Source organism: Pomacea canaliculata, linkage group LG4 (genome assembly GCF_003073045.1).
Source record: "Pomacea canaliculata isolate SZHN2017 linkage group LG4, ASM307304v1, whole genome shotgun sequence".
Lineage (NCBI taxonomy): Eukaryota > Metazoa > Mollusca > Gastropoda > Architaenioglossa > Ampullariidae > Pomacea > Pomacea canaliculata.
Window position 1 is genome coordinate 16259932 of NC_037593.1, and position 144179 is coordinate 16404110.

Below are 144179 nucleotides of genomic sequence, written 5' to 3' on the forward strand. Positions count from 1 at the left end.
TGATGAACATTTCAGCTAATTGCTGCGCGTTAATTAAGCAACTAGTCGCCATCTGCGCACCTGGCGGCTGGAAGACTGTTATAGTATTTTCTGTTTGTTTCAGACGGTTTCACGTGTTCCGTCAGCAATTGCACATGCGTGAGAAAAATGTCTGCACAGGAGGTGATGAAGGAATATATGTATTCCTGATTGCACGTGTGAACAAATTTTGTGTGGATGGGAGCCTGCGCGCGTGTGTGTATGCGTGTGTATATGTGTGAGTGTGAGAGAGAGACTTTCGTGTGGGTGCCTGTCTGTTCGCCAGAGAAGTGTAACAGATTTAGAGAAACACGCGATTTTGTTAGCGAACAGAGTTCTCCTACCGATTCAAGACTCAATTACTTTTCTTTAGTCCTCCGAACTTTTTTTTAATGGCTAGGCTTGGGGACAAAACAATATTTCTTTAAATCCAGGAAGGAATAAACCCTCCGTTGTTGGTTTCTCAGAAATCATGTAACAAACATCCTCATTCACAGAAAGAGGTCACAAGCCTTTGATGGATGTCAAGGCAACAATAAAAACAACTTACCTCAGTATACCTGTGGGTATGCGTGACGTCATGAGTTTGACCTCTTACCTCTCTGCGTCACGTGTGTGTGTGTGTGAAAGAGAGAGAGAGAAGGAGAGCAATTAGGGAGGAGTAGTGAGTATTCATTCCTATTTGGGATGAAATTGTTCCGAATCTTGTTTCGTGCTCAACACTTTTTAACACTTTGTATCCCGTTAGCCCATTGTGGGTCATTTCAAAAGAAAAGAAAAGACATGCTCGGTCATGTCAGCTGCTGACAGACCCCGCAGTCCCTCATTAACTAACTCAACCGTAACCGGGTGTAAACATGCTGGTTCGTGTTAAAGCCAATCGGTTTCGCTTCATCACTCGGGGCCAGGGACTAAAGGTGGAACGAGGTTGGGAAAACAACTTTGGGAGGGTTGACGGCAGGGAACGCAAGCATGCTCAGCCCCGATCCTGATCATCCCTCCCCCCTCAATCCCCGCCGGCAATCATCTTGGATAGCGAATGATGGAGCAAAATATTTTAAAAAAATGAGAAGAAAACAAAGACGAGCCGTGAAGGCGAGGGTCAGGCCGCACGTTGCGGGACCACGTGGACAGCAAGTCAGGACTTGATCCCTGATAACCTGCGTCATGGGAGGAGGAGGAGGAGGAGGAAGCACGACATGGGGGCCACCAAGCTTTGTCGTCTTTTGCATGACTGAAGGTGCAGTCCTGTTGTAGTCACAGTTTCTGTTCAAAGTGGATTTTTGTCCGTGTATGACCCCGTTCCTTTGTCTTTTTGTTTCCACTCCATATTTATCTCTCATCATAAAGAAGGCAGGAAACATAAGACACGTACTTCATCCTCCAAAGTATCTATACAAAAAGGACAATGACGGGCAATCTCATGCTGAGTAAACCGATTTCTGTGACAGTTGATTTTCCAAATAAAGAAAGGGTCATCACGAAGACATCAGCGACATCTGCATGAACAGCTTGTGCCACTTCCTACAGATGATTCCATGGAAACGTGGACACCTCGTGGGATGCTGCTAACTCTGGGTACCCAGGGGTCGAAACCCGGCCAGGAGAGGTGCCGGCCTGTTTCAACCTTCTCCAGTTCTTGCTGACGTCAGGTCAGCTCCAGCAGTTTTTGTGTAGTCTTCTCTCCTCCTCCCACCTTCCCTCCTTCCCCTTGTCCTGCTGCTGCTTGCTGGTTCGCTGCACGTTGTTGTGGCCTCTGGCGCGCCTCTACGTCACAGCAGCAGCAGCAGCAGCAGCTACAGAGTTGCCGTTCTTGACACCCGAGTGTGCTCACACTCTGCATTCTTGTCTTACATGCCGCTCCGCTCTGCGCATTCCACAAAGAAGGTTACAGCATTCTCGTCCCCCTTTCCCGTGTCTTAGACTCTACCTCAACTTTTCCTTTTTTTTTTTTTTTCGCATGCGAGTTATCCTCCCTCACCTTTACGAGCGCCATCTACCGCGATGTTTTTACAACAGGCTTGAAGACGTGATGGAGATGGCCATGATATTGTTGTGTGTGTGTGTGTGTGTGTGTGTGTGTGTGAGTGTGTGTGTGAAGGAGAGACTGTGTGTGACTGTGTGAGTGTGTGTGTGAGAGAGTGTGTTTGTTTGTGTGTGAGTGTGTGTGTCCTTCCTGAATTTTATGTCTCCCCCTGTCGCCCAGCCAGTCTTGCTAAGTCATCACCGAGTTATAAAACTACGCTTTTTCTTTCTTACTCAATTTCTTTCTTTCCCTTTCTCTTTTTTGTCTGCATGTCAGTCTGTCTCTCTTTGCTTCATTTGTGTCTTCCTAGTTTTCCTTCTTTTACGATCCATTAAAAATCTTTTCCTTTTTCTAGAACTGTCTAATCATAGCCCCATTCTGAGACCCTCTTTTCTACATATCTTCTGCTGGTCGTGTACAAATCCACCCCGCTTCCATGAGATGCGTTCTGAGAGAAACGAAGAGCAAACCCCGTTCTGTGAGTCGCACATGGCGGGCGGGAAAGCGCTAGCGCCGCGAAAGTCAGTGGTACACTGTTCGCGAGCGCTCGGCTACACCCGTTCAGCTCTTCCTGCAGGACTAACATTCATCATGGATGGCGAGGATGGGTTAATCTTCAATTTTTAAACCTTGAATCAAACCAGTTTTAAGTCTTCTTCCGGAAATGAACCTGTCCTTTGAACTAACCCAAAAGTAAAACCCTCGTCAAGACAACAAAATAATATAATAATTCAAAAAAATATATATAATACAAATAGCAAATTGTACATGGTAAAAAGTGCAGCTCGTAAACACACACAGAAGATATTTACCAATCCACTCTGTGGTTTTCGAAAAGTGGACTCCTTCTGTGCCCTACCTACAGATTGTTGTTGTAATTATTCACTGAATATACCTCATTTCCCGTGGAGCAGCAATAAACAACAACAACAAAACTAAAAATTAATGCCTGATCCTTGCAATGGACGGTCCAAGTGCAGTACCATCGCAATTCTTGTAATACAATACCTGTGTTTACGTGTCCTTTAGCAAAACAGAATGACTGGTCCTTGAAGCAAACTACCCAGTTCCTGCCGTCCCTCACCTTTCTTAAATAATGCAGCCAGAGATGAGATAACAATGTCAGGCTGGGGCAATCCGGGTAGCCCCAGAAATGAAGGTACACGTGGACGCGAGGTCCTGTAGGCCAATGAAGGCGATGGCAGTAAATTGTGAGAATGTTTATGGTGCCCATGGCGCGGTTTGTGGATTCGAAGCACTCATTTCGTCCCCTGATAAATGAAGCACTTATTATCGCCGGGGCAAAGTTTTCCCCCGCCAGCCCGTGCAAGATGCTTTTAAAGTCGAGCGCAGCAGCTACAATACGATGCGCATGCGCAGAGGAAACCGGAATTCTTGCCCAGCGAGCAGCTGAGAGATGCTGAGAGCTAACGCAGCAGCACAAGAGGCTGCTGGCTAACTTACCTGTGATACACACCTGGACAAAAGCTTTGTGTCCTGTCTAGTAGGTACTTTGGGGTCAAGTAATATACTGTAGCACAGTTGAAGATAAAATTAGACTGATACGCAATCTACTTTAAAAATAATGAACCACACTCATTTACTAATGATTAAGCTCTCGCATATATCAGCGCTGCCGTCTTTCTTTCTTTTTTTCGAGTTGGGGTGGAGAGGGAAAGGGTAGCAGACGGGGAGGAACTCGCGGAAGTTTTTTGTTTAAAGCACAGAACATGCATTTTGACCTCCATAATGATAAATTTTTATTTGATTATATTGCTTTGACAAGTGCTTCAATAAATTTTCCTCACCTTTACAAGTTCGATCCCCATAAATAGTGACTTTGTTGTCAATGATACCCTTACTCTGTAGGCGAGTTCCATACTCAATCCCAAGTACCGGGTGTTGTTCTTTGTTCATCACCTCTCACCTCTCACCTCTCACCGATTATTATTAATTCTCTAAAGTTTCAGTTCCAGAAAGATGCCTCACAGGCCTGAGGTCACGTGCCGGTCAAGCCCCACTATCCCTAGCAGCCCTCCCTGTGTTCCCTCCACCCAGACATCCCCACACCTTACCCTTTCCCCACAGGTGGACAATAACCGAAGGAAAGACTACAACGGCGTCTCACCCTCCGGTTACTGGAAGCAAGCACACCTGCAGACTACGGACGATGTTCTTACATCGTATCCGACTCACCTGCGCAAACGAGATGGATAAGACGGGTACCTCTCCATTATGTTCACATTGCTTTAGCAGCGGGAGGTCACTCAGCGTTGAAGAGAGATGCTTATCACCGGTAGGTGGGGGAAAAAAAGAGCGAAGAAGCAGACGGGGGGAGGGACCGTGCAATTACATCTGTACAAGCAGCGACATCTAGCGAGCAGGAGTGTAATGACTAGCATAGCTAATGTAACCCTTTGAAGTGAAAAAGTGAGACCTTATGTCTAGCCAGGGTGTATTACCTTCAGCCCTGCACTGATTTTTGTTAGGTTTTCGTTTTTTTTTTTTTTCTTTTTTTGACAGTCACTAGCTGATGTAGTAAGTAAATTGATATATGTGTTTGTTTGTGTGTGTGTGTGTGCATAACAGTTTATGTTTACCTGTGTGATGGTTTGCGAGGTGACAGAACCGGGTGTACAGATGATCTAGCTGCATGCTAGCCCTAGCTGTTAGCTTACGGATATTAGCAGTTAGACTGTCAGACCTGGTCTGTGCATAGTGACCCTTGTTCTACACCCACGTGGTGAGCTCTCGTGCGCATGAGTACTCGACTGAATACTTGCACGCGCATCTTTCCACAGCATAAACTACGGAGGCAGCCCCCCAGCCAACGCAGCCCAGATGTCAACGGTCCATTTCAATGTAAGAGACGGCGTAGTCCTCCTCTCCCCCCAACTCCACTCCTCCTCCTTTGTGCACGCCGCTTGCAAAACATTCACGAGCGACCCGCCAAGAATGCAACGATGTAAATCTCCACGGTGGACCCCGAGACAGTTATACCTCGCAGACTGTTAAAGTTCCGTGGCCACGAAGGCGAAGCTCGGGTGGCGATTCCGGTGTCGAAACCGTTAGTACGTCACCATTATCCAACTTTATTTGGGCCAGCTGCTGTTTCACCTTTCCTCTCACGCGCGCCATGGTGATAGTACCGCGCGTTCATGAGAGTGAGTGAGCACGTGTGAACAATAGGAGGTGAAAGGTCACAGATGAGACTTAACAAAGATAAGGCAACTTCCACAAGTACTTACGAACTCTGTTTACAAACTGATGAATGACCGTGAAACAGCCAAATTAGCATGCATAATGGTAATGTCAGAGTAAATGATCGGGTTAATCCCTGGGATGTGGAAATGATGAGTTAAACTCTCGGAAACTAAAACTGTATTTCTGCTGTTGGTATCCAGTTTTCTTCCAGAAGTTGGCTGGTGTGTATATTTTTTTTTTAAAATAAAAAATTAAGTTTGATGAAAAATTAATTGACGAGAGCTAAATAAAGTAAGGAATGATTAAAACAAAAAAGAAAAAAATTTGGGATTAAAAATAGTTCAGAGAGAGAGAGAGAGAGAAATTCTGATGTCGGTGGTTGTATAATGTTATGTGTCCGTGTTTGTGTGTGTGAGCGCGTGCATCAGGAATACTATTCATCTATATGTTGACCGACATAACGTGAGTGCAAAAAAAAGGTGAGTTAATTCCCTTGCGCGTGACGACATGAACTGACTCGCCGCGCACGCCACGTGACTCGCGTCGTCTCTCGTTAACTTTCTCGGAGACGCGCGCGAGGAATGACGCTGCCTGACGAGAAGCAAGGGGCGACAAATTCGGCAAAGTATCATGGGAACGCACGTAAAACATGCGAAACATATTGTTCGCACTGGAAGATACGACCTGAGATCGGGGGAAATTGGCGTAACGGGACCAAACTGACTTCCCCCCCGGTCGCTAGACGAATTACTTCCCCTTGCTACTGCGTCTGCTTCGATGTCTGCATTTCTTTCTTTTTTTCTTTCCGTTCCTGTCTGCTTTATTTTTCTTCAAATATTTTGAACTTGGACAAAGAAGTAAAAGCAGGGTTGTGGGGAGGAGAAGGACATATTGCAATTGCTTTTTGTTGTTGTTATGTAAATATGGAAGAAAATAATGGTATGAATGTGTGAGAGAGAGAGAATGTAAATTAATGGATGAATAGTAAAGTTTTTACAGGTCATATCAAAGTCTTTACATGAGATCATAACAGTTTTGACATCACAAGATATAAACGTTTTACAAGGGCTTACACTCGGTAGTTTTTAGGAGGAGCCCACTCTCCCACACTCCCTCCTTCCGGTAATTTAATGTGTAAGAAGACTGAGTGTACTTAAGAGCAATTCTTGCCATTATTATCAGAGATACCTGTTTAACTACACCACGACTTGTATTACTGGACTGCTGGCAAACGATTATTTCCAGTTAACTTCTAAAACGAGGCAGGTGTGTACAAAGCTTCCGGTTTAGTCACATTCATTGTTTAGGCTCGCCGAGACTAACAGCGGAGAACTTCGCAAGAGGCTAAGCGTTGGTCTTGGCAGACAGCAGCAATCCATCTGTACACGTCCATGCCCACACTAGAAAAGATTACCTACTGGGTAAGCGTCCATCGAGACCACGACCCCATGAACTGTCAGTAGAGGATTCATCGAACAACGATGGTGACGTGTGTGTGTGGGGTGGGGTGATCAAAACGGTTATAAACCTGACGTCATTGAGAGTAGATAATTGCTAGGGAAGGGGGCGACGGTATAGGCGAGGACCCAAATCGATTTTAATTTATTAATTCCCTTTGAACCCGCCCCGAGACGAGGGGCGTCTTCCACTGAGTGTAGAACAATCTGGAAAACATGTTACAGAGAATAGCTCCCTCCCGTCTCCCCGCCCTCTAGCGGGACCCTCATAGAGAAGGCATCGTACACCCGGGGTCAGACCTCCTCGAGCTCAGACGTGTGGTGAAGAGTGTGGCGGTGCGAGAATAATCCTGGCCATGGCTCGGAGACTCTGTGAGGGCCTCGTCGAGGGGCTCTCGTGGGAGGAATTAGTGATAATCTCTGTAATACACTCCTTGCAACCCCCCGAAAAGTACACAGTGTGCGTCATGCAAGGTGGAGGAGGTGGCGGCGGCACCCCCAGGGTTTTTAGGGGGGTTAAGTGGGTCGTACTCGGGGTACAATCTGCTGACTCATGTACTTGAGTTCTCGGTCCCGTTACACGAACGAGTGTCTCCAGTGTCTGTAGTATAAACAATTAAAAGAGTTCGGCAAAGCTTTTCAATAATCGTCATGTCAAAACTTTGTCGTATTTGCCCGGTTAAGAAGGGTTTTTAATAATGTTCAGACATGAACAAATAGGGTCGTGACAGTAGTTGACAGACTGAGCAGAGCATTCAATCCTATTTTGTATTTAAGAGGCTTCCAGTTTCTAAAATTATTTGTTGAATACGTTGGCCAAAAACACAAACGCTCCTTCTCTCTCTTACTCTTTCAGACTTTTCTGTTTTCTGTCTCTCAAATAAAACAGACACACACACGTACACTTGCACGTGTGCAAAATCTTTTTTACAGAGATTTTTTCTCTTTCTTTGTATCTTAATCTGTCTGTAATATAATTTTAAATATATTTCTGCCATTCATATATTTTTGGATATAATTCTGTCAATGTCCTTTTTCTATTATTCATTAATTTTTTTTTTGTTTCGTTTTTTATTTTTACTTCTGTTACTGTTTATTTTTTCTTCTATTAACCTATCCACAATGTTTGCCCACTTACTAAGGCAGAAGCCCGCCACTGTCGACCACTAGTCCCAACTAATCAGACCTCCACCCCTATCAGGAGAGAAGCACCCGAGTAGGACTGCAAGTCTCACTACATGGGTCTTGCTCACGAGCGCCATCTGTCATGATCGCGTACCGCAGGAACCATTGCTGACTGAAAAACAAATTTTTTTTGTGTGTTTGTTGTTTTGTTGCGGTCCGTACGCAGGTGACCTCACCTCCCGGCATCTCCTTCCAATCTGATTGAATTTTTTTGCGTCTGCGTGTTTCGACTGAGATAATAACTGTGATCCCGCTAATGCTTCGCTAAGACACCCACCTTTCGACTTGGGAGGTCGCGCCAGAGATTGGGGAAGGGTCGACGATCAATTATCAACGACAACATCTACGATTAAGGCGACGAGGGACGAGCAGTTGTCGTGCTGATCGTGCGTGACGCACTGACCTCGCGTGACGCGCGGGCCTCTGTCCGCTCGCTGCGGCGTACGTCACGCCAGACCCTGACGACCCTGCTCTCCAGTCAAAGAAAACAATGTTACATGCGTGTTCAACTGTTCATATTACGACTTTTGCCAAGACATACGTGTCGGCCATGTTGCCAGGCTGCGCAATGAACTCCCCGCTCCACACACAGATCGTTCGTGCGCACGCACGAGGACAGGTATGAGAACGAGACTTTGATTATTGACAGTTCGTTACTAGTTTACATGCGGGAGTTATGGTCGTGAGGTAAACCCAGGAGCAAGGTTTCCCCACAGGTGTGCAACATTGTCGTACACCGTCACCGAGCTTCCTATTTGTCATGATCTCTTCATCCACATTATTAAAAAAAAAAAAAAAAAAAAAAAAAAAAAACTATTCCATTAGCTACCCGGCTACCCTTTTCTCAAATGATGGGATTGCAGATTTTCAAGATATTTGTTCATAGTCTCCGACAAAACTTTAGGCCAATCAGCACTATAGGTTCAACAACAGACTTAAAATATGACCATCTACCCACGGGTACTCGTTAAAATAAGATCGGGTATATCATGACAGTAGGGTCCTCTTGGACAATTATACATAAAGTAGCGAAATACGATCCAACACCATCTCATCGAGCGCCACATTACAACTGTAACCGCAGACCTGTTTCAACAGACAAAGCAGTAAAATACTTCTAGGATCCCAGAGAGCGGAACTCCAGACGGCGATGAGTGCGAAAATGGGAAGATCATAAAATATGTCCACGTCAATGGAGGGGAAATACCCGGAATGAATACAGTCAGTACCTACCTTCCCATTTCCTTCTGTTTATTTGCACGCAGGTAAAGACACACAAGTATAACATGCACGCACCCACGCACACAGAGATACCCGGGTGCAAGGACACACCAAACACACAGACAGATGCTCTCTGTTTCCCTCAAAACCTTCTCCGCCTCCCAAGCCGAATTACAAAATTTTGGCTTCCAATTTCAACCAATCTCCAAGTCCCAATTTTTCAACCATCCTATCGTTGTCTTTTAATCTGTAATCTTCCTCGTTGACAAATGTCTGCCGCTCGATTCTCTGCAAAACACCTTTATAACTCAGAAGGACTTCACATCCTCCTGTTGCTGAAGGCGGGGGAGGAAACATGTTTATAGTAAAACGTTAAAAAAAATAAAAGCAAAAAATGGAGAGGAAGAGTGGTTCATGATTTTTTTGAGGGCTGAGTGCTGCACGGGTGATTTCTACCGAGGTCAGCACCCCATTCGCTTCTACTTGTGTGGCGGTGACTGCCAGCATCACCTCTTCCCCTCAGCCCCAACCGTCACAAAGCTCAGCAATACCTGGATCAGTCAATCACTCAGGACCAAGAGAGCAAAAGAAGAAAAAGAAAAGGAACGAGATTGACTACCCTTCGAAAGTGATCCAGACCGAAAGGAAAAGCATTCTACCCGTCCCACCCTCAGGTACAGGACAGCAGAGGTGAAGGAGTCCTGCTAAATTATGAACCTGCATTTTTTAACTCTGTTGGATCCAGTACAGAAATTTGTCAACAGTGAAACACTTCAATCCTAAAAAAAAAAGTCCTTGTCTTTCCTTTCCTTGTCCTGGAAACTGTTGAAGGCACTTGGGGTGCAAGAGAGTTTATAACAGTAACTTGAATTCGAAGGGAGAAGACAAGGGCTTGCAGTGTCTGGACAAGCAGAAACCCCATGAGGTACCGAGCATTCTTGTGTGGCGTAGCTAGGAAACGATGTCCACACTGTGGTATGCTGCTTTACTGCAGTATTGTTCCCACTGTTTCGTAATTACAGTCCAACATGTGAACAAGAGGGAGTCTAGATACATCATGACTGGATACAACACCCTTCCCCGTGATTTTCCCATGTCGTGCCAGTACAAAGACCGACCCTCTCTTCGTTCCTTCAACCCCAGGGGGCTAATGTCTGCGGGGCCATGTTGCCGACCACTTCTTCTGCTTCGTCCTTTCATATGTATGGCAGCCCAACACACGTACCTTCATATATATATATCGAGAGATTGTACTGTTTGGTCATGTTAGTGTCTGGCTTGGACCGTTGGGATGCAAGCTTCCACACGCTCGCACAACACACGTGGAATGTGACGTGGCGACAGAGCTACCCTCCGGATACTATTTCTCTCTCTTCCTCTCAGGAAGGACAAAGATGACAGAGGTATCCCCATCTAATAAAAGCTGGTGGGCGAAGGAAAAAGTTGTGAAAGGAAATCGTTTTTATCTCGCCAGTACCAGGTCAGAGAGTCGACATTTATGAACCCACTGCCTGTGTCACAAGACTGGTTGCTGTCCCTGAAAAGTAGAGCCATTTTCAATGAAACCACCTTCATAAACTTTCCTAGCTAGGGAAAGTTATATTATCAATGTAAAAGTCAAACAATCTACAGATGACATGCCTAAGTAAATCAGAAATATGAAAAACGAATACCAAAAGACCTAAAATCATGGGATTAGGTAACACAAAGGAGGTAATGAGAGTTAATGGTAGGACCTCGTTGAAGCAGCGAAACTGCTGTCCTTTCTACACTCTTATCTCTGAGTTCCTTCATATATTGCTATATGTATTGTTGTTCTTGTTTGTACTCCTTTATGACGACTACATCACACGGCCTCTGTCCCCACTGTCCCCTGGTCCCTCTTGAAGCGCATCGACCTCGCCTCCGTGTGGGGGAAATGCGCTATATAAATCCTATTATTAGTATTATTAATATTATCTATAAGCAAACAAGTAAAGAGTACATATTAGATTGTCTACCCCACTTAAATAAAAAAAATCAAAAGCGATATTAATGCCTTGCAATAAACGAAAAACTACGTCTAGACAGCAGATAACAACCATTAACTTTAAAAAAAAAACCGGGTAAAATATGGCTTCTGTCAACGTTCTTTAAACAGTAAAAAACAAGAGTAACTCTAGCTTTGAAGTAAAGTGAATAAAAAAAAGTAAAATGTAAAAACTTAAACAAAACAGATAGATAAATGAACAAACCAAAAACAAAAACCCTGGCTACCAAATAGCAAGAGGGCAGATATGGATCTGACGACTGGCACCGAACGCCATCATGGATTTTATTCACGCGCGGCTCTTCCGGTTTTCCAAAACGAGGCTTCGTGGGCCTCGTGGTTACGAGGAAGAATAGCTGTGAGCTCCGCAAAAAAAAAAAAATCCAGTGACTGCTCTCTACCGTTCTGTGTGTGGGGTGACAGATGTGATGTGGTTGCCGTAATGGCAGACTTTTGATATATATACAGTATATCAGTTTCAATATGTTTCGGTAGCCATGTCATAGACCCACTTAGCCTCGTTCTGGTTTTAAGATGGCGCTTGCATGAGAAAGGTCCATAGCGGACTTTGCAGGCCTTCTGGACCTCGCAGCAAGGAGCAACAGATGTTAGAGGGCGTTGGCTACAATAACCGACACCTACGATGTAACAGAATAACGAATCTTCCCCTCCACCCACACATGCACCTACCTTAGCATCTCACACCCTACTCACCAATTACCACTTGCATCCCTCTTCCCAGATTCCCCACATCGCCATCCCCGCCACAGTGAGAAATCGACTTTTCCTACACCTAAACTTAACAACAACGATGACACATTATTGTCCACGTATGAGATATATATAATTATAATTTCTTACATGTGGTTAAAACATTAGCCAAGCACAATCCTCTATTGTACAGAATTATCTAAAACCCTCTATTATTTCTCTCACATCAGATCCCCCGTGACCTTTATCACTCAGTTTTAAGTTTTCTTTCCCTACAAAGACAAGAAGATTTTTTTTCCTTCCTAGCTCACCCCACCCTTAACAGACTGGGTACTGATGAGCTTTCTTTCGTCTCGAGTACTCTCGTGGGAAGGGGTGTGGATATGTAGCAGAGCTCGGAACATGCAATTTTTGTGATGCGGGTTTCCTACAGTCTAGTGGCATCCCTGTCTTGGCCCTGGCGGGTAGGGTGCGGAATCCGGGTAATCTGTACCAGTAGTGTGAACAGATACAAGCATTGGTAACGAGTATCAGGTGGGGGCCAGCGAGCTGACATCCACGACAGACGGAAACATATGTGGCATATATTTTTTTTTTTAAAGTGAGGATGGTGTGGAACGAAGAAACTGAAGTTTTCGGATTTCAAGGCCTAAATTTTAAATTTTGAACCGTTAAAAAAATAAACAGGGTATAACTGGTAACAAGGCATGCGTGCAATACATTTTTATGCGGGTGGAAGAAGGGGAGGAGATGAAATAAGGGAGGACGGGGTGAGGGAGGATAAGGAAAGAAAAAGATGCTTGAGAGGCAGGCAGATGTCGGGCCCCATGTGTGTCTGTCTGGATGGTTGGTTGGCTGGGTGACTCGTACAAACAGAAGCAGACTACATTCGCTTCCACCGGTAGACGATCTTTGTTATCGTCGATGTCGCCAAAGTAGCAGGCACCCTACAGATGAAATCAGCTTCACCCGGGGATCGTGATTGGTACTAGCACGACTTCAGGGTGGTGCAGTCAGTGATGGTGAAGGTATTGGGCTAGTGATGATGATGATAATGATGGTGATGCTGCTGCTGCTGATGATGATGATAAGAACGAAGATAATGTCTATTATGAATGTGTGTGAGTATATGAGAGAGAGGGAGAGAGATTTTGTGGTTTAGGTGAGCCCCACCCCACCCACTCCCTACCAACTGTTCTACAAGACAAGAATTCGTAATATCGCAAAAAAGTTTTACAAGTTTTTTTTCTTTCTTTCTTTCTTATTAAACTTACCAGATTTCGGTTTGCCGTATTTACAGAAACTCACAGGTGTTGGGTTTTTCCTTCTTGTGAGGAGAACATACAACACTGACATGGACTCCCCTCTCTCTCTCTCTCTCACTCACACACTCACACATACTCACTCACTCACACTCACACACTCACACACACTCACACACACACCAGTCTGTCGTCACATTCCATGTCTCACTCCAGCGGTTCTCTTTCAAAGACCCGCCAGAACCCTCGTTCCGCTCGACAGCCTTGACAAAGCAGACACCACCGTTATAATCAACGCACCCATCATATTTCGTCGCCGCTATTTCATTTAGTTCTCCGTTCCTCCAGCAGTCCTCAGACATTCAACAAAAAGTGCTTTGACCCATCGTGACCTGGCAATAAGAATGCGTTACAATGGAACACTGACACTAGGCCCGCGGCTGCGCCATCGAGTAAGCGATCTTCTTAACCGAGAAAAGCTTTGACCAAGTGTGACAAAGTTGCGCCACAGGAAACTATGGGGCTGGGTGGCTGTTTGGTGGTTTGGAACTTTGGTCAACAAACTTGTTTGTCAGAACATTTGTAATACAGTGTGAGCATGGGGTACTCAGAAGTTCGACGCTTCGTTACTTCGTCCTGTTAAGAACGGACGTTACTGACAATTGTTTTGGAGAGGTCGCTCTTTGTTTGTTTGTTTGTTTGTTTGTTTGTTTGTTTGTTTCTTTCTTTCTTTCTTTATTTGTACGTTTCTTTCTTTCTTTCTGTCTTTCTATCTTTTTTCTTTGTACATTTCTTTCTTTCTTTGTACGTTTCTTTCTTTCTTTCTTTCTTTTTTTCTTTGTACGTTTCTTTCTTTCTTTGTACGTTTCTTTCTTTCTTTCGTAATAGAGCCTTAGTTGCTGACAGTGTAAAACAACAATTTCCCTTCCTTCCTCCTTGTTGCTGTTGACACAAAATACATCAAGGGCAGTTACAAACAAATACCTTCTGAAAGTCTGACAATCATTAGCAGCCACACAAGAAAGAGCGTGAATGTGAATGTCATACTGTGACGAAGACACCCCAAAAGGGCACACTCTCTCTCTCCACACACACACATCTATATATAATACACATGCACACACCTAATACCTACACACACACAGTTTGATGCACTCAGCCAGGCTGCTTACAATTTTCGTAGTCTCAACAGCCCTCGGCAAGGGACGTGATTTTCAGGCTGTACAAAAGTACAAAAGCGCTCTGGGCCCCACACCCTTACAACATGTACTTGTAAAGAGTAGTGCTCACACTCCAAAGAAAAAGGAAAGAGAAAAGAAGAAAAAAGAGCTTTGACAAGAGTTCCTTGCAAATCGCATTGATTTTTCCCCCCTCACTCCTTTTCCCAACCATCATGCTCCGAAGCAAGAACGAATAAAGCTGCCTTCACACAGTCTATGATACATGTCATCGAGAACTTGTGCGAACACCTGCAATAAAAATTATACAATGCTCTAAAAACTAATCTCCTCTTTTTATGGAGATGTAGATCACACACCACCACGACCACCACGACCGGCGGTAATTACAGCTGGTCTGGCTGTATAACGACAGAGTGTGAGGCTAACTTTAACCTAATTAACTCTTTATTTTAATTTTATTTATTTGTTTTCTGGTAAAACTTTCCATTGAGTGTGTATTTTTAAATAGTCTGTGCCACAGGACTTTGTTTTCAAACAAATAATATTTTTAAAAAAAATGCAAAGCTTGACAGCATGTGGATGACACAAATGCATCATGAAACCATGCAGAATGGAGTTTGTATGCTTTAATATGTCGTGAAACTCAGAAAGATTTTGTGAAATCACATCTTAAAGCTGCTGTTGAGTTTGAAAAAGTCTTGAGATTACGTCACTGGAAACGAACCTCACCGAGTTCGCTTGAATAGGTTGAGACCGGTTCACTTGAAAGCACAGTTTGTATAACTTGACCTTTGGCATCCGGAACTTTGCACTAGATCCGTTTATTGAAATTAAACATTGCAATCTGACTACAGCCTTTACCATCAGCAATATTCTGCGAATTGTGGCTTGCTTTTTGAAGACCCCGGTTGTAGACGTCTGGCGGAGCAATACTGCGAGGACAATTCTCGCCCTACTTACCGTTAAATCCTTCCGCGGTCTGTCTTGCGCAATAAGCAGCTCCAGGCGGTAACAATTATTTCTCCGTCTTCCTAGCAGTTAGTCTTGCAAGAGAAGAGAGAGGAGAAAGGAAAATCCTTTATCTTCAATTTTTTTTTCTTAAGGGAAGGGGATTGATTTCAAAGTCGATTTTTTATGCCTTAGTGTTTACAAGTAAGATCCTTACAATAAAAGTAATAGAATATTAGTGATGGCACAGAAATAGACATACATAAATAAAAATGAAGGGAAAAATTACCTTGTACAAATGATCCTAATCGGTTGTAAACAAAGGAAACAAACATCGTGACCCCACATGTAGAAGTCTCGTGTGTGTGTGCGCGGGCATACAGTTCAGACATGCGGTAGGTCTGACTTTTCAGTTCAACAATATTGCGGACATATCTCTTCAGCAGAAAAAAATACTTAGATATGAGATATTCGGGACTTTATTATAAAATACTCCTTAATAGACATGATATTGGCCACTTGTAGGCTAGTATAAGTGTTTTGAAGACGTTCATGGAGGTCGAAACCAAGCGAGGATCTCGGTGGGGTAGACGTGTTAAGTGTCTGTTTGGCTGACAATAATTATTTTTAATTGATCGAGTTTATCGGGATGTAACCGGACTCCACATACACGCCATGTTGAAGCTTTCTGTACACCTACATCAGGTGTGCACAGAAATTGCCTCCAGCATTTCCCGACCATGCACTTCCTTCTGAGGAAACAGTAATGAGGACAGAGACAGAGATGGGGGTGAGAGGCAGATGATGACACAGACAGACAGACAGACAGACAGACAGACAGACAGACAGACAGACAGACAGACAGACAGACAGACAGACAGACGGACGGAGAAACAGAGGCAGAGAGAGTGTGAGACACGTGCAAGAGAACGAGTGAAAGACGAGTTAATTTGTGTAAATGCCACATTCCCCTTTCCTCTCTCCCCTCCCCCAAACCTGCGCGTGTGCCTCCGTGTTTAAATTTGCAATGAAGAGCCGTGGAAGAGCAGAAGGGTTGGTGGGGATGGAGGTGAGGGTGTGAGAATGAGAGTTCACCCTGTTGTGCAAGCGCAGCACATCGTCGTGCACCCGTGCACTCTTGGCTGTCTTCCTGCCCCTCCTCCCACCAACCCACTCCCCTGTTTGTTTTTTGTTTTGGTCGCGCGCGTGGGGCACGGTGTCGTGTCCCTGCTGGTCTCTCATCGCACATTTCGCACGTACCCTGCAGCTGCACCGCGCATCACAGCCCTCCACCCGACCGCACGTTGCATGCAGCACTCGGGGTGCATCGCTTGCATCTGCCGCGTGTTTCACCTCGTCCTCATCACTTCCTCGCTTTCTTTTTCTTTTCTCTCCTATGCCAAGGAGGGACAGCTGAGTGGTGAATACAGGTACATACAATGTCTTTTCTTTCTTTCTTCAGAACTGTGCTGACGTCGCATGGGTACACAGTGATGACGTATGTCAGTTTACTTTCTGCTCACGTGAGCGCGTGCTCAAACGTCACATAGTCATAAAAGTTGAAATGGAGATTAGAAGATACAAGACAGAAAAGCGTTATGATTTCTTTCTTTCTATTTTTCTTTTCTCAATGGACAAACCCTGAAGCAAGCGGAGACTTGGCCGAGACATTGTTACTGCTGGCACACGTCAGCCTTGTATATGACCTCACGGTGCGCAGTGGCCTAACGAGAAACTAATCGTCAGAAAATAGGTATTCAGCAGAAGAAAGAAATTTACATAATTCCAAAGTAAAGTGTATAAAATAGCGTTGATGGTGGCAGACAGGGAGGAGTGTGTGTGGGGGAGGCGACGAGACATGACGATACTTGCAGGAGGCGTCAGTGGGTGGTGTCGGGGAGGTGGGTGGGTGGGAGGAGGACATGCAGCTCAAGTGTATTTCGAAACTCCACTCCCCACCTCCCCCAGCCTTCTTGGCCCAGAAATTTCTTATCCACTTCAGCTCCTTCTCTCTTCATGCGGTCGGGCGGAGCAGGGAACAGTCACCGCGGCTCCGTGGCGTGAAAACGTGCAGTTTGCTTCTCGCCAGTTGCGCCCCTTGGTCTGCGCTCTTCAGCGTCTGCGGTCAGCTCGTGAGGCGAGGTTGTGAGCACAACTACCTCTTGAGAGACTTACACCTTCAACCTTTCCTCCCATCTAACCTCCCACTGTCTCCATGTCCTAAAAACTAAAGTCAGTATAATGTAACGGTTTAGCACATTTCTTTGAACTCTGACCTAATGGGAATGTCCAAGCTGGAGACGTTGTCTTCACTGTCCACTAATTATCCCAGAAAAACGAGAAAGAGAAGGAAAGACAAAGAATAATGGCTGTTGGTTACTTCTATGTCTATCTAACCACACTGCTCATCAACATTGTCCAAACACGTTTAGGGACTTTTCACGCGTGACTGACTACGAAGCTGGTAACAAGATAAGCAAGTTATACTTTTGTTTTTTTAACATCTAGCCCAGCGGTTCTCAACCTGTGGGGCGCGACCCCCTGGGGGGTCGCGACGTGCCTACAAGGGGGTCGCGAAGGTGGTCATTTTTTTAAAAAGTTTCTTATACTGGTATTAGTGAAATTAGTTTACATTGTGTAACCGAGTGGTGAGGGCGATCAAACTCCAAATCTCTTCTCCCTATTCAAGTACACTGTCTCGGCAATGCAGTGACTTCTCACTTCCAAAACTCAAAACACAATCCCCCTCTCAACAATTAAGCCTCCAATCTCCATCCTCTCACCTTTTGCCCTCTCTCTTCCCCAATCTCTCATCGCAGACTCCCCTCTCCCTCTCCAGTCACACCTCTCTTTTTTTTTTAAACCATCTAAAAGGCAGACATTCAGGAAACGTCCATCATTCACACCCTTTCATTCGCACGTGCTCAGTCCTAGTACTCTATAGGTCCCTGACAGAAGGCCATGACCAGACAAGGGAAGGACACCACCATGTTACAAACAACTGACAAGATGAATGCTTTCCTCCGAAAGATTTCGTTGTGGACGCAGAAGATACTCCCAAGAAAATATTTTTGATATGTTTCCGTGCTTTGTGTAAGTGCAAGGCTGACGTTAACTTGAATCTTGATCAGGTGAAGAATGTAATTATTGCCCATCTAAGCGGACTGCAAGAAAGGTTTCAGCATTATTTCGCTGAAATTGATGTGACTAAATACGATTGGATTCGTAATCCATTTCTGGCTGATCCTAGCACAAGCGGGTTGTCCACGCAAGAAGAAGAAGAGCAGCTCATCGACCTTTCGAGTGACCAATCCCTGAAAATGGTCTTCCAAACAACACCAGTGCCAACATTCGGATTAGCATCAACTGTGAATATCCTCCTCCTTTCTGAGAAAGCAATGAAAAGTTCTGCTGCCATTTTCAACTTCATATCTGTGTGAGCAAGGATTTTCAGCATTGGTGCAGCACTGAAGTCGAAATACAGAAATCGTGTGGACGCAGAGGCTGAGCTGCGAATAGCAGTGGGTACGAACATTCGCACACAGGTTCGCTTCTCTATGCAAGCAGGCTCAACCTTCTCATTAATCAAAGTGAGTGTCCAATAAATAATATTTATTAGCACCACAGAATTTGCTTTAGTAAATTTCATTAACAGTTATACTTCTTGCAGATACGAAACTTTGTTCTTCCGTTGTTGATTTCCTCGACGCGGCGTTCGAGGTTAGCTAAGGCTCCCCCCCCCCCTCTTCCACCGACTTCGCTGGCTAAGGGGGTCGCGGACGTACCGGTGTTCGTCAGGGGGGTCGCCACATGTAAAAGGTTGAGAACCGCTGATCTAGCCCTCGCTAAGCTGTGTGTTTAGTGGGCTACGGCTGTGACGTAAGAGGTACGTTTTATAATTACGTGATTTTCCTGTGTGTTGTCGTAGTAAATCCTCTGCACACACTAGAAAGGGAGAGAGAGAAAGAAGAAAGAAAAAAGTCACAAATTCTCGCAATGGTTTGGAGGAGCTCCATGATCTCACGATTCCGCCGCTGGACCGGTGACAAGAAAGTGTTTGAGCTCTACAAGACCGTTATTAGCGTTACACTCTTCTTTGCTTCCAATTTCCTATTCATAATCAATTTTTTTTTAATAGGATCGATTTCGTCAGGTAACGCTCAAGCTGTCGAGTACACACGACAGGTTTCTACTAAAATTTATTTCCCCTCTTCCCTCAATTTCTTCGTCTGAACTCAGAAGGGCGAACGAACTACCTGCGCGTTACCAAATCTCCTCTTTGTCTCTCTCCTCCCCTATCGGATTCTCTACCCTCCTACCACCACCACACCATCCTCCTCCTCCTCCTCTACCACCTCGTCATAGCCCCGCCCCTTTACTGGGCGTGGCTGATGACGTAAGAGGCGGACCCCGCCTGAGAGGCGGAGCCAGGAGTGACCAGAGTCCCACGCTCTACACTGGACTCTCGTGCCAGAGGGGGAGTGGGGAGGGAAGAAAGTGGGCGGAGCCTGGGCCGGGCGCGCGAGCCGCGTGACACACTGCAACGACCGCCCGCGCGCGCTGCCCGCCGCCGCCGCCGTCAGAGCCCCCCCGAGCTCACGTCAGACTTTTCACAGCGTAGTAGCACGCGCTGGCTTGCAGTGTGTGTAGTGACTCCGCGAGGTGTGCTTTGACGAGGATTTTTTTTTCCTCTCTTCTTCTTCATCCGTCCAGGTTTGCAGTGGTGTGCCGTGCTGTTGTGTATATTTGCTTTCTTGTCAGCCGCCACTGTTGAGAAACTACGTCGTCCGAGCTACAAGTCGACACCACTACTACTACACACTGTTATTATGAGTAGTCATCTGATGAAAAATATCGTTATGAGCTCGCAGCTGTTGTAAACTCTTCCCTCCTTCCAAAGAACCAACTTTTGTCCGTCTACCTCCACGACTCAAGCCTTCGTCAGTATTTGAAAAGTCGACAAAGAAGAAGTCTACGTTGGGAGTATTATAACTTTTTGTTGTCGCCTGCTGTTGGACATTGACTTGCAACACTTCGTCCCCCTTCCTCACATCCTAACCCCCCTTCAACGTGTATCTACTTCTTCACTTCTGTCTTCTCTCCCCTCACGCGTGATTCGGCACCCTGACTTGGATTTCTTGACCTAGGGTAGCCAACGTTATCTTTGTGTCTGTGATACGCAGCAGACACCCACCCAGCTACCTACCTACCCAACCTACCTACCCCCAGCCACCCAGTGTCGTGCTAATGGATTGTCTTTTCGTCCATTCTCCTGTCTGCTGAAGTCAGGAGTGAAGAAAAGGTTTGTGTTGCGAGAGGAGAACCGAGGGCGCACACCGCACGAGCTACAACATCCATCTACGCAGCTTCTCACACAGGTGACGTAGCCACACACCGCGCTGACACTTCGTTCTTCGAGCGGAACTTTCTCCGAGTTTGTCTGTTCCCTCCATGCGAGAGGTTTCGTCAGGAATCGACGACTCAGCCTGCTTCCCTCCCACCGCGTGAAGCTACACGAGCACGTTCATCGTCGTCCTCGCCACGCGCTACCTTGTTGACCGCTGAATGTTATCAGCAGGAGCTTGGTGAGATACCGATCGTCGCATCTTGTTCTGAGCCTTGAGACTGACGATTACCTTTCTGTACCTACACTCATTTTAGTTTTGCTTCGTCTTTCACCTGCGTGGCTCACGCTCAGGTGAGACAACAGGAGTCTCTGACGCAGGAATAGCCGTCACGGTCCATTGAACGATCACTTACCTTTTGTCTTTCCTCGCGCGCGCGTGTGTGTTTGTGTGTGAGTGTGTTGTCTCCTGTGGGGCGTCGCTGACAGGACCGACCCAGATCGCACGCACCTGACCAGGTGTACAGAACAGCAACGACAAGTCAGCCAGACTCGAGACGGTAACTGCTGTAGTGATATCGGTTGTTATTTTATTTTGTTTGTGAGTTTGTTTCTCGCCAAACCGCCACCATTTCGGTCTTATACGCTTCGCCTGCTTCGGCAGTCATGGCCAGTACACCCTCCACCCCGGCGCTGGGCATCACCCAGAAGGATACCACGTTCACCAAAATCTTCGTTGGGGGACTGCCCTACCACACCACCGACCAGAGTCTGAGAGAATACTTCGACAAGTTCGGGGACATCGATGAGGCGGTGGTGATCACAGACAGGCAGACTGGAAAGAGCCGGGGATATGGATTTGTGAGTAGCCTCTTCAGTTTCTTATATCATAAAGAGTGAAAGAGAGAGAGAGGAGGGGAGAAGTACATTAGAACGATAACGAGCATTATCGTGTGAAAGCACGTGCATGCACTATCCTGTCAGGAATGGTATGTAAATCATCAGCGACGAAATTTTATACTTATGATTTATAAATGTATGTTTGTTTTTAAAGGAGGGAAGGTGTGTTTTAAGGGGAAAGGTTGATGGGAATGATGGAGGCTGGTAGGTAAAGCAAGGCCAGCGTACGCAAGACACAAAGGGAGGAGGGGCTGTGATGTTGCTCCATGGGGCATCTCTCTTATCAGCCTCCTCACGATAGGCGAACCATCACATGTTCCCGACCTAGTAAGTTTCAAGGACACTTGTTCGTCATATCTACACACGAGTTGTAGTCCTGAGCATCATTTTCGTTATCAAACGAGGACTGTGTCCGTCGAGGCTTCTGTCGAGCGCAGTCCTCACGCTGGCAAGAAAGATGTCGCACCGTTGATGGACTAAGAAATCCTTGTTAAAGACACGTGATCGTCGCTTGGGTAGCTGGAACAGAAATTACTGGAATTAAGCATCCCCTCACCTGACTAACCCTAAAATTAATCGTTAAGTCCAAATCAGAACGTAGGCCGATGTCGGTGTCTGTAACACTGAGGTCATTTGTGATGAAAGACACTTTCCTTCATCACCTTTACAATCTTTTTTTTCAAACTACCCTTTGGTCTTTTGCTATCATTCTCTGTAATCTTTTCTTAAGTTCCAGGAGCACTCGGTTCGGTCTTATCATCTCTCGAACTGAGATCTTTAACGATGGACGGGTGCAGTTACCCCGGCTTCAACATTTCTCTGTACTTTTCCCGTCATCGGCGGTCTGGTAGTTCAAAGTTCTGACGAAAGACTCCTCTGTGACAGACTTCATCAACACTCCTCCCACCCCTACCCCACTCTTCTCTCTCTCCTCACACACCCACCGACCGGCGTCTTTCTGTACTTTCCTGTTGTTTATCGGGTGCAGCGGAATTTATCGCTTTAATCAAGAGATACGTCAGTCTCGCAATAAAAGGGAAAAGCAGTTTGGTGTATTTTCGTTTCTAAACCTGACATAAGGGCCGAGCGATAAGCTACAGCGTGAACAGTTTTTGAAGAACGTTTTGTTCAAAGGAGGGAGAGAGAGACGGGTAGAGGGTGTGTGCGGGGGGTCGGGTAGAGGTTGAACTGTATCTGTGCCAAAGTCGACCCCGTGAAACAAAGCAAAGTGAGAGATAGGAGGGAGGCAGGACGGGGCATGCCCATGCTGTGGTGTAAGGTTTCGTCGAGTTGCTAGCAGCTTCGCTCAGAAGTGCAGACTCGGAGGAGTCAGCTTCGTCACCTCCGATACCTTGTTCTCTGACGTAAATCTCGCGAGGAAACGACGCTGCCACCCGTCTGTCTACCCCTTCCCTAACACAACCCCAGTAAGTTGTAACAGCCTGATGAGAACGACGAGGGTAGACGAGGGCAACGCATCTTTCTCTCTCTGCGTCCAGTTATCGCTCTAGTTCACTTCTCACTATTCAGTTGTAGCTCATGTTCAGATTTGTTCATTCTATCTCGTGTCCAGTTCTCACTGTCGCTCCGATCATCTTTTGTTTTGTTCTTTTCTTTATGTCTGTTCACACTCGTTCATTTCCTTCTCACTTTCCTACACGCGTGCACACACACACACCACAGACAGAAGAAAGACCTTACATCGGGAATTTTACTACAGGAGGGGCTGCTTTGTATGTGTGTGTGTCTGAGAGAGAGAAACGCGAACTGAACGAGAGTGAGAACCTTCGTAACTACACCAGAAAGCTAACATGACCAGAACTGAGGAAGGCGAGGCAAGGTGGAGGGAGAAAGATCGGGAGGGGGTGGGCGCATGTTGAGGAAGGGGGGAAGTGAGCAAGAGCAGTACCATATGCCACCTCCCTCTTCTCGTCCTCACGTGCGATCGGCGCCCTTTCAATTTACGTGCGTCTGACTTTCTTTGTGCGCCACAGTCCACGGCCTCCTGCAGGTAAGCCAGGCGTAAAGCGAGCGCATCACAGCCTCGCCTCCGCCGCTTTGTTCTTCGCCGCGCAGACGTGACTAGGGTCCGGCGCGCCAGATCTCGCGCTCGACGGGAAAGCACGAGGATTGCACAAAGCTCGCTCGCCCTGCTTGCGCTGTTTCCTCCTTTGCGGCTTTGTTGTCGAAAACTGAACATCACGACCAACGCCATTGGTACCTCCGAGCTTTTCTCATTTGAACACTTTTCTTTGTATTTGCGAACTAGTTCGATGTGAAGTGTGGAGCAGCTTCATGCAGCTGGTGGACACGCATGCGCAGCTGATGGTCCGAGTGTTGATTAATTTGAACATCTGGAACTGAAATAATGACAATAATAATGACCATTTATTTCGACTACGTTTACTTATTACACGAGACAATAACTGTATTAGTGGCAAAAATTAAAGATGACAGCCGATTTCGAATTAATAGTACTTGTGATTGTCTCTTTTCTTGACCTTTTTTTGGTATTGTGCGTCCTCCTGCTGTTATTTTAAGTATTAATCAACCTTGCATATGGATCCTTCATCTTGCTGCCCTACGGGACACGACCACGACTGTGGTCCCCATGGAAAGTTGCACTGGAGGACGAACTATAGGGCTGCAACCAGAACCCTGCAGTCTGTCATCGCCCTCGCCAAACTCTTCTTGACACCCACGGCCTGGTGCGCAAAAGAATTCGATACTAGAAGAGAGTAGTGACCGACCGACTAGAGTACTAGAGCGTTAAAACCTGTTTTAAACACGAGCACACGGTACATATATAGGACAGCTAGAATACTGTACCTTCTCTCTCCCTTCCCGTCTTTCCCAGAATTCCGTTCGCAAAACGAGTTTCACTCACCGACATTCTAAGGTTTATAGAAAAGTCTGTTTTTTAATTGTGAAATCATGACAAAACCTGAATTCGTTTACTTCATAAAGGAGAAGTAGGAGCACATGGGCTTAGCACTGCTTTAATTTTATGTCATAGCCCTAAGTGTGTTTGTGTGCGTGCAATGGTCAGAATGACAGGCTCGATGCCCATTATCTCCCTAAACGACCAAAAATGCATTTATTCTTCAAAAATATCTCAACTCATTCCATTAAAAAGCCTTTCAGTTGGGACTTGAAGCCGTCACCTTGCAAGTACGACATGAGATCCGTTGCTTGGCTGACACATTAAATATATCTGTGTGGCAAGAAAAGAAAGAAAGAAAAAAAAACCTGCCAATGAATAAACATAATGAAACCTTCACCTATGACTGTTCTGCGCTGGGTGAATACCCCAGCTGTTGCCTTTTCTTTCAGAGTGAATGTGGCCATAGAGTTCCAATGAGAGCGCAGTCGGCCTGGCTTGTGTAAAGATTGCGTTACAGGAGTGCACTTAACGACGAACGGCGCTTTTACCTCGTGTTTCATCTTCTTAACTCGCGGCCCACGTGCGAGGCAAGTCGAGCAAATAAAGGCCTTCTGCACACCTGTACATGTGCAACCTCGGGAAAGCTCGGAACATGACGCATTTAGTTCACCTCGTAGTCACGTGACACGCCGACGTGATCCGCCGAAGACCGTTGCAGGGTCCTGGGATGCAGTTCAGCTAATCAGCTAATTTGTAGTGTCTTTTAGAGCAGCTAGTTTACGCAGGGAAGTGTCGAAGCTCGTCTCAAAGATGATGTAACTGGCGGCAGGTGTGGTGGAGGGCCACGAGCAGGCGATGGTGTGTTTGCGCATGTTCATTTGCGCAAGAGATTGTCAACATGCGCGTCCGGTTCGTGAAGCGTTTAGTTGAGGCCGGCGTTTGTTTGATCTCAGGCAGTGTGTGGAGCCTCACCTGTTGTCGGTGTCGAGGCAGTCGCTTGTAGGTAGACTGTCGTCTTGGGGAGTATGTAGGTCTGTGATCTTGACCTGGCTAGTTCACGGACCCTAGTTTTGCGTGGATCTTGTACTGAGCAGTTGGGCTTCCATCTTAATGATCTTCACGCAGCATCACGTGCAAGACCTCGGTACCCCGATGATTCACAGGTTTTACCGTGGACATGGACTTTATAGCTGGCACACACAATATTCTGAAGAGAATAGATAATTTAGCTATTAGTATGATGACTATATTAAAAAAAAAAAGACACGGAGGATTCAAATTTAGGGTCAGGACCTCTGTCCACTTCCGGTCCAAACTGATTTGTTTTGATTCTTTGAATGTTTTCAGTTTCCCGGATGGTGAAGAAGAATTGGATAATGCGTGGACAAAGAGGGTTTGTCCTCCTTCTTCATTTTTAATTGTCTTTAAACTTTTATTTTTCTGCCATTGTTGGAAGGGATGGACACCGCTGACGTCATAGCGAATTTGTTAAAAACTTCGAATATATATTTTTTAACATTTACCAGGCATGAAGCTTACCATCGTCATACGCATAGCTTACCATCACAGAACTGCGATGTAAGTTAAAAAATCAGTCTTGTCGTTCATCATTTTTTTAAATCCCGTTTTTTTAAATTTCTTTTTTTACGGACACTCGCAATATGGTTGCGATTTGTTGAAGCTGTTGCGAGTTTAAATAAAGCTTATTTAGTTTTCCTCTTGGACACAGCTGCCATCGCTATCATGCCGTAACGAGGCTGTGCCTCATTTTAACCAGTTTTTTTTTCTCTAATTTGCGCTTTTCAATGTAACTTTGTGGCGATGTGTTAACACAGGATTTGGTGAAGTTTTTTTTTTCTTTTTGCTAGGGGAGGGAAGTACATCTTACTAATTATTTTAATTACTCATCGCTTATGGCAGACAAAGTAACTATTTACGTGTATCCCTGTAGATGCAGTAGATCATTTCTTTCCGCTGTTTTCAGAATAAATTTTGCAAGTATATTTTTGTAATTTTAACACCAGCATGAAGTGTAATACATTACAATTAATTGGTACGTGATTTGTTGTGTTTTCCGTGTATACCTGAAGATAAAAAAATGTCTTTGAAAACTCGGTACATTCCGGGAAAGTTTAAAGGTCAGCTTTCGGAAGTGTAATTATTTTTGTCCTCCCTGTTGTTTTTCTTTAATAAAGGACCGGGGGTCTTGTTAATTGAAATCGTTTGTTTCTGTGATGAACGACTATAACCTCAATAATCAGACTGAACCTTGACAACAACGGCTTGAGTTCTACATGACATGCCAGTCACATGACATGCCAGTGTGTGTCAGCTAGGACATCGGTCATCGGTTTACAACTGTCAACACAATCTTTCTCGTCGACTCTGTAGCACCAGGCTTGCTTTTACTGTTCCTACCACCTTCTGCTGGCAAATTAGCAGGGCTGTGTTTTATCTTGGAGATCGCATGGGTAATCCTGACCACCCTAGGAGAGCAAGGAAGAACCTTCTTGCTTCGTCTTGTATCTTCTGCTCTTGAGTGTGTGTGTACAGGGTGGGGAGGATCTCCCACCACCCGCTAACCCACCCCTTACCTATCAAATGATGGTAAACATGGTGTGTTCAGAAGACCTGCTGTCCTGGGTTGCTGTCCAAAAAGCTGCAATGAGAAAGGAGCAGACGGACGGTCTTTGTGCTGCAGACAGACAGACCGATGGCAGCAGTCCGTCCAGGTGACCGTTGCTGAGCAGCGACCGAGGACCGACGTGGACTGAAAGGCGTTTTTTGAGCTGCGTGCCTGCTGCACTCACAATACAGCAATGTACCGGCCAACTCCCCCAATGACTCATGTGTGACAACAATGTATGAAACAGTATTTTGTGTGCCACACAATACAAAGGATGTCGCAAATCGAACCATGCCGACGTTGATACAAAGGATGGAGGACATCCAGCAGCGGACTCGTTATTCAAAAAAATAACTATTTGCACATCATGATTATTTGATTGTTCACACATCATGGCTGTCTGATTGTGTCGGTCAAACAAGCAGAGGTTGTTGACTGGGACTTGCTTTTGATGTCTGAACAAAGCTTGTATAACCCTGAACTGTCATTTATACGGAGGTCGCCATTTTAAACTGCCCCCATTTCCGTGTGTCACATTTAATCTTGTTCTGTATTTCTACAAGCATTACTACTTCTAAAATCTTGTTACTGTGTTGCCACTGTACTTATACAGCATTACTGTATTTCACAAACATGCGGTCATGGGAACCATGCACCCGGGTGTTTGCCGTGTAGATAACCAGAAGCAGGTTTTGACCTTTTGACCTGCTGGTTATAACGACACGCGGCGTTCCTGGTTCGTTTTTCCATTTCACGGCGACAGTTCGTCCAGTAATCTCCTTGTTGACCTCCATCATGGCGCTGACAGTCACCTTACAGTTTGTCTCTTTGTTCACCTGTGTTTCCAGTCACATTTTTATCCCTGGTGCGCACCATGTCACAAGGAAATGAATTGGAGATCAAGATACTGTTCCCTAGCATTTCTCTAACCCTCCCCCACTCACTCGCTATTTTATTTTTCTTTTCTTCAACCCTTCTCCTTCTTCGATTCCCAATTCTGCGTTGAACCTTGTCTGTATCCACTCCCCGCTCCATTGTCAGGGTATGTCTTGGTTTTTTTTTTTCCTGTTCATTCCATTGGTCATCCAGATCACATTCCAAGTTGAAAGGTAATAATAAAAAGGGTAAATATATAAACAGTCATCATAACTATCTTAACTGTAAACTCAGCATCATGAAAAGTTACTATTTACATCTCTTATTGCTCTCGTTGAAGACCAAGGCGCATAGAGGGGTGGGAGTGTGACGGTAGGGTGAGACCCCGGATAAGGGTGGAAAGTCACTGCAGCAGCTTGAAAGTGGGGAGGAGGGGAAAAGATATTGACGGCTTCATAAATCAGTTTTTTTTCTTTGCACAGTTATCTTTACAAAGGAATCCACTTCTCCTTCTCCCGCCATTTCATCCTCCCACCCCTTTCTCATCCCCCGCCCTACCCCGTAAACTTTCGTCTGTTTTAACCACGTCCACGGTAAACTGTATGTCTAGTGTTTACCTGGGCCCTGCCACTTCTCTGTCAATACCCGGAGCTTCAACGCCGAGTCGGGTAGGACCACCCTCTTTCAGAACCTTAAAAGTTTGAGCAATACTTAGTCAGGATCCATCACTCGCTCGCACTCTTTTGTCGCTCCTCCGTTTTATGGGCATTAAAAACTTGACATATTTTTACAGTCGGCTCACCTTTCCACCTCAACCCTCCCTCCTTCACCCATCCACCCCGCACAACACAAATTTGTTTTCTCAGACGCCGAGAGGCGGCGCTCGGATATCATTGTGCGCCCTCGAAGAAAATCTCTGGATATGATCTATCTGTAGCGCGTGCTTGCTAAAACCCGAGAACACAGAAATCCTGTTAGCGGTCGACTTTTAGATACAGGGGGATACAACTTACAAAAATATCTCTTTACCCAGCTTTCTTTTCATTTTTTTCTTCTATTTTCTTTTTTCTCTTCCTTTGTTACCATTGCTTTGATCTTGTACTTGTGTCTCCTTTCTTTTCTTTACTTCCACATCCATTCTTTACAGTTTCTTTTTTTCTTGGTATTATTATTTATTATTATTATTATTATTATTATTATTATTATTATTATTATTATTGATGGTGCTGTGGGGATTATGAACTAGTAAGCTGTAGTCACGATTGTGAAAACCTAAGTTCCTAGCGGTGATGGGTTCGTATCCACAAGCCGGACAAAATCTTTTTTTTTTTCCTAACACCCATCTCCTTGTCTGCGTGCGTGCGTGTGGACTGACGTGGGTTCAAAGGTGTGTTTGTCAGCTACTTATCTGGTGTGTACATGATACAACACTGCTACTGCAACTCCCTTGCGACTTGTACATTGTGATAACGAAGAAAATGTTGCGCTGGGTCTTTCATAGTAAACACTCATTCATCTTGTCGCACGCGAGAGACAGCCGGCGACAGTGGTCTGCCCTGACAAAGGTCACCGAGGTCAAGAAATAATGCTTCTACCTGTAGCTCAACCATTCTGACATACTTATTCCCCAACCTCCATTTTGATACATCATCTCGATTGTTCGTTTATCTTATTAATATTCCTTGGACTGAAACAAAAAAAAAAAGGTGTTTGGCTATTTTTAGGTGTGATGCTAGATGTGACTAATCAAGTTTGTGCGAACTTTTAAAATTAATCCAAGCTTAATCATTGTGACACTGCACTTTGTGTGCGAGGTGACCCAAGAACGATAACTTGTCGTGTCGTCCTCGAGGACGCAGGCGGTTGAGTGTTGACAGTCCCTCTCCACACTTGTCTTTCTGGATCAGCTTTCATGCCTCCAGTTTAAAAACGAACCACCGACATGGGATAGGTGGTGTGTGTGTTCCCTGTGGGGGTTGGAGAGCTGAAAGGGGGAGGATGAGAAATAGGACTGTTGGGCATAACGGTGTCGCGATCCGGGTTGGATTCAAACACCGGATTGTATCCCGAGAAGGGAGGGTGCGCGGGTATCTTGACCCTGTACGGAAGCAGTTTGCTGTCCCCGCTAAACCTAGGGGGTAGTGTACATTGCTGTTGGGGTCCGACCTGGTTTGTTATCGCAGGAGAGCAATCTCACGTGGAGCATTACCTGTGCTAAGCCACGTCCTAAGCCAGTCTGTCTGTAACCTGGAGAGCCCTCTACCGGAGGCGTTACAACCGGCCGTCGGCAGATCCCCCCACCTCTCGTGTGTATCTGTGAAGTTTGGCTTAGTCGAGACGTCCTGACTCTGGGTTTCAGGGGGTCATGTTGAAGAAAAAAGACAGATGTGGATCTTCTGTACTTTTGTGCGTGTTTTTAGAGACAAAGGAAAACCCAGGTAGATAACGGGCGATCTTTTTACCTGCAGGGCGCAGAAATAAACGATAGAGTCTGGAGATTGTTGTTTTAACAGGTGATTATGCACGTTCCCGGTCCGGTCAGAACAATCGTGTTTGATTGTCCTGGAGCAGTGCCTCGTGTTATTATTATCACCTGACAGTGCGGAGATAAACCCGAGGTGCACCGAGTGTCGTGAGCACGGCTCACCTGCAGACGCTACGTGCGGTTGAAGATGGCGACTGGCGGTCACAGAACCTTTTGTCCATCGGTCCACCAGTTCCTGACAGCCTGCTCTGTCCGGAGGTCATCAGATGGATTTCATCGCGATGCTCGTCCTTCAAGCTCTTGCTTGTCGATGAATGAATTATAAACGAGGGCGGGGCTCGCAGGACGATTGCCCTGACCGGAGTGTGACCGTGAACGTGACATGACGTGACACTACGTCTGGCACGCACACTTTGCCTGCTTCATCGGGAGAGTTTCTTTTTCTTTGCCCCTCCTCCTCTTCCTCCCTTACAACATCGTTTTAGAATATTCTAGTAATTCGTGCCAGTCTTTCCTTTAGCGGTCTGGGGCGAGCTTCACGGAATGTTTCCGCTGACTGGTTCAAGCCAAACGGTCAGTTGAACTGTACTTAGCTATGACCAGCCTTAGCTGAGTGTTAGCGCTAACTAGCAGACACTAGGGGCAGCTTGTGCCCCTGGGCCCTGGTCGCGGGGCACGTCAGGATTACCGTGAAGCCAAAACAGATCCACCAGCAGCCCATCTGTCTGGCGGCGATGCGTTCAGCACTTGTGTGCGAATGAAGCCAGGCCGACAGGGAGGGGGAAATGTTGATTTGATGGAAATAATCCCCTTCCTCCCTCCCTCATCCCTTCTCTCTTTCTCACCCACCCCTCCATCTACATCTGTTGGACCCATTTGGGTTTCATAATTTTTCGCTTGGCTTCCAGAAAAACATAAGAATGGTGGGAGAAAGGGAGGGAGGGTTCGAGGAAAGGGTTTGAGGGGCGGGGCAGATGAACCCTTCAGGAAGGAAACATCGTCGATAACAGACGTTCACGTGGAGACTTTATTGTCCTTGGCGGCCATTGTGGAACCACAGCTAGGTGGTGCGGCGGCTTGTGGGTCTCAACCGTAGCTAGTGGTTATCTCTCTTTTCTTGTCTCTCTTTCATCGTTTTACATCCACCGCCACCCTTTCTTCAGCATCCAGGTCAACCAATGGGGTCCTCGATGGTCTGCAACCATAAGAGGTTTTGCTTCAGCTATACCTCACTTTCACTGCCCTCAAATGACCAGATGTAAATGGTTCAGATGGTGTGCAAACACTCTTTGTGTATGAACGTTATACATCTGTTACGTGTGCGTGTACTGAGAACATAAAACTCTGTTACTTACGACACCACCCGTACACTTTTTTCCCCCATTGCCCTTTTATGCCTCCTCCATTGTGGGTCAGGGTGAGGCGAGACCATCAGGTTGAAGAAAAAGAGAAAGCATAGGTCAGCCAGCCCCCTCCCTTGATTACAGGCCCCTTCCCTGCTCACCCACTCCACCTTTCCTTTCTTCCGCAGCTGCCGAAAATTTAACGTTTGTCTCCCGCAGCAAAGGTCAGGGCCGTGTCATGCCCTCGGGCAAGGTTCACCTGGCTTTATGTGACTGCTGACCGCCCGTCAGAGGCTGACTGTTCAGTGCAGTGAAAGGATCCGGGTGTCGTGAGTGTCATGCCAACCCCTCCTCCCATCTCTACCCATCCCTACTCCCGAAGTCGGACACGTGAACTTATTACCCTGGTAATATTTTTATATAAAAGGGTATTAATTTCACTTGGACAAACTGTTTTGCTGTTGTGAAGAACTTGCCAACGACGACAGTGTCATGCACCAGACAAGAGATCTGCCTGCAAGGAGACACTCCTCTCGGGTAGCGTTAGGCAACGCTGGACTATTGTGGCCGGTTTCTGGGTGGAGAGCAATGGTTGACTCTCCCGCCTTCCTGTCGTCTCTCGGGCAACAGGCCCGGTGGCTGTCGGGATGTCAGACTCAAGGTCGAGCGAGAAGGCATTGTGTGTGTGCTTTGGTGCTGGGTACACTGGATAGGGTGATGGTGGGTGGGTGGGATTAGATGAAAGTTCCGCAGTTCAGTTCACGGGTATTACTTCTGCTGCCTTTTGTCCACCACCTTAATTAGCCAACACGCTTGAATGAACACACTTAAACACAAAAGACAGATTCCTACCCAATCAAATATATCCCAGTGCCACACAACCTGAGGATGGCAATGAAAATGAAAAACGCGTTGACAAGACATTGATCTGGACGAGTGTCGGGTGTTAGGTACTTTCAAGTACGAGGCAACACTTTTCAAGTGCCACGCCGAACGACTTCCACCGTTACAGAACATTTGCGTTGTTACTCGTGGACGTGCAAAAGGTCAAGGCTAGGCCACGTGGCATTGAGATTAGGGTCACAGGCTGATTAGAAGAACAGGAAATGACGTAACGAACCCTCTGATGACTCCAGCATGTTGACCCGCCCTGCGGAACTAAACCTCGCCGGTCAAAGGATAACAATACCCTTGGTAAAGGGTGCTTGTCAGTGTCACTACCCCGCCCACAGATGGCTTGAATTTAGTCTTCCCCCTCCCCCCTGGGACGTGGACAACACAATGTTGGCTACCCATGTGCGCAAAGTCTCGTTCTCTCCCCTTCCTTCCTTCAGCCGTTAGTTGTCCCGTTGTACTGCGTGGGCCTACGAAGGACATTTAGCGGCATGGTTTGCCGTTAGAGTTTGAATTTAATGGCGCAATGTGGACTTTTTGGTGCAATTTTGTCACCACCCCAGCTCTGAACCTTTGCGTACCTCACTGCCAGACCATCCATAGTTGTTGAGGCACAGACCTGACGATAAAGAATGGCCCTCATCTCGAGCTTGATTTCTCGTCGAGTCAATGCCACTAAGCCCGATGCCCCTATCTAGTCTCAAACAAAGCAAACTCTTCAGCTCTTGTCTCTGCCTCTTTCGGTGTATCTATCTCCCCGGTCTCACTATCTTTCTCAGTAGATACGACTTTCTAGTATCTCTGTTGTTCAAACACCTGTTTATCCAGGGTGTCAGGTATTGGCCGTGTCAAAATTGTTCGCCTCATTGCTCTCGTAAGTTCCGACTGGCTTGTAGGAGCATTCCTTTTTATTATTTTACATAGAAAACCCTAAGACATTTTAGCCCTACATAATTTATGTACACTTTCGTGTCTTGAAGGAATACAACCGCTCTTTCCAGCCAGTCCTGGCTCCTTTATGGTGAGCCATTATCCTAGCCAGTAACCTAGTCCTATATACCCCATTCTGTCAAAAGTCAGATCGCTTGCATCTTACCTACTGATCTAGTCCGTTAGTCAGGATAACTATCAATAAATAAACAAAAAAGCTTGTTCTTTTCCCTTTTGTCTTTTCACGAGATCATCGTTCAGCTGGTCCAGTAAACATTGAAGTCGCAGGCTTGTGAGAGATCTGTAGTCAACCCGGGGTATCAGGTGTCGGGGTTTTGCGTGTCTACCTGCTCTCTAGACAGCAGACAGCAGTCAAAATGGACGGCAGGCCTGGTGTCCTTCCCCCTCCCACCAGCCTTCTTCTGCCTCTTGCTATTATTTATAGGGGTATCACGTGCCGACGGGTAGGCAGATGGCACTGGTGCTGGCCGGGGTAGGTTGCACCGGGTGTGACAGTCGCAGTAACCCTGTTTGTCGACTTTTGACATACAGAAAAGCTGCAGTCGACTTGCAGGGTCATCCTCTGGTACTAATGATTTCTTCTCATTACCCTTCTCTAACCTAGTTTGCTCCCATTTACACTCACAACTCCAAACCTTTGAGTACGAAACAGCAATGCATCTATGGTCATGATACACCCGTTACGAATTTCACAAACTTGTAGAAAATATAACACATTTCTTAGACAACATTTTATCCAAGCTTTCTCCCATTTGCAGCAGGCTTTTCCATTATGATGATAGAATATTTTTATCATTGACAAGATGACATTTCAATTTTTGCTTCACACAGACCTATTCCACCTTCCAACACACACACACCATGTCCACAATTTCTACCTGGGCTGTTTCACTTCGGATATGGATCTAGAAAATACAGTTTGATGTTGACTTGTAGGCCACTGAATTCTGTTTACTCACCCTAAAAAACATGTTTTCACACCTGATCTCATCTTGTAGGGAAAGCTGCCAGTTCTAAGAATGGCCGTATTTCATCGCGAAACTTCAGACCTTGATTCTGCCATGAGATCATGGTGCACCTGTTGACACAATCACAGTTCTTCGGGTAGTCTTCTGTGAATTCTTATCTGTCTTCATTTGCATGGAGTCTTGCATGTAAATTTTACTGTTCACAGCCAGCGACTCCCTCACCCTCCACCTTTCTCTCCGCGAGGGTAGTTGTTTGTTTTTTAAAATGTCTTCTTCCATATCTCGGTGTGTAAATGTGAAGACGAGTGGTGATTAGAAGTTTTATGGTGTCTTTCATAACGTGATTTATGTAAATTTATTCACAAATAAAACCAAAGAAAAAAATTGCCTTGGGGAACACCCATCCACAGTTCTTCGTGTTTAATTCTTTTTTCAATTTTTGTGTGCACCTCCTATCCCCACACTTGGTTGTTTTCTGGTCAAATTGCTCAGTTTTTGTGCTTGAAACATTCCGGGATCAAATTGTTTGCGAAATGGGAAACACTAATTGGGTTAAAAACAAGTAAATACCTCGTAAAACAAATGGCATTTGCAGTTCTGGATGATTCGTTAAAAAAAAAAAATCTGTCCATGTTCGTCAGACGAAGGTTTTCTTTCCTTCTTTCAAACTGGGTCCAGAGATTGTTTCTTTTTCTTTTACTCTTTCTCTCCAATCTTGTTAGTAATTAGAAATGTCTTAAATTTTTTAAAATGTAGTGTTTTATTGTCCTGCAGTAGCGGAAACACAAAATTGAAGATAGGTTTTTGGGGAAAAACAAGACAAATAATTTTTACTTAAAAAAAATGTCTTACACGTGGACGACATGTATGTGTACGCGCACACACGCACACCAACACCAGTTCAATATATCCCTGTGGTATATAAAAGCCAATATATCCCCGTGGTATATCTATCAAATAATCAATATATATCCCTGTGGTATATCTATAAAAAAGAATATTAATGTCAGCATTTTTGTACATGTAATAATACTCGTGTTTTACCTGCTGTTATTATTTTGTTCACATGTACTTATATATCCTGGTAGTTAGTTCTTTTTTCAATTTTTCTAGTGTCATATTCTGTTGTGCAGAAGGTTTAGAGTAAATATTGAATAATGCCTCTTTTCCGGCCGTGCTTATAAAGGCAGGAGAGAGAGAGAGAAGGAGAGAGCACCCTGAAGATTACCGTCTTCCGAATTAGTGCGTAACCGTCTCTTGCTTGAATTTTAAACATCTGTACGGAGCCGAACTTTTGTGTATTTCAGAAAATGAGAGAAAACATAGGCATGCACATGGCATCCTGGAGAATTTTGTTTCCACAGACACACACACACACTCACACACACACAGAGGGACGGAGAGCATACCGTCTAGAGTACACAGGAACTTGTAATAGCCGAGGAAAAGTGAAATTTATAAATCACCTTTCCTTCTAGCCGTCTAGTGGTAGATAAAATCTTTTTTGGCACTTTTAGTCTGGCAGCAGAAAAAAGGTGCAACGGCAGTGAGCGAGGTGTGCCGCCGAGGCGGGGGCGGGAAAAAATTATCGGCAGCTGCTTGGGAGCCTTCCAACGGAGTGCTTTTTATTTCGGTTTTTAAATTATTTAAATTTTTTTTTTAGTGGGGAGAGAGGGAGGGAGAGAGGGCTTGGTGAGGCAAGAATGTTAATGCTCTTTAAACTTCTTTTTGCTGCTAAGACTAATGAATTAAAATGTTTTAAGAGTTTGAACTTCAAACAAAATGAAGCGCAGACATAATTAGTTATTTTGTGGGATGTCCTGATGGCACCACTCAAAAGCCTCTGGGTTTAACACCGGAAGAGGTCAACCCCTGACCAAGGGAGGCATAACACTGATGTAACTCAACATTACTGGTGTTACAGTAATAACAATCGCTTCATGAAACAACTGTTAGTTTGTGGAGACGACATGCTGTCTGGTCGATGATCCTGATAATTAATAACTTTAATGATGAAAATTATTGGTGGATGCTGATACATTGATTTTCTTGTAATACAATTAAAAAAACAACAACAAAAAAAACAAACCAACCAAACAAACACCAACGGTTTTTCCTACAGCAAAAAAACAAAAAAAAACCAAAATAAAACAAAACAAAACAAACAAACAAACAAACAAAAAAACAGTAATTTGTTGAGGAGGAGATGTACATACCTGATAACAATACCGCTAATATAGTTATTCATTACTGGCGATGTAGTTTATAAACAGTGATTAATTAAAGGCGATAAAAGTAGTTATTAATCTTTCTGCACCGGAATCAGTGATAAGGTAATTTACCTGCAACGGGCGCCGTGAGTGATGGCAGTTGTCTACCCCGGGTCACGTGCCTCGGTCTGGTTTCTTTTTAGCGGCGTGGCGGCTTCTTTTGATCGCCTCTAAACTCCACTGGCAGGTAAGAATTGGCTGGGCGTCCAGGTAGCCGATGGGCGGAAGGGGGAAGCAGTCTTCCGACAGGGCGTGGCAGACAGCCGTGACGTCCGAACTAATTTTTCTTTCCATTTGATTCTATCCGAGCGCCATCATGTTGCCTTACATACAAGCCTGTTTGCACATCAAGCAGACGGCAAGACAGGTACAAGAGCTTTATGTGAAAGGACTGGAGGGGTTGGAAGAGGATGAGGGAATAAAAACGAAATATTCAGGCAGTCTCTCATCATTGTAAATAACCCAGTGTTCCCAGTGATAACAAGTCCATGGGACCCTCCAGCAGATCAAGGGAGGTTCAGTTTTCTCTGACCCCACCTGCGATGCTTGGGGTCCTCTGTCAGGAATTTGTGCTGTGGAAGGTCAGGATGACCGTCACGGGTGATCTGACAACCCAGTGTGACGTCACACGTAAATGAGGCGCACGTAACGAGGCCAACCTCCAGCACACCCACACCTACATCTTGCCGAGTGGATAATTAGAAAAAAATGCCTTTGGCTCAACATCACTGCCAGCAACTCTTAAATTCATGGGCAAAAAACTTACAGAAAGAAACCCGAAATAAGTATAGATCATTTGAAAAAAAAAATTCAAAGACCCGAAGGTATAATCACACACACACACACAAACACACTTTGCTTTGAAGAAGAACTAAGAATGATAGAACGAGCCCGAGTCTTAAGATTTCTTAAAGCACCAGAGAGGAGAAGTTTTGTCTTAATCTTTCTCGTGTTACGTCATCATCTGTGACAGTGACCGAACTACTTGACCCTTGGGAGGTGACGAGACGCGACAAGCGCTCAACGGGCTCGGAAGTTCAAAGGTCAGCTTCGTCGGACGTTCCTCATTAGGAGTCTCGACACTTGTCTCATGCGTCTTTTATTTTAACTTCGCTGTCAGACAATGCCTCAAAGACCACATTTGTTGGCGTGGTTGGCGGTTATTGATGGTTTTCCACTGCATGAATGTAGGAACTTTCTAGACTTTTAATAACAAGGATGGATAAAGGAGTAGGTGTAGATAAGTCGAAGGAGGCTGCAATCACGCAGGAACACATTCTCTCTCTCACACACACTCTAGAGATGAATATAAGGGAGGCTGGTGACGGTGGGAGCAAGATGAGATGCGAAGCGTGAGTTGTCTAGTTGACACACCACAGCACAAGACAAGCCCTGGCACGATCGCGGACTCCCTTTGACCCCGTCTCCGACGACCCCCTGCCGTGACCCCCAACACAGCAGAAGGGTGATGACATAATCAGGAAAAACATGGCGTCCGTGAGGAACAGATTGGTTGGTGTCAAACCTGGCACCGAGGACAGCCGGGCCCCTCATACACCTGGCTTTTGCATTCCTCCTTCCCCCTCTTCTCTTCCTCTCCCCAATCAATGCCCCCACTCCCCTCCGCCATTACAATCTGATGGAGAGAGAGAAAGGGGTGCGAGGGGTGTCGGCTCCGTCGTCTCGGCAGCCATCACGGCTGTGTAAATCTCTCTGACATATTCAAGTGGTTTGATTAGGGGCGCGAGACGCTGATGAAAGCCCCTAGCTCGAGCCCTATCGGCATTAAAATGCCTTCATTAACTGTACCCCTTGCTGCCTCCGTGCTACCCACCCAAACCCCTCACTTTCTCATGACACCTTCCCCCACCCCTTTCACTCATGACAACACCCGCTGCAGTCCTGCTTTCCCGAATCACGCGCTTCACGTGAAGTAGTCCACGTTCCGAGATCGACTCCATACGGATGCTTCAGCTGCTTTGTTCCGAGTTTTTGTTTGTTTGGTTGTTTTCCTTTATTGAGAGTGTCGGCCAGAGGAAGGGTGATGGATGGATGATGTAGTGGAAGGCGTTAGAGGTGTCATTACGCCTGTCAGTTTGACGGTCGTGTTGGACCCCTCCTACACGTCCATCCGCATCTTCATCTTTTAGAAAAAGGAAGAGGAAGAGTTGTGGAAGTGAAAAGCTCTTCTCAACAGGACACATTGCCGTTATGAGCAAAACTGGCTTTTTAAAGTGGTCCATCGTCCAAAACTTTGACAGACGTGGTCAGTTCGAAGTCACGTGTCCAGTTAAGAGATTAAAAAAAATATATACAAATTCTTCGCTGCTTTGTCGAGGGTTTTGGGAGACCTCGGGTATATTCAAACATACAACGTACCTCGAGAGTTTGGCTTTCTTGAAACTCGGCAAAGGTAAGATCTTGAGCTGCAGCACAAGAAAGTGGAGGCGGTTGTCAAGGTGAATCAAGATGACCCGTGATATCAATGATGACGTAAATGGAAGCACGAGGCGTGCCCCAGGGAGGAAGAGAAGGATAAGCGTTTCTTTACGTACACTTTGGTGATTGCGTCACTCATTACGTCACAAAGCCATTGTATTATATACAGTGGATGGCTTCTCCTTTTATCTCATAACAGAGAGTCCTCTAGGAGTTTAGGTAGGGGCTAGCTTGTAGACATGTTTGCTGCGGACGTACACAGTCAACCATTCCTCAGAAAGAAAGAAAAAAAAAAAAGAGACAGGAGGAGGAAGAAACAGAGTGCTAGGAAAAGATCATGATGGACGGAGAATAAGAGAAGCAATTAAAAATAGAGAGCAGGAATGTAAGAAGTGGCATCCTGTGTTTTATATCAATAAAGCCTTGCGACTGTTACGTAGAAAGAACTGAGAATAATGAAGGGAGGGAGAGGGAGGAGTGTGGGGCAGTGTCCACGGGGAGAAGTCAGTCAGTCGTCCTTGTCGTTGGATCACATAGACATGGCATCCAAGAAGATATTAAACAGCACTGGTCCTAGGGGATATCCCAAACACATACTGTGGTCCGAAAGTAAGCTCCTGTTTGGTTAGAGAGAGAACTGATGCACACCAGTATCTCAAATAATTTAAACGCAGGACTTGCAGGCGATTGGGCAAGAAAATAAAATAAAATGAAAAAATAAATAAAAAGTCTAGTCACTGCAGTCTCGAAGTGGTGACCGAGTGGGTCTGGATGTGGAGACAACATTAATGGCTGACGCTGCTGGTTAGCTCAAGCTCGTCAACTGCCAACGATTGAAGGAAGGTTGCCTGAGGGTCAGACCTTTACATTTCCATCTGAAAGACTTGCTCGCCGAGTGTCAGGCTCATTGTGGGGCGACGGTTATATCCGGCGGGACAGGTAGGCTTCTAACGGGTGTTGTGACGTGCAAGTGCCATTGCCCACCTTCCTTTCCTCTTTTCACTCCTGCTCCCTCCAAGTCCTTTCGCAATAAAACCTTGTCCATGTTGGGCTCTACCTATTGCGCTGATTTTTTTTTCGGCCAAGGACCAACCGTTGCGATTTTCAACTATGATTATGATTCCACCAACAGTCTTTCATACGTTCCTCTTTCAGGACGAATCGTACTATTTTTAAAAAAATCTTATGTTGTAGATATTAATTTGATTGATGTTCGGGCTCCACAACACGTGAAAAATGTTTTTGCCATTTTGATCTACAGTCTTCACTCATCTTACACCCAAAATTTTTTTAAAGTTATCCGTGGAAGTCTATCATGCATCATTGTAGCAAGAAGGTTAAAAAAAAAGCGATGAAGCCATCAGACTACAATATTTTTCTTGCTTTTTTTTCGTCCACCTCATTTTTTCTTTTCTCTTCTTCTTCTTGCTTCTCTCCCTGAAATACACAAATACTACTTGCCTTTACAATTATATTCCGCTATCGACTTATTAATTTAGCTCTGTTGAGACGTGGTTAGAAGGTGAGGGTTGTTGCTGTCAGGTTTATTGTCGATTCTGAACCTAGCACCCGACTTGACCAGTGAGGGTACGTACACCCTTCCCACAATCCAGCCCAGGTCAGCGTGACCGGATCGAAACTTGCTGGGGGTCATTGTACCCGAAGCATACCTCGAGCGAGTCAAACGTAGACTTCCACTTCATAAACCCTCCGTGTCTTGAAGTTTTTACAGCAGGATGCAACCTTCGTGCGAACGTAAACGCTCGGCGGTAAACCGTTAAACCTTATGTAAGCAGCGGGCGGCGAGCAACCATTTCATGTTTTAGTAATGCTTTTTTCTTCCCTCCTTTCTCACTGTTGACTCCTGATTCACGTCAGACGTAATCGCTCGGTTTGTTTCTCCTGCTTTGCTGATTAGCGGGTTCGTAACGTTTGCGAGTCGCTCATGACGCGACGATGACTTCAGCGAGTGACTCACTGGATCTCACGCCTTCAAACGTGTATAGAGTTGTCTACCTTCGTTTCTATTTTTTTCTTGTTTAAAGTGTTTTTATTTCTTTTGTCTGTTGACTTGAATGAGTCAACGGTGGGAAGAAACCCCATCATGCAGTGCACCAATAAAAGAGAAAGTTCGTAATGGCGTGGACTGGATGCATCACGTGACCAGTGTTTGCTATCCACTCTCAGTAAATCCGCGATTCAGTCCCCTCTAGTGGCCGTAGACGCAGGAAGGAAGGGAGGGCCACTCGGGACATCATCACGATGTTTATATCTAGATGTTTGGAGAGCTTGCCGAGTTGGAGTGGCTTAGTTTTCGGGGCTGTGCATAAAAGTAATTTTCTTTAATGCTTGAGAGATATCCTTTTCTCTGTTGATAAACACGTTTGTGGATGCCAAAGAGAGGGAGGGAGAGACAGAGGGAGAGAGATTCACAGATGAAGCAATGATTAGAAGAGCCTTGTTGCTGAGTCCTATTGGATATTTCTTTAAAAGCTTTTTTATTGTTAGAGTCTTGTTCAAAGCATATGTACTTTATTGTCTGACTTACAAACTGATTATCTTATCCGAAGTCAATCGCGTTTTTCGTAATCATTTCTTAATAAAGCTATGCAATCTCTTTAGACTCGTTCAGTACTTGAAAGAAGGGTTTTATATATATACGCACACACACATTTTTTATTTATTTATTTATTTGCTTTCTCTGAACATCAGGCAAACGTCTGGTTATGTGTAACTGACTCGCGTCTTCTCCTATCTCTGAATCTTTCCATTTCTCTGTTTTCTATCTCTTTTTTCTGTTCAATTATCTCACATTCCTTTGATGTATGTACTAAAAGAATATTACACTTCAACATCTATCTTTACGAGAGAACTTACTGATATTGGCAACTTTATGTCATAACGGAACTTCTTTGAGAAAAAAAATGGATGGGAAATAAAATGCTCATGCATTGTAGAATAACATTGTGTGTACGGTGGTCGTACAAACGTCACTCCGTGGTACGTGACGTGCTCTGTGTGACATCTTGCACGTGACGTACCCTGTGTGTTGTACCTTACATGCATGTTCGGTCTTGGTTCTTACAGTTATCTAAAGTACCAAAAGTACTCCTTGGGCAGAGAAAAATATTACTTGATGCATAAAGTTATTTACAAAATACAAAGAGCTTCCGCTGTATTCACAGAAATCTTCTCCTCTGTTTACAGGAAATATATTTTTAATTAAGTACATTTCATGATTGAAAACCAGCTTGTTGTTTTATTAAGACATAAATGTGGATCCCAGATCATAATGCCCACATCCTTGCTTGTCGGAATATGGAACCAAAAGGGTAGGGGACACCGAGGGTATAATAATAGTCAACCACACATCTAACTCGCTGTTCAAATGTTTACTAAGTTGGAATAGAAATGTAAGAAGGGAAAATCTACAGACATTCCACTCACACAAGATATTTTTATGCTTTGATGACTGATGTTTATTAAAGTAAGATGCTCTCCGTGTTTTGTTACACAGCACTCAATAACACTTGATTGGACTCTTTGGCCCCGAAGATAAATTTGTTCTTAATTCATTTTTCATTGCAGCTTTCATATCCTTTCGTCCGTCTTTTTTTTTCTCCATCTCTTATCCTCCACCCGCCCGCTATCTGTGCTTCTTTCTCTCCCTCCACACCAAAGATCTTCTCCACAAAAGGTTTTATATCTTGCCAAGGGGCTTGTAATGCCGAGGACATGAGTGCGCCTGTCTGTACGCCTGTTTCCGGTTGTTTCGCTCAGCATCCTCAGCAAATAAAACTAACATCCCTGGCGCGTGTTCCATGTCAAGTTTTTTTTTAAAAAATCTGAGTTTTTCAGACTTGATTTCAGTTTTTGCTATTTTAACGTACATTTTTTTCCCTTTTTCTGTGTCGCAGGTTACGATGGCAGACAGGACAGGGGCCGAGAGGGCATGTAAGGATCCGAACCCTATCATCGACGGGAGAAAGGCTAATGTAAACTTGGCCTACCTCGGCGCCAAGCCTCGCATCAACGGTCTCCAAAGCTGTGAGTACTGACAAGTTTATTCCTTCTAATACGCGCCTGCTGGCGTTGCTAGGGGGCGCTGCAGTAGCGGTAGTTGTGCGCGCGCAGGTCGGGGAGGACAACGATTGGTGCATCGCATATCGTACAAACTGCTGCACCCGCCATTCTAAACATCGACGTTCTTGTCAGGGTTAAGAGAAGAGGGTGGAGACAAAAAAATTCCATAAGGAAGAATTTTTTTTTTCAGTGCGTACTGCTCGCCACAGCACAGAAGGCTGAGCATCATTTTCTTAAGGGCCGTGTGAAAAAAACGTGAATATAATTCGTTCATATGAGCGCGTGTAAAACAATTTGGCAAACACTTTGTCACATGTTTGACAGCGTTGGTTTTTTTTAGAGACGAAGCTGTACAGTACCAGACATTCGCTCTTCATGGGCTAATTAAACTTATTGATGACTGATAGTTTGTGTCATCAATGTGTTCGCCCAATATGAACAACTGCTTTCCTCGTGAATTTTGGTTAATGTCGCCGTCGGACATATATATATATACCAGCTAGTATATATAAATACTTTATCCTAAACTCAGTCTAAAATTTTGTCTATAAAAGTCTGGTTTACAAGGGCTTCGAGTGATGATGTCAGCACATACCACATCATGGATGTCATCCTCCTCATCTGCCCACCCAAGGGCCACGAAAGCATTGATCCCACCATGATCCTTTCACAAACCCTTTATCAGTCATCGTTATCTTAATATCATCAGCATCGTCAGTTAGTAATGAAAAGAAACTTCGTCAGCTTTGGTTCACCTCACTTATCATTCACAGTGTACAACTCCATTCACACTCACTTACAGTTCTTTTACCAGCTCGCGATTAAAAGGAAGGGATGTCTTCCTCCAGAAGTTGTGATAGTGCAGTGTGCAACCATGATCGGCCCCCCCCCAAAAAAAAAAAAAAAAAAAAATTGCGCCAAAAAAAAATTCCCAGCCGCTTGCAACGTCAGTTCAGAAACTAAACAGTTTATATTTTGCAAATTTAAAAAAAAAGTGAGTGTATCTCTTACTGGGGCTTCTAGTATACCGTTTTGGGGTATTCTTGCAGTAAAGTTTTAACTCCCCAGCAAGATTTGAAGAAGATTTACTCAAAAAATGCGTAGGGAGTGTGCAATGCATGTTTGTGTTAGGGGTTCGAGATGGAAATATGTTTTAAGATTGTTTTTAATCTGCCATATCTTCCTCGAATTCGTGCTGGGAAGTTTGCAGACATATGTAGATGTATAAGAGTTATGGATGGAGGAATAGTGTGCTTGCATGCACGCGCACATTTTGTGTGCGTGAGAGTGTTTGCACGTGCACTCGCGGGTATGACGAGACCACCCGGTTAATCTCACAACTGTGCTGAGTAGCCAACCTTGAAATAGCCTGCTGAAACAACAGTTTATAATCTACTATTGCAGTAAATGTTGTTTACAAATCGTCGTGACTATATTAAAACCGTGAATGCTGTCCGTGCCAGTGGCAAGCGGGTAGAAGGGACAAACATTTCTTACAGCGGGATGTCTGTATCTGACTGTGACACCCTAGCCTTGCATCAATTCCCTACCCACCCATCGGCCAGGACTGCACCAAATATTTGGCCTTCTTTTTATTCTCTCGGGGTTTTCACCGGTAAATCTTCAAGTGTTTCCGTGTCGTACCGCTGCAGATGTTTTCTGCAAGTTTCAACTCTTTTTGTCCGCGATGCCGAGCATTCATTCAGGGACGTGGATGCACATGCTATGTTGCTTGGCAACCTCAGCAACCCTCTTGTGAATTTCGATACACCACACCCTTCGTTAGAGAGCATACACTCTACACGATGATGAAGATAATGTCTGATGAAGATGAAGATAATCTGTCCTCGTACTAATACGTTTTGCTTGATTACCTCCCTTTTTTTTAAATTTTTAATGAAATTTAATTTTTATTTAATTTTTATATTTTTTATTTTTGAAATAAAAGATTTATGCTGTCGCTGTAAGCATGCCAAGAGCTGGTTAGACAAAAACATGTCGAATAACTTGGCAATTTTAGCATTTCGCCCTTGAGCTGTTCTTTTAAATCCACATGATATTTTTTCCAGTCTCGTGATAGGATCAAAAAGCCACAACCCTCCCAGTGCTAGAAATGTCTCTAATTTCTGTGCAGACGCATCCTGCGAGTAATCTTCCCCTACACGTGCTGCCCACATGTCTGGGAGAACCGTTAGAGAACCTTAAGGTTTCCTTTTGATTCCTGAAGTGAATTTACTTCATTTGTCGACATAAAAAAAGCAAACCTTCTTTATTGAATTGTCTTCAATGCTGATTTAAATTGTAATTTTGCGACTCTTGTGTGGAGGCCTTTCGTTTTGTGAGGTTTATTTTATTTTATTTCTTGATGTCTTCCAAAGTGCGTCCTCCCTTCTCTCCCCCCATAAAATACACAGCGATTGTTTAGACGTAACTCTTGCAAGGGGGAGGGAATCGGAGTCATTTTTAGTGGGGAGAAGAGAGGCGAAGGGACACCAGCCCGTCGGCTCTCAACTTTAAAACGAGAATGTTTATCAGCCTCTGTCGCTCATATCCTTTGAAGCATTGCGTTCCTGTCTTCAGCACGTGCTCAAAATGTCTGTGCATGCTCGCCATTTTTTTCTTCCTTGTCTCCGTCCAACGTTTTTCGCGCCGGTCTTGCTATTAAACTTGATGCAAATTGCTTGTAGATAGTCTTTTTTTCTCCCTCAAACCTAACGTCCCTGTAGTTTATTTCTGCTTTTATTTGTCGCAAGAAACGAGTGCAGGTCTCGATGGATGATATTTTTTTTTTGTCCCTAGTGTCTGCCAGTGTGTTTGGCTTATTTCATATCGGTTGTCAGGAGCATTCGCATTGACTTCTGCCATAATCGTTTACACCATCCAACCGTCCAAGTTTGTCCCGTGGGATGTCTGTCTGAAGGTTTACATTCGTCTGTGAACTCTGGGTTTGGAAGATAAAGACTGCATGTCATTTTAACCTCCAGACGCCGCACATGGTGCTAGTGAACGGAAAGAGGCGCAGAGAGAGAGAGAAGAAAAAAAGATCGGATGCAATATAAAACATTTGTCTTTAAACTTTTTGTTTTGTTTTGATCGTGGCGATGACAATGTTTTGAGATCACCTAAGCGACACAACCTGACTCGATCCTGACTCCGGCAACTGATGGCCTCGAGTGTCGAGCAGTCGACTTTCATCTGAAGTTGAAGCTTGGTGCACACACACCAGTGCAGGCAATCACTCCTTCTCTCTTTCCGACACCCTGGCGGTGACAGATCGGTCACAATGATCTCCGGGGTAGGTTTCTCTCCGTGTTTGTTTGGTTTTTTTTCCCCTCCTATCCTCCGTTTCTTCCACGTTTCCTTCTACCCGCTTTCTCTTCTTTGCGGAACACGCTAGCTCCTCTTTCCTTCCTTTAGCTACTCGCTCTGTTTACACTTCCCCATTCACACTCTTGTCCTCTTCCTCCACTCCTCCCCTGTTACAGAGCATGCTGGCCCCTGAGACCAGGAGATGGCACCACAATGCCTGCGCACACCCGTCAGCAGATCGATCAGGTTCGCATCTGGAAGCATCTGGAAAGAATGGAATTTTTTTTTCTTCTTTTTCTGGACGCCAGGTTTGTTCTGGGGCGAGGCAGAAGAAGCCCCAGCCGCTGTCAGTGAGGGGTGGGGAGGATGGTTGGGTTTGAAAAAGGGGGGAAAGTGCTAAAGCTTTTGTCGGCGCGAGTTGCCTTTTCTTTCCTATTCAAGATTTTCAGAGGAGATAAGAGTCGGCGTTTGGCATGTGACGCTGATCATATGGAGGGAGCAGGGTGGATGTTGTCAGGGTGTGTGTCGACGAAGGAAACAGTTATTACCTTGCTATCCTCCCTCTTCCTGTCAGTCCTGTCCCGTCCACTTGCAACTCCACTGATAGTTCTTCTCAGGAGCGAGGTAGAAGTCAAAAATAAGCGGAGAGTGGTGTTCAGCATTGTTTAAAGTTTTGTTGGGGTTCTTTGGACAAGATGGCAGCTAGACTAACAGAGATCTTGCACAGCTGGAGGAACATTTTATGTGGTGATCACACTTTGGCGTTAAAGGCGGTAATTTGTAAACCAGCCTTAACCGCCATCTTCATTCGAAGATTCGATTTGAAAAAAAAAAAAAAAAAATCAACTGATTCAACCCATCTTGCCATGGAGACCTCACATGCATGGTGGGTGTCCTTTAATCGACAGTTATCCTCAAACTGTTCAAAAAAGAGGACTTTTTGCAGTTCTGTCGAACTATTGGTTCTTTCACTGTAATCAGAACGGCGGGGGAGATGGTTCAAGGGACTAAACTGGGATTGCAGGAGGCAGTAAGAGAAAGAAATGGATTCTTTAGAACACAGAGCACATTCTTAGGATGAGTCCCAAGTTGGGGTTAAATGATAGATATTGTCGTTCTGAATAGTTTCCAGGTTACAAACTAATCCTTGACTTACTGAGTACAGCTGTGAAGCAGTTTTATGAGGCCGCCATGACTTGTGCTCTTCTGCGAAAGAAAACTAATTGCGCGACAAAACATTTGGCAAGAAATTGGAATCATCTGTCATGTAAGTCTCGTGCACTCTGCTCAGCCTGTCTTCTCTCTATTCCTGTTTCAAATTGTCTGGCACGATCCCCAGATTCACGATGCCAGTATTTTCAATCCTCTTGCTAGATGGGTTAGGATGCTGTCATTCGACAACAAAACCGTCCGTCCCTCGGCTGGATGCGATTAGAATGTTTTAGCAGGACAGACTGTTTGAAACGGATATCTGTCATTTTTAGTCACAGCTTGCTATTTCCCTTGCTTTATCTTTTCTTTTAAAGGTAACTGATGTGCAGAACTCCATTCTGCCACCGCTCGTCATTTTTCATTCGTTTGCTTCTCTTTTCGCGTAGTCACCATTACGTTTCAATGACGTCGCAATCACGTAACGTCATTAGGCATCGTCAACAAGGGGCAAACCGAGGGTAGGGGAGAAATCCACCTCGGGGACACACACCCGAGGATCAGAGGGACTGGTTTTGAGTTACCGGGAGGCACCAGTAGTCGCGTATTTTTAGATGTCAGATAACCCCGGGGTGCAAGCAAGAATATATTACTTTCTTTTGTTACTGACCGTTCTGCAGAGAAAATTTGTCGTCTGATCGTGTTACCTGCACCGCGGGGGAGGCGCACAGTGAGTTGTGGGGTAAATAAAGAACAAAAGACAGTGCTTGTTGGCGATTTAAAAAAAAAACAACTCTGACGTCATTTTCTTTTATCAGTCGTTAATTTTATCGTTAACCGATGTCACCTTGTTATTCACCGTTAATGTGTTGATCTGACTTGCCGTTAAGTATTCAAGGCGTGACTACTTGAGAGGGGAGGGAAATAATTTTCTAAAATCAATTAATATTGCTAATAAAGCAATAATTTAATAAATAACAAATGTCTGTCGGTCCTGGGGCATAATGTAAGATAACCCATCACTGACCACAGCAAGCCGGGCTGCTGATGCTGGTTTTGTGGCTGGATGTGCGGTAACTACCCAGACAGGAGATGCGGGTCTTGCACACTTGGTTTGGAGAATAAAATGTGAATAATGAAATGTGTGAGTGTGTAAAAATGCGAGGCACACGTGGGGTCATGTACCGAAATGATGGTAGAAAAAGATAATTGGCTCTTGTTAAACAAACATAAAATAAATAAAAAGCCGTTGCGACTGAACAGTAAAAGAGAGAGAGGAATGGACTTTGAAGCCAATTATTCCTCAAAGTTTGGTTGAGTCAAGTTCACGGATTTTATATACTTGTTACATCATATGCTTTTTTTAAAATTTCTCTCCTTGCACACCCTAACCACCACGACACATACACTCCATACATGCTCGTTCTTTTCACACCCATCCACTAGTTAACCTCTGCAAGTTGGGACTTGAACCTTATTTTTTTTCTCTCTCTCTCTCTAGCTAGCATGGTCTTGAGAGAGACAGGGGGAGTAAAGATACCTCCCTCCCTACCCTGCATTCCCCTCCACCCCATTTGTGCGTCATTGCTTTTGCACCTGATTCTTTTCTCTGTATGAACAGAGCATCATATTCAAAGAACTCAAGCCGTCCTAAAGGTTTATTTTGTAAACACGGCGAATCCATTTTCTGTTTGCTTCCATGGTGAACAGTAAAGTCACCTCAGTGGTTAGTCTCCTTCCGCTGCCGGTCGAAGTAGTCCCGCACTGAATGACCTCACGGGCAGGTGTAGCTGCACCCGACGACGTCTGCGCTTGAATGATGTCTAAAGATCGAAAGAGTTGTTAGATTGGCTCTCAAGGAATAGACATTGTTCGTTTGTCTTTATAAATATTTTTTTTATTGAAAGATTTATATATTTTTTTTAACCGACATTCTCTTACGTTATTTACATATGTAATGTTATTACAAGTACAGTATAGGTCTGGTGCTTGAAAATATGGTTGTCATATTGGCTTGTATTAGTGTGAAGATCAGGAATGTTAGTTTGTCTTAAATTTTAATCAAAAATTTATTTATTTATTTGTTTATTTATTACGCTGTTCTAAATTTCTTTTATATGAAAGTCGTAGGCGTGTCGATAGTTTTAATCTGATGCTGTCTCATTGTACACATGACATGACAACAACTTTTAGTAATAAGAAATAAAATAAAGAAAAACCAGATAAGTAATTAAAAAACACGAAATGAAGATAAGAACGAGAAAAAGTGAAGACTTATAAAAGTGTAAACTCGACATGAAGCTGGTAGCACCTGGCAAAGGAATGTTGTATCGATAAACTCAGATATATATATATGATTTTCGGGCGAAGAAAACAGCTTCTCGAAGGTCAACGGATGAATAACGATGTTGATGCATGATTTTTCTTTCCAACCGTCAGGTGTTTCTCGAAGCATTCGTTAATGAGTGCTATCTACGACTGTCAGCGCCTCGCCATAAGGATTCCAGAATGTTCCGTCTTGATTTCCTTCCGGCGTGTGAAAATGGCAACGAGGTCGCTTACAACCGTTATAAAGGGGTGTTGGTTGGTTGCTTGGGTGCGTGGGATGGGGTACGGCAACAAGTGGATTTCCCACCCCATCATTTTTCATGTCTCCATTTCCTTTAATTTTTTTTAAATTTTTCGAATCCGCTCAGTGTGTGTGTGTCTCTCTCTCCCTACCCACCCTCGCCCTACCCGTTTCCACGTACCCCACCGACTCTCTTTACTTTGTTGGGGTGGTCGAGTCAAACCTGCGCCTTTTTCGCACCCGTCGATTAGGCAGGCCTTTGAGACAGTTCGTCACCATTCAGGAGAAATTGCGAGCGAACGGGTAGTTGTAATTCAACAAGGCAGGATCCAAACTGCCCTCCCTGGGTGCAGCTCTTCAGCATGAGAGGCCAAAGCTAAAAAAAAAAAAAAAGAAAATAAATAAAAATATAAAAAAGCAGAAAGAAAAGCAATATAGGCAGTGCGTCACAGCTGCCGAGGACTATTGAGCGCAGTAGACAAACGTTAGGCGTCATTGGCCGTGACTTGCGCACGAGCCACAAAGAGCTGTGACGTGCTGGTGACGTGCTCGTAGGGCCGTGCATTACGCACCGCTGCTGCTCCAGTGTCTGCCGGCACTTGTTAGTTTATCAAAGCCAGCACATAGGAAGAAATTAAGGAGTAATATTTCATCTTCCTGCCACATATACCGTCATTTATCCGAGATATATCTCTCTCTCCTCTCCTCTCTCTCCCTCTCTCTCTCCCCCTCAGTGTGTGTGTGTTGGTTGAGCGAATAATCCGAAGTGCTAAATCAACACAACACACACACACACACACTGTATTGGCAAATAAATTTGAACAGCCAGTCTTGAAGCGTTTCCTCTCAACACCCTTTGACCTTTGCACACAGACCGTTGCCAGACTTGGTCAAACGTTGGCGGTTAAGAACAACTTTACCTCCGAGCACCTTTACCACCAGGGGGTTGGGGATGTTTATGCAACACCAGTCCCATCCTGTGGACGATCATTTATTATTGAGAGCATTTACATTTGTGCAGCTGAAGAAGGAAAGAGGATGGGACGATGGAAGCAGCGATGTCATAAAATCCTCAGATATAGCAGCTAGGCGTGGGTGAAAAGAAACACGTGGATTTCGTACTTCTGTCGTCTAGTGCAAGGTTTTATTCAACAGCACGTGCTACCCCGGGTCGTGCAGTCAATCAGCTTCCCAGAGTTCACTCAGCGTGCACGTTTCTAGGAACAGAAAATTTATTGCTCCCAAAAGGGCTTCAAACTTTCTTTTCCTTCCCGCGTTTTAAACGACAGTATTGTTCGCGCGGGATGATTTACATTCAAGCGGCTGTAGTTTAAAAATGTTCGTCCTGGAAACTGGGAGGAGAAAATGAAGGGTGGAAGGAAGTCTGGGGAAAAGAAGGTTGAGGGTGATCTTCAATAAAAGTTCATTCTTACAAACACGACACAACCTTCTGGGGTCCGTGCCTCAGCTTTAGTATCCAATGTTCCAGTCTGGAATTAAGATTCTAAATTTTATTTTCTCTTGGCAAGTTTGTTGTCTGGATAATGTAAGTGTACCGAACGTACTTAGTCCAGAAAACAGGTTTTTGCGTCTACACAAAGCAGATGAGGACAAGTCTTCTCCTTCTCCTTCCTTCGTTACTTTCATTGTCGCGCATTAACAGACACGGGGATAAATATCTTCCATTCTGGCATCTGTAGAATTAATGAACTCTACACGGTTCGGACAAATACAGTCGGAATACCTCCCCTTGTCCATGTTTCCACCTCTTCTCTTCGCTTCTTCCATTCCTTTTATGTGAGCGCCACATGCGAAACATTTTTGCCATTTTCCAACTGAACCAACCAACGGTTAGTAAAACAACCATCTTCTGCTTCAGCCTCCCAGGAAACGGTTTCTCCCACCCGTAGAAAAGGTCAAAGTGTGACGTCAGATTTCTTTGTGAACTGCCCCGTATCAGAACCGCTTGACCTCGTGCGATGTAAATATGAGCCGGAACTGCTTCGTTGTCATGACGACAGTAACTGCGTTTTACGGGATGAAAGAAAGATAAAAGCGACGGTAACTCGATTTGTGTCCCTTGGCGCATTATTGCGACTTGAATATTGCTGTGATGGCAGTGGACCTTGTCATGACACGAGATATCTACACATGGCTGAGTTCCATAAGTTGATTTTTTTTTTCTTTTCTTAAAGGGAGTCAGATGAATAGTAAATAAATAACTGTAAAGTCGACTTAGAAACCTTGGAATTAATAGACAAAAATGATCGCCTGGTAAATCTGCACACTGCCGGGGGTAGGAGATGTAAACAAGAATTGTATTGGCACTAACACAGACTTTGGTAATACCGAAAGACACTAAAAGAGAAAAAAAGAGAGAAAGAAAATAAGAAGAAGAAAATCAAAGAAAACACATTGTTTTCCCAGACACAACATATTGCAACAACACTTCATTTAAAACACTACACCGATTGTAATCACCGCAAAACATGTTTTCCCCCGCAGAACCCTTCACACCCTTATCTCACAGATTTTCCTCAGATTGATATAAAAAAAAAATTTCGCTCATGGCAACCAATGATCCTGGTCTTTGAATCGGCCTGTCGCAGAGTGGAGTCCATATAATGGCGATAAAACGCAGGGTTTATCATTCGTGTCTAAGTAATAATTTCCCAACCTTGTGATGTGCGCAAAAGCCGTGAGCGATCCGCGGCTCTCTTATTTCACTTTTTGTGGATGCAACGGTCCACGAGTGACGTCACGGGTACTATCTGCCGCAAATCAGCGCAGTACCGCGAGGGGCGGGTGTCGTAAAAAGGGTAGTCTGCGAATCTTGAAGTAGGGAAAAGGAAAGATGGTGTAGTTAATGCTCAGCAACAGTTCCGGATCTTTTTTTGGAAATTAAAAAAAAAAATAATGGCGGCGTCGAACATGATCTTGATGGTTTTCCTTGGCAATGGCGATGCTATTGGCAAATATTTTCCCCCTTTCTCGCCGAATCTCTTTGGCAAATAGATAGTCTCGCTTTTACTATTTAGTCATCATAGGAAGAACGTTTTATTTTCTCTCTCTCTCTCATAGTGGATTTTCACGACACAAACATAAGCTAGGTTCGTGTGTACATTGGAAAGGGAAGCTTTGCGGCAGAAGCTCTGGGTACCCAGGGTGAACTGAGATATATACTGGGTACGCAGGGTGAACTGAGATATACATATATCGCCAGCAGCTAGCGAACAGACGTCCAAGATTAATTCGCTAATAATGGGGCTTCTATCACCTGCTTGTTACCGTACCGATAGCGACACCTGATAAATTCATCCGCGCCCGCCGGAGCCTGGCGATAGGTCAGCCCGGAGAAAAGCTCGCAGACCGCAGTCTTCACTGGCAATCCGCGCTATTCTTCCTCCGCTCCGTCCTTCGTTACCGGACGCCACTTTATTCGCAGTTTGCTAAACGGTGTGGGATCGTGTTCCTCGCCAACAAGATAACATCCAGGTATAAAAATATTGATTACCTGCTTCTGGAGAAAATAGTCCTATCTTCTATCTGACCGGCGGATTTTATAAGCCTGGAAGAGAAAGATACATCAAAATGATCAAACTAGATTCCGCGGTAATACGTGTGCGAGGGTATCATCCATCTTTGAAAGATGGCGGCGACGTAGATGGGTGTAGAGTGCGGTGGGAACTCGGAGGGTAGAGATGATTGGGGTGTAGTGTTTTAGTGAGTGAAGAATGAAAGTTGTGCCGGAGGGAGACCATCCGCGACTGTTTGAAGTGTGAGTTAACTAACAGTGATGATGTTCTTACCGACAGTCACTGAGAACTTCCGGTTGTAACGACACTCTGGATTGGACACTCCATTAATAAGGGGCTTCAAATCCGAGCTTGAAATTTATTGCGTTAGGTGTAAAGGTTGAGTTGGGTGGAGAAGGTGAAAGTAAATGAGTAAGATTAATGACCATGAAAGACACTAGAGATACACAATAACATTCTTAGACGAGTTCAGAAAGTTGGGGAAAATTGTTTTTAGTGTCTTGGTCGGACATTTCTGTCTCATTCAAAGACACGAAGGGTACATGATGATTAGTGAAGAAGGTCTGCCACTATCCACATGTTGTCTAAGAATAACATGTTTGTCTACTTATTTTTAGTGTGTGAGTGAGAGAGAGAGATTGAGAGAGTGTGTAGAGTGCCAGTTGCAGGATGCACACAACTAACTGCTGGTCTTCTTCATTTATTCACAGCTCAATTACCGTTCACCATCAAGACAGGAATACCAACTGTGGTACCCAGCCAGTACGGGTAAGTGAAAATTTTCTTTTTTCAAAACATTCATCGACTTGCCTTTTATCAAGGGTAATTTGTGTGTGTGTGCGTGCGTGCTTGCTTATTTTGTTGATCAGACACATGTACAACCTTTTTCGTGTCCGGGAGCGAACTGAACAATGTGACTTCCAGAAATACAGAAAGAAAGAAAGAACAAATGAGAGACAGAAAGACAGTGTGGCGTGTCTGGTTAGCTGAGAAATTTGAAACTACCACCGGTGGGAAGGAGAGAAAGATTTCGAAACTCTGTTTTGCTATGAGAGGCCCAACGTTTTCCCTCTGATTTCCTCTTGTGTTGAAAGGAAACTTATGAAAACGCCTCTGAAAATTAAGCTGGGATAATCCTGGGCGTCAGTGCACGGGATACTTGAGACAGGCAGAGTATTTATATTTACATAGTGTAGTGGAGTATTACATTGATCTGCTGTTGGGGGTTATGCCTTGACCTGCAGCTGCAGTGTTGCAGATGGAAGAAACCCCTCACTTCTTTATCTCCCCTACCTCAACCCTCGCCACATTCTCCCGTCATATGATTTTGGTATTTTTGTTCCTCTCTGTCTTCCTTCAGCTTCTGTGTATTCTCCGATTTACGTTTTCGGTATGTTACCTACATGCGACAACTAGTTACGTTGTCATTACGTTGTGAGTACGTTGTGTGGCAGTATCAATCGCGCAAACGTAGTCTGGCACTCTGCACTTTAAATCACTTCTCCCAATCAATCAATCAATCAATCTGCATTATATGTACCAAACATGTCAAACATCCTAGATGAAAGGAAAATATAAAAAAAAATTACGATTGTTTTCTTCAAAGTTATTGTTAAGTTGTTAACACCAACATGTTTACATCTCATGGAGAAATAGGGGAGTAGTTCAAGAGTAACTGAACTAACCCGTTATCGTAAAACGTAGTCATCATCTGTTCTTCTAATCACCTTTTGTTCCTTTGAAAATAACAACATAAGTTGTAATAACATACTACACTGTTAATTTATTTCTTTGTTCTCACTGCGAGTGTCGATATGACCATTGCACCGACAGAAGTGAATAACAAGTAAACTGAGTAGTAAGTTGTTTTCCCAACTTCTCAGTCTACTGTAATGTTCTCTCCCCTCCCCCCTCTCCCAACACCTCCATTCGTCCTGTCCCCTCCCCTTGTCTACATTTCTCGGTATCTCATCGTATCGTTTCGTCTTACCACAACCCGCCCTTTTATAACGATTACGGTAATAGAGAGGCAGAGACTCTTAAAGAAGGAATGACAGGTGAGTTGAAAAGAGGAGGTGGAGGAATGAAGAAAACTAATGTCGGAGGAAAACTGAAAGGAAAGTGAGAGGCATATCTCGATTTAAAAAAGCAAAAAAAAAAACAACAAAAAAACCCGAACCGTATTGTGAGTGCAGTTATTTTCTTGCAAATAAAATCTTCAGAGAGCAATGCTACCCGCTTCTAATTTCAGCCTCTACCTCTTACAAAAATCTCTCAGATAGTGGGTTAAAGTCTGAGAGAGAAGCACTGCAGGATGGCTTTATGGCGATGTTTGCAGGACGATCACTTTTGAAATAATGTTTTGCTAGCCAACAAATGGACGGCGAATACATCTCACCTGCTTTAGTTTGAAAACAAAAAGTCTTCCGCCAGCTATGGATGCTCAGCCACATTTCCTCCTCTCCTCTCCTCCTCTTCTAAAAGAAATACATTATATGGATTGCTGATGTGCTTGTCTGATGATGGCTTCTTACTTCAGTCATCAAAGGTTGGCATCAGATAAGTTATTTCTCAAGTAGGTTTATTTCTTACATGTATAAAACTTTGTGACCTCTGTACACACGCTCTTTTGTTCTGTCCGCAGTCCTGAGCTTTGGTGACTGACTTCCGAGTTATCTCTCGAGATTAATTTATTTTTCTATGCTGGTTATCTGAGGTTTTATTGTGTCTGTTATCTATCGCAATTTGTTGCGCGAGTTATCTATGTAGCGTGGCTTCTATGTGTTTGACTTTTTGTATACGTTTATCTTGCTCGGCCTTTGTGAGGTTGAGGTTGGTATAGGTATCGCAGCTTTTATACCTCGTCCAAGGCTTATTATGGCTGTGAACTCTTGCCCCTTACTGGAGGTGGACGATTGAAGTCGTGTGTGGTTACATGCGCATGCGTACACAACAACAATAACAGACGTTTCACGTCTCTATAAATTTTTTTAAAAAAAATATTTAATTGAAAAATAAGTTAATTGAATAAGCATAGATGTAATTGCTTCCATTGAACAAGTCCAGGCAACCTACACAATGACTGATCAGGTCCCTCTACTCACAATGTAATACTGACGTCCTCTAGTATCATCTCCCTTGCACTGATCAACGGAGTCTTTAACATGTTTGAGAGCACGTTCTCATAATATTATTCCTTCACCCCGAATGAAAGATCATGATACTTTCTTTTCGCTATGTAACCCATTTATTTCAGTGTGCGAAAACAGAAGACAAAATGATAAATATTACCAATTATAGAAAATCAGCACACACACACACACCCCTAGTTAGCTGACATGGGATGCCCATTTTAAAAATGTCCTAATGTGAATCAGATAAACCCCTAGGGTGCTGTAAATGTGACGTGTGTGACGTATCCACGTGCCTACAGGTAGACCAAGTAACTGTTATGTTTGAGTATCTTACGCTTGAGGCGGCTGTGTTCTTATTAAGAAAGCTGTTACTTACCTGTGATGAACTAATCTTTCTTTCCGTCTCTGACTCAAAATCATTTTTCACTGTGTGAGTGAGTTGGGACCGGGTGGGCCTGGGTGTAAGTCCGGGTGGGGGAAACCTGGCTAAACATCAGCCTACCACCCACTTCTCAACGTGGGATGTTGCAACGGCTGTTTCATCTTCCCAAGAGCATGCATTTGGCATCGGGAGTATCTTAAGAGGTCTGAAACGCTCATGGCTGCTCTGATGATTTCAACAAACGGATTTTTTTTTTTTATAACTCGCAAAACGATGGGCATGAACACACACACACAACTTCCTCTCTTCATCTTGTTTGATTTTAACTTCTTCACTTGCTAAGCAGCACCAGAGCGCAGCACAGTCACTGGACCGGTAATGTTGTCATCATATAAATAAGGATTTCCTCCATTACAAACTGGTGAATTCTTTCTGATTCAAGTGGTTACTTTCTTGCTAAACTTGAGATTTCTGCTCTTTTTTACCTTCCTTCTCCTCACCCCCACTAATCCACTTACATTTTCCTGTCCCACAATATCTTCTCTCCTCCCTATCCTTCCTTCCCTTTCCCATGCTATGCACTTTCTTTCACTCAGTCTCTGCTGTATAAAAGTTATGGCCCCAATCTTAAAGTTTTCAGTTCACATAAATATTTTCCATTTTAGATTGTATCCTGCTGATTTGTCCTTTTTTCCCCCAACAGACCTCTTGTCTGTTATCAGTAAAACATAAAGGTGAGGTTTCCTGAGGCAATTTATTATTATTATTTTAATATCTTGCGTGAATGATCGTTATTACCTTCTTAACTTCCTCTATGCATGTTTATGTATTTGTTTACGTGAGTGAGCACACTCGCCCTTAAAGTGTGAGTGAGAGAAAGAGGGGTGAGAGAAAACGAGAGTTGCCCCCATCGACAAACAGAACGGACAGGTAACGCTGTCTATTTAAGAAAACAATGTGAATTTCCCTTTTTTATGGCACAGTACCTCCCCGAAGCCGAACACCTGTAGTTCATGATCAAAGAGCAGTCATACCTCACAAGAAACTCTAATTTCACCTTAAGAAAAGGATGGGGGGAACCCCACCCTCTCACACACCTCGTAAGCCATTCCGACGACCCAAGGAAAGACGTGGACCGTCTGTGAAGGTGTTGCTCACGTGAAATGAAGCTCCTCTCGTTTCTCCTGCCGAGTGTCCCTTCGAGTAAACACGATGACAGAGTCGACGAAGATTTGAGCCTCCTCACCACCACCACCCTCACAAACACACATCCTCCACCCACACTCATTTTGCAAATGGCGCAAGAGAGTCTCAAGGGGTGTCGACACATCCACTACCCAATACTTGCATAACAATAGGTAAGCTAGGGTAAGAAAAGGAGACTGCGGTTTTTTTTCTGTTTGTTTTGATGGTGATTGTTGTCAAACGCCACTGACTTGGTTTTATGGCGACAATTGTACGGGTGGGCTACCTGTACAATCTGGTGTAGCGGCACGTGCGACTCAATCGCTTGATGAATTCGTCCACCTGATGTTGGTTCTGGCTTAATGTCCTTGCTTGTGTCAGATACAAAGTTCCCTTACTAGGGATTATTTTATTGTTGGTTTGATTTAATTCCTCCCGACACAGCGCCTCTCTTTATTCTGTTTGTGATACCAGGAGGAGTGTTGTCCTGGTGGGGTATGCCTGGTCACGTACTGTTGGGTTATGTGCTGTTACTTACAGACGGCCTCCCAACCTTGTCACACCCTCCTCGCTCCCAGTCCCTCTCTCCCTTCCTGTCTCATTTATCTATTGTCTACCTTTCTTTCTCTCTCGATATATATGTGTGTGTGTGTGTGCATATATGTTTGTTGTGTGTAATTTGCTTGTGCGAGAGATACAAAGTGTGTATGTAGTTATGTTTGTTTGTGTTTCGTGAGAGGAGATGGAGGCTCATTCTCAGCGTGTGACCACACAATACGTCTTGCAAATGCGTCGAGAATATTGTATTTTTTGCAAACATGTTGCACAATCCTTGCAATTTTGGATTCTCTAGAATTTCAAGGGTCAGTGCAGTACACGATATAATTATTACCATCATCATTAATAGCCTAATAATTGGTAAGTCTCGTAAAAATCTGGTCATTAAAAAAAAATTTTCGGGGTTGTGCAAGATATTTGTCCATCAAGGATGCTCTTTGTCACTTATCGTTTTGTTTGTTTGATTAAATAAAAAAAAAATCTTCTGTTCGTTGGCATAAAGTGTGCGGTGGTTTGCTGTGTCCGAACATTTCACATGTCCATTTTTTAAATTTTTTTTATGACGAATCGAATGTTTAACTTTGCCAACACTAAGTCACATCCCTTTATTGTTCCTCTTGTTCTTTATTTAGCGGCTAAACCACCAGGAACCCAGTTGCTTCGGCACTGCTGACGTCATTTCCGGGCTAGGTGGAAAAGGGGAAATAACTTGTCAGAAGAACATGGTACTGTTTGTGGTTTTTCTTTGTGCAGAAGAGTTGGTTGTCGTTATTTTTTGCAGTTTGTTCCACTCTCTGTTGAGTGATACTCGTCTTCCAAACTTTGCTTGGTCTTGGCTCTTGTGTGTGGGGTTCTTCTGTGTCTTGTATACTCAGAATAATGCTGAACATTACTGTCGTGTGTGGTGTTTTTGTAATGAATCTTTATTTCTCAGCCTTGGTAAGCAATACGATAGACGTTGTAGTTTTATTTCACAAAAAAGATGAATTCAAAACGAGGCGTGCAGGCTTCCATCGCTGTTTACGAACCAGAGCGGATAACTTTTTTCCCCTAAAAAAAAAAGAAACAGAAATGCAGAATTCTTGTAATTCTCTACTGTAAATCCCTCAGCGTCCATTTTCTCTGTTGTATGGCTATATATACATACACATATATTCTGAAGTATTTTGCTTAATCGTAGGCTTCGTGTTGCAGACTATTTTTGTATCAGTTTTCTCCTTTTCTCCCTAGTTTTTCTCTCCTTTTTGGAAGTGGTGTTTGGCTGGTTTGACATTTTTTGTGTTTAATCTTTTTGCGGTTTGCTAGACAATGTAGTTCTTGTTTTGCTGTGCATCGCCGCTTTCTGTGCTGATAGTGTGATGGTGATTTTTTTTTTTTACTACAATATTTTTTTCTTATTTTTTTCTTCCTTTCTTGTGGAAAGTTGATCTCGTGGTGGTTTGACTACTAACAAGCAGGCGAAGACAACTCGCTATCCAAAGATGCTCAGTGGTGGGAAACGGTTAGAGGAGAAGATAGGGGTTACCCAAATGGGTGAAGGAGTCTTGGAGATGAGGACAAGTCTCGGAGAAGGCTATCACGATGTCTGTTGCCCAAAGTGGTGTATGTGTGAGTAAAAGATGAGAGAGTGATGAAATGAAAAATTTTAAGAGACGAGAGGGCAGCACAGGGTGTCATAAAAAGGGACCAAAAAAGATAAGATAATTGTAGACGTGTGGTGTGCGTGCGCGTATTTTCGTGCGTCAAACACCACCACATTTTCGTGAATAATAGTGAAAAAAAAAAAAAAGAAGAAAAAAAACCAAGCCCTCTTTCGCTGAGATCACACATTTCTTTATAATCGAAAGTTACTTTCAGCATCTGCACATATATGTTTGTGCATTTTCCTAATTTTTCGTGAGCCTGGATTGCCATGGAATCCGCGGGGTAAAAAAAGAAATACAATAAAATAAACTCCAAAAAAATAATTCAATAAAAAGAACCCTGACGTGCATAAGCATCTTTGTGCGTTTAAAAAAAACCAGACAGGTTGATTGACTCTGCCAGCGCCAGCCTTTGATCGTTTTTTGATTTGTTGAGATGTTCATAGTAAACACCTGGCCCATTCCACAAAAAAAAAAAAAAAAAAAAAAAAAAAACTACGTAAACTCATGGCTTCCAACAGGGTCACGTGACGCTGTCGGTTAGACTACAACTGACAGTTTTAACGTAGTGCCAGAAGTTTGTAACGTCATCCGTAAATCGCACACAAACATCGCTGTTATCGTTGCCTTACCTTGTAGTCGACAGCCGATGACAGAAAATCTGGATAACGATAGGAGTTTGATGCTGTTGCTACAAAATTGTTTTCCGGCGTGACGTATCCCTTCTTTCTCCTTCTCTCTCCTTCTTTCTCTCTCCTTCTCTCTCTCTATCTCTCTCTCCGAGGCCTGACTGAGTTCGTCTGGCCTTCCTGCTCTACATTTCATTGAATGACCCTCGTTTCTTGACAGTTTTCGACGATCGTGGCGAGGCTTTCACCGAGGGCGGGGTGTGTTGCACTTTCACGAAGAGCTCACCCAGAGGTGGCCAATAATAAAAAAAAGTCAAACTAAAATCTTTCTCTCTCCCTCCACGCTTCCCTCACCCCTATCCTTTCCCCTCACCTTTGTGAGAGAGGGAGGGCGTGTTATCTCAGTATTTTCTGCTAAAACACTAAAACCAGCAATTTTTTTCCATTTCGATTCTCGATGGCGCTTAAATGACTTTTCGATGAGGCAACAGACTGCGGCGACGAGAACGATGTTTGGCAATGGACGAGAGTTATTTTCAGCCACTTCGTCTGGCCATTTACGAGTCAGGGAGGATCGAGGATTCCATAAATTGGGTTCGTTTCTAGACTTTGCACAGACCGCGGCGAAGATCAGATCGCACCAGACGCTTTTAACAAGTTCCGACAGCGTGTCGGGGTGACACGGGTATGTGCTGCCATTTTGGTTTTGTGTGAATTACTCATCAATGAACTGCACAGAGTTTGGACGTCTTCCAGGGCATCTCTGTGCATACTTAAAATCACTCCAACGGTTATTCCGTCCGTGAGACTCACTCATTCTTTCCTTCCTTTCAGTTTATGTCTTGTCTGTCTCCGTGCTTGTCAGTCTGCTCCTTGCACCGAGCATTATCATTCCCGCTTATCATGTGTTCACCCCTTTGTGTGCATGTGAGATAAGCTTTTCTGTTGCGCAGCAAGTCTGCACACGATCCCGTAGTTAGAATGAAAAATGAGGAAAAGGTTACGCTTCGGCCACGTGAAGTTTCAAAGTAAGATTGAAGTGCCCTTTAGAGGGAGAAAAAAAATGAAAAAAATGTTGAAGGCAATGAAGTTGGCACGCATTTTAATTACGAAAGGCTCTCTTGAGCTTAATACGGGTGAACTTTTAAAAAAAGAAAACTCACGAGAAAGTTGTTGTGTTTATTTGGGTCAAATGTTAGATAAGTAAGTTGGAATAGTTGTCAAGTCTCTTACCTGATCATTTGCAATCATTTTTGTGTGTGATGGAGAAAGGTTAACAATATTTTCCTGACAAATACTCACGCACTCACATTGCCTGCTGACCTCACGTGGACACATTTTTAATCTACTACCACCACTACCTGGATGAGCAGTCCCGGGTTCTTCTCTCGTCCATGGGAGACCGTGAACTCTCTCAAAGGCATGCACCCGACCAAGTCATAACCTGCAACTGCTTCTGTCTTTGCAAGAATCTGCTCTGCTACCCGGGTCTGATGGCCACGCCCCTTCCTCTCCCTCCACATCCCCCACCTACATCTTCCCTCCCCTCTTGTCCTACCTTCCTCCAACTCTCGCTTTCTCTCCAGACTTATTGTGTGCGAGCACCGGGATTAAAGTCATAAGGGACAGCTCGCGATTTGCGATCGGCCTTTGACCTCTATGTTAATTGTGAGCGCCTGCTATTTATTACTCTGCTGTATACTGCTTTCGCGCTCTCTCTCTCTCACACACACACAATCTCTTTTTCAAAATGTTTCTGTAAGTCACGGTGGAGAAAGCCTGTTTTCAACTGTTCGCAGTCATTTTTTTTTTTACTTTTTTTTTTAAACTATTGACGCCTCGATTCTCAGTCCTCGGTGTTCAAAACCACCGCCAGCGGCTCTCTACCTGAAATGAACCCACACCCGTTCAAGTATGCCGTCCTTTGTGAAGAACCCCAGACCCTCCTTTACGCTCTCACGTAATGCGACGATGATCGTCTGGAGGACGGGAGCGAAGTCAAAGGAAAAGGGGGGCATTTCACACGACGAGGACTAGGTCTAGGGAAGTAGAGCGTCTGGCCAAAAAAAAAAAAAATAAAAAAAAAAATAAATAAATAAAAAATAAAAAAATGTCCAGACTGCCTGCCTGTACATGTTAACCGTCGTTACCTGGCCAGCCAGGTGTGTACACGCTCCAGTACCTTCTCACGTAACTCCACGGGTAGCAAGCACCGTGAATACCCGAAGCAGCACGGTGAAAACGACTTGGTATTGAAGTCTGCTTTTTTTCACACCTTTGACATGCTTAGATTTTTTTTAAAGTTTTATTTATTTATTTGTTTCGTTTCTAAGGGCTGGTAACTAGCCTAGACGTGCTAACGGATAAGCAATCTAAGTTAATTATATACAGCCCGAAGTGGAAACATTTTGTAAAAAATTATCTTTTCTCGTGTGTTTTAAAATTTATTAATGGATAAAATTATTAGAAATAAAACAGGTTAAGGCATGAATTGACACCTAGAATGTTTACATTAGTGTTGACATGGAATACAAAGTAGAATGGTCTGTAACATTCTTGAGCTGCAACAGAGGTACATGCGTTACATGTAACGCTGTAACTCTACTCAGTATCTCAAGTAATGTCTAATACAACCCTAGGTAACCTCCGTGTAACTATAGAGTGTAGAAAGTACATGTAGGCTATCAGATGATGTCCTTCACCACTGCCTGCCGCCAATCATCACAAGGACTTCCGGTCCAGAGAATTGATGGCCGTGAACTTTGTGTGAGATGTTAGACAAGTTTAGTTGTGTTGGGGGAAAGTAAATGATAAAAACTCAAGAGGTTTCTGTCTGCAATGTTGGCCATGCTTTATTTTCTGTTGCATTCCACCAGCAACACACCCTTCCCAGCCCCCAACTACCCGTGTCCCTTCCTTGCATCTCCCTGATGGTTCTTTTCCTGGAGCTCTGAGAGGAGAAAGTAGTAATGCATGTTGGACACGGGATACAGCAAAACAAGAGATACACGCAAAGAGGTTCCCTCTTCACGACCTCGGGTGGAACAGGTGCAGCAGAGGAGGGTAGAAGGATCTTGGAGGTTCAGACTCCTCCACAAACACCCTGCTCCATCCAACACACTTCTCTTTGTCTCTCTTGTTTCCCCAATAACCCTCCCCACCCCTCCCCTCACACACACGCACACACGTTCACTCTCACGTGCGCACACACCAAATGTAGAGGGCGCTGCTATCGTATGCTTTATTGCCCTTTTACTTCCGATGAGCTGGCATCGTAGCAAAGAGGCGAAGATTTATCAAGTGCCTACAGTCTCGGACGGGTGGGTGGGTGGGTGGGGATGGATAACTGGGTAGTTATGGCGGCAGCATCCAAGGAGTTTTCACCTGTGGGCAGTGGTAGCCATTAATCACGCCGTAAAGTGACGGGACTCCGCGAAGCAGGGCCCCTCGCTTGCTCGGAGTGTGGCGCTCGAGGGCGCCCTGAGACGACTGTTCTTCTTGCGCTACCTGGTGGCTACAACGAGCAGGTGTATATCTGGGCAGTCGGGTAGAACATGAAATAATGTGAAGTAGGAAGCGGTAATGACATGGTGGCATACACCAGAAATTATTAAAGTCAAAGTAAGATTTTGTAAACTATGGCAGAAGCATTCTAACAAAGAATAGTGTATGTTTGTGTGTAAGAGAGTCCGTACGCTTGTGTGTGTGGAAGGAAGGGAAGTGAAGAGCGAGAGAAGGTGGTGTGGACGCAGTCTTGTGTTGTGCGCATGCGTTTGCATTCTGTAAGACTGATTGTCCACAAAATTAAACAGAAGTTTTCGCCCTTCTTGTGTTCTAAAACGTCACGTTCCTGAACCGAGGCTCTTATGTAGGAAGATAAATTGAATTTTTGTGCATGTAGAAAAAATTATTTCTTTTTTGTTTTTTTAAAAAAAACCTGTGCATTCACGCCATACTTCGTTGTTTTCGGTGTTTTTCTCTCAGCTGGCATAACAAACAGAAAAAAAATCATTCACATGATGTTTTATGGGATGCAGATGTATGCTTCCGAGTAACGCCTGTCAAATATTATCATACACGAAATGTTTAGTGACATGGAGGTCCAAGGGTGACAGTTCCTAGTTTTAGGTGATGGCATGCAGGAAAATTAGTTGAAGAAAAGAAAATAAAAAAATTGGGATATTTATTATTTCTCTGTGAGTCTTCTCCCCACATGCACTCTTTGATTGTGGGTTTTGGGGTTTTTTTTTAATCTTTGAAAAAGAAGTAGCGGTTTCATCTCTCATTTTTGACCTCGTGCCACAATAGGTTCCAGACATCTTAATGAAGTTTTATTTATATAGACGACGTCCATATGTTAAATCTGACTTATTTGCTTGTGCAGTCTGTGTGTGTGTGTGGGTGAGGGAGAGAGGAATTCCAGGTAAAATTTCTGATCCCGACCCTCAGCCAGAAACAGGAAGCACGCGGACCCTGACTGCTTTGGCATTGTCTTCCTACCTTGAGTCAGTTTCTTTTGGCCCTCGTCAGCGGCACCTTGCCGCTCTGGAGACTTTTTTTGCCGAGTCCCGTTTGGCGCAATCCTTCTCGCATCGCGTGGCCATGTTTGCCAGCAGGTCGCCCCCAACACCCACCCGACTTCCCACTTCCTCCTCCCCGGCACCACCCGTCTTCCTCTTCCTCCTTCCTCCCCGGCACGCGTGTGTCGACAGGACTGCGCACCCTCGCCGCTACGGGGCCGAGCGAGACACGAGCGATGCGTCCGATGCTCAGTGCAGCGTGCGGCAGAGCAAAGCGACCTGCGTCATGCCGAGAGCTGGCGTCCACGATGCGTCACAGTCTCTTCCACGGGTATCTAGATATCTACCTGTCAGCTGGGTTCAAGAAAAAGTGCACGTCGGTACAAACGCACTTCAAAACTTTTGTAGTCGGAGTGAGACAATGTCAAAATTTTTTTTAAATTTCTTGTCACATCTTTCTTTTTGTTAGTCATTCAAGTTTCGGTGTGCATCAGTCGACAGCGTTGTGTACCCGGGGTGTGCTTCGGATATTGCTTTTGGCATACACCTTCCTCCACCTTTTTTCCCCCTCTTCCCACTGACTGACCAGTCCTTGCCGCTGTTAATGACCATGATCAGGGGAAGTAACGCCTTGTGTGCCCGAGTGCACTCCCCTGTTTCCAAGTCAGGGTCTTGAAGACCTGAAGAACCTTTACACAAGTAGACCCATGGTGTGTAGAGCATAGACTCCTATGACTGTTGCTGGAGGTGAATATCGTTGGAAGTCATAGTCCTTCACAGTTCTATGACGTCATTTACTCATTTTTCAAAATCAAACTGGCCGTTTACCGAAATACATGTTGTGGACTATATGACGTCATACTCCACACACTCCAATTTTTCTGTTCCCATCTTTATAATCTTGCTGCATTGGAAAAAAAAAACCAACCCAGTGAATCGACATGGTGAGCTCAGAGGTTGGCAACCAAATCATCGCAAGAAAAGGTGAGGGAGGGGTCCTTACAGGAGCGCATGGGAAGTTGTTGGCCTCGTCTCTGGTGTTGTTGCGCCTGGTTTGTCGGACTGGATTGATCGTAGTTGAGTCACAGCCGCCCACATTCAACACTGCAGCAATATCCTTTGTTGTTGTGATCTCTTACTCTCTTCGTCTATCTCTGGTTTTCTCTCTCAATGGCATAGTGGTAACTCGTTAACTACCAAGACAGGATCTTGGGTTCGAATCTTGTCTCCCGCACAACTAATTTTTATATTGTATTTTAATTTCTCTTTTTCTCTCTCTCTTTTTTCATTCATGTATTCTATGTAACAAGACTTGATATCTTTTGTTCTACATATCCAAATTTGCGGAGATTGCTGTATACCGTACATCTTCCCAGTGCGATGTGTGGCTGTTCTAGGTGTAACCAGTTCTCATATTATATTTTTAGTATTACTATGTAACACTGTCCAGCACACAACTCTCCACATTACGTAGTTTCCTCTTTGCACTCAGTCACTCGAGGTCGGTAGTGGATGTCAAGCCATATTAGTTTATGTCATACCTGCCAGTGTCACCACCCCATTGGCTGGCTGCTCTTTGCGCATGGGCGTCAATATTTCGCACAGCTGTTTACTGGATTTGGGAACCGTTCTTGTTAACCGCTGCGTAAGCCAGGGGATTAAGGGATAAGAACTGGCCTGGCGCTGTCTGGAAATGACTGTCATATTTAACATCAACCCCCGGGTTAAGATAAGCGCCAGTTTCTGTCCTGTTACACAAATGGTGCTATCAAATATGACTTCTAACATAACATAATAAAACGGTATGGAAGAGGACAAAAGACGAGGAACGGAACGATTTTTTTGTAATATGTCCAAACTTTTGTGCAGATAATAACATTTTCAATACCCACAGACAGAACTGAGGGAAAAACGTTAAGATTCTGACCACAGTGTGATAAGAGTTAATTGCTAAAACCACTCATTGAAACATGGCTTACCTGTTCCCACCAAGCTTTCTGTCTGATTCAAATCTCCTGTCTTATAATTCAATGATTGAATTTATCCTGTCAAGGTAAAGCCAGACGGAGGCGAGACAGCCAGGTCAGACAAGGTTAAGAAATAGATGGGGGAACAGATTCTATAGTCTCAATCATTCCGGTTCAAAATTCCGTTTAAAGAATCAGTCCAGACACACGTGGTTATCCCTGGAAGGTTTTGGTGGTAGTAGATAACCATGGTTTTAGAATCTTTCCATAAAGTTGAATGGTTTTAGAGCATTCGCCATTTTGTGTCTCATAGTCTCGAAGACAGGTCAGGGGTTAAGCGAGCGAATGACTCTGCGACGTAGAATAACCTTTACTGATTGATTACATCCACGAATCTGTAATTAGTAATGCAGCAAATGTCTAATGAATCCATTTAATGTACATTGCAAGTTCAGACACAAGCTCTTTAACCCCAACCCTGTAACTAGTTCATACTTATTGTTCCATCCATCAACGCTTTCCCAGTTCTGTTTTTAAACACATAATCTCAGTGTCGACTGCGATAACAATTATTTTTGTGCCTCGTCATTGAACTACTCTGTAGGCTAACACGCTACGAGTGTCGGGGTCATAGGTTAGGAGGTCGTGATACTGATAGTTACCATGCACTGATTCTCAGACCTTGCGCAGGGTGGCGACTCCCCGCGGGATTTTCCCTCACCACGAAGAATGAAAGAAAGAAACTTTTTACAGACCGGAAACAAGCGTATCAAGGCTCAGTTTTTTTATCGGTGGGTTTGGTCCTGCTGGGGTTAACGAATTTAGGCCGATCGATTGATTAATTACCTTCAAGTGGCACATTTATCATGCCAGAGGGCTCGGTCTACAACAGTCGTTGCCTGACTCTATCTTTCTCTTTCAATTTTAAGTTAGTATTATCTTGTTTTGCCCTTACGAACCTGCTAGTCTAAGCATGGAGGTGTAGAGTGGCTTGATGTCTGTCTGCCAAGACTAACACTTGCGAAGTTCTCCGCTGTTAGTCTCGGCGAGCCTAAACAACGAATGTCACTAAACCGGAAGCTTTGTACACAACTGCCTCGTTTTGGGAGTTAACTGGAAAACATCATCTGCCAGCAGTCCAGTAATGCAAGTTCTTGGTCTAAGCTAAAGAAAAAAAAAAAAAATTGGGCGGAGAGTGAGAGAAAGGGAGAAAGGAGGCAAATTTTTTACTACTTTACATTTTTCTGTCTTTGAACTATTCTGCACCCGTAATCTAGACTTCCCTCCCTTTTCTTGCTAAAGTTTCGTATTAACTCCCTCTGTCCGCCTTTTTGTTGTCTTATTTCGCCCAGGAAGCTATTGGGAGTGAGCTCCCATTGTACTGAAGTGAATGCTTCTACTTCTGGCAAGTTGGCCCCACAGGAGTGTTATGGTCTGGGCACGACTGACAGACAATCGATTTGCAGGTGTCAGGGGATCTTTACGACGCACGTGTAAGCAGCGAGAATACTTACCGGGCTGTCATGTTCAATATGCTTGAAACTTTTGAGACTAACAACTCCTTGGGGATGTGTGAAGGAGTACTCACGCTATCCCCGAGACTGTACTTAGCATATCCCTGTCCTCCCTGTGCTGGAAAGCCACCCGAGCTACTCCTCCCTAACCGTTCTTAATTCAGCAGAAAGCAACATGAAAGTAGACACAGAGGGCGGTTAGAGTTTTGAACTATTTTAGCTTTTCAAAAAGTCTTTTTGGACAAGGTCTTTGCTGAAGGAGAGTTTATAAAATTTTCCTACCCAGGAGCCATAGCTTGTCCACAGATACTTCCAGAAGCGCTCAACAGACTGCTAGAGTACTTTGAAGCACCCATGGTTGTCTGTGTCGCAGACCACGTGACCAGTGTGGGTAGAGGAGGGGTAAAAGTAGTTTCTCTATACCACTCTTTCTGAACTTAGCCTAGCAACCAACCCTCACCCCCTCTTCGTTGCACGATGGTGGTTGCGAGCACAGCTGTCTTGCCAACACGTGATCCGGAAACAGACGGGTGCTGTCTGCAGAAAGCACTGCATCCGGGTAGAATGAGGGGGCGGGGGAGGTTAAACATGAAATTTACAGATTTGAGGTTTGTTGAAGATTGGTCAGGGTTGATAAGATTTTGCAAAGGTCGATGTGGTTTGCTAGGTGTGATCAGGGTTAGTGAGGTTTGTCGATGTTAGGTCAAGTGATTGAGATTTGTTAGGGTGCCATGCATCATGCAGAGTTGTTTCCCTGCTTCTCTCGCATGCTTTTTCAGTTACTTTGTTTGGTGTTGTTTAAAGAGTTTTTACACTTTTCATAGAAGTGCTTCTCTGTAGCCCAAATCAGACAAACCTCCACCAAGTACTGAGAACTCTCCACAAAACCATTCTGAGCAAGAGCGAGACTTGGTTAACTCTCTTTCTTCTGAGTTAACATTTCATTTCATATTAAATGTGGACTTCAACATCACTAAACTTTTATTCTCTGGAGGAAAAAAAATATGCTGCATGGTTCGGATGCCAGACATCAGACCTTTAGAAAAATCATCCATCTGTACGTGTGGAGCTAAGTTTGATAGGTATGTGGTGATGAATTAGACAACGGAGATACCCAGATACCCGCTACAGTTTGCTGTAATTTAATTAGTCCTGGAGGAGGAGATAATTTCTCAGATGCCTGTTTGCGTGACTCTGCGTGTGGTGTGGCGATCTGTGTGAGTGTGTTCCTTTCCCATTTTACATAAACATTAACCCCTCAAAAAATGGGGACACGACTTCATTTAGCATATCTTTACAACATAAAAGCACTTGCAACCCATCTTTTGGAAAAGCAGAGAGAGAAAGAGGAGGAGGGGGAAACTTTTGATTCCAGCTTTCAGTGTGTTAATCTTATCTTCCAAAGTTTAGCCTTTATACTTGATGGAAATGCAATGGCTGGAAGGTTAAGAAATGTTTATTCTGGGGAGAAAGAATGTCCTTTGATGGTGGTCATGACTCCAAAGAAGACGATCTCCATCCACTTTACATCCAATAATGCACCGACAGAAATCTTGTCTTGATTCGTGGAAGGTCCAGGACAATGCTCATGGAAATAAATAAATAAATAAATAAATAAATGTGTAAGGGAGTAAATTGGCCATGTTCCTTTTGAGAACCATCGAGCTCAAGCCCATAGACTCTAGAACTTTCCACAATCCTTTGGAAGGTGCGGGAATGACATGAGATCCTGTTCTTGCCCCGGGTGTCTGGCAGGGGACGCGTCTTGATACACGACCCTCGCGCTCCCAGCTGACATGTAAAGCCTTCCGCCACCTGATTTAGTTTCGCCTTCACTACAACCACTCCATTAGCTTTTCTTGGATCATATTAGACACAGTTAAAGCTTTTCTCTGTCAATGTCCAAGCGGAATAAAAATTCACTTTTTTCAGGTGGCAGTTTTAGCCTTGTTCCCAGAGAAGAAATGGGGGTAACTTTTATGTGTCCTGGTTAATTGACCTTAAAATGGGGGACCTCCCTTCAACAGGAGTTTGCCTATAGAGTTGTACAGCCGCTGGTTGGTGCCTCTTGTTTGAGTTTTCCTTTCTGTGATTCATTGCCACTTAAAAAAGAAATGGGATATTTTAGGCGTACTCAATATTATAGGGAGGAAAGTGGAACCCGGATATGACCAACTATCAACAAACATTTTTTATACTTTAGACATCGGATACAGCAAACAAACAAATAAAAAATATATTACAATTTGTCGATTTTTATGCAATCTGTCTTCCTTAACCTTCCTAGTAATTTTATTTTTTCCTAACACGACTATCTTTGCTGAAACTTGTTACAGATTATGTAGTCCCTTCGGTAAGGATGCTTGGCGAAACTGTGTTCTCATTGGTTGATAAAATGTGAGCATTTTTTCCATCTCCTTGATACTTGGACCAATCGGTGAGGAATTGCTCTCATCTTTATACCACTCACTACCCTCTACTCAGCACTTAGGGTACTTTTAAACAAAAAGTGCATTTCATTTTCCAAAGCTATTCTAGAGTGGATGGGGAGATAGCGAGGCAAGGCCACTTCAGCAATTTGTCGGAGCCTGGGTGGATAGGGGATGCTAGTCTGAAGCAGCCACGAGTGCAAACACTGGAACCGGTCAGTCTATGATCGTCATGGCCATGATGGAGTGGTCGAGATGTACACATTGCTGTGATGGGGTGATTTTTTTCGCCCTGTAGTTGCCCAGCCTTTTGATTAGGGGTTGGAGAGGGAGAAAACTGGTCATGCGCGGTGGTAGTCTTAGGCTGCTCTGCAGAATTACCTCCTCTTGAACAGATGGTTTCTCTCCTGCCGGCAGGTTCGCGTGCACTCGCCTAGATGCTTATGAACCAGGAAGGAAAGTTTGCATTGTGATTTCCTCCATGTTTGTAAACAGGCGCCGAAGCTTTGCGCGGCGTTTGGTACACACAAACTTTCAGTCTGGAAACTCTTGGAATGGCTTTTTGATGCCATGAATCTCTGTCGCGGCCTTCATCTGGGAGAATGTACACGATTTTGAAGGCGGGAGGGAAAAATTAACTTCAGGGACTGGTCCAGAAGCAAAGAATTCTCGCATGTGTAGGTAGTAACTAAACTAAATCTTAGCTCATTGCATGGACGTGACACAATGTCAATGATCGACTGAAAGTCTGGGCAAGCTTTTTCGTTCCATTGGCATTCTGGTTGAAGGTAAAAAACATTTTTAAAAAACAGTAGATATATATCTTATGCAAGAGTAATCTCCCTGCTGAGATCACGAACATGCGAACGTCCATTCACACAGGAAAACTCCAGCAGAGGAACTTAAGGAGATGTCGACCACCTAGAGAGGAGGTTAACAAAAAATTTTAAAAAATAGGAAAGGGGGGGAGGGAACCTTGTGTGGAATTTTTTGGTGGGTTGAGAGGAGGTAGTGGTTAAAAAGCCAGACATCACACCGGAAACAGTGCGACGCCGATGTTCTATTCCCCAACCTCACCTCCACCAACCAGCCTCCATGGCACGTGCTCATGTTCGTCCTACTCCAGACTTTCTGTATCTTTTACACGAGCCAGTGAAGCAATGAAAACACGAAATATTCAGTTTCTTTCATTCGCGTCTTCTCGCCCCCTCAACGCACGCGCTCCCTTTTCCCCTTTCACGTGCACACACACCCGACTGCCTGTTCCCGGGTAGGTGAGACCGTCTGGTCCGTTTCACGATAGGTGATCAATAATGGATGTTCGTTGGAGGCAGCCATTTTCTGTGGGGAATCGATGGGGAATGGCGGTGCATCTGATCAGAAACGTAGACATGGGGGGATGAGGAGGATTGTGTCTACCTGAGACAGACGATGGTAAAGCACAACCTAACCTTTTTCGTCGATACCCTCGTCTCGAAGACAATCGCAAGGTAGGCGATGAGAAAGGAGACAACTCTGATTGAGGGAGGGAGAAGGCGGATTGACCTGCTTATCGAGTTTTTCTCTCGTGACATTTGACCCGGAAGGACTTAGCCTGTAACATACGTGCTACTGTCTCCTAACCTGATGATATGGGGGCGTTTGTGTGGGAGTACGTGTGTGTGTGAGAGGTGAGAGGTCAAAGCTAATTTAGCGAACATGTTTACTTCCTCTTACCCTCGTTTATTGACCATACCTGTCCGTGCTTTCAGGCCGGGTGCTTAGTGGGGTGGGGTGTGTGTGATAGAGTTGGGGGGATGCGTGCCGTGGAAACCTGAGGTAACAGAGAGAGGGGAAGGCAACATGGCTGCATCAAGCCAGCCGACATAGTCTTGCCAATCTTTAGAATTTTTTTCCCCGCTAGAGTTACCTTCTCTTGCCAAAAGGTGTTCGTGTAAACACGCAAGTCGGGCCATCAAAAGATCCGACGACGGCGAACACCTGGGTTATCGTTTGAACACACAAGGGGAGGGAAGTGCAGTCTCACTCCAGCAGTAGTCTTTGAAACTTGGAAGGGTTTCGTGGTTGGGGCGGTGGAAGCGAGATCAGACGTCTTGAATAAAAACTGTGGATGTGTATCTATCTCTCTGTGGTCCTCTACACCTTCTGCACGGCAGCATGCTCATGCCTATGTAATGGAGACCGTTACTGTATATTCCTTTTTGCATTTCGTGAGAAGAATCCTCTCATTTTTCTCTCGTTCCGAGTTTGCGTCCATTTCTTTTAAACCTCTAATGACTTTGCTTCCTTTCTTAGCTACACGTGCCACGCTTGATCCGATTATATATAATTCACAGATTAAAAAACATTTTTATTTATATTAAGTTTTATTATTTTTTATTCCAAAAATGTATGGATACAATAAAAGGAGTTACTTGAGGTTAATACGCAACATGTGCCAAATGTTTCGTCTTCTTTTTTCCCTTATGGTCATTCGTGTGCACTTTTTCGCTGAATTATTTCCCTTTCCGGAAGTGGACGACGTGGAGGTAATTGCCTTGTGTCGGATGCCGACTCTCGTAGAAGCTGCTCGATAAATCTGTCCTTCTCCACGCGGAAGGGCGGCTGACACAAGCCACTCCAGTATAGGTAATGAGGTCGCAAGTAGAGGAATTAACACCCACAACATCTGCAGCTTTTCACGACGAAGATTTTAAAGCTTGCGCGCGCCTGTAGATAGACATTAATACAACAACATACCGTACCTCCAAATTCCCGAACCACTTCTCTTGAAAAACGTGAAGTCTGTAACAGATGGACAGAAACGATCCCCCAACGTACAAACAACCGCCTTTTCAAGATCGTTTTCAAGAGGCGCTGAATTCTACTCTACGTCACGATGGGGCTGGGGTACGAGTGCTACATCGTCTGATCAACACCTGATGTTTATTTCTTTCTTCTTGAATGTGTTGCTGTCGAACAGACTGAACGTGGCGAAGAGTTAATTTCCTCCCCTGGCGAAGTGAAAGCGCGAACGTTTGCTCTGAGGAGATTATATGTTAAAGGGGCACTTGAATGAAAAATAAATTTTAAAATAGTTGGGTTTTCTGCATTATGAGAGGATAATTACCAAACTGTGTAAGATCTCACGAGCGTTTCGGAACAAGATCTTAATGGTAATTCCGGTGACGTCACTGGGTAGTTTTGGCATGGTGGCAACGGTTTTTTTTTTTTTTCGAAACTGCGACATCAACTGCGCAGGTTCGTTACTAGCGAATGCACGGGACATGTTTTGTTAACCTGTGAGCAACTTTGACTCGGGTTTCCTGCAAAAGTAAGGTTTGGGATTAGGTGGCCGCTGCAAAGGGTTTATCCAAATATTTGAAGGCGTTTCTGGGATTTTAGTCATGTCAGGCAAAGGTGAGGTTCTTCCCAGGTTGTTACCAACAACAAAAAATGTTTCTGAGCCGTTGGCTGGACACACACAAATACCTCGAGCTACAGTCTTCATGTTGAATCTTTTTAATATGGCGAACATCAGCCAGAAACAAAGACCAACGAAGAGAGAGATAGAAAGGGTGTGTGAGAGAGAGAAAGGGGAACCGGGTCACGACCTATAACTGTCATAATCGCGAAGATCTTTTGTAAGGTTTAGTGATGTTTGCTACGGAAAAACACTTGAATGAGATAGCAAGCAACTTGAGCTCGCTGTAGATGTATTTTTAATTGTTCATGTTTACGACAGCCTGCTGGGTCTTCTCCGGGCCCGAGTCTTCTCCCAGATTAAAAATTATTTCAGATACAGCGGTAAGACGTTTCCTACATTTCTTTGAAGATCTCCTGTCTTGACAAGGTTTGATAGAACATGTTTTGACTGATTCTACTCTTCCTCCACTTTTGCAGTCTTTCTCTCTCTCTCCCTGGTTCGGTGTAGGGACTCTGCATCTGCGCTTGACAGTCTAGGGGCTGAGGAGGGAGTTCCGATAAACCAGCCCGGCCTGGTATCATGGGTTCTGACATCTTTGTGTTGCTATTTTTACAAATATTTTGAGGCAGCAGCGATATTTAAGCCAAGGAGAAGGTCTGGAATTGTTAATGGAAAAACAAACGTTGAAAGAGATCGGTTTTTTATTTTTATGAGTGCGTGAGTCCGCGGAGCTTCGCGCCACTTGGAGTGGGTCACGTCTGATGGCGATAAGCAGTTGATGTTGGTTTCTTTGCAAATGTAACGAAAATCAGACAAAAAAAAAAACGATTTTGAGAAAGTTTTGCATGTGAGAAGGTGAGAGAAAACTTGTCTTCGTGTAAATGTTGCATGCTTTTTTTTTTTTTTTTTTTTTGGTGGTCAGCGGGATGGCAACTAAAATCCGTATAATTCGCGAAATGGAGGCTCTTACCTCCTTAAATTAACTGAGAAGCCTTGTAAATACGCCCACCATCACAAAAAAATGAAGACGGAGATTATTTTCCTGTGCGAAGCTCTTTCCTGCTGATCCCTCCCTAGGGTTTTTTATTTTCTTGTCTCGTGTTATACCTGTAATCTTTCTGTGATAAAAATAGCATATGACGTTAGGGGCTTACGCAATCAGGGCTGCCGCGTGCTTAACTGACATAACGGTCACCACCATCTGCAAGTCTCGCACAAATCACACGAGACAGGCGAGATTTCTGGAGATAAAAATAGGGAGGAGTCACAACCATTTAAATGTGATTATAATCTGCTGCCTTGTCGGCGGCCATGTTTACCGAGTCTGGAGAAGAAGGGAGGGAAGGGAGAAGGAGGAGGAGATCAGAACGAGGTCGAAGGAACACTCTAGTTAAAGTGCCAACACTTTTGACACAACTGTTCGATAGCTTTGAAACCCTGGCGAGATTTATGAAGCACTTTTGATCCTTTGATTGTGCGAGCAGTGTTTCGCGGGGTCTGAAATATCTGGTAGTTGTCTCGAATGAAGTGACCTACATGAACTTCTTGGACATTTATCTTGAGCAGACCAGCGTGTCCTCGACACTGCTCGGGTAGATAGATGTAAGACGATTGCACGATCCTTTAAAGCTGTTATTTTCTGATTCACGTGGTGTTAATAGCCTACGATACCAGATAAGTGCATGTTCTTGGAGACAAGCGGCGGATTGTGGCGGTTCGAATCCAGTAGGTAGCGAGACGTTGTCTGAGGTACACAGGACCACAGAGCTCAATGGGTCCACATCAATCCCCCTTACTCCACTCTATCCCCCGCCGCCACCTGTCGTGTTGTTCGTGCTTGCTGTGTTGATTAGATTCTTTGATAACTGCCGGGACAGTTAATTTATAGCGATCGAACTTTTTGAAGCTGGTTGTGATTTATGTCGAGGAGCACATTTAAAAAATTATTTGCTTCCTTGAAGCAGCAGTAGCAACTAGGGCTAAAAATAGTTCAACACTTTCAACATCGTACAGATCTTGTTGGGGTAGGCGGGTACCTGTTACCGTGCATGGGATCAAATTGAGCAAAATTCTAATTACTCCCCCGAAACAAATACAGATATAACAGTTATGTCACTGTTAGCAAACTATTGACTATTGTGTTAACTAATAAAGAACAGTTAGCGGTCAACTAGGACTATCTCGGGGTACTTGCTATCAGTCATGTCCCTCCGTGTGCTTCCTTTCTCAGACTCTAGTCTCACAATGGCATTCACAGGGTGGCAATAAAAATGCCGAGTAGGTACAGACCCTCACTTGGGACTCGAAAAAAATGGACGCTTTCAGGCCTTCTTATCATTTCATAAATTATCAATAGGACCAGGTGTCTTTTTCCATCATCACCACAGCCACCAGCACCAGCTCGCCACCCTTGACACGGCGCCTCCTTGTGGCCTGCACACACACACACCATCCCGAGGACCGCTCAGAACCTTTGTCCATCGAGACAAGCGACGGAGTTCTTCACGCATCTGGAAGGCAGATAATGAAATGGCAAAGGAAGATGACTGTTGATAAGGCGAGGACCGTGCCGCTAGGGAGAAAGATATGGCAAGGCTCGAGGATTAAATAAGACGAAAGGTCAAAGGTGAAAATGAAAACGTTCACCAGCGGGCGATAGGGTGTGATAGCCAGACTGAAATACCGAGGCTTCTGAAGGGCAGAAGTCGGAGGAGAAGATGGCTGACAGTGAGGCGGAAGGAGAAGACCTCGAGGAGCGGAAAGAAACCTTAGAAAACAGAAGGATACGTGGAAGGAAAATGTGGCAGGGGAGACGACTGCCCAACTAATGTGTTACATCTGAGCGAGTGTGAGGGTATAGCTGTTGCCCCTCCCGATTTCGCACCCGATTCAGCCAAACTACTTCAAAGTCTTGTTGCCATGTTGTTGGTTCCTACGTGAACCGTAGCACGACGTAGTTGCCAGAGCGTGGATTCAGAAATTTAAAAAATATTAAAAAATGTAAAATAAAAAAGTATGAACATGAACAGGAAATCGGCAACGGACGTTAGCAGAACTGGAAACGGTAAGCCAAAGCAACCCATGTTTAGGTGGAAAAAAGTTTTTTTAAAAGATGGTGCGGGGGAAAGGAAGGGGACAAAAAGAGGAGGGAGGAGGGATTGGGGGCAGGGGACTGGAGTGGCAGATGAGGCGAGGGAGGGGTGGCGTGGCGAGAGATGTGCAAGACAGTTTGAGCTAATTCTGCTGCCAGGTGCTCCCATCTCCACAACAGCCCGCAGAGAAAGGCCTCGCGTGCCGCTGGAAACCAGGCGAATGGGTAAAATCCCAGTCCCAGAATTCCAGACTCAAGATGAAAGAAAGTCAATACAGAAAAACCTGAGGTACGAAAGACTTTGTTTGCGAGGAGTGTGTGTGTGCGTGCGATGGGGGTTGATGGGTGGGGGACGGGTGGATCAAGGGGTGCGGAGGGTTGTGGTGGTGTGTTTTCTGTTCTCTGCTCGCGGTGCTGTTTCTTTGTCGCTGTATGACAGCTCTAGCCCTTCTCCAGTTTGGATAGGGGGGATGAGAGGGAGGAGGGAACCAGAACAGGCCAGAAGCCAAACAACTCCCGGGGAAAGAAGGAAACCTGGACCCGCAGTTTTGGAAAGCCAGATCTGTTCGGATTTCCGACCCCCAAGATCGAGAACCTGGGAACCTTTGCCCACAGCCTCTATTTTTTTTTTTTACTTGCAAGAACAACGGTGATGAATAAGTATGATGGTGACGTGGCCAGTCGTTTTCTGCGCATGTTCATTGGTCAGTTTTGAACCGAGCGGTCCGCGATAGCGCAAGGATATTCGTACATCTGAGTCCACTTCACAAGGGCTGAGGGGTTTTATCTATCAGGCACATGTCTTGTGTGTGGTTGAACAGGGAGTGGGAGTATGAAAGTCACGTGGACGAGGGATTGTCTTCGTTGCTTCCCCCAGCTGTTTCCTGAGATTAGGGTCAGTCAACAAATGAATTACAATAGAAGACGGAAAGCTCCTTATACGCCCCAGCAAAGCCCCACGATCTGGCAAAACAAATAAATAAACAAACTGTTGACGACTTGCTTCGTCTGAATCCATCAACGACTTACCCGTAAAACGATCCGGCAAAGTCTTATATATGTTCCCACACGGTGAGATGAGACAGCTCCACCGATTACTATACCGGTTCCGGTAGATCACCCTCGCCCCACACCCACAACCCACCCACAAACTACCCCACAACCTTGCAAACACGCGCGTACCTCCCCCACCCGCACACGATGACCCAGTGCACGAGCAGCAAAGATGCTGGCAGCTGGTCGCGAGAACGAGGCTGAAAATTTATCAGATGCAAGGTTCCGCGTGTCGGCCCACTTCAGACAGTGAGAGTTCAGACATCAGCCGGGAGGCTGGGGCGAAGCCTTTTTTATTTATTTTTATTTTTTGGACGGAGGATAGGTAGTTAGTGACAGATGGGTGGGTGGGTAGATCGCATGGAGTCGAGGAAACGGGAGGCTGGGTGGGTAGATCGCATGGAGTGGAGAAATGGGAGGCTGGGTGTCGGGAGGTAGGAGGGTGGGAGCCGTGAAGAATTAGCCCACTTGCGAGCGGAATAGCCGAGTCATGTTCGAAATTCGTTGCCGGCCTCACGCGGTGCCAGATACGCTGACAAGTTGTAGAACGAGATGAAATTGTAGAGTTTAATTTTCCTCCTGCGGGTAGATCAGCGGCGACCGCCGGCGCGCGGCGCTGTTGAAACGGGGTGTGCGGGGTGGAGTGATGGAGGGAGGCTGGGACGGCTTAATTCATTCCTTGCTTTCCCCTGGATTCCTGCAACCCCGTTAATAAACACGCTAATGACTGGCGCAAGAGAAGCGAACATAAGGCTTTTAGTCTTTGTTTGTCCTTCTCCTTCATTTTATTGTTCTTCTTTTCTTTATAATTTTTTCGATACATAATTTATATTTCAATCCTTTCAGCAACAAAAATTTGTTTGGGGTGTCAACTTCTGGAAGTAATAAACTTGAGAACTGTTTAACCTTTGTCTGACAGCCTACAAGACTGACAAAGACCCCGGATGGATGCACCCGAGAGGTTCTGGCCCTACCCCGCTCTTTGGACACGGAGAAATGCACGCACGCGCACGCACGCACACACAATGAGCGAAGAACACTGGCTGAAATATTTCACTCACAGTTGGCGATTGTCGATGGATAGCAACGATAGTCGTGTCAACGATGGAGATTTAACTGTCTTCTACTGTCAGAGACTGGAGCACCTCTGCACCGCCATGTTTATCACACCTGTCTAATTTCCACTGCTGCCACAGAGAGCTGTTCCTCCACGGATAAGATGTAGTCCTCATTCTCCCTCTTCCGTCTCTCTCTCCATATACTGTCCTGAGTACTATAGACAAGTACACAAACGATCTTTATCTTGTAAATAAATACGCAAACTGATAATAACATCAACAGCAATCTATCTATTAAACTTTCAAAGCTAAAAAGAAATCATTCATTCAGTTCACAGACATCAATGGACAAACAGAAGAAAAAAAAACAAACAAAAGTGCTGGACAACGTCTGTATATCGGGGTCAGGGGTCAGCGGACCTAGCTCGTTGGTTTCCGCAGTCAGAAACAGGGTTTGTGCCCCTAGGGTTCCTGTTGGCGCCTTGCTATCTCCGTCCCTGCGGTCTGGTAGTTGTCTTTTGTCTTCCGGCATAATCTGGTGTGTCTGGGTGCGCTGGGATGGAGGAGGTTGCTCGCTGTTTCCTGCATGCTGGCGTTCTGCCGCACCTGCTGCTCGACTGCCAAACTCTTTGTACTTTTCTGTGCTAACATTGTAGGTCACGAGCATCACACACAGAAACAGGCCAGCCTGTGGTACATCCTGACTTATACTCTCTTGGGTTGAAAGTGATTTGACGAACAGGTGATGGCGTTTGGGAAACAAAATATTGTATACGATGTCCACTCAGTCAAAGCATAAGTCATCAGATTAGAGTTGATGTCAAACTCTTATTACAATCTTATTGTAAAAACCAGTTCATCACCTGTCTTCAGATTGTAAAAGCCTCTGAAGTAGCAGACAGAAGCGGCAATTCTAGAAAGCGTTGTTGCCTTTTGGATTCTAATTTTTCTAGAAATTTGCATGACTGAAATTTTACTGGTTAAATTTTCATGAAAAAAAAAAATGTGATTGAGAACGAAAATTTATTCACAGTTTTCTTGTTTTTGTTTCTTTCTCTCTTTGTTTCATTACTATTATTATTTATTTTTATTTTTATTTATTTTTTTTTTTTTTGTTTATGTGTGCGTCTTTTCTTTCATTAACTTAACCGCCTCAAAAATGTCGCTAATACCATATCGCACTCTCCATATTTTTCAGATATCCCCAGTATATCTACCCGTCCGCTACCTGGCCACCCCAGGGATGCTGGCTGCCATCCCCACTCGCCGCTGTCTCCGTCTGCTGCCAGCACCACTGCGCAGTACATCGACTACTCGTCCGCCTACGCCACCAGCCAGTTCGCCACCAGCGGCTTTGACGCCTTCTCGCCCTACACGACGACAGCGGCGGCCACCGGGTACGGGGTACCCGCCGCCTACACCTACGCCATGCCCCAGCAACTGGCGGCCACGGGGGCCAGCCACTTCACCCACTACCAACCGCAGCAGATCCAGGAGCGCATGCAGTGAGGATGCTCCGAGCGAGGAATGCGTCTCGGAAAAAGATCGGAAGTTGGGATGGAGGGGTCTTGATGATGAAAAAACAACATCAACACCAACAGCAGCAAGATACAGCAGCAGCAGCAACAACAACTTAAAGAACAATGAGTGCAACCATAACAACAACAGGATATTTTTAATGGGTTACTGGTCCAGCATCAGGGTGGATTTCTGGTTCTGCTTAGCGTCTCCTGACTCTAAATTTTTTTTCTCTTTTTTTGCTCGGTCCGGTTGACGCTGATTTCCGGTTCCGGTGATGGAAAAGACACCCTGCTTGGACTTACAGGATTTCCCCTTTTGACCCCTCTTTTTTTTTCAGTTTCGTTTAGCGGTGGGCGTAGCGCGACGTGAGTAGTGACCCCGACTACGTCGATGGGTTTTAACTTCTGCACCGCTGACTGGCGACACCGGAAGCCACGCAGAGCTGCGCGCGCATGTTGTATAATCTGACTGTCGAGCCTGTCTGCTACTGTCTTGTCTGCATATATATATATTTACACAACACATGATGATGAGAAGTTTTCATTGGCGGATGCACTCAGTCAACATAATCCTACAGATGCAAATGTTGTTGACCTTAGCCTTCACGGCTTCTTTCTGGAAGCAGCATGAAATATGGCCACCTTTGCTTCTTAGCTGTTTATTGTGCTATTAAAATAACACAGGCCTTCAGGTTGTTTTTTTTTCTTTGTCCACCCAATCTGTAAGTACACACATAATTTTATTCAAATATATCGTCAAAGTTTTAGTGCTTTAGTGTATATTACATTTAACCTTGTAGAAACATTAATTATTTTTTTTCAAGTAGCGAGCTTCGCAGAATTTTATCTTTTTAACCTTACACGTGAGAATGAGAAGTATAACTGGCAGTACTATTATTAGCAACTGAATAATATTTTTTTTTAATCTGCATGGTCAAGTAAAAAAATGGAGAGTAGAATGGTCACAAAATCTGTATTAATAATTGCAATGCTTGGAGGGTGACTTGAAAGAAAGAAGAAGGTTGATAGAAGAGATGTTGTGGACATTTTGTGGTCAAAGCTATAATTTCTTGCTTAATTTTAAGAAGAAAAGAGAGGGTTTGTTGTGCACTGTTCGTTCAGTTTTTGCTAACGTGCGTGCATGATCTTGCTTTGTGTGCTCCCATGGTTAAGTTTCTGAAGACTTTATGAGTATATATTGAATTTTAACATATTTAGGTTTCAGTCACCTACCCTCTTCAACGAAAATATTGTACAACAAAAAGAAAAAATGAGTTACACGCGTATTTTGACAATCCCTACCCATCATGTAAACCCTTGCACTAACAACGACTTTTAACGTCTCACCAAAGAAGCAAACAGTTTACTAAAAATCTGGAAATCCGACTGTAAAAACTAACTGGAGATGTCAGGTCCACACACACACATACACAGAAAGACTTGTTCAGACTCACCACCCGTTTTCTTCAAAACACATTATTTTTTTTTTTATTATTATTATTATTTTTTTGGAACTGCTGGGAACGGGAGTGGAATGAATATGTTTGTCAGATGAACTAGGGTCTGGGTGCTTCTTTTGGTTTTTCAAGGTATATATCGGGCTATTTGTTTTTTTCGGTTTCTGTGCCCGAGTACAACAATGTCTTCGTACATAATTGAATGAATGTATGTCTGGCTGCAAATTTTCACATATTCAAAAATATAAAAAAAACTGTACATAAAGATTTATAGACAATTGATAGTTAGTCCAAAGGTCTTTGTACATGATGAATGCTATATATACATTGTGATGTCCGAATGGAAGGTAGCGGCATAGGTGTAACGAGGTCATAACGAGTTTCGTGTTCATGACACCAATCAACTGTTTATTGTTGTGCCGTCACACTGTTACCACCGTCCATCGCTTATGACTTGCCGGCCTCATTTTTCATTCATCCTTTTATTTTTTTCTTTGAATCAAAATGCCCTACCGCTTTCGTAGCTTTTTCTAGACTAATTCCCCATCTATTAAAGAGGAAACTGTCTCATAACTGTAAATAGGGGGCTGTTTCCTATTAAACCATTCAATGAATATGCATGCAACAAAAAAATTTAAAAATGAAAAAAAAATTCATGAAAACATCTGAAAAGCTTTTCGCGCCATATGCTCGTTGTTCTTTTCATTATTACCTTTGTTGTTGCTTTTGCTTGAAGGCTTCATCATGCGACAGACAATATTATGAGCATCCTTCTGTCCTTTTTTCGCAGATGTGTTTAATATTAAACACTATGACTCGCTATTGCTTTCATATAACAATCTGTTGCACATTATGTACTGTCATATTACCACGCCTTCTAAAGTTGTTTTCTTTGAGGCTCATCATAAATTTGGAAAACAACAAAAGAAAAAAATCCTAAACAAATTATGCTTCGTTTAACATGCGCCGTGGTCGTTGTTAGAAATTAATTTTTATTATTATGCATTTTTATTTGAGATACAGTCATCAATTATCGTGATACATCTCTACGTGCGTGGTCATCGCTTCAATAATTGCTGTCATCAATTTATTAGTGCCTTATTTATCGTTGTGGGCAGTTAACTACCCCTCCCCTCCCCTCAACCTCCCACTTCCCCACTCACTCTCCGCTTGGCCATGGTTCTCGTCACGTGAGCTTGTGCAAGAGAGTAGTCCCGCTCTTTTCTTAGTTACAGCACTTGTGTGATCATCGTCTCATCGGTGTCACGAAATTGTACTTTTGTTGGAAAATAATTTTTAATATAATGACACCACGAGTCAGTATTTATTTATTGTTAACCTATGATGTAACTCATCTTTTTTTGTTTGTGTTTTTTTTTTAAATATTAAAAAACAGTCTCGTTTAAATGCGACATCGCCTGTTTGACTGCTGTGCTCAAGACAGGATCCACCCTGCCCCACGGCAAAACGAGATCACAATGGCGAAAATTTGTGTTTGCGAAACTTGCTCCATCGTCCAAAAGCTGAATTCTACTCAGTTTTTTCTTCTTAAAACTCGATTTTTGTCAGCTTTTTCAGAGATTCGTCCGAGCAACGATTCGTAATCCCTTGTATGCAGATTGTCTTGAGCACGTAGTAGGCACGTCTTCTCGACGTATTTGTCACGTATGAATACGTCGTAGTTGATCAGTCATCAGACAGGTTAAATTCATGTAGTATATTTATGTATATTTATGTCGCAATGCGCTGGTTGTGCAGCAAACTGAAGGGTTAAAAAAAAAGTGGTAACTTCTTTTTTTTGAAGCCGAAAGTATTTCAGCTGAATTGGAATCGAATTTGGGGAGAAACATTTCAGATGTGAAGTATATGAACTTCAAAGAGAGTTCTAAATTCCTTGAATTAAAAGCAGTGCGCATTTGTAGAAACTTGCCGTCAAAGGGACCGAGATGCTATTGTTTTTACAGGTAATTTTTTTTTTTTTTTGCTGAAACTCAAAATCTTCAACCTTTTTTCATTTCATTTTCTATCTTGATTTTGGACAGTCATGTAAATATGGCTAAAGTTTTACACTTGTGCATTCCATTTACACGGTTTGCTGTATTCATAAATGAAAAAACGAGGTTAGAGAACAACACATATTTTTGTGCAAAAAAAGTTATTCAATATTAATGGGCTGTTTCGCCTGATTGCTTTTTTTTTTTTTTTTTTTTTTTTTTTTTTTTTTTTTTTGTAGAGGAGTAGCTTCGTTTTGCCTGTGGAAGAATACTTCATGGTTTAGTGTCAATATTTAGAGGCTAACATGTTCCATCAGTGTTGATGTTGTTGTCGCAAGTACTTCATTTCAAACATCATACCACTGGATGTTTAGCACAAGTAGCCGCTACAAACCTACTATATACGCAGAAGTGATTTATCTATGAGGTTGGTTTTCGTTTCTTTTTTGTGTGTAGTTTTTTCAGTTGATCCCTAATTACCCCCTGTGAACAATAGTATCTCCTTCCCTGTCCTTCCGATACGAGCATTATGCTGCATGCGAGGAAAAATCACATTCGAACATGTTTACCAAGTGTTAATGAATAATGAATGCCATGCTAATTATGATCAATGCAAGTCGGCGCTGCAAATAGAAGAAAGTTTCTGTTTGTGTTTTGTCGGAACAAAGGTGGCTGGTGTGGTTTTTTTTTTTATTATTATATAAATTAAATTCAGCGATGCCTGTTTTTCATGGACAATCCATAGATGATAATATTATGCCCGACGACTGTATTTATTTCGACATTGTCACTGTATACAGATTACCATAAGCATTAACCTTTTTGCCTTGTTTTTTTTTTTCCATGTACAATTCAAGATTTTATCATATGATTCTATTTATGTAAAAGAGAATCCCCCCTCACCCTTTCTTGTCCGCGGATAGCTCATTTGATGTGTTGATGAAAATGCGATGATGCTTCAGGAGAGTTTCACCAGAGATAAGCGACGGAAAGAGAGAAAGATAGAAAAAAATGAAGTTCCCTATCAGCTGTTGAAAACATTTCATTTTTCTCAAAAGTGCAGCACACCATACAAAAATCTAGGAACATTTTTCTCAGCATGTTTGATAGGTACAATCGTGCAAAACTGCACCAAGAAAAACAAAAGTGAGGACAGACTTGTTTTCATGAAACAGAAGATGGAAAGTCATCAAGCGATTTTGCAGCCGCCCGTCCCTTTTGCACTAGGGCCAAAACGGATCTTGAATTTTTTTTCCAAATCAAATGCGTCCAGACTCGATCGTTTAAAAGAACTTAACTAACAACATTCAACAAAAATGTATTTTTCAAGCATCAAATGACTTAAATAGCTGCAGAGATGTCCTGGTTTTATGAAATAAATCATCTTCCCTCTCCCAACCATGACACAAAAAAATTGGAGGACACTTTCAAAAAAAGGAAACCGGTTGGGAGGGCCTGTAATGTCACATTGTCCTGGAAATCATCATTATTAATTAATATTCATCATTCTGGTTGGGCTTATGTTTAAATTTTCCTGTTTTTTTAAATAGTTTTTTTCTCTTGCGGTTAGGGCAGTCTTCTTGTCAATAGTACCTTCATGACTAGTTTCTTGGTTTATGTATATGTTCATGGCACAAATTTTTAACCTATAGTCATTTTAGAATGTAAATCTAATAATTATTAATTAGTTTATTGTTCATGCGGATGAATAGGGCATACATTGTTAGGATGTAAAGCGATCCGCTATTATTGGTAAATATTTGTAGATTTCTGCACCTCCAGTCAGACCCAAGTTTAAATGAACAAATAACATGAACAGAACGTGCACACACACACATACACACAGTCAGTATCCACATGCATGTTGTGCCCATGTTGGATCAAGAGACTGTCCTGCCCAAGGATAAGTTCCTGATTCCAAACTGCACACACAGACAGACACGCGTACAAACCATCCAACGCACCCACGCACCCACACCTTGCGCTTCCTCCGTCTAGCGCATGCTGTCCTTTGTTGACGAAAGAAGACCGTGATCACCTTTATCCTCTAAATATGTTAATGTTGTTCTTAACGCCGTGTATTGTGGGACTTGAGGCCTTAGCAGGGATCCTGATTGATTCCCTGTGTCACTTGAAAGTATGCATAATCAGAAATCAGCCTTACAAGAGATCCCGGACAGGTCCTTTACCATTTTTTTAAAAAATAAATAATCATTGTTCTCACTCATGGCATCTTTTGCCCCGTATCTAAATATTACCTGTTACGTCACTGAACAAGAATCATGAAAAATAAAATATTCGATTCATCATGAGTTGTGATGTTTTGTGTTTGCTTGAAGATGCGGAGTTTTGCGTTGGTCTGACTGATTATTCGTTTACCTATCCATCTGTTTGGCTTTACTGCCTTTCTAAACTTTCAGCACGCGATCTGTACTAGGATTTTCCTACTATGTAACAAAAAACAAACAAACAAACAAAAAAACCCAACAGTTCCATGCACATCGCGTTTAACAGATTATGTTACCAGAACGTACAAACATGCACCCGACTAACTCCCAGTTGTGGAGAAACAACTTATCCTCCCCCACCAATCCCCCCTGCAAGATTTGTGAGGCTTTGCCCGAAGACCTGATTCACGCACTTTCTTTGGTTTAAAGAAAAAAAAAAGTATCAAGCAGTTCTTGTAATTTATTCTCTGATACCGAGCCAAACACATGCTTTGTCCGTGTGCAGTCCTTGCAGCAGCTGAGCTGCTTGTTCGCCAGCAAATAAAAACAGACGGAGTGGGGGAGGGAGAGAGATAAAAACAGAGAGAGGTGAAAAGATAGAGATCTGAAGAGCAGTTGTACGTTGTGACATACTGACTATATCTACTGTCGAAATGCCATCGGACTGAGATTATCAGTTGAAGATAGGAGGTAAAAGTACACGTCTCTCCTCCCGTCTGTCCACTGCGTATTGGCATGCATCTCTATGGCGATGTAGCAAGCCTTGGCTGCAGCAAACAAATAAATAAATAATGCGAGCAGTGTTGTGGCCGTATGATATCGCTCCTTGTCGCCAGCGAGGGATTCATTCTGAGCAAAGAGTTGTCGTTCGTGTCGGTTACCTCCCTTTCTTCTGAGTATGAATCTCTGGAGTTTGGCATGAGGTCAGTGCAGGGTGTTGTCAGCCATCGGCCTCTGGCATCCTGCCTGATAGAAGATGTCTTCCTTTGATTTCAGCCGCCTAATCAAGCGGGTGTTCCCGAGTTTCCATAGCAATTAGTCCTCCATCCCCTCCTCTAAGGCGCGCAGAACGCTGGGTAGTATATGCTCCTCCTGTGTGCAAAGGCCAAACATGACGACGGCAAGTCTCTTAATTATTTAATAAATTAATTAATTCCTTGGCTTGCCTATGTAAGAAAAAAAAGCTGTAAATTAGGCAGTGTCTTGAAACATTTTGCTGGTGTTGTTTCAGAACGCTGTTCACATAGACGAGAAAGACATTCCATTTCTTGGGTATTGAGTACTGATGTGTTGTAAGACGATAAGGTGTGTTGTGAAACGATTGAGGTTTCTTGTAGAGGCATGTTGTGTGAAAACTGCGGTGTTGTGACTGAGGTTCAGATTTCTAAACTGTGCTTGAAAGAACACTTTAGAAAAGGCAAACACTTTGTGTGGTGATAGAACAGCTGGCCTCCTGTACACAAAGGGCTGGACGAGAAATAGAAACCCTTTAGTAAACGCTCTCTCTCACACACACAGAGAAATAGAGAGACGGTGAACACAACATAAAGGATAGAACAAAAAATTGTCAGTTACATTCAAAATTTTTTCGTTGTTGGCAGATTTTTTTTCTTTGGTACTTTCTTTGTTCGTACTTCTGACTTTGTCTTGGATATTATGGCTCCTTTGTATCTCGCATTGGAGATAAGGGATCCATGGCAGACGAGGTTTCAAAAAATAAAATAAAAAACAAGTAATTGTCTGAGCAAGAGTGAATGCCATTACTGGGCTGAGACAAACGCATTCGCATCTCCAGCACCTGTGACGCACATTAATACCAAGATAAAGCCACAGATTCCCAACTGCCACATTGTGACAGGAGCGTTTGTGGGGGAAAATCAAATGTATACTTTATTTTCTTTCCCTTAACTTTTTTTCCTCTTCCACCCTTTTTTCTCTTTCGCTTTTATCCCTGGTGTAGTTCTCTTCTTTGTCCATGTTCTCTCACATACGCGTACGCACGTATCCAACGCTTACGCCAACGTGTGTGAATGAATGCTTGTATGCGAGTACGAGATCCTACTTCACTCTGTCGCTCACCAGCATCCGACTGAAATGTCAAAAACTTTATTTAAGCCTTCCCCTTCTCCTTCTTCTTATTTACGAAGGGGCGTCCCCTGCTGGTGATGGTCGTGAAGTTGGTGAACAGTTTACAAATGACCTTCTGCACCTGTTAATCAGCCTTGTCAAACATATTTCTTTCATTTCTTTTTTTTTTCTTTCTTTCTTTCTCTCACGGAGATTTTACCTGCTAGCTGAACCCGTCTTACCTCTCCAGGTGTGCAAGTACCTCGTGACGCTCGTGACTAAAAGGCGCGAACGTGACAAAGATCATGAGAAGGAGGAATGGGGTTAGAAAAATATATATTTAGGGAGGGGGTTACATAGATGTTTCTGTAGGATTTGGCACTAATGGTGGCCAGCGAACGTGAGTGGGCGTCAAAAGTCGGCTTGCACGTGACAGCAACCAAGAGAAGTGAGTTGCATTAGAACTACCTGCCTTGTGGAGAGAAGGACGAATGACGAGACAGTTTTAAGAGGAAGACATATTTTGTTCTCAGTTTTGAACAAGGCTTTGCCAGCAAAGAAATGCGAATGACATGAGACAGTTTGCCTACAGTCGTATCGTGCAAAAGTGGAGAAGGTGAGTGATAATGTTCACAGACATAATGCAGATTCTCACATTTAGTTTCGTTTTACCGACTTTTCTCATCCACCCATCTCTCTATCTCTTGACACAGACTTGGTGCAGTAGTTAGCAGCAGTCACCAACACAGCGAAGAGATTGCCTTTCCTGGGTTCGACTCTTGTGTCGTTCATTCTCATTTTTTTTCTGTTTACCAACCCTGCTCTAGTTGCTGGCTCGGAGTCAAACACCAATTCCTCCTCCTCCACTAAAGAGTGTGCAGCGATGACATACACTGAGAAAGTCTGAGATATACAACATGTCTACAGGTCTGATAACTCGTTCACCCAGCAGGTGTTCGACTTTGCTGTGTTTATTATTCCTCGCAAGCTCTCTCGTCATCTATAGCATGCTGGTAGTGGACTGTAGGGTTAATGGACTGTGGGGATGATGGTTTTCTTCGATATTTCCACTCGTTCAGGCCAAGGGCTGCTTTTCTGGCTTTTAGCTAACTCTGCAAATTTTTTTTCGCCATTAAAAAACAAAAAAAAAAAAAAAAACAGACAAAAAAACAACAACAAAAAAACAAAGAACAAAACAAAACAAAAAAAATCAGGCTTCTCATCTTCAGAACAACTTTGCCGAGTTGCGGAGAAAATTATTTTCAAATTTTGGTGAAGATTCTGTCCTCCGTTATCCTTGGCTCTATCGCTCTCCGAGAACAATGTTTTCTGTCAGAAACTCAAGAGCGATATAAGACATTAAAGACGGGACAGTGACAAATCCAATATTTAAACTGTTATAATTTTTTTTATGTTTCTCTTGAAGATGGAAGATAAGAAGCGAGCAGTTCGTCAGAGAAGAAGCTTAAAACCTTTACAAGGAGGGAAATGTTATGGAATATGATGGCAATTACTCGCCAGAAAAACCTCGTTAAAAAAACTCCCAGAAGGCTGCAGGAAACGTTGCAGGCAGTCAATTGGAAATGTCGTTTGTAATTTATGTGTCTGGTGTTCAAGTGGCGAACTCTTTTGTGAAGACTCTTTTGTCAGTAGTAGCACCGACACCTAGAGAAATGGCCGACACGCCAGCCCATTACTTCGAGTGTTCATCTGCGCACCGAGAAAGAAATAAATGCTCAAATAAAACCGTCCTAGCTGTGCGAATTCTCTGTCTTAAAAACAATGCACTTTACAGAGCAGTCACAGTCATTCTAATTAGCTGACATTTTTAATGTAAATTAGGTGCAGGATTTTGACATAATAAGTGTCACATTTTTCATATACTAAGTATGACATTTTAATGTAATATGTATGATGTTTTTACGAATAAATGATATGTTTCTACTTAAAATATTTTCGTGTCTTTTTTAAATCATACAATGCAGATGTGTTGACTTTAAAACAATTTTTCAAAATTTAAAAAATAATAACTAATCCTGCCCATAATGTCAAAATCAGAAGCAAACCCACGAGTTGTTTAGCTAACAGGAGCCAGCACTGACTTGTATAATTACTTGAGAGAGTGGAACACATTAATTAAGGCCTACTCTAATGACCCGGATGCGTTTAGTTTACTTAGCTCTAATTTTCGACTAATTTTAGCGGTCAGAAAAAGCTTCTGTTGAGAGTCTTGTTTTCTTTGGTTGGACAAAACCGTAAACAATGTCTGTCTTTGAGATGCCTGAAGTTATTTTATGGCATTAGGAACTGCCACGTGACTTTTGGTCGAGGTAGGGTCTGAGAACCGTTCGGATGATTCGGGGTGGAAGAGAGAAAGGGAGGGAGAGAAAGACGGGAGTCAGAATGAGGCGACTTTAACGTCATAAATCGGAAACGAGGCTAATCGTCCTCAAGTGGCTGCACTTTCTCGGGTGTTGCTTCTGGTCCTGCGGGTGGAAGAACAACTCTTCTTCCTCCTCTGTCTGCGAGGTGGACGCCGAGAAGCTGACTGCACTCATTATCTTGCGTGTCATTTGGCGATTGGCTTTTGAAGAGTCCGCGAGGCACCGAGGCAGGAAGGTTAGACTTGATAACGGCGACGGCGATGGTGAAGATGAAGAGGAAAACGATGTTTGTGCTCTTCCTCAGCTGCGATTGTTTGTTAAATTTACACCAGACCGCGAGTTCTTTGATGTGGAAGATCAATCAGCTTGTTCCCACTCTCCAATTCTGCGGTTCAGTTAGTAGATACATTTTAATAGAGTGAAGACAGAATGATGTTCTAGAAGATTGAGCGAATTTCCTGGTCACGTGTCCTGTTTTTTCCTTTCAGGGCAAGAGAAACTTCGACTTGAATGAATATAATTTTTTTTCCTATTGGGAAATCTTTTGTGTAGTCTATCTTTATATCTTATTTTTGTGACACTCCGGGGATAATTGTTTATGTGACTGCTTCATTGGACAACTTATGTTGGCTTTGGCACATTGTAAGCATCCTGTGTTTTTTTTTTCTCTCTTTTTTTGCTCTTCTATTGCACAAACGTTTCTGAGAAAACCCAAAGCACAAAAGATCACAGCATTTAGACAACGTGGAGCCGGAATTAAAACAAAAATAAATAAACAGACAAACAAATACCAGGGATTAGAAAAAAAACCAACTAATATCTCGAGACTGCACAATGGAAGGAAAGTACGACAATAGAGCGAAGAGACACACGTCTGAACGAATGAAAGGAAGACAGACAGACGTCAAAGAAAGATTTCAGGGAGCAGAGTGTTATTGCCTGGCGAAATTGGCTGCATATGTTAGTCTGCGATACTCGCGTGTTGCACCCTCCGTAACAACAAAAGAGTTCTCGCGGCTTCTGCGCATGTCCCAGGCAATTTTCCTGACAAATATCGTACGACTGGCATAAATCTGCAAGTCTGGAGTTGTCAGTTCACGCTTGCACCCGGGAGGTGCAGGCAATTTCTTAGCTACCTCAATTTCAGGCTCGTTCCTGGCGTGATTTGCCTTATTGTTCCTCGTGTTGCAACTAGCACATGAAACACTCTGGGAGCAAGGGTGGGAGCCTGCGTGTGTTCGAAAAGAGGTAGAAGATGGGGATTGAGAAAGACCAAAAGATCTGTACTTTCAGTTTCAAAGGAATCTTATTGGTAAAAATCCTGCATGCAATTTATTCATCCCCACTGTTGCTTGTTAACCCTGAACACTCTTTTCCAGATGGAGGTTGTCTATCCTGTATAGAGAGACGTGGTCTGCTGATTCACCAATGACTGTCAAGATATTCGTATCCCTGTGGTGTCTACAGCGCTCACACAAACTTTATCAAGGCTCTGGAAATCTTGTCTCAGCATTCCCTTTCCTAAACTTTCATAGAATTGTAAATCCTGTGTAAGGTTGCAGCAAAACGAAATGATCTGATTAGTTCTTGAATTGTTATTTACTGTCTGTGGTTCTGTTAGCCAGTCTCTGTGGTCTGTTTCAGGATTCTTCTAATTCAAGCTCAGAACTCAGAACCCAGAAGAATCAGCAGCTTTTGTGAGATCACATGAAAGAGAAAAGGGGGGATTTCAATGATGCGAGCAGAACAGACTTCTTTGCTCAGAGTTTTAGTTATATCGTCTTGTTATGAACTTAACCAAGCTGTCTTCAATGGTTGTCCTCCACCTTAGACTTTAATGATGCTGTGAGAAGGCATTGGCAGTGTGCGACACGGGATTTCTGTGCTTGGAGTGGCCAAAGTTAGCATTTCAGAGGAATTTACAAGAACCTTATTTTATAAAAATATTGTGTGACTATTGTAGTTATATTGATTCTAGCTGCTATTACTTTGTTCAAATTGCGTTGACTTCGTGTTGTTGTCTTTCATTGACAAAACCTTAATATACATAGCTGCAGTAAGAGAGAGTCATTGCTCAAATATTCACTAGATGCCGTGAAATAAAAACCAAAACAAGCAAAAGCAAACGACCAAGAATGAAAGTTAACACTGAGCGATCAATATTCTTTATTATTCTTTCACCCTCCAAGGGGGACTGAGACACTAAATATATATATATATTTACAAATTCACATACACACTCATCATCAGCAACATGCTCAAAACTGCATCAATAATAAGACAAATTAAACATGGGCCAAATAAAAGAGACGAGACAGAACGACAAGTCAACAGAACCCATCACAATAACAAAGAAATAGAGAAGCTCCAAGAATTTACGAATCTGAGCAGTCTAAAACCAAACAGACGGAGACACAGAAAAGGATGTTTAAAACAGACTCATCAAAGCAAATAAATCCTTTGGCATGCTAAAAGACATTCGGACGCCCAAAGCTCTAAAGAGGAATTCAAAGTTATTTCCAGAAGCAGTGTCCTGTCGGTCTTACTCTCTGGAATGGAATGCTGGAATACATCAGCAAAACTCAGAGAAAACTAGAGACCTTCCAAACCAAACGTCTGAGAATAAAGATATTCTGGCCTAACTCAATTACTGATAAAAAAATTCTTACAAGAGCCAGCTGCATGAATATAACCATAATCCAAAAGAAGGTGATGGAAATGGCTAGGGTACGTCTGTTGAATGAAACCAGAGCTCCACTCAAAATAGTCCTTCGTTGGACAGCTGATGGCAAGACGATAAGTCGTCGGCCAAAAGAAACTTGACGAAAGTAGATGGAAAACTAAATGACCAGAAACTTACCTGGGACAGCATAGCTAGACTTGCTGCTGACAGACAAAAAAAAGAGGTCTCTAGTACCACCTTATTACCACCTAGGTACGAAGAGGACTAAGTATCACATACACAGAGAAACAAAGATGCCACGAGGCGAAATCCGAACCCAGAGCTTAAGATTAACGATCGTCCCTGTGGTGAGGATAAGCGTGCGTGTTCCCCTTACGTAACCCGATCACCCCCATTCTAGAACTACTTTTTCGTCAGAACACCCGCGAAAGGTTCTACATGCGCGTACCACTGCGCCCTTGACACGCACCCGACTGGAGATGGGAAACGCCGCGCGCGCACCCTGTTTGTTTTTGCGCATGCGCCAATTCATCATAGTGGAGTCATTTGCCGCGAGCGCTGATAGGCAAAGCAGTCGGAGATAGAATGTCAGATATGGCAAAGATTTTGCTGTAGAGGACTGGAAACCCGCTCAAAGCCTTCACCCTCCTCTCTCTTTCTCTCTTTCTAATCCCTTACCCACGACAAGACAGTATCCTTCCGCAATTCGGAAAAAACAGTTTTGGTTTTAAGAAAAGCGACTGAAACGTTCAAAGGTCAACAGCAGCATCACAGAGGTGCAAGTCAAAAGTGGACTCGTTACAGTTGAAAAGTGTTAAGTAGACTTTCAGACCTCACTTGCGGAGTGCATTCAGGGAACGAGAATCGTTGAAGACTGTCAAACTCAGACCCCCCCCCCCCCATTTCTACCCACTTTTGTTTTTAAGCTGATAATTATGGTTCACGTTTCTCTCGGGGACTGGGTATTTGTTCAAGCGCAATTATTACTCACTTGGCTGTTATTGTAAGCCTTACCTCGTTCCTTCGTTACTGCGAAAACAAGGTGAGAGCAGGCTCGTTCTTAGCCCCGCGGGGCCGAGGCAAGGGCATGTCGGGGCCTCACGCACGATCACACGGTTTTAGTTGGGATCTAAAGTCACTTTTTTCCTCAGGCTCGTCTTTTATCATTGTGCATACACATAAGCTACGATTAATTTATTTGTAACGTTCGTCAATAGGTTACAATCAAAGCGCAGGGCCCCTTGAAGCGCGGGGCCCTAGGCAGATGCCTCGTCCGCCTGCCCCTAAGCACGGCCCTGGGTGAGAGTAGTTCAGCAGTCGAGTGCCATGGCGGTGCTCGCTTTTCAAACATAAGCGAGGGGTGAGCACATGGAGTGGCCCACGTCTGGAGAGTCTGCTATTTTTATCGCTTTTATTTACTTATTTTTTCTTTGGAACCGGCTATTTAAAACGGGTCGTCGTTAAGTCTTCCACGACTTTTTTATGTTTGCGTTCTTCTTCTGTTTCACCTGTTCGTTCTTCTGTCTTTACCTTTCTTTTACTCATTATGGAGAGGTGTCCTTCGTTAAGGTCTAGATTCATCAGATCTTGCCCTGAGGCATTGTCTCCTTACCCCCGGCCCCACCTTGTACCCTCCCTCCAGGGCTGTGCGTGACTGCAGCTTGCATACCGTGCGGATGTAGCGTGCGATTGTTTGTCCTACTTTCTGATGGATGGTATGCGTGCGTGAAATCGTGCAAGGAGGGCGTTGACACAGTTGCACATGCATCCTGTGACAGCCACACACTGATTGCCAAGCTCTCCTGCTTCAGACGACCCAATTTAAACCTCTTTTACAAACTCCATAACCTATTGACCCTTCACTCTATCTTCACCTCCCTACATTCCTCTTTCTTTCATTTATTTGTGCCACTCAAATCGTTCCTCTCTTGTCATCATTACCTTATTTTTACATCTGCCCTCTCGAGCTGAAGTTTAAATAAATACTTTTTTAAAAGTTAACAATGGCTGTTTTAATACTCTTAATTTGTTTAGTTTTTCTTAGCGTTGCCCTCTCTGACACTGTCTTGTATGACCTCCCTATCAACCGCTGAAATCTCCAGTTTTAATTTTTCTTTTTTTCTTAACGAACTCGACGAAGTGTTTTCCAGCCCAGCTTTTCCAGCCAATTAAAAAGTGCGGTGATTAGCACCTCACGCTTTTTTTCCCCAACCTTTCCTCTACTCTTTCGCTGGGATATGAATAAACCGCCTTTGAGATTAGACGAGGCTGGTGAAACGCTGTCAGGCTCACTTCAGCACCAGGGCCTGATGGGTAGCAAAAATGGTGAAGAATTCTTTCGTCTGCCCCAGTGGCAGCCAGGTAGGAAAAGGTGAGATGTAGTCTTTGAGGTGCAAGATGAAACAGGTCTGAACTGTTGTAATGTGTAGAAAGTTGAAGAGTATGGGGTGCCATTCACATGGATGCAATATTATGTGATTGTACGTGTGGACATTCTCCCTTCCGCCATCTCTGCAAGCCTTTCTCGGTCAAATCTGATTAACTCATATAAAATCATTTAGTTATAATCTAATGTGTATTCTGGCCTAACACAATTATTAATAAAATAATTAAAAAAAGACGATTATTTCAAATATTTGCTTTGAAGCTTGTGATGCAACGCATCTGAAGCAAAATCATGGCAGGAAAACAGTCAAGGATGTAAACGATACTATTAATTAACAATATTCGTACATATCTCCATGGCTTTAAAAATAAATAACAGCAATAGATTGTTACATTTAATATTTCTAGTTCTGAATATCAAGTTAATTTAAATTAGATGAACGTCCAAGAAACTTCATTAGAATAAATTTTTCTCGGACTATCGAAGATGTAAAGGCGTTTATCTATCAATACTATTGAAACTACCCTAAAATGACTGACAGTTGCGAAAATTCATGTTATTATTGGGTAAAAACAAATCATGATGTCAACTGGCTACATACATGATGCTTATCAGCGAACAGGTCAAGAAAGGTTTTTAGTGAGGTGATGGGGTGATGAGAAAAAAGACTGATCAGTGGAAATATTTATTGGTGAAAAGATGGCTACGACAATAAAATAATAATAATGAACTATCAAAATTAACAGAACTATAATCTGCTACATTTAACTATGGGGTAGTTCTAAACTATGATTTTTAAAAAAATCTCATTTCCTGTTAAAATGGTCCACTGACTTCCATCATCAATTCTCTTGAAGATAACAAACAAAACAACCAGGAGGAGGATTTAAAGGAGAAAGAAAGAAAAGAGGAAGCCACATTGGGTTAAAAAAACTGATTGCTCAATTAAGAAAAGGCTCGCATGAGTTGGAAGTAATTAATCCTTTCATAGGATTCGCTCCCTCGCGTCTGCACAGTGAGGGCAGATAAATGGCGGATCCGGAACAGGACAGGAGCGAGGCTCCGCAGAACAGACTGAGAAGCTTGGGAGTAGCCTTCCTTCCTTCCTTTTTTCCTGCTCTCCGAGTCTCGGTTTTTATGCCGGTGCTTCCCTTGAAATGGTTGCCAGTAAGTGGTTTTTGTTACGCAAAGAACACAAGCTTTAGTCGCGGGACGAAACGACACCTCGGAGAGTTTCCTTTTTCACGACGGCGAGCTCCGTGGGGCGCATGCGCTGATGACGGCTGCGATGAACGTTGTGGAGGAAAGTCGTTCGTGCAAACACCGTGTGGGTGAGAGAAAAAGGGAAGGAAGCATGTCCAGGGATTTTGGTGTCTAGAGCCGAGCTGGAGAAGACTTCTGATCTCCTTTTCATGACATAAAATCCCTCGAAGAGCTCGTTTGCCCGTGAAATTTGTGGAGAAATAAATGTGTAGAAAAGAGGTATGAAGCCTCGTGCTATCTGGTCCATCACTTTAGCGAATGATCCAGACATCCCTTCACCAGTTTAAAACAGAGGAGTTCAGACAACAAGTTTTAACAAAGGAACTTGGCAGACCAGAATCTGCAAGGAATTAAGTCAGGTTGTTTATAAGGTCAAAGTTAAACAGGGCGCGAACTAGGCTCAGGGTGAAAACAAAATCCCAAAGAATGTTGTTGGAATATGTCGTCTGCTACTCGATTTTGGGAGTTGCTTGGCTGGAATTTTTGTGGGAACAGCTTTGATAAGTCTTTTGATGAGCTTTTTTTTACATCTCTCGCCTCCATCTTTTTTTTTGCTCTTTTATTTTTTCTCTCTCTTTTGCATGTATGCGTGCGTGCGTGCGTGTGTGTGTGTGTGTGTGTGTGTGCTCACGCAGAAGAAGAAACGATGCAGTCTTACTTCATGCTGACTTGACTCCTACAGTCCGGGGTGCATGTTCCACCTGTTAAGGAATTTTTTTAATGACCTCATCGGTACACAGTTTATATAATTCCGTTATAACTTCCGTTCTCCGTGCAATTCATCAAACTTAAGCCACAGAAAAGATGTCCATCCCACTTACTCGCTTTGTTTAGAGTTTGAATTAATTTAAAACATTTTAACAGTGAACGAGAGAAAGAGAGAATGGCTACGTGGCACGTAGTGCTCTCGTACGCCACGTCGCCACCCCGGGGCCGACAACGATAGGGTTAATGGACGTCTGACGTCATCAGCGAACTCTTTAGTGCACTGAGGTCACAGATAAAGATCCACACAACCTGTGAACAGACGGTCAATAAATATAAATCAAGTATGCTCAATCCATTTGGATCCAAACGAGATCGACATGGCCTTCTTCGGCACGCGGCATCGCAACTTTCAAAAAAAGTTTTATTTTCACGATCCATCTGTCTCTCTAGCTGTCAACACAGAAAATCCAGATGACTGGTGATGGCTTAACTCCGCCTGGAAACCCCCCGGGTAACCTGCCGGTCCCAAACCCGGATGAAGGATGAGGGTTGGGCGTGGGGCTAGCAACCCACCCTGTAGAACAACCCTGCTACAGAAACCCCAAATGTAGTTGAGACCCTCTGCTCCACTGGGGAGGAATAGGAAGAAGGAGGAGATGGCGGAAGGCGATTTGTTTAAACAAAGCATGTTTAATGAATGACTGTAAAGTTTTATTGTCATCAAACTTGTCCTTTTATGCTTTATTTACTCCTTGAACGATGCTACGCTCTCACAATTTTATTTGGTGCATCATTTGAAAATATGGCGATTAAAAAAACATGTATTTGAAGAATACATGAATTCCTTATACTTTACGATGCTTTTAATGCAGAGCAATAATTTTTTACCTTTTTTTGTGGGGAATCGGGATAGAGAGTGAGTTTGCGAGAAGAGAGATAAGAGGAGGGACAGTTAAATGTTGAACTTTTTTGACAGTTTGCACTCGATCGCTTTCTTAATGGAAAATCTATCCGCGGGTTTCAGGACACCGCAGGCCTGTTGTAACATAAAACGTTGAATTTGTACGAAACACTCCTGCTAATTTATCAAAAGGGAGATAATGGAGTGTACCACGACTCTTTACAGGTTAAGCCAGAAAGAAACCCAGCGGAAGGCTGGTAAAGGCCGTCACACTCTGAGATTAGTCTTTTGAAAGTAGTGATTGGAACTACTTTAATAGTCGGCAAAAAAAAAAAAAAAAGTTCCTGCATCTTCTGGTAAATTTCCTCTATAATTTTCCTGGCTGGTATTTTTTACCACCACCTGTTTCTTCGTGATTCAGCCGAGATTTTATAGCTAGGCAGACAGACGACGACGACGAAGACGACGAAGATGTATGAGAGGAAGTTTTTAAATGAAACTCGTATATCAAGTGAATTTGACGAAGATTTCACAAGCACAATCAGCAAAGACATCAAACCATCTGAAGGCTGAGGTAGGGTGGTATCAAGGGGAATTAATGCAGAGGAAATAGGGAGTGACGGAAGTAATTCTTCCTTTCCGCTGGCGCGAGGAGAGGCGTTACCGCACGAGGGGTGTCGTGACCGCCTGCCTGCCTCCCACGGACCGAAGGCACAGGTGTCAATCAGACACCGGTGAGATGTTATCTATAATTTATTGTCCCAGGAAACCTGCAATACCTGCAGAAAATCAATTTCGTCAGCTTTTGCTGGTGCTTGCACGCGCGCGCACACACACACAAACACAAACACACTATTCATTCAGACTATACCTGCATTCCTCCCACCTCTACATTATCGTGTTTTTGTTAGAATAAGCAATGGTTCCCAGAATAAGTGTTCCCTCCCAGGATGTTTTGTCTACTCTATAATCCCGTAAACAAATCTCGAATAACCATTTAAACTAAGTAATAACGACAACAAAGCGATCTGTTCTTCAAAATATACATCAGCAGTTCCTGAATAGGTCTTCAAACCAAGGTAGAGGTAGGTAAGTCCTAAAGGTCTCTTGTGTAATGGGGCATTGCCAGAAACGGAAAAATGAACCCCAGCACAATTAGCCTGTTCATGCTTGAAAGCGAGCATCGTGTTGAAGTGGGTTACTAGGGGTAGGTAGGGTAGGTGGGGTGGGGCAATAAGTCCCTACTCGCCCTCTGGTCTGCCTCCTGCTGCCTTCAAAAGCATTTCGGCTTTGTGCTTTTTGTTAGCTTTATTTTTTTTTTAATCAACCTGGGTTTGATTAACCCTGTGCGTCCCAAGTAATTTCATGCTTGAAGAGATGTTGTGTTACGCTGAGCAGGCGTCACGCACGCGCTTAACCCAATCATCAAGGTGTTATTTCAACTCCTCCCTACCATCTGGTGAGGGGAGTTCTGCAGTCTTCTTCCCCTCCCCAACCCCATAGCATGCCCAACGTACCTGGTTTCCTATAATTCCACCAAGTCCACCCCACCACCCGTCTCGTACCTACCCAACTCTCGCAGTCTTCTCGGGTGCCAGACACGAAACTCGCACTAACTTGTGTCCAAGGGAGGCGTTGTCATGACTGCTTTCATGCGAAATTCGAAAGCCGTTACAAATGCTTTTCATTGAAATGTCATGACACACGAGAAAGAGCACAACCCTAAGTAAATACACCTTTTTCTTTTCTTTGTTTGCTTTCCTTTTTTCTATTTTTTTTTTCTTTTTCCTACACACCTGAATCAGAACTCTCCCCACTTGAGCTCTAATCTCACGACCCACTGACCTCTGACCTCACGGCCGTGCCTTTTGACAGAGGGAATTAATCGCGCGGCTTCTGTCTGCAGTCTTGGCTAATTGTTTCAAAGGGTTAGAATGAAATGAGCAGACACCAACATGATGGCATCTGGTCGTAAGAGAATTCTGGGCAATGGTGTGCAGTCTTCATCCTCAATGCAGGCCGTACATAACCTGCTGTCTCGGGGCTGAGCCTCCCGTTGTTAGTCTGACTTTTGTTGGAAGGGTGGAAAAAAAAAAACCACAAAAGAAACTTACGGCAAGATAACCCGAGTTGCAGGAAGTGGATACCCGAGTGGTTAAGAACATTGACCTCCGAACCCGGAGGCGCTGACACTTATCGGTTTTGATATCTTCTGGTGCAGCGATCCTCCTACCTACGTTGATCCAGCTGTTACAGTGGGTACCCGACTCTGTATAGGTAATGGGAATTATAACTTTTATAAGTTGTTGTGTGAGTGAGCACAAGTGTGGAGTGTGGAGAGGTCTTAACATGCTTTAGGGATGTCTTAGGTGTTTAGTTTGTGTCTGTGCGTGCATGCGCTGGGAGGTGTGTTTGTGGATGTTGAATAGGCTTTGGACACGGAGGTATATGCTAGTAGAATATCTATCTGTGACAGAGCGGCACTGTCTGGATCGTTTGTTATCCTCTTTAATTAAGATCCTAATTCACCACAACCCTGCTTGCAAAAGTAAAAGCGTGTTCTAGTCGTCATCAAAGTCAACTTCAAATCAACATAAACAACATCATGAGATCGGCGCACACTTCTAAAATAACAAACTAGCTCTTCTCGGCTTCTCTCTCTCCGTCTTTCACAAGCACATGTAATCGCATAAAATCACAAGTATGAGAAAGCTTGGGAAATGCGTAAAGACAACAGTGATAAGTAGACCGAATTCCATGCCACAACATTCTGTTGATAAACACACCCGCGCGCACCCATCGTCAGGCATGTTTGGTCTCGGTACATGCTGCTAGAATGCTGACCAAAGAGATGCTTACGAACTGACGATGAGAGAGAGAGAGATGAAACTGAGTTTGGGAGGAGAAATGACGAAAGACCCCTAACTGTGAGTCGAACTGTTTGAGAACTAGCTTCTCGGACTATAAAAAAATGCTATTCATGAGGTCTTCAGAGTTTCCCACCGACCCTCCCTTCACCCACCGACCATACTCCCCACCTTCCACACTCTCTCCCTCCATATTCTGATGACGAAACAAAAATCTGTTGAAAAAAAATGAAAATAATGATTTCGTTAAGGAGAAAAAAAGTTAAATTGGGTCAGAAAGGGGAAGTAAGTGACAGAAACATTTTGTGCCTGAGACAAGTTTCAGGTTACTGATAGGATATCGTGAATGCTTTCTTTTTATGCTTTTCTTTTTTCTCCACCCGGAGAGAGAAAAAAAATTAATCAATCAGCCGCGACGCACGCAGTCCTGGTCTTACGGTTAAAAACGTCCCTTCGTTGAGATTTATACCTCTGCAAACAAAGTGAAAGATAATTCAGCATTTGTAGAAACATTAGCAGAGTTCCTAGGGGGTAAATGTGAGTTAGTGACGAAGAGAAATGCGTGACAGGCAAGGCATACACTTACTGCTGACATGCTGGCTGTCTCGCATGGATGGATGAGCGGGTGGCTGGACTGACTGACGGGAAGCCGCTCACAGACTCGAGAATATTCTTTTACGAATCCCTGGGAGGAAAGACTGGAGTGAAAGACAGGCAGTCATCTATCGAGATGGTGGGGCTTCGGTTTTCATAAGTCTTTATTTCAAAAGGAGGAAAGTTGATGAAAACAGCGGGTGAGAAGGTTATCTATGACCAAGAAAGCCTGGCGATTTTTTGTTTCTTTACACTCTTCCTGCCAGCATTTAGAGATATTTTTGCCGAAATGGAGTTGGAAGTTTTGTAACACAATGAACTTGGCTTTTTTTGCCATCAAAAGGACGAGGGGTTAAGTTGTTGGTGTAGAGTATCGTCTGACAAAAGCCTGCGGGACACCGAGTTAGTCGTGAAAATCAAAGATGAAGGGATCTGTCATAACTTGTTCATTCTTATCGAGATCATGTGGTTTGAAAAATGTTTTGGACATCCTTTTCGGGTGACATAACTGATGATTTTCTTAGTTCTGGAGGACTAAAACCTGTGTTATGTGCACTTTTCTTTCAATTCCAACCTAATCTATTGAACGCAGAGAAAACCCGTATATTCAACGAACCACGGACGTGTATAGGTGGATTCTGTCTGTCTGCAAGACCAACACTTGTGAAGTTCTCCGCTTTTAGTCTCGGCGAACCTAAACAATGAATGTGGCTAAACCGGAAGCTTTTAGTCTCATGCCTCGTTTTAGTAGTTAACTGGAAAAAAAATCGTCGGCCAGCAGTCCAGTAATACAAGTTCGTGAACGAACAGAGTAAGTATTGACAAAATATAAAAAAATATTTCTTTACAGAACTTGGCTAAATCCCAGGTGAGGTCAAGAACGTACTTTAAAGGTCACAACTTGTTGTCACGTGATGCATTGTATTATGACCTCAGCTACTGTACGCTAATATTTTAGCTTAGCTTCGACGTCTCTGGAACTGAATGTTCAGTGGTTTAATAAACAATATCAAATAGCAGGGCCTAAACACGATATTTTACTAAATGATAAATACATATCTCACAGAGAAATCACGTCATAGCTATATCTTGGTATATCATTGGTATATATACATATCATTGGTATATATATACCAAGCTCAAGCAAGCAACTCACCCACCCACCCAAAAGATCAAACAAGAGCTACTCGGTTTGTTATGAGAAGCATTATCCAAAGGCGCATTTTTGATGTTGTAAACAAAAGTGAAATCACTTTAACATATCCTGGCACCGAGAACTGAACCCACAGTCAGACAATCCCAAGAGTTCGAGGCGCTTCTTTCTTCATCCGCATTCCAGCGATAGTCGTGAGGAGGCAAACAGCACGACCCGTTGCGAGATTCGAGAACAACACCGAGGGGCGAGCACACCGAGGCAAACACGCAATCACGTGGAGTGCAAGATAAACTCATTACCACCCATGGTCCTTCATTTTCCTCCCAGAAAAAGCAGCGCAAACATTCAAGGACATTGACCTTTTCTTTGAGCACTCGCTAAATTATCAAAGCGAGGCTGCCAGAGAATTACTGGGAGAATTACGTATGCATATAAACTTTACTGCCCTACTCACCGCCGGGAAAAACCGTTTTCGGTTTTTATGTCGGGTCATCACTATGTGGGCAATATCTGAGCTATGTATTTACTACGAAATAATTTCGTTTGGAAGTGTCACTGAACAGTGGTTAGTTTAAAGTCCAACTCCTTCTCTTTGATGAATTTTCAAAACGAGATAACAAAAGTGTAAAAAAAATTCCTCGGTATCGGCTTTAACTTGAATTTCACTTTCAGACTATCTTTTGTCTAATAAATGACAATTTAAAGATTGTTGACTATTTTATTCTTTTCAAAAATTGGCCAGAGGCGGATAACCACTGGGGTCCATGGAGTCTCTGGGAGAAGTTGAAGGCAAGAAAGGCTTGTTGGTAGGTTACCTGCTTGACACGAATACTCACCTGTTTTAAGTTTTCTACCTCCGCCTGACTATGTCTACCTAGCTTCCACTTCATTCCCGTCCTTCTATACCATCGAGGTAGGTTTATCTCCAGTCCATGGCTGCGGTCCCAGGATAGTAAAGGTTAGAGAGGGGGAACTGAAGGTAAGGACAGAAAGAAAATGGCGAGGCGAAGATGGACGAGCATGGGAGACGACCGTTAAACAGTTTTCTAGCAGCGACCGGTTCGCTTGCTGGAGACAAAGGAGGATGAAAGGGTATTGTTTTACACAGGAAATAACGTGAATTCCAAATTGCGTTCCCGAGCCACAAAGCGCGAGGGCTGGAGAGTGTACATGCCAAGCCGGATGTGGATGCTTTCAAGTGTATTCTGTGTGGTGTGGAGGGAGAGATGCTCATAGGCATTCGAGTAAACCTGCGCAAATCCCCGTTTTCATCAGTCAACACATCGCCTTAAATATATATATATCGTAAACAAAAACCCGCTATATCTACTTGCAGACGCATTTCTGCGTCATCTTCTCAGGATGTATTATGACGCAATATTTGCGTTTATGACGTCATGTCTTTGATCACATCAGACGCTATAACTGAGGGGTGAAAACAATTCAGGGTGGATTCCTACCCTGAGTAGAAACAGAAAGTAACCCGATGTGCGGTCTTAACCAGCTCAGGGCAGCTCTGGTTCCGGCAACGTCCTTCCATGGATGTGATGACCTCGGCAAGCAGCAGGTCGAGAAGTCGTAGAAGCCGTTCTGAACGGTTTCAGTTTAAATCCTAAATGCAAAGACACACCTTCCCTGTTTTCATTCCGAGAAGGTTCTTTCAAGAAATATTTTCGTAGCCTAAGTAACCGAGCTGGGCTCTGGGTCTGAAACCTCCAGCTATTCTGTCCACGACTTTTAAAAGGTTAGAAAAGACGTTCGTGAATGAAAAATCTCTTTCTCTCTCTCTACTTCGACTGTGACGCCACAACTGAACGATTAACATTAGTGACATCTGTGAAACGTGAAAATTTACCATCGTCGGTGGAATTAGTTGACATTTGTTAATATATCATAGTAAAAATAACAGAAAATAGCCGAAAAAAGCGTCTGCAAAGTCAAGTTGATCACAGATCATATCTATACAGACATATTTTTCTATTTTTCTTATCATCCTTGAACGCCTTCCTCTCAGATCATAAGGAGGAAGAGGAAAAGAAACTTCGAACTTTCCATCTGAAACGACTTTTTGTCTTCTTTTATGTCCGTGTTTTTATTTATTTTTACCGAGACGACGGCTAGTGTTGATGTCGTCTGGTAAATTCCTTCCTTTACTACCGCGACTGTTATGTCCAGACATCGTTGTGAACATTTTAACGGCGAGCAGAATTCCATGGTACTCGGTTTCAGTGCTGGACTATCCATGAAGCCGACATTGTGTTTGGAAAGTGAGAGAATGCAAGGCAATAAACCCTTCACCGTCACCATCCACCTTCCTTCCATTTTCCTTTGCCCCTACATCAACCTTCTGACCCTAATGTGAACCACCAGGGAACTTGCAAGGAGCTCGCATTGCCTCATAGTAATTATATATTTTATATGAGCGCGTGGTACGATACGAAAGCTCGGCACAAAAACACGCGCACGCACGCGCAGTGCTCCGTCTCCAGGTGTGTGCAAGCGCTCTGGCACTCACGCACGCACGCATGCATGCACACAGGCCGAAGTTTGCAGCTGCAGTATCGCTTAGTCGCTTCGTGCGCGCTCACAGTTGCTGGCATAACAGCACGCGCACCGCACGCGCAAGCCGTGGACGGATTCGTCAGCATTTTGATGTTTTTTACAGCCCCCGTAACCTCTCAAAACATCCGGACGCTAAAGGGCGCAGACGGCTACGTCGACCAGAGAAGCTGTGAGTTGCTGCCCGTCTCCGGGACATTTTCTCTCCCAGGTTAACTCGCGGGGTGGAGGCAAAGACTCATCTGTGGAGTCAGGCACCCGAGAAGCGGCGCCAGGTAACATCTGCAGGGTGCAGGAGGATTTGGCTCTGGGTTGCGACCGATGTCAGCAGCGAGATGCTGGATGGACTGAGAGGTAGACAGAATGACAGTGGCATCTGATATCAAGAAGACAAAAGGACGGACTTTTTTTTTTAAAAAAAAGGTCAAAGGTAAAAGGGCGTCTTAATTCAGCTATCCTTCCATCGTCGATTCCAGCTTCATTCCCTAGGAAAATCGAAAGTACAAATTAAAAAAAAAAATGTTTGTTTTCTTTCAGAGAAAAAAAACGAGAAGTGAATCTCACGACTCAAAATCACAGAATGTCTAAAGATGAGACTTAAAACGGATGCATAACGGGTGGGGTGAAAAATCCAGACGAGTTCGGGTGGATAGGTGATAAAAGTTCATGGAAGGAAGAAAAGGCCTAAAAGAATTTCTCCCACACATACAGGGGGGAGTAATTGAAGTTTTACGCCCAGCCAGCAACTAACAGAAAGATGAGATAGAGATGGGAGGGTCTGGAGATGAGGGATGGAGGGTTGGGAAGAGAGAAGAACACAGGGTGGTTTCGGGCTCCACGGGTATTTTCCTGCACTGGAAACCAGCAGCAGACTTCTCTCAGCACTGCTTGCCGTTTCGCAGCAGAAAAACTCTATCAACACGCTGGGCGGGAGGGAGGCCGCGATGGCCCCATCGATGACAAGGGACGTCACTCCAGGTGATTATGGCGCCGCGCGGCTCGGGAGGTAAAATGTCAGGAGTGCGCTGCGAATGAGGCGAGAAGCTCGCAGGAGCGACAGCCAGCAGACTTCTCTCACCCGGCGCTTAGCCCCGTCTTTAGTGATGGTGGCAGCAAGCAAGTGATGGCGAGTTGTCCCAAGGGACGATACTCTCGTCTGCTCCTTTTCGCTCTCTACCTGCGAAGTTAACGGTCTGATGGGCCAGGTGAACAACACCTTAATAATTTAAGACTTAAATCTACTTAGATAATCAGTTTGATAGAAACACAGCGCACAATACAATTTTAGAACTTGAAAAAAAAAAATTAATTTATGTAACATAAAATTGTTTTAGCCAGACTTTCGTTCAGGACGTTTAAATGGTATTGAAGCGATTAAAAAAAATTAAGAATTTTTTTTTTTTGAGAACGGTTTTAGGCTGTAGAAACATTTTGTGTAACTATCCCCATGAGTCGTGTAACTTGATAGCGGCATATACATTAAAAATATATTGCAGTCATTTAAGGAATAGCTTTTATCTGTCCCTAGAAAGCTATAGTAGCTAAAGCCGATTGGAATTATTTCGAGAAGTCGTCTGCCTGATGAAACTGAATACGAATCTTTTGCTGTGGTAGAAAAATATTATCTACAGCTGTGTGGCATGGGAGTGTAGGAAAGTATATATATATATGAGGCGATATAATTTAAACATGTTATCGTTGAGAGAGGTGGGCTTTACAACTGTTAGTGACAGGAGGACACCTTGCCACATTAATGATCAGCACCACGTGACCTTTAAGAACACACTAACCAAAAATATTCTATTAAGCAAAGAAAACAGCAAACCAACGAACCAACAAAAGAAGGAAAAAAGAACAAAGAGAGACAAAAGTAAGAAATTACCAAAGACTATAACAAAAGTAAAAGAGAAAGAAAAGGAAATAAGCAGACGATCAGGTTAAAGTAAGACCCGGCCACAAGCTGTAAAACAAATGAACACATTTTGAAGGGAAATTGTACATGTCACCAGACAAGCTTGCCTTCTATTGAAGATCACAGAACAAACAATAACTTAAAGAACAGTAGCTCTTAGGACCGTCCCCATTAAGCTGGTAAATACCTTCTCCACCCGTGGGTGGGCTCAAACTTCAAGTAGTCTGTAACCTAAACTAGTTTAGAGAAGATAATCTTATTATTGACTCAATTTTCTTTTGTTTCTTTTATTTTTTTCCTACTTTATTTTTCCTTTTCCCTTTTTTTCAGTTGTTCGTTCGTTGTTTTGCACGTTCCTTTGTTTTTTTGTTTGTTCTTATGATTATTCGTTGTTATATTCTTCCTTCTTTCAATAATGTTTTTTCTGTCTGCCTGTTTTTTGTTTTTTTGTTTGTTTTTTTTTGTTTGTTTTTTGTTTGTTTGTTGTTGTTTTTTTTACAAAACTATTGGTAATACATAATCATAAAATAGGAGTAAAATATGAAATGCATTATTTTGGATGGTAATGGCCGAAGACCATCTCATCCGTTTCCTCAACATTCAGCTCCAGGACGCTAGGGTCCTACTGCACGCAGGCCAGGAACTGTGACAGGGACTGGTAATCTTTAAGACCTGCCACAAGAGACATATCATCTTCATACTTTACAAGTTTCAGAACATCATTGTCAATGGTAATCTCAATTGTATATAAACGTGGGCTGCACTGGTGCACTTGCACTTGTCTGTGGATTGCGTTTCTTGATGCAGTAGATATATCGTCCTCCAGACCTGCTCCAGCGACGCTCTAAACTTTCTTTATATTCGTTTGTAATTGAGTTCCAAGACCGAAACTGGTTTCGGTCGACCTAATTCCTTCATCTGTTTTCATTAGTCGGTTCGGAAGTGCGCGACACCAAGCGTTACCTGCGTCTCGGATATCAAGGGCCATAATCATGCGTGGTTGATTAGCGCCACCGTCCACTGTTTCTCTTTTATTATTCACCCTTCCTTCCTCACCTTCTTTTTCTCTCATCATCCTCTTGAATAATTCACTCTGGCGTTCATCCCTCTTTAATCTCTGCAGCGCCCCTTCCCTTCACTACCCTCTACTCTCCTCCCCCACCCCATATCCTCCCCCGCCGGCGTCCTGAAGATCAGGTTCGGCGCCTGCCCCAGTCTACTACTCCAGTGCCCCTATCACCCCTTCCCTCCCACCGATCCATTTTCGGCATCTGTTGCCTAATGAGGAGGTTTACAACCAGTTTCCAGGACACTGTGGTATTTACCTTTAAGGGAACCTGCTACAACAATAGTCCTCCAGTGTTTGCTTACCTTTAGAAATGAGAGGCGGGAAAGTTGTCCAGCAAGAGATTATAAACGACTGTTAAAAAAAAAAACCCAGAAGTGTAAGTTATTTTCTGACCGTCTGTTTGTTGTCCTGTTTGCCTGGCTGTTTGTTTTGTTTTTCTCCACACGTCCTTCTTCTGTCTTTCTGCCGTTGCCTGTCTGTCTGTCTTCACAGGAAGAAAGCGGATAGTTGAGTGGTTAGAATATGGGTTCACTAGATGGTTGGTACCCGTCTAAAGCAGAGTACTTCCTTTCCTCTCCCACCCCAGGTGACCCAGTTATGGAATGGGCACCTGACTCCTTCAGGGGTTGAGGAAGGTACGGAAGCGAAAGAGAGGAGATGGGTACCGTGGGAGGAGGATTGGCCCTTAGAAACACACGGTCTTTAATACTTTACTACTAACCCTCCCTATCGGTCTAAAGGTTAGGGGACTACCTTTACTCTTCACGGGAAAGCTTGTCGCAAGCTGTGCAGGATTACAAGTAACCTTTCCTTCACGACCTCCAGCCTAATCCCTGGGGATATTTTCCCTTTCGTCGCCTCGCTTGCTTCGGAATCTTCAGAAAGATGTAAAGTGTGAAAAATAAAACAGTTATTTTTTTTAATGCAGCTTGAGTGCCATTTCACTTTTCCAGAACAGTCGGCGACAGGGTGTGAAAGCCAAGAAACTTAATCTATATCCTGTTCATGAAGATATCTGCTTTGCTTACAACAGTAAGAAATAATCCGTATGTGTGGACTGTCTCTGTAGTTTTGTTCACTTTTTTAAATATTTTTGTTTTCATCCAAAAAGTTTGGTCGGGGGGCACCAGCACAAGGATCGTTTCGAGACCCTTCTCTCTTCTGGGACTTTCAGCGGGACCGACATTTGTTGCTAATCTGATCTTTTGAGGAATGATATTTCTATAGTCTAGAATTTTTTGTCCATTTCTTATTTATTTATTTTGGAAAATCCAGCAAGAATAAACGATTTTTTAAAGTTTTTTCACTTGGGGATAATCTTGAGACTGATGCGCACAGTAAGAATTGCTTCTCCCATGATGAGTGACGAAGAGTTGTATATATATATGTGTGAATGTGTGTGTGAGGGTGCACGCATGCTAAAATGTTTTTGGGGTTGCATCAAGTTTCCAGGAAGCAGCTTTGGTGCGCGCGCAAACACACACACACAGAGAAAAAGAGATTAATATTTGGCCACAAACGAAAGAAACAGATGATTTGCCGAATTCTCCGTTGGGGTTGCTTGTTCTGGAACAGCACTACAGTGTGTCAACTCCAAAAGATCGAAATAATTTAGTCTGTCTGCGATGGAGGCCATTTTTGTGGAATGGATACTCATTGCCTTCCCGCCATTGCTTGCCGTCCATGGGTAACAGAGGAGATAGTAAGGCGGGGATATTTCTTTAAAAACTCTGTCGACATGAAGTGTATTACAGAGTCGAGATGAAGAGGTTTTTAATGTCTTTCTTTTCCATTTTTTAATCATGGCGGCCCTTCACGTGGCACGAGACCCAAAAATAAAACCCTGCTGTTGACGTCACTGCGGATCACGTGAGCTCGAGGCTGCAAGACATTGTTCTTTGGATGTGACAGGACAGGTCTGGGAGTTATCAATGATGTCTTTATCTACGGGTCTGCTGCATTTGGAGAAGAGGCAAAGAGCGAAGATGGAGTGGGGTGGGTTGGTGGGTGCGTAGAACGCAGAAAGTGGGGTGGGTCAGTTGAAGACGGGGTATAGTTGATAGACTTGTAGAGGTAAGCAAGAAGGTCTCGTGATGGTGACTGAAGAGAAAAAGCAGCTTTTCTGTGTTGACTTAACAAATATTTCTAGCTCCTAGAGACTCCAAAATCTAGCATTTACTCAGCGCAGGAATAAACAAGACAGAACTCTATATACCATGGTGACTAGAGCAGGGGTGGGCAAAGTTTTCTTTTTGATGAAGACGTTCGATGGCCGCAGTTTGCCTGCCCATGGTCAAAGTTCGACGAAGTGACTAAAAATGTGTTTTAAGAATATGAAATCACAATAACTTATACAGATTAAAGAAAAAATGAAATTTCCTGGAGAACAAGGCCTAAAAAAGAAAATCTTTACAAATCCGCTCGCTATTGGTAATCGGTCTCTGGAAAGAAGTTTTGTCTCATTCTTATTTTTGGCGCAGTGAATTATGAAATGATTGAGAAATAGTGCATAAAGCGAGAAATGGGAAGCACAGAGACAAAGAACTACTTTACAAGGGCTGTGTGGTCCTACTGGCTATTTCCACGACAGAAGAAGCTGACGGTAATGCTACGGGAAGAATATTTTTTTCTTTTCTTTTCTTCTCTTGAATTCTTTCCGGGGTGTTTGCGAGTTCTTCTGTTCATAAACAAGAAAACTGCCGTTGATGAGTTACGGAGACAGGTGGAAAAAGAGATGGCTATGTGACACTTTGGAACTGATGCGGATCCTGAAAAGGGGTGTTCTTTAGGTAAAGTGGCTGACGGGTGTGAAGATGCAAGTACCCATGGCACATTCTAACCTCAACATTGTCAGCAAAGCCATAACAAAAGTAAATACCGGTCATAAGCTTTTCAAATGCCACAACAAAGGAAAGACAATGCAGACAGGGACAGACTGAGCAGTGGACATCTGCTTCTGTAAGTGCGAACACGCACACACACACACGTACACACACACACACACGCGCACGCTCTCTTGACAGACATGTGAACGAAGTAAGAAGGTTGCTAGACTAAAGGGAGTTAATAATAATAAAAAAACAGAAAGTTCAAGAAGACAGATGCCGAGAAAAAAAGAAAGTTACAAAAGTCAGACGCAAAGAGCTTGCTCGTGTACATAAATTACATGTGACCCGGTAGAAGAGGTCGGGAGGGGTTTTTCTTTCTTTTTTTTTTTTATTTATTTGGCGAAGGGAGGGTCGGGAGGGAAGGTGAGGAGAACTATATCTTTTTATTGCATGTTACCGAGACAGATCAGAAAACAAACACGGCCGCGACTCTCTATAGCTCAGGTTGCAAATACGATTAGAGGCGGGCTAATTTCTCTTTAATTACTTGCTTATCACCTACAGGAGCAGCGATCATGCCGGCACCAGCAGGTCTACCCTCTCTCTCCCCCTCCCCAATCCTCCCATCCTCCTTTCACATCGCCACTCTGGCGGCTTATCTCGTCGGTCGCCTTAATTTGAAGAATCTTCCTCCACACCCCCTTTTCCTCGTCTTTCCTCTTCCAGATCCTCCCCTCCCTCATCCTCCTGTTCTCCCATCAAGATCCTCCAGCTTGAGCCCTGCCGATGTTCTTGGAGGCCATGGCTTTGTGAGCGACACGCAGTTCGCTTCCTGCCGCCCGGCGAGTGAATTTTAATGACTTGCTGTAAAATTCCCCTCGGAGTGTGGCTTGGCTAAACCCTCGATGATTGTAACACCTCGCAACACTCTTTCTTTCTCGTCCTCCAGCTTCCAATCTCAAGTTCCCTCTTTTTCTTTTCTTCTTCTTTTTTTTTTTTTTTATTATTATTATTTTTTTGTGGAGGTGGGGTGCTTACCTTTAAGATTTATGAGCTACTTTCACCTGTGTTTAATATCGTATGGATGGCATTTTTCAAATCGTGTAGAAAGGAGGGTGGCGGTAGGAAGTTGGAGGGATGAGGGACAAATTTCCAACGGCGATGGAGCCCCCAAGCCCCTGCCACCACAAATGGTTTTGATGTGGGATCCACTGAGCGAAAATGTTGTTGCTAGAGGGCCTGAGAGAAGTTTATTTCAAATGGGATGTACATAACGGTGACATGCAGGTGATAAACAGACGTCTTCACCTCGGTCAGAACAACTTTCTTTCTTCTCTTCATGAGGGCGTGGTGCAGCTTTAAGGGTTGTGGGTTCAGATTTCACCTCCAACTGTAATTTCTTTTTTTTTTTTTCCTCCTCGACATCGTTATTTTCACCTTCTGCACAATGTTAGAGTAATAAATATACAAAACAGAAATGTGTAAATCAGTGAAGCCATTTTTAGGATAGGATATTATGTCATATCATTATAAAGACTGATTACTCTTTTCTTTTATTAGGCAAGAACACTAGGCCCTGCCATGGATCATAAGAAATAGAGGAATGTGTGATGATAGACAATCCTGTGAAGGACAGAATTTAATTCTCTCCTTTAGAGGCTGTTAAAACAATTGGGCAATCACATTAAATACTATCAAAGACTGCCGACTAAGACAAAGTCAATGGACAATATTTTTATAAGTTCAGGGATGACTAAGGTTACGTAAAGTCGACAAGAAGAAGAAATGAAACTTGATTGTGAGTTTGGAGAGATGATGAAGAGTTCTCTCCCTGTCAGGGACACACGAAGCACATAATATGTTTACACTGCGTGCGCACGTGTTCCTACAAACGACAAAAAACAAAGATCTACCTGTGGGTTTCCCGAAATTGATACTCAGCCCTTAAAACAATCTTTTCTGATTCTTTTTCTTTGACTTTTCGCTCTGGCAACATATGAATTTATAACTCATAAATCACAATGTATAACAGCGCAATCGAGATAAATCATCATAGTAGGCAGGTTTAAACAGAAACATCGGCAATTTTCCTTAGTATGTTATTTAACTAGTCTTCATCAAACATGCGCATGTACTTCTCAAACCAGACTCGTTATATAAATGGCGAACTTTTAATAATTTTTTTAAATTAATTCTTCCTTCAGGCGGTCCAGTACAGTGTGGATTGGCTGCCCTAGGTTGGATGCAAGGTGTTCCAACTTCATTCTGGTTTATACAAGTTTGTGGTCGCTATGCCAAAATCTGGTTCTGTTCACTGTTTTATCTTTATGTGTGAACACTGTAGGCAGAGAGAGATGCTGTGGGTTTTTTTGTGTTGTACCTGTTCTCATAAAAATATTCATGAGTGAATTTTATTTATTTGTATTGTCTTATATTCCTTCCTTTCTTTTTTTTTTTTTTTTTTTATTGCTTTGTCTCTGCCTTTCTCTCTCTCCGTCACACACACAATAGATCAAATATCACATCCAGCTGCACAAATAGGCAAATGCTATCGTAGGCAGAATGTAACTTTGGAGAAGTCAACTAATTTGCTGCACTCTGTATAAAAAGACAGACACAGGTGAAGGTAGAAGCACGCACATCATTAGCCGAAATAAATATTTAACAAAAATAAAATTGAAAAAAATTGAAAAAAAAAATCGTTTCACGCAAGCTCCTCTTTGATAGTCAAGGGTTGAAATGAATGTAGGGATAGTTTTTTCTTTCCTTTTTTTTTTTTTTTTTTTTTTTGACCGACAATTTTTCATTGTGACGAAGTCAAGATGGCGACAGTAGCGCTTTTGTTAGTTATTTCCCCCTGTCCGGAAGCCCGGCTCGCTAATGGAAATCCGATGACCGTGAGTTTCTAAAGGAACAGTGGGGTTTACTCGCTGTCCCTCCCTGTGGAGGTTACGCCGACACATACACTACGTGCCGAATCGGGTGCTCGCAGTCGTCTGCAGTGTTTCTGGGTCGCACACCTCTTTTTTCGGAGGCTTTGTCAGCAGCTAATTTATCCTCCACCCTCTCTCCCTCTTCTCTTCCCCCAAATCCCGGCTGCGCCCCACATTTTTCCTCCGCGAGTCTTCCCACCTCCATTTCTCACACGAGGAGGACCCCCAGGACAATGGCCGGCGCTTACACACATGCTTGAAAGCACAGACTTCTATACTTTCATAGATCATACCTGAAAGCATTGAAAAGAAGAAGAAGAAAAAAAAAAACTCCCCACCTGCAGATGCAGAAAAAGACTGGAATGAGCGAGCACAAAACGCGATCCACTGGCGCTGTAATCCATGGAGCAGGTGAATAGACCATGAAATCTGAAAGAAAAGCCTCGAGGATAATCGATTAACAGGGAGAAACGAACCGCGGTCAAAGGTCTCCGACCTTTTGGCCTTTGCACTGTTGCAGGGTTGCATGCTTGCATGCGCATGTTTCAGTGGCGAGCTAACGGTTGTCTCCCGCTGTTTGACGCAAGTTCCGGGTAGGCCTTTATTTTATTTCTTTCCTGTCGAGCTATTCACTCTCTCCTGCCATGAAGGTGCTGACGCCATCACCAGGATCTGTGCATTGCTGTGCATTGTGCTGTGGAATGTCAGATGGTATGAAGATATGAGACCTGTAGTGTTTATGAAATCTGTCAATACAGTATGTTTTCACAAACTCAGCTGCTGTTTTGTTTCTCAACATCTTTCTGTTGTCTTTCTTTGTTAGTTTTTGTCTTCTGTATTTTTCCAGAGCACATACACCAATACCCTAAAACAGATCTACTCTTCTATTGATCAGTCCATCATTAATTCGTGTTAATTTGAAATAAAGGTTATAAAAATGGCATGAGTGCGTAGCAGCAAATGTTTGAAGATGAGTAAAGTCCAGAGAAGCGTGAAGTAGCTTCTTGTGTCCTGTACCGCAGGACCTTGTTGACAGCTTGGTCTGGTCATTGCTTGTCATCGCAAAGCAAATTATCATCGTCCTTTCCGTTATTGTCATTGTCACCACTATCTCCATCAACGTCTAAAAGTATTTATCTTCATCTATTAATCCCAGAACACGCGGCAGGATTTCATTGACTTCCAGAAACACCGGATGAACCTTCAGCACTAACCGATGCGGTAACCCTAGCATCTCCTATGTTTTCTACCAGGTAATGCATCACTTCTGCCTCACAGCGGTCGCAGTCCTCGAGGAGAACTGCATTACTACCTGGCTGTTTGCACGTGTATGAGGTAGTCATCACTAGTTCTGGTAGCCTCAGCTCATCAGGGTAGGTAGTCTTCAGAAGGACTGGTACTCTCTACCTCACCATATCGCTCATCAGTGAAATCACTGTCGAATAGATGTGAAGTATACCAGAAAAAAACTGATTTACCTATTATAAAAATACGTTTCAAGAAGTCTTACCTACTCTTTTGTAAAGTGATGTGAGAGATGAGTGTATGATAGGAAACTTGCATGTCGTATGAACGAGCGTTTAAAGACAATTCATTTTAAAAGAAACAGGCAGACAAGGAAGGAGATAGGCAAAGAAGCAAAGAAAGTACGAACATTACAACTCAAGAGAATTTATCTCGTCTCTTTTGACACAAGAGCTCAGTCAGTCAGCAGCAAGTATCGATGAACAGATATAGTTCGTTGTCAGATCTTTCCTACCCTAGTTTACGATTGTATCCGACGATGGGGTTTGGAGTGCCCATTGTTCCTCTGGAACTGGCATTGATCGCTGATACTTTTGAACCTTGTTCAGATCTTAAAAGTTCACCAGGCTAGCCGAGGACATTGCCCATAATCATCTTCACGCGATCTACCCAAAGGTTTCTCCTGGGACACCCAAGATAGAATCTGTAGATGATCTCAAGCTGCACGTTCTAGTCCTGCCTGTTGGCGCTGTCGATGGAGCATGAAGGGAGGGCAACACAACCTTTCAGATCCTCCAAGTCTCTCTGTCTCGGCGGCGTAGCTATTTACCTTCAGCTTTCTCCTCTCCTCTCTTCTCCTTCTTCTTGTCCCTGCACTTCTGTTCATCAAACTCGGATCGGCTAGTCGGCGCGACGGTGATTACGCGTGACTGATTGCGAGCGTTGATCGCAGGTGAGAATGCGACACGGTCTGATGACGACACAGAAAGCAGCGGTAGCCTTGTCACCTCTTCATTTAACTCCGCACCGTGTCGGTTCACGCACCAAAGATTTCGGGGGGAAAGTTACTACACTGGGAAGGCACCGAACAGGTGAGAGAAAAAGAGAGGGAGGTTACACCATTGACCGTGAAAGCCGGCATTCACATTGATTGCCCTGCAAGTATTTTTCGTCATAGCCGTGCGTTCAACGGTCCGTGAAAACACATTAGCCCGGCGTGGCCGCGGAGAGACTCGGTGTGTGAAAAAGCAACGGTAAAGAAATCAGTGTGCGTTTCTCTTTCAATAAGTCTGCAAAGTGGTCGACCCCACCCCTCCACACCCTTCTGCACGCCTCCCTGTTTGTTGGCTCGTCTGCCTCTTAACTCATCCACTTGCCTCTTTCCTCACCTTTCTGCCTCACTGCACCCATTTCCTTCAGCCCAACCGTTTCACTCTCAGTCCACGCTTTCTGCTTGCTACCTCACCAGTCTTCCTTTTAGCCCACCCGACTGCGAATTTCGGGACCATGATAGCAAATTGCAGGAATCAAATTAGAAGCTTGGGTCACGCCGATTTCTGTCTTTGGATTATTCATGTTTACTGGGCAAACGGTGAGTGCTACTTCTGTTCCTCTACATTCCTTTATCCTCTCCCAAAATCCCTCTTCCCCAATACAAGTGCATTCATTCATTCTGTGATTGCAGTTGACGAACAGTTGTGGTTTGCCGGTGCTCGTCGTGGGAGGTAACAAGTGGATAGACGCAGCGGTTGACAAGACTATGTGTAAACAAACCAACAAACAGGCATCTAAACGAAACGTTTACGAGTTTGGTAGGTTTTTTTTTTTTTTTGTCATGGAAAAAGCCAAGCTCGCTTTGAGCAATCATGTTCTGACCTTTTTATCCCGCCAGAGGGCGGGCAACTCTTCCCGCCTACTAGATTAGCCTCCCTTCAACATTCTTTGACCTCCACTCATCAGGGTTCAGAAAACGGTTTGCACTTCGCCCTGCACCCTGACACTAGTGATGGCAAACAGCTGGCGGCGAGCGAAGCACAGATGGCGCTGCATGTTTTTTTTTTTTCCTCTCAATCTTATCTCCGATGAGAGATGATTTCCTATATACTCTTCGCGTGACTATCTCCTCTGGAGCTTTACCTGAAGACGCTGAATACACGTGAACAAGAAGGTTACGATGGTAAGAACAACATGCTCATCAAGTCCGTTGGGAAAATGTTTCAAAATATTATTTTTTTAGTATATTGGTTTTGTAGCTATTTATTAATACTAGAGAGATGGATGTGTCGTTTGGATCCAAGAAATAACTGGATGTTAGAGGAGAAGGAGTCTTCATGGTGCCTGAATGTTCTGCTTGGTCGGATTCTTCTTGATTTTCGGGCTGATCGTCCTTCTTGGTTGCATTTTTCGAGATCCCCCATATCCCTCTTGGCATCTGATGTCAATAGAACACTTACTTTTCTAGTAAGCCAGGGAAGTTCGACTTGTGATCTACTCTGGTCGATGGCCAGTCGGGTACTTAGCAGGTCGTTGGAGACCCAGGGACCAACTGTACACAAAGATAAATAAGGGTTTGGTTAGCAAGTAATAGCATGCTGGCTGGTTGTCTGGTGCCTGTATAGGTGGTCGGCTGTCTGGCTGGGCGTGTGAACAAATGTATGTATGTAATGTCCACATATTACGTATCCATGGATAGGTGGATGAATCACCTCCTGTCTGCCTGTGTGTTATTCTGCAACACTTCACTCATTTTCACAGGTTCACTCAGCCAGCCACCCGCTTACTCGCTCGACTTACTTACGACTGTAACCTGAGGATGTGTGTTCGTGCATGTGTGTGTGCGTGAGTGTGTGTGGCCGGGTCACAATCTCCAACAAGAATGCTTTCTTTCTGTTTTTCTCATCGATAAAATCGGCTCACACAAGGGAAAAAAATGTACAACCTGCGACTAGTTTTCTCATTATGGCCTCCCCACAACCCGGGGTGAATGCCGCACAGAAGCATTTAGGTAATGACAAGGGGAGGTGTACGCTTAAGGATCGCCGTACCCCGTCAAGGGAGCAGAGGATTTTCTGTGGAATTTTCTACTTTCTGGGGCCCCTGTTTAGTGTGCATTTTCTCGCTTCTACGTGCATCTGAGGTGCTCTACCTGTTCTTTCATCACACAGGCAAGACCTGAAGATGTAGGGATATTCTGACATCACAATAAAACCAGAAGACAAATAGTCCAGGCAGGAAGGACTTTGACAAAATAAAGAGGAATGGCGCTCTTTATTTGTAGCAGATGGACAACATCGCCGCTACCATCATTGTCCAATTACAACCCACACAACCACTCACCCGTCCTTCTCTGTTAAATAAAATGTGACATAAGTGTAAAGTGTTACTTGGGCTAGACTATAATTAGCCACAGTAACAGTATCCACAGTAGCGCCATCTTGCATGCAATGACCTGGAATACTTTTTCCGTAAAGGTTATTGTTGTGAAGGCCGTGGGGGTGGTGGAGAGAGAGAGAAAAAACGAGCGGTGGGGAAAGGTGAGTGATGTGGGTACAACGACCGCACGAAATACGACTCGTCACACTTGGCCGCAGAGGATTGTCGCCCGTGCTGATGGTGATTGTGGCGAGATTACCTCCCTTGCTTGTCCTGCATTCTCCGGGTGGATGTTGAGGGAAGAACGTAAGAACTGCGATGCCTGTGGACTATGTGCGATGGGATAAGGGGTGACACGTGAAATTGCCTGTGGATGGTGAGAGAGAGGAAGAGAGATGAGAAAGAGAGAGAAAAAAAGAGAGTGAGAGAGAAAGCTATTTATAGGCTGGAAGTTGTGGTTGTAGAAGTGTTGGTGGTTAATCTATATTTGTTCGGGTCATCACCGGGGAAGCTGATAGCTTAGTCATTAGGACTTGAGCACAGCACGATGAGAGACTAAGTACTTTTCCATGTCAGGACACAGAACAAGTACACTCTAAGCCAGGTTCACACAGATTTCGGGAAGTCAATTTTGTTCTCACAGTTATGAGGGTTTTTCCTATCTTCTGTTTTCCAGACACACTCACAATAGTCATGCCACGAAATTCTTTCTTTTTTTTCAAAACAATGCGACTGGAACAAAAATATTTTTCTTGTTTCTTGTTTCGTGCAAGAACAACTTGCCTCTCGAGAATTACTGCTGATAGTTTCCTAAAATAATTATTTTTCGATTTTCTTTTTTATTTCGATAAAGAGTCCAAGTCTCCTTCAGATTTTTTTGTCTCCTACAGAAGCGAAATAACAGGTATCTTCCCCAAGAGGATGTACTATGTTGTTTGTCATAAGCATCAAAGATTATATATGTTATTATGTTGTGTTATCGCTGAACAAAGGAATTCTCTAAGATTATAAAACCCTCTTTTAAATCTCACGATCTTAATTGTGAAAAAAATGAAAGGATGGAAGATCATAGCCGGTACTGCCACTAACCATAAAATACCCAGTCACATAATAGCTTCAGATAGATGTATGTATATAGCGCACATAATCTTTCTTATAAGGAGGACTCATAGCTTCTTGGAACATTTTTCATTCACACTTACTAAATCCTCGTCTCTGTCAACAACCCTCCCTTCCCCCAACACACACACACAAAACAGTAATTTTTTACTTGTTTCGATTAGAATTTAATCGTCTCCATCGCAAGGATGTAGCATTAAAGCTTGTCTTACTGTTCTAGGTACTCGGCACTAAGAAACAATGAAATAGTCGACAAAGAGATAAAGAAAACATTAAAAGTAAGAAGCGAACCAGAGTCACTGATGATTTTTTGCTTTGCACTTTTTTCCCCTCGGAACAGTTGACGTGCCTCGGCAAAAATAATTTATGTTGCGAAGAGACAAGATGAACGAAAAAGAAAAAAACCACCTCCGCATATTGCTTTCACCTCCCGTGAACTCCGCTCCGTTCACCTCACACACTCGTGACAGCAGACGCAAAAAGCCGCCATCTTGTCCACCTTCAGTCATTACAACTTCACCATGCCCACTGTTGATGAGCGGGTGGATTTTTTCACGAACCTGTGAAGAGACGAGGCGCTAGGAGCTGAATAACACTCGGGGTGGGAAGGAAAAGGGTTGGGGTACTTGGGGAGAGACAGAGTGCAAAAAGGATGGATAAAAAAAAAGAGAGTCCTGTCTTAGTTTATCTGTTGCTCACTTCCCCTGCACAGGTCGTTCCGTCAACACCAGCGCCATCTCTCCCACGCGCATGCGTAACTCTTGCCGCGTCTTCTGCGATGTTACCTCCCTTCCCGTGAGGAATGGAAGGGCGAATGAGGTAGAAGAGGTACAAAAAAAAAAAAAAAAAGATTAAAAAAAAAGTAACATTGGTACGCCATACTGAACTTGAGTTGTCTTTTTTTTATATATTCTTTGGGTTGTGTGCGTGTTTTTTTTTTCCTACTCATTCTGACAGGTTAAAATCAAGAAACATAAATAAAACCTATTGTGTTCACTTTGATGTGTGTGTTCTTGAGAAGTGGAACCATGAAAACAAGAAGAAAAAATTGCGGAGAAAAAAAACGTGTGTACGCGCATGTTTTCTACACGTGGGTGTTGAGTGAGCGACAGAGAAGCGGACAAACAGAGGAATGAAGAGACAGATAAGCTACCATTGTTTCGTGCTTTTATTTAATATACTGAAGACTTCAAGTTTACCTATGCGATTTGTTGTAAAGAACGCGATTGGAAGATTATAAAATAACAGTAAGTTATTTGAAAAAAAGTAAACAAGTTAAAAAGAGCACTACTTGAGCTACTGATGGATATTGTAGGTCAGTCTCTCCTCGGGTAGGTTCGTACTATTGTAAATGTTTGCAACTTCGGGGATTTGTTTGTTTGTTTGTTTTTTGGGTGTTTTTTTTTTTTGTTTGTTTGTTTGTTTTGGTGATAGCATCGCTTGTCGATCAGTCTTTGCCCTCTCACTGACAACAAGTCATCCATCACATGTCTTCCCTGTCCTCGGTCGCCTCCTCTGTTCTTACAATCTTGTCTGTCGCTGTCTCGCAAATCATCGTAGTCTCATTCCTAGGACTAACCTCACCTATCATCATTGACCCACCTGTTCTCGTCGTCTTGTGTGCAGTTATCTCACCTGTTCTCATCGTTTTGTCCGCAATCCTCCCAATTGCTCTCATCGTCTTTTCTATTCTCGTCTCTTATCCTTTTAGTCTCACCAGTTCGTTTCCTTCGAAGTTACCTGTTGTTTCACCTCTCCACGTTGTTTTGACTCTACTTGTCTCACCTGTCTCATCGTTCACAGAAAATCGGGTTCGCGACACGGTCTGACACTTGTAGTCCCATCTGCCCTTAGTTCCAGAATTATTCTGGTGTATTCCATGAAGATGTAGCCGTGCTTTCAGCTTACTGATGGCTGAACATGTTTTCTTGTTTTCTCATATTTTCTTGCCAAATGCTTTCCCTTTGCTTCCCATACCCCTACGTTTATAAAGGAAAAAGAAAACTACAAAGCCTCTTATATTGTCGGGTTTGCTTCTTTTAATGTTTTAAAAATGTCTTTATTTATTTATATTTTACGCTAACGTACATTCTGCAGTCGCTTTCTCCTTTTTTCTCAAGAACATCTGGTTTATGTCTGTTTGCAGACTTTCTTGTATTCTTTGGGCTGTATTCTGTTACCAATACTTGTCAATCTGTGTGTGTGCGTGTGTATGTGTGTGTGTGTCTCTACCAGATGCTTAAAAGTTACACATTACTGTCATTTTCTAGTCATCCATCTTTCTTCTCTTCATTTTCCTCCCCTTAGAGTGACGCATGAAGACGTTAATAAAAAGGAAAAGGAAATCGTAAATACCCACTTTCTAAACTTTCAAGAACAACAAATCCCACTCCCTCCTCTTTCTCCACAAAACCTGCAAACTTCTAAGCTTTTATCTTTCTCTTTCTCTCTGTCTTCCAGCTCTATCTCACTTTCAATCTGTCAACATTTGGTTGACTCGATGCAAGGATCGTCGCTGTTCCTGTCTGCAGGTTCTCCTTCGCGCCAAGTTGCCAGTCTCTCTGACATATCACCCTGGCTGGCAAGAGCAATAATGATACCTCCCCATGCGTTAAATGTGTTCATAAATGTGAAAAGCTCAATGAAGCCCGCCGCCCGCCTTTATCTTTGACTTTCACGACCACATTCAAACACCTCGCTCCTTTACCTTCAATGTTCTAAGGAGGGAAACAAGGGTGGAGGAAATTCAAAAGAGAGAGAAAGAAGCACTCATACGCTGGACGTCTGGTGCTCACCCGCCACAACGACCCGCGCCGGTCCAATGAGCAGCGGCCAAGTCGCCCTCGTCGCCTGAACTGCAGTCACTCTTACGACAGTTACAGTAGCGGGCGGCGGGGAGGAGGTGCTGGCATTTCCACCCTGAAGTGAACCAGGCCCCGCGGCCGCCATGGCACCCGCCTGCTGCCGCAAGAATGTCCTTGGCGTACGGCGGGCCCCGGGCTTCGTGGGGGAGCGCGTGACGTCACACAGTCTAATCGATCGGGGTGCAATGGCGCTGGATCGGGTATCGACTGTGGTGTGCCACTGGAACAGACGTAAAGGTGTGTGGGGAGAGGGCTGTTGATGGGGAAGGTGGGGAATTCAATAGGGGAATGACAACGTTGGGAATGAGGGTGGAGGAACTGTGGTTGGGAATGGTGGAAGGCGGCTTAGACGAGATTGACGGCGAGACAGAGCTTTGAAAAAATATATATCGGTGACTCGATGAAGATTGACCAATACATGGCGCAACACATTTTTTTTTATTTCTTTTTTTTTTTGAAAATTGCGGTTCGTATTCAATTCTGGGATGAAAGATTTCAGAGAGGAGAATGTGACGTCGGGTGGTTCGTGGCGAAGGGGGTGATTGAAAACTGCCATTTGTCAGCTGGATGTCTCGTGGTCGTGTTCTGCTCTGCCACTGAACTTGAGATGTGCATGCGTGCGTGAGTGCAGCAATCATACATTGAAATCAGTCTCTATCTAAAGGACTGTGACTAACTTAAAATAAGTAAAATAGATAACAAGACAAGTTCTTTACAATGCTTTTGTTTATTTAGCAAAGTGTAGAATTTCCTATTTATATGCCTAATGTTAAGATTCAGGAAGGCTTCAGAACAACATAAAATGAACTTAATTGTCCTTAAATGCCTTACACCAGGGGTGGGCAATTAATTTTCCCAAGGGGCCGCATGAGATATTGGGATGGTTTTAGAGGGCCGGACTAATATAGTTAACTCAGTTTTACCCAATACTGTATATATATACTGGCGGGTGGGCGGGCGGGCCGGTCACAGACAGGAGGCGGGCCTTACACAAAGGCCAAATTAAATCCTGGACAGAATGATGTTTGTAAAGAAAGTAATAAACAGCAATATTTTATTTTAAACACTCATTCTAAATTTGTCATAATATCCTGCAAATGAAGCTCAAAGTTCACTGTTAGATATGTTCTAACACTAAGCTAAATTTCATATTTAATAATAAAAAATAATAAAATAATAATAAAAAAATATAACTAATGTTAATATAACTAATTGTAATCTTGCCTCCTGCAGACAATCAAAATTTTTAGTAAAAGTATTTACATTTTCAGCATCTTGGCTCCACCAAACAAAAACCAAATCCCAGAGAAAATAACTTCATTTTAATATTAGACACCCAGTTCAATTTACCTCTACTGTCTAAATCATACATTTTATACACTTTATAAGGCAGTCTATCATTAATCATTATAGTGAGTTGTAACCAATACATCTAATGACTAAATTCACAACTGTGGAGTATTGGTGCAGTTCATCATAGACTACATCATTAAGGGTGCGATGATCTACATATTAAAATCTTTTAAAGAACAAAAAAGATGAATTGTTTTATAATATTATGCTTCGTTGTCTTGCCCGTAGAGTTCTGCACCACACTGTAACAGTGGTTGGACTTTTATTAAACAATTTAAAAACATTAAAGACTTTTATTATTGAAGACTCTAATATTTTGCTTAATAGATATAAGAATTTTCTTGCCGCTAATTCTTGAGAAGCCGCAGAAAAACTTAGCTTTGTTGAAAACGGATTCCAAGATATTTGTATACATTAACAACTGGCTTACCAATAACCTGATAAGACCAACTTTCTGATGCCACGATACACTCACCATGGTGAAATAAATACAGTTTTAATTTTATCAAAATTTACTTTTTGATCTTAAGTAAAAGAAGCAATACATAAATTATTTTGTTGGCTTTCTAACCCAAAGACTTTTCAGATATCAGAAAATCATCAGCAAACAATAAATCATTTTAAAATATAAACAAATGAAGTAGCACCATGTTTCCCATTCTGAATTATCTTCACTAATTTATTAATAAAAATTGAATACAATACAGAGCTGCTTGCCGTATCATGTTAGAGTAAACATTTTCAACAGTTGATACCCTCATTAGTTACTCATAATTATCACTTTTTTGAAAAGTGATGGGACAATTTATAAAGTCCATTTTTCTAGATACACATCTTTATTCATTTCATTTTTTCTGCATAATTAATTAAAATAAACTATTGAAAGCGTTGAAAGAAACCTCCATATATTACTTTTGATACCAAAAAATTAAATTCCACAGTTATATCGATATCAATCATAGGTATTGTACCATTGAATATCTCGTTAGTTTCATTAACATAAATTCAGACTAATCATGGGTCAAAAACTTTTTTTTTTATCTGCAATATAAAGACATTTGATCAGAAAGTAATTTTTTAATGACAGATAAAGACTGAGGGGAACAGAATGAAAAACAATTGACGACATTAAAACACAGTCACTGAACAGAACGAGATACTTCTGGTGGTATGTAAGCAGATATGTACAAACTCTCTATACAAAACAAACATCTCTCTGTCAATTTCAAAGATCATCAAATCGTAAAAATCATAAAGTTGGCAAATAAAGGCAATTACTTATTATGGAAATATTATTACCGAACGTCTGCCATATATGGTTATAAATGGTAAGATTAAGAACAGATTTATAGAAAAAATGTGTTGTCAAGGAAAGCGTTGGATGTAAAAGTGTTTCTACCAACCCAATAAAATCAAATTTATTTACGAAGGCTAAATTGTAATCCACATATGTTCCAATAAAGGAATGAGAGAAGAAAATATCACCGCATGTAATACTTATACTACAATCGTTGTTTCCCATACTGTCTTCACTGTAGTTACATGGAGTAGCTTTACAAACCTCCACAGTGGCTTTTTTCCCGAGCAAGTCCACAAAATAACAAATTGTATCGGTTTGATCCGCATTCAATGTTGTTCGCTTTTCTTTCTGTATAAAGTGATCTTTTTCTATGTCTTATTTTGATGTCATGTGACTTTCTTTTTATTTCTTCTACTTGTAGTTTCTGTAAGGTGTTTTCTTCAGATAAGTTTCTTCTGTTATCTCGCTCACCGCCCTCAAAGTTGAAAAACTTTCCTTCGTGTCACAGAAGTAATTTCTCAGACCTTCAAATTTAGAATTCATTAAATTTAACACCTGCATGACATCCTGCAAAGTGGGTTCCTTAAACACCTCACCTGTGAGGACAGCTGCGGAAGGTGAAGGGAAGCCAGGATCACATCAGCATTTCCATTAACTCTGATTAGTCTGCTCGTGCTCGATGCATTGAGCTTGACTTGTTTTTTGTTGGTGTTGTTCTCGTGTGGTTCCTGATTGCCTTCCACGTCCACTGCACGTAACAAGAGGTCTTCGAGACAGAAGACGGCGATGACATCACTGCCAGTCTTAGTCAAGCGACCTGTTGACCTCTGCACTCTGAGATGCACACCCGCCATGATGATGCTTTTCTCCTGACCATGAATGTAATGAAGACAGGAAGAACCTGGACACGTGTTTGTCTAAAAATGAGTGGTGGTGTCGATGGCATAGTCTTCGTTACACATTACATAGTCCAGTAATCGCACCAAATATGGAATATGACAAATAAAGTAAAATTTTGTAGTAGAGACACAAATTGTGACCAGTCTGGACCTATGATCACTGATCATCACGAGTAAGACAAAGAATGTGTTATATGTGTGGATGTGAGTTGTGTAGGTAGACATTTGAAGCCTAATCCCTTATAAAACAACTCTATTCATTTGACAAAGTCTTCTTCGATTATTTTAACAAATTCATATTACCTTTCTTTTACATTTGTGTGTGTCTTTAAATATATATATAATTTTAAAACTAATGAAATCTATGTTGATGGAGGGAGTGAGAAAAGGGAGGGAGAGAGAGATAGGGGCAGGTATGAGGACAAACTGTAAATTTTCTGGAATCTCATTTTTGGTCAGTGCATGTATAAAATTTATTTTTTTGTCTGTATATTTACTTAAGGCTGCAAAGCGAGCTTTTTTTTCTTTTTTTTTTAATTGGATGGGCGGGGTGGAACATACAGGTGTATAAGAATGATTACTACTTTGTTGTTACATCATAAACCTTTTTGAAATATGCTCGACACACCATGAAAGCTGCATTACAGTTTGGATACAAGAAACCTGCGCTTGCAGAGAGAACTCGCTCCCTCGCTCGTTGTCGTCGTGGGGTCGTGCGGGTGAGGTTACCTTGCAGGTGCGTGGGGCAGGTAGTCTGCACGACACTGCTAACGACACCTTCACGCGAAGCGCGGCTGTGACGTAAGCGTTCAGTGTCGTGTGTGAACCACAGCGCAGACACCGACCTCGCGCTCTCTCTCTCTACTCACCTCACGGAGGTGGCGGTGGTGGAAGAAGGGAGGAAGGGGGGAGAAGTGAAGGTAGAGTGGGGGGCGGTCTGCACTCCTGCTGTTTGCATATTCTTTTTTCGGTATCGACGAGACTTGGGGGATAAAGAACCCGCCTCGCTGGATTGAGAATCATTGACCAGCATATGACCCTCTTAAACAGGGCGCTGCCATATTCAGAGTGTAAATGAGGGCCTGTAGCCTTATCTGTTCAGCATCAAATAAAGGTTGTTTATCTGTTTATCCAAGTTGGCACGCAGTGAGTGAAGCTAACGGCTAAACTGTTCATACTAGAAAGGTATGGCTGTAGTACATCACGTCCCACATTCACTCACATGAAAGCATGCTACCCTCCTCCTCCCATCCACACAGTGCACGTCAGCTTCCCCTCCTTCTACCCTCCTCCCCTTCTCTTTCTTTCCTTCCTTCCATATCCCCTCTACTGCAAAAGTCTGACCTCTGACCTGCCGCTAACAGGGCCAGGTCGACGACAAAGCACAGCGCGATATGCAGCAGAATGCAGCAAGACGATGAACGTGACGTGGCACGCTCCAGCCGCGTGCGCCTGGTGACGCGTCAGAACGTCACAGTTGTGAGCACGACAGTTGCATATGAGAGCTGCGTCCAAGAAGCCGGATCTGAACTATGAGGTCACGTGTGCTGTTGGCGCTGCTGCCTGCTAATATTCAAGATTCTTTATTCTGTCGCTCTCTAAGGGTATTGAGATATTAAAGATATTATTATTCACACACATTCCTATATTTATAAATAGTATCTCATTCACATCCACACTCTCACTGGTTGGTTTATGACAACAAGAAAACAAGAAAAACAAGAAAAACAACACGAGCGTCAGCAGTTGCAGGTTGATGGAATGAACATCTATATATAACTCTTTCATTAAATAAATTAGTTCAAAAACTTCTTCATTAAAGACACAAACTGCACACGGACCTGAACCATCAAAAAAAAAAAAAAAAAGGCTTTGGGGAGCACATCCTCTCTATGGAATCAAGACACGCATCACTGAGTACACCAACATTTTGAGCAGCTACTCATGTTCTCTCTTTGCTAGCTTTCTATGAATGGCTTCTGTAGTCGAGCATTTAACCTCAGTTTTGACTCCCTTGTGTCAAAGTAACACCGAGTCGAAGGTGAAGCTTAGCACAATGCTGTTGACAAGTTGTCTTCAGTTGTGTCGCTAAACAACTCGTCACATGACTTCTAACCTATGACGTCATGAAAGGTCGCAGTCAGGTTAAGTTCCCGCACCTGCTAAAGTGTTGCCTGACAGTGCATCTACTTTTGTGACGTAGGAAGTGTCGTACTGACTTTTCCGAAGTGGACAGGGGTCTTGACCCCCTTTTGGGAAGTGTGTGGTGTGGTCGTGGCCTACTTTTTGTGTCGTTGTGAGAAGTGTGGTCTTCTTGTGATCTGCGTTTAGAGACTCGAACTAAGCTAACCATTTAAGTGTAATTAACGTTCCTCTAGAGTTGAACTTTAATTTTTTTTTTTGTTGTTGCGAGAATGCAGAGTGATTAAACGTAAATACATCTCAACACCTAAGTATCTATGACAAATAATAATATAATAAAACATAATAATAACTATATTATTATTAATTATGCTGATGGTGGCAACCAAATTCTAGACAAAGACACATTGTTATATATAGAAAAAAAAAAGACAATAAACCGCAAAAAATAGAAAGATATTAATGCCAGACTAGAGACGAAATGAAACACAAAACCATTATTTAAAGCATCAAGATTATTAAACAATTTTCAAAAGGATAATAAAGTATAAAAAAGATGAGTAAAAATATTGACAATCCTAAGAAACTTATGAACAAACGGAATAAGAAGACAGGTAGGATAAATATATAAATAAATGATGTAATAAAATAAATACCTTTACATCATAAAAATAGATAAATATAATACCACAAACCATAAACTAAATGCTAGTCTCGTATAGAGAAAGGGGTTCGGCAACCACTACTGGGGACTTGGAAGCCCTCCAGGACTAAGGAGAGGAAGAATCCATCTAGAATAGCACCAACAGCAGCAGCCTCACCAACAGTGACCACCCTTCACACTTCCCCAACCCACATCCTTCATTAACTATTCCTCCTCTCCTTCTCTCTGACACACTCCATGCTCCTATCGCCAATCCCACAGTTGGAAATCGCCTGTAGGTGGCAGCACTTCTCCCTGACGACATTAACAAAATTAAGGAGAAGGTTTATGAGGCTTAAAATGACATTAGTGTTTAGGGCCTCCATCTGGAAAATCTCCCGGTCTGTGCGTCTGACGCATTATGGCGAAGTAACGGGCCGCGATGGTTCGTGCGTCTGTGAGTCACGTGTTTCTATAGGTGACTGTTGAGTTTGTGTACCGAGACTAAAGACTGTTCCACAGCCGTGCTTCACAGATGTTGTCTCATTCTCATCTTTCGTCATCGAAAAAGATTCAACACACGTGTCCCTCTATCACAACGTAGAACATTTGTTTGTCGTTAACTGTTCCTCGAACTGTGACTACAAAAATGTCATTAAAGTAAATTATAAAATAATTCAAATCCGGCAGCAGAACTGCTATGAGTTGACCATTCTTTTGTTTGTTTGTTTGTTTGTTTGTTTGTTTGGTTGGTTGGTTGTTGTTGTTTGTTTGTTTGGTTGGTTGGTTGGTTGGTTGGTTGTTTGTTAGTTTGTTTGTTTTTTCTAATTCCTGTCTTTCTTAAAATAGAGTGTTTTCTCTTACAATACAAATAACAAATGTCAACAACACAAACAGAATCGTTTTAAGTCATAACTAGGTATAACCGTCACGCTTGCTTGATTTTCTCCCTCCTTTCTTCATCTCCTCCTCCTCTTTATCTTCTGTTCTAAAATCCACTGATAATATTGCAAACAATAGTTTAAGTCGACTGAAGTGAACTCTAATTCACACGGGTACCGGGTGGGTGACGTCTGTTGCGCAGGTAGGAGAGCAGACAGTCTGACACACGTCAGCAGCACCTCCCAGCAGCGCCAACAAACATTTGAAGACAAGTGCGACTGGCTTGGGCCCTCCACATCTGGGGGAACAAACGCCTTGTCAGCCAGTCCTCACATAGAAGTGGACGGGTGGACGGGTGGACGCTGTGAAGCACCGAGTGAATGTTTGTTTGGACTGGGCACAGGGAGGTGGCGTGGTATGAGGAACTAGGATGTGAGCTCTCTCTCCTTCTTCTCTCTCACACGAATGCCATTCGAAGAAAAATTTTCAACACCTTTTTAACCTTTTCACCTCCCTTCAACCTCTTGTGCATTTTTTTTTAAATAGAAGGGTATGTCCTAAAATGAAGAAAAGAAAACCTGAAGACTTCAGTCTTCTCTTGTCTTGCATGCACGGTTAGGGTTTGGAGTGTGTGCGCGTGTTGTGCGCATGTCAGGATATATTTTTTCTCGCTGGCTTATTCAGTTTTCTGTAAAACTCTAGTCCGACCTTGCCTGTGCAACCCTGGAGAGTGTCAAAACCAGTTAACTCTTTTGTTTTCAGGTTACATTCCTCGTCAGAAGCGAAAATAAAGAGGGTCACGGAGATGCCGACTCCATATTTACGAGTTCACACTTTCCTCACGATGGCATTGTCTGGCGGGGCTCGGCAGGCTTCGTCTATCGTCGGGTATATTATCGAATACATCATCTAGTGTAGTGTTTCGCCGATATCATCAGGTTCCTATTAACAATACTTTTTCCATCGCTCTCTCTCTCTCACACACGTCTTTACCTACCTACCCCTACCTCACCCTTTTCTAACTACACTCTTGAATCTTTCGCGTTTTCGTTGTCGCTCTCTGGTAACAGACTTATCTCACGGCGATGACAAACTGCTCAACACTGTAATGAAACATGCTCGAAGCTTTTTTCTTGCGTTGGTACATTCTCCTCCAGAGAGTCTATGCAAACCTCTATGTTTCATTTTTTTCCCCCAGTCCAGGGATAGAGAGATAGCGCAGGTTGAACAGGACGGAAGAAAGCGATAGTGACAGTGACAGTAGTAACGCTGTAAATTGTTTTTATTTATATTTTACTTTTATGAACATTTATCTCGACAGTTATTGCTCTTCGCGGGAAGACATTCTCGAACTGTGAAGAAAAGAGCAATGATCATTGATGCAAAGAACAGCTCATCTGTCGCATAAAAGAGGGGAAAAAAGAGGGAGGTAGGGCACGAGTTACTCTGCTAGGAAGTTTAAGATTTTGCTAAATAACATTTTATATGCTGTCAGTATATTTATTTTGTTTTTAATTGCCTTTGTGCCGGTGAACAAGACACAGCAACAGTTACCTCTCAACATGGTGGACATAAAATGTTGATAAAGAACAGAAAGAACAAAAAGAGAGAAAGTCAAGATTTTGTCTTTTTTTTTTTCTTTCCTTTTTTTAGGAAGGGTGGGGGAGGTAGCTCGTGACTTCAGGACAGATATCAGTACCCGACCAGACGAATGACATCCACATGCACGAATAGGTGACCTCCTCTAAGGAGGGTCAGAGCTGCACAGCCGTGTTTGCTCTCCACAAAGACTGATATTACATGTTTATATGCACCGGTAAGATGGTTTCTGTTTGGCCATGTGGCACGTGGGGACCGGTGTTCTGTTCTTGAGAAGCTTTCTCGGGTGTTGACAAAACTGAAGGACGGTTCAGTATTGTTTGTTCCTTTTTCTACACGCGCTGCCGGTATCACCAAGGGGAATGTCAATGAATGACGTCAGACGGGGGACGTTGACGATGTTCAAAATCTTGGTCTTTGACCTCAGACTCGTTTGACGAGAATCAGTGAGGGAGAAAAGAAAAACCATCCCCAACCCACTCCCATGTAGTGGTCTTTGGATTTATATAAAAAAAATATTGTTCAGGTTTTAAGAACAAAGCATGCTTGTCTCAGTTCTTTTTCTCGTCAAGATCTGTTTATGGCGGGCAGTGTTACTCGAGAACAAGCTTGTTCCTGTGTCGGTTCTCAATACTGAAGGGCGTAAACAAATATGAAGAACTTTTTTTGAAGGACTTGACCCTCTCGGCACAAAATTTCGAAAGCCCCTCTTATCAAAGTTCAAGAACTACTAGAGACTCTTCAGAATTATAAGCGATAATGTATATGAAATGATTTCTTAGAGACTTTGTCAATTGAGAGATAAGTGAACTCTTCAGAGGGGAATCTAAAACAGTTCTTTTCGACCAAATAATACTATGTTGTTCGAAGAAAGACAACGAAGAGAAGAACGAAATAGAGAACAAACGAATAAAAGAAAGGACGAAAGAGTAAATGAATGAATGAACCAGCGATTGGAGGATAAAAAAAAAAGAACAAAGAAATAAACCACAGAGAGAAATTGCGAGAATGTTGTTGAGGCTGGAGTCTTGTTTGAGTGACAAATTGCCATCGTGAAAAGGCAGTCGTGACGATGCAGTGCACGGGGCTTCTGAGTCTTTCGATGACACAGATAAGACCCTCAATGATGTACAGTTTCGTTCCTCCTCGGGTACATTCACCTCTCGGTGTCTCACGTGATCTCACGTACGCTGACGACGTGAACACTTCCAAATGCACTTTATTTCTTATGGAAGGATTTATTTTTTGATTCGTCGCAATCAGTGCACAATGATGGAACCTGGGATAGCAGAAATACATTCAACAACAGAAACGGTCCTCTGTCACTTATGTCGACTCACGTGGATTGCAGAGAGAGAGAGAGGAAAAGGAGGGAAAAAAATGAAAAGGACGATAAAAAGGAAATTTTTGTAGAGCAAGCAATTTGCTGACGCCCTGCATGATCGTGAGAGGAAATGAATAAAGAATTACTGAGTTGGGGTATCTACTACACTGGCGTGGGTGAAAGGAAACTTCGTGGAAAGTAGGAACAGGACTGAGAAACAACATGGAAGTGGAGTGCAGCGAAGCGTGAAAATCTTGCGGCTGATCGAACACGTGGAGCATGCCTGCGAACTTCGACTGGGGGCAAAGGTCAGGCATCTGGCGCAGAGAGAAATTCAAAGAGTGAAGGCGGCATGCAGCACGTTCTCCTACAGCACGAACACTGCTCACTGCCTGCCGTACAATAATGAACAGGGACTACAGACTTTTTAAAGAGATATTTTTTTTACATTACTGAACATTACAGCGTTATTTGTCAATCACAGTAGCAGTTACTAAAGAGTACGCACACAAAAAAGTTCTTTGCTCCATTTCCCCACCCCTATATTTTTTCAGTTTCTTTTCTATAATCGTCACTACAACTTTTCTTTCTTTTGACCACACACTCAGCCCTCACCTTCAACGATGTCTAGCTAGCCCCACCAGGAACCCACCCCACCACCATCACCATTATCCGCCAGCTACGTTGCCGCCATCCTCGGCAGGCAGTTCTACCCGTATATCTGCAGGGGTACCTTGTAAATCAAGGAAATCGCACGCTCGCCGTGACACTCAACATCCCGAGTTTTGGTTTCAGTTCATCTGCCTACGCTCATCCAGATAAGGCGGCATTTGAAGGAAGATTTAATCGGCAATTAAAACATTTTTCTAGGCCGCCAAAAAGACAAGACCCACGGCGATTGCATCTGCGGCGGTGTTCCCGACAGGAAACTCGCCCTAACCGCTTTTTCTCCAAGACAGGGGCACCGTGTGGTTACCTCTGTTTGGTCCAGAATCCCGCCGAGAGTTTCTTCTCCCCTTGGCACGAGTTCAGTCACTAACATTACTATCATTGCTTACATTAGCAGGCTGTAATAAGATCATAAAGTCCATCCAGAATGCTTTGTTGTTATTATTAATACTGTTTATTTATTTATTTTTTTTTGGTTTGAAAGCAGACGTGAACATCTGTGTGGATATAAAGGGGAATTTGTCTATTTCTCTCTTTTCTTTGTCTTGAAAGGTGTATTCTCTTGAAAGAGTTGTTAAAGGAGTTTCGCTATGTCTAAGATTTTTTTTTCAATGTTTATGTTATTTTGTCAGGTTGTTTTGTTTGGGATGGTGGGGGTGTACCCCGAGTCTTATTTTCCAGTTCCTGAGAAAGATGTAAACGCCGTCCCGGGAATGTCGACTTTGTCCTCCCGACACTTCTGTCTGACAAGGGAGGGCACCTGACGCGTTTCGACAGCTGCTCCAGTCACGTGACAAAGACCTCTTCTCAGAAGAGGTTCAAAGCAGCAAACGAGGACGACAAATGGGTCCACGTGGATAAAAAGGGGTTTAGGGAGGTTGACTGGTCTTTAGTTTTTTGTTGATTATCTGTTGACTTTCGTTGGCGGTGAGGGCGGTGCACCAGCTTTGGTCGATAGGGAAAAGCTTGTTTTTCTTTGTCCAGAAATAATTACAAACACGCAAAAACGTGGGGATGTCTTGAAATAACTCACCCTTAGGGTCTCTCTTTCTTTCTTTTTTCTTTCTTTCTTTCTTTCTTTCTTTCTTTCTTTCTTTCTTTCTTTCTTTCTTTTATTATCGCTCTTAAATTTTGTTCATTTTCTCTTTATTTTATTTTATGCTTGTTTGTTTGTTTTCTTTTTTCTTGTTCTCCATTTTCCTTCTCTCTTTTTTTCTTTCTTCTTGTTTTGTTTAAATTATACAGTAGTTTTTTTTCTTTCTGGCAATTATATATCAATAAAAATTATTATTTATTACTTTATTTTTTCCCAATAATTTCACAGAGAGAGAGAGAGAAACATGTCAAAATCTATCTGAAAATTTTTCCTAAACATGCGAGGGACCGAAGTTTCACACATCCAAACTGCCAGAAACTTCCTTTCTACTGGCAAAATATACTGGCAAGCCAGGTTGAACACAGCTCAGCATGTTGGCCAATGTTCCCATGTCCCAAACTTTCGCCCAGAAAGCTGGGTTCCTGTGACCCTCTCAGACGACTTTGCCAAACTTGGTCATACGCTTGACATTTCTCGAGCAGGCACGTGCGTGAAAGCTGATTACCCATCACGCACCAGACCTACGTCATCTCGCTTGGCTTCCTTCCGTCGGCTCCCGGATGACGATTGTCTATCGCATACCACGGGTGGCCGATATACCCGCAGGTGTTCCGACTGAGTCGATCTGCTGTTTTCAATCGGTCCTTGCACTTGAGTCAACATCCTCGTCAGCACTTTTACTGCTGACTTTAACTGTCTCTTCCTGTATCGTGTACGTCCAGCGTTCCTTCGTTACATCCTAACTACGGCAAAAATCAAGATCTTCTGAATGCTTTGCGCAAAGCGTCCCAGTTCCAAATACCATTTTATCAGCGATCAGTTTGTTTGTCAGAAACCACATACTAACGGGTAGATTACAGTTTACTTGATTTCATTCTCATTACCCTTTCATTCATTCATTTATTCATTCTTGTTTTCTTTCTCTGGAATTACCATAAGCCCCGATATTACCGAGAAAGGGGGCAGGGTACAGACAGGATCGATGCACAGATGTAGTAAAAAGCAAAACAAAAAAGAATGGTGTATCTAGGGGTTAGTTGATAACCCTGTGTTGTTGCTGCGGTGATGATACCTGTTCTTTGCAAAGGTCCAGGATGAACAACCAGTGTCCACTCCTTCATGTCTGCCAGCCAGTCTTCTTCTGTCCTCGTTGGCGTCAACTGAAGGAAATTCAAATCCATGGGTCGGGTACACATATGAGCTTAAGTTTAGCACTCAAAATATTAGCAGCTTAACTGATGTTATCATCCAGTTTGTGCTTCTGTGTCCCCTTCCTTCGACCCCTTTAGATTAGCATATGTCAGGGACTTCAAGTGTCGCAAGGGAGGTTTCGCATGACAAGTCATTGAAACTGTCGTCTGCTGTCATGTACATTTGTTTACTCAGTGATTTTAAAAAATGTCGGACCACAATCTTAGAACTGCCCCAAAACAGCTGATTGGGTGAACTTGCAGAAATGTTCCTCTAAATGCTGAGAAATCTTTCGTGTACTGGGGTACTGGGGTACTGGGGTACTGGGGAGTGCTGGATGCACTCTGCTGAAAAACAAACTTAATATGATGCTACGCTGATGCTGCATTGCTTTTTCATACATCTAGAAGATGTGTGTGCGAGAGAGAGAAATGTGACAAATAAAAGGGAAAGATCTTGCGTCCTGGGAAGACCAGAACGAAGAAGGTGGCGCCACAGGTTGGTTTTAATTACAACGGTACACAGCCACCCTCGCTGCTCGGGCGAAACTCGAACTGGTCTCGCCAGCTTCTCTCATTGCCAGATCGCAGTCGGTCTTGATAGCCAGGGGATTATTAAAGGAGCCCAGCCACCTTGACTCCCTTTTATTCCGCCTCCAAGCATGCCCGAACTTTGTGCTACATCGCCATTTACTTCTTCGGGGAGGGTTTATGCTCCTTTTCAAAGAGAATGGCGCATCATGACCGTACTTTCGATTCGTGTCTAATTTTCATATTAATATTAGCTGCCTTTGATCGGCCATGCAATTATTATTTCGGTTTAATTTCCTTAATTCTGAGGAGGTCGGGGTGGGTTTTTATTTATTTTTTTTTTGCTTGTATGTTGGAGGAAGAGCTGATGGTGCTTGTGTAGCAGCCTCAATTTGCGAAGAACGCAATCATCCTAAAGGTTAAGAGTGTTGTAAAGAAAAAAGTATCTTTCTCCTTCTGAGTCTTTCTCTCTACTCACTCTATTGCTCATTATCGCTTTTATTAGTAGTCTTTGTCGTCAGAGTCAATAAAATGTCCAGAAATCTTCAGGGAATTTTGTGTAAGCATAAGGAATGTGTATATATGTTGTCATAGCGTAAAATTCACGTGCGCGCGCGCACACACACCCACACTCTCACACACACTCACGTACACTTTCGCTCTCTCTCACATCCCCCTCTCACCCCCATTTATGAGCTGGCGGCGCTAATGACTTCATTTTCTCTTCATTTCGGGAACTAGCCTTGTCACCCAGACAGATGGGTTCATCACAGCACCACATTCCGCGCACGAGGTGTTCGAGTCAGATCTTCGAGATTGCCGTCTGATTTGTGAGGTTCTTCTTTTTTCCTCTGCCGTCTGTTGCTCCCTGACTTTTCCCTTTCATCATCGAAGATGTTTCGGCAACCGGTGCACGAAGGGCGACAGGTTGACAAGCGTATACCTGATGTTCTCAGGCCGATAGATGTAAAAATGAGTCATTACTACAGGTAAAGGCCTTGTGTATGTCTACTGGTTGTAGTTCTAAGACACCCCCAACCCTCCCTCTTTCTCTTCATTTGTGTTCATTTTTTTTTTTTCGTCTGTCGTCCATTCTTTCTCTCGTTTTGCGAAGCTTACTATCAACCCTTTAATACTGAACGTTAATGTACAGAGAACACCTTCGTTGTGTACACAGCTGCTCAGTCTGAGAGCAGGTGCAGCTGGAATGGGCTTGCAGCTGTGGATATTACTTGTTTGTTTGTTGTTTTTTTTTCCTATTGCCCGTCTTATGCTGCGAAATTTCTTGAGCAGGTCGGGATCCTTACTAGACGATTTTCAGCCACCCAGTTCGATTTCTCTACTTCTTCCGACCGAGTCCGTTGCTGATCGACACTTCACCGACAGAAGGGAAGGACAGGCCTGTTGACAGGAAACAAGCACGACCAGGTCGGGTCAGCCAGACCTATTTTCAAGTCTGACCTCGACTCTCAGTAGCTGGGGGTCAGGTGCTCGAAACACAGAGCAGACGCCGTGCGAATACCCTCCCTCCTCCTATCCTCCGAAGAAAATTTTTTCTTAAAAACACCCTACTACTCCCCATTTGATCATACCGACGATCCGTTCTTTCTGTCCTTTCTCCGACTTATACCATCTCTTTCAGCTCCCCCCTACCCCTATCCCATCCCCCTTGTCCACCCGGGGCCAGACGAAAGTACACGGCGGCCTCGCTGTTTGCTCAATTCAGTCTCGATGAACTCATAAAAGTAGCCAAGGCGGTGGGTCTGCTGAAAGTGCCAACGTGACTGAAGGAGTGATCGATCATTTCATTGACTGACAAACGGTAAACCTCGGGAGGGGATGGGGAGGGAGACCTGGTTTAGTGCACCTGCACTTAGCCTTTTAAGCCGACTAGTAAATCGTCTGGCGTCTCGGAAAGTGTGGCTGGTCTTTGCGGATCAACGACCGAGGAGTTAGCTCCGGTCTGAACTGTGCTCACGAGCGGCCAAACGAAAAACAATTAAAGTTCTAGTAGGTTATAATTATTTTAAATATTAACTGGATGAAGCTCAGTGAAAGAAATTTTTCGCCTAGAACCTTTCCCTATTAATTCTCGATCTACACACCTACAAACATCGTCATGGACAGAAAGAAGTGAACAACACGGACATCAGGAATGGACAAGGAGATATATGTTGTCAAGGATACAAAACAATGGAAGACAGGACATTATGTTAATTAGGCACGTTTGTAGACACGAGCTTGACCTCTTCATTCATTTCAGAATTGGGAGAACAGAATGGGGAGAGGGAATAGTATCTTTGACTGAGCTTTGCCGAGTAATTAAAACAGAATGTGTGTATGTAGGGGGTGGGATAGGGTATTTAACTGAGCTTTACACAGTAATTAGATTGAAACTGCACCCCACTACACCTTTAACGCACAAAAGACTTGAGATAACATTAAGCTGTTGGAAGCCTTTTGCAGGCAACCAGCCCTCAAGTTAGGGAGCTCTGATTAAGTTTCGGACCTTTATGCAGCGGTTGGCTTGTTTGTTGTGGTGTGTGTGTGTGTCAAGAACGACAAAGTGTGTCGCCCACTCAAAAATTAGATGAAAACTACTTTTACAATTTTATTAAAATCTTTACTGCGTTTTGCTCTTAGTCTGATCAAACACCGGGGAGGAAAGGAGGACCCAGGCACTTGGAGAGGGCTGGGCTTCATGCCCACCTCACACGGCGTGACATGACTCAAAATCGCAAAAGCCTGTCTGACAGGTCTAATTGACACAAAAAACAAATTAAATGAAAAGTTGAGCTTAAATTATACACATGGATGTTCTAAATTGACATTTAGTCTTGACCTTTCTTGTTTAAATGAACCAAATTTATTTACAATCGTGTTTGTAAAATATAGATGAAGTTCTGTTCTGGGAGACAGCCAACAAAAACTGACCTTCTTTCGAGACTTTATAGATACCATTTGACGAGAATGATAAAGTTGAATTCCAACTTCCTATTTCATTTGTCCTTTCCCTTAACCTAGGTTAAAAATCTCGGTCACCAGAGTGTTACCCTTGCATGTCCGTCAAACTTGCGCGGGCTTTCGTTAAAGCTCTCTACGATATATATATATACGAAGCGACTTGTCTGAGTTGAAATTTCGTGAAGTTGAATACTTTTTCAACAAAGTTTCCTCCACTGCCATCAAAAAAAGTTATGGGAAGAGACATAGATCTTTCAATCTTCGACCAAAGAGGAATTTTTTTTTTTTGTCACACCGTGTGAAGACGCCTTCAGAAAACAAGTGTTTCTACGCAACAGAAGATCGGTGTTCCATGGAATACCAGTAGCTCCCTGAAGAAAAATCCCATATAATCGGATTAAGCAGAGTGGCTTTTATCTATCGAGTATATACATTCATATATCTGTAGTCATAACGCATTGTATGAGAGCGTTTATCTCAAGTCCTGACAACTTCCCGCAGCTTTTACCGGACTCCCACTGCTAGACGCGTCTTCAAATTAGAATGTGCGGACCCCGGGGGCAATATCGAACCAAAAGGGAAAGGTGTGAGCTTAGTCAGGTGTCTGAACAGGTCATCAAACACAAAAAATGTGTCGTGTTTGAGCAGTATTTCAGTCAATGCGTCGCTTCGATAATATTGACAAGAGGCGTTTTCTTCACCGTAGTTATGAGATATATCTGTACCCCCGGGGGTGAGCTTTTCATCTACTCAGGACCTGTGTCCTTAGCAATGTCTATACCTATAGTCTGGGGATCACACAAAAGAGGACTAGATTATCAGATATGCTTAAATATGTGTCTGTTTAAAAATTACAGAAGAAACTCCGAAAGGTTTCTTGTCCATACTAAGTTTGAGATGACGGTACCTACACTTCATGATTAAGGACCCTCTAGTTAAGGGGTTGGGGGAAGTAAATTTAAAGGAACGATAAAAAAAAGGAATCAAATATTACAATTATAAGTTGAACTTATTATAAATATCCAGAAGTTCAGCGATGTCTCCTGTTGATTGAAAACTGTTTCAATGTGAATACTTCCATGAATGTTTGTTTTAATCATTGAAATTAATATTGATGTTTACTGAAGTGTTCTTTTCTGGCTGTACGGGTGTGCAACGGAAAAAACCCTATATTCCCCCAAAAACAGTGAGGAGCACAGGTTGTGGGTTCGAATGGAGCCTTTGGCACACGGTTGTGGTTGCTGTTAACTGGAGCTGGAGCAATAACCACCCAACATCTCTCTGTTCCTTTCTTCACTTACCATTCTTTATCTTCTTAATCCCTTCGTAATTTTTTTTTAGATGTGCATGTCTGTGTGCGAGTGTCGGGTTATGTGGATGAGTGAAGAAATTTGAGTAAGTATAATTGCTGTGTTCATTTTCTGTAAATCTCTTTCTTTCTCTGTTGTCTACTACCCTGGTCACAGTACACTTTCACAGGTGTCCAGGAAGAACCTCAGAATTGAAAGCCTTCACCCCACACATTCACAAATGCAAACAAAAACCCCTGATTTAAAACGGTAGCTTAAAATATTACACCCTTCGTCATAAATTATTAAGCCCACCCAAAGCCACATGCAGGTACCTGTTCCAGACACGTTTGTCCTGGACTATCTTACAAGCATGTTCCCTGGTCGCAGGTGTGTGGTTCTAATGTCAGGGGAGGTCAATCGACAAGGCTCACAGTCAGGGTGGTAATCGGGTAGCGACAGCCACGTCGATGGGGTGGCCATTGTGAGCCTGTGTCCAGACGGAGAGAGCCTCCATCCCCTGACAACTTTGTTTTCCAGCTGACTCCGCCCTATCTGGCGATAAATCTCAGCAAGAGCGAGCCCCGTGCTGGCATTCCGCGATAACATTAATGTTGCAGGTAGATAAAGCCCGCGGCGCCATTTTCACAAATTGCGTAACAGATGGGCATTCCATGCAGGCGCGAAGAAATATATAGGGTAAGACATGAAGGCCACTTCTTCGCCAAGGAGGAGAAAAATTTCAAGAAGGGGGCAGGTTGGGGGGTGGTCTAGTCAAGCAAAATGAATCATAGGTGGGAAAGGGGTGGGTGGGTTTTGGTGTTGGGAGAGGGGAGGGGTAGGGTGAATGTTTTCGGCGCCACGGGTGAAAAAGGAAGGGGAAAAAAAAAAACCATGGTCATTAGCAGCTATGGAGTGTTGAGACTCAAGACTTAGTGCTGGAATGTCTCTGATGTAGAGCCTCCTTTGAATGTCCTGTTAATGAAGACAGTTTGCATTTTGCGTGGCATTTGGTCCCCCGTATTCCTAATCATGCTCTGGCATGTCAGTTCTCCTTCCTTGCTGCCCGGCAGTAGGTAGGCGGGTAGGTGGGTACACGGGTGGCAGTCTGCAAAACCCCTGTCACCAGATGCCGCCTGTTTGACTGGATCTGCTGACCAAACTTCATCTAGCATCCTACTTTACCTAATGTAGATGTGTCTTCTCTTATTATATGTCATATTTCATGTTGTTGTAATGTTTTCTCTGTGTACTCAGACTTTAACTACCTTGGTGAATAAATTATTGTAATAGAATGTTGTTGTTAGAGAAGGAAGACAGGGAAATTGATGTTAAGAAAAACGTGCTCTAGACGAGATATGAACGCAGGAAGCCAATCTTTACTGCACTGGTGACATCATATCAGAGGAAAATATTTTAGTTGTTTTCAGCAACCTGCTATAAAATTTAATAAATATGACGTGAGATGAGAGCTTCTAGATGATTTTCGGAGTCTTCTCTACAGAATTCGTCTCCTAAAAGTTTTCATAATTCTGGGTTCACTGTGAGAATTCAAGATACTGAACAGGCATTTTTCAAAAACGACGATTAGGATGTAGTAACAGTTTACTTTAAAAATGTTATGTTTGTTTTATGCTATATAATATTTTCAAGATAAAAATAAAAAACAGTAAATATAATCCTGAAAAGTGCAAACTGCTAGCAGCTTTTGTAAATACCGCTGTAAACAAGCTCACCTGGAGCTACCTCACT

General features: G+C 43.4%; 1 protein-coding gene across 1 annotated transcript; it reads left to right on the plus strand.

The window, feature by feature from the left end:
* The first annotated feature begins 19739 nt into the window (after positions 1–19739).
* LOC112561647 (RNA-binding protein 24-B-like) lies at positions 19740–82012 on the plus strand. Its single transcript, XM_025234237.1, is given in 5 exon segments — positions 19740–21447; positions 43140–43269; positions 54579–54636; positions 81636–81692; positions 81694–82012. Coding segments are annotated over 5 exon segments (693 nt in total). The 5' UTR covers positions 19740–21252; the 3' UTR covers positions 81947–82012.
* Positions 82013–144179: the final 62167 nt, after the last annotated feature.